The following is a 121,896-nucleotide window of genomic DNA, read 5'->3' as shown; positions in this document are numbered from 1 at the left end:
CGCTCAGCGGCCTCCGGGTTGGGGACCCGTGTTCTAAGCGCCTCCATTTTGAATATGCAGCTGCAATTACGCAGATACGGAAAACGCCTGCGCAGATTACCTCACCTTTTCCCGCTTCCAATCACCTTTCGCCAGCTTAGGACCACCAGGCGCAGCCCATAAATAACCCAGCCCCCTTGCCTCCGCTGAGGTGGATATAAAACTTGTTCTCTGTTTCCTTGCTTGGCTGCCTTGTGAATAAACTCTTTCTTGGTTGCAAACCTTAGCTTCTCAGCGTTTGGCTCGCCGCTCACAGGGCAAAGGAACTTGCTTCAGTAATATAACCTTTCAAGCACAGGATCGATGTTTATAATTGCGCAAATCATGCGTTGTTCACCGCCAGGGCATGTCATTTACTTCACAATTACCGTGCAGTTTTACAACGCACACTCTGCTCACTGAGCATTGGCATTCTGATATTTTGAGGCAGGAGTGCCCTTTTCTAATTCCCACAAATTCAGGATATGGGCTGGTGGTCGGGCTTCCAAGGACAGTTCAACGTACTAGAGACAGAGTAATGAGCCCAATACACAAAGTCCTTGCTCCCAGAAAGTCTGCAATCAATAAGGGGAAAAACATCAGTAGATACCTACCTAACAGCTAAAAAGGAAAAAACAATACTACTTAAAGGGGTAGAATGTGACAGGTGGTGCCGTTTTATTTAAGATCAGGGATTGCCTATATAAGAAAGTGGAAGCCTAAAGGAAACGAGGGAGTAAGTCCGAGACTTATGTGGTGGAAGAACATTCCAGGCAGAGGGGTTGGGGAATGCGAGGCCTGAATGAGAGAGGCATGAACTCAGCGTGGTCAAGGGTAGGCAGGAAGCCAAGAGTGGTTGGAGCTGAGGCCGTGCAGAAAAAGCATTGGCAGACAAGTCAGCAGTTTGTGGCCAGATTTGACTGTCTTGAGGCCCAGGTGAAGGTTTTGGTTTTTATTCTGAGCCACTGGAGTATTGTACGCAAAGGAGGGACATGATCTGATTTGCCTTTTAAAAACATCTACAAATGTTACATTATGGACTACAGCTTTCACTTGAAATTTTACATTTGCAAGAGACACCATGAACCACTTATTAATCTGGTTTGCATTTTAAAGGGACCACTCTGGCTGCAGTGTGGAGAACTGATTATAGCAGAAGAGGAATGGAAATGAGGAGGACAACTATTTTCATGTGTTAGATTTCCCTAAGTAGTTTGTAAGTGGCTTTAGCATAGGACCACTGCATTCTTCTGTCCTTCTGCCCAGAGAACCACCTAGAATTTCAAATGCTGTTTGGAAAAGAGTAACTGTTTCATAAGCATAGGTAGGTGTGTAAATTGGTATTTTTAGGCGGGAAATCGGCAATGTGTGCAAACATTCCTAGCAATGAGCAAAGCTCCTTATCCCAAATAATCTACTTCCTATAAAAATCCCTTCATGGGAAAAATTAGATTTTGCAAAGAGGAATGTAAAAAGAAGTTCATTTCAATATTGTTTAGGGAAAATTTGGGGGAGGGGGAGTAAATATTCACTAATAAAGGATTTATTCAGTATTGCATACTACATCCACATAAGGGAATACTATTTAGGTATTAAATATGCTTATATTATTAAAACCAAAACAAAACAAAACAAACAGCTTACAGAGCAGCATGTATGCTATGTTTCAACTATTACTCAAAATATACATTTTTACTGAAAAATATTTTCTAAAATTTTGTGTAATGTAAATAAAAAGTTCCTGTTACCCATATATATTCCAAGAACACACAGACAGCATCTCTCCTAAGAAAACATCTACACATAATTTGAATATTGCCAACAAGTAAGCCTAAATCTAATTAAAGAGGCTTGCACAATTTCTATGTCAATAGTACATTTTAGTAATCAGGGTAACAGTAAAGATGCTGATAGAGTCTTCACGAGGCTACCAGATAAGAGTATAGTCACGATTAAGCACCTTTTCATTTAATCAATCTGACTTGTGGTCTGTTGTCAGACTGAACATTCTAATAAGACAAAGTCTCCTTATAAATGTTCTGACTCTAACCTCATGAGTGGTATGACATTCAGTAAGTATTTCATTTTAGATACAATTGATAGATCTTGTCCATCATCATTCTTTGACATCAGCTAAAATTGCATCTTTCCACAGAGTCAAAATTTGCCAAAACTCGTGGTGGTCCGAGAGGCAAATTCAAAAAGAATATCTAATGAATTCTTCTAAAAGAAGTTGATTTGATGCTACTTTTATCAAATTTCTAATGTCATGAGTTACTTTATCTTTTTCTATTGAACAATTGAAGAAGTCTTTTTCATTTTTATCATTTTAGATAAAATGTTCTCTGTCCACTTTTTCAATGTTTTTAAACACTGAAACATTCTCTTACACTTTACAGGCTTGATGTCATGAAAAATGACTATACCCCAGTGTTGGCAAATCCAAAGAAAATTGAACTTTGCCCTAAAGAAAGTGAAAGCCAAGCAAATAATTTACCTAGGATTAGTAGTCTGGCTTTAAACGTATAGTGTGGGTCTAACATTTCATCAAACTGAGCAAGTAATGATATATTTTTTAAGTTAACATGTGTACTAAATATGAAAAGATACCATGGCAAGCCAGGATCCCAGTGTAGAATCAAAACAAATAAAGTTCTTTTAGATTTTGTCATTTCTGGAGTAAATTAAACCCGATAGTACGTGAGAATATCTGAAGTTTCCTTATGGGATTTTAATTCTAGAAGGATGTTGAGTCACTGTCTAGCAAACTTAAGCACCACTTTTAAGATAAGAGAATACAAAAATACTCCAAAAAGACAGTAAGTTCTTCCAATTAAAATTAACCTAGCCTGCTTATTTATCTGTCAGTGTGTCATCATTTTGCTAATGTGTTCCAGCATCTTATATGGTGGATCACTTTAATCCACTGTGAATAAAATGATGCCTCCTTTTGGTCAGCCAGTGGCCTATTCTGCCTAGTGATTCCTAACGTTCTCCAGAGTCAAATTTCATTACATCATTTTAGAATAGCTTATGATTCTCTAATAAAGGGATGGTCCACAATACAAATGCTTCACATTTCCTAAATGTCATATCTATTCAGAATCACTTTTTCCTACTTCATTTATCATGCTTAGTGGTAATTCTCATATCTTTCTATTTGGCCACAGCCCTTAGCTCTCCATTTTAGCTGCTTTTCAGCTGTCCTTTCCTCTTATTACTGGAGATTATTTTCCTGCTGAAATGAAATATTCTCCACTTTGTCCCTATAGAACTCAATTGGATTTTTATCTTCCCACTTCTCTAATCGGTCAAGATGTTTTGAATTTAAATCCAAAGTAAGAAAGTCAGTCTACCCAAGTAGATGTCATCAGTACAAATATACTTTGTATTCATTCAAGTAATTGACAGAAGAGTATCTGTTTTATGCCTGGAAGATGTTAATCTGAATTGCCTCCCCCCAAAAGTTAATTTGAAATATTGCTAACTGCCGTGATAAAATTTATTACACAAAGGGAAAAATGTGATATGAACAATCTAAATATTCTATTTCTTGAATATTCTGTATATATCATGCTAGACTAAGCAAATTAAAATTAACCAAATCTATTTTTTTGTCAGTCTCACCATTCTAAAGCAAATGAAATCCAATAATGAGGTTTTTGGAAATTCTTACGGATTAGTGTTCTTTATTTTTATTTCTAATTAATTAGGGGATGGGGGAACTGCTGGATATTTCGAAATATTTTTGGTTAAAATATGGGACACAAGAAAAACAGTGTTATAAAGTTATTAAGTAGGATGTAGATATCCAATGTATGTGCGATCATGCATGATACAAAGTACATTAACATAATGATTGACTTCTTATATTGGTAATGTCCACTAGGACTAAGAATTCTGATTAGCTTATTTAGCTTATTTTCACATCAACAACTCTGGATATTTTTATAGAAACAATCATTGGATAATTCATCTCTATTTATACATAACCTTAAAAACGTATGACTGTGTTGTTTCTCACATTGTGGTGAATAATATTACTTTTGTCTTTGATTTCATAAAACATACAAAGAAATCTATTTGGCATATTCTTCAAATCAGGGAAATGGCTTACCACATGCCTATTTTCAGATGGTTTTTTATTACACAAGGATTTTTTTCAGTAATAAAAAAGTTCAGAAATAAAAAAAATGTAGATGATTCACTAATTATGATCATCTGGATTTACACAAGTGCAGACGAATTGGCACTTCAGCATTATCATGAAAACCTGTAAACATTTAGGAAATCACTGTAGGGAGACCAAAATTATTTACAAAGGATCATTTATTAAACACTTTTTTAACAAAATACAAAGATTGTTGTTCTGCATGAATACATCATATATGAAAAAATAATGTGTTTTTACTGAATTTAATTTGAAAACATTCAGAATTTTACATTCTACCAACTTGAGCAATCAATTTTGTTTTGCAACTTGTCTAACACCATGGCCAATCAGGAGGGGAACCCTTTTTCTTGTTAATTAAATCATATTCACAACAGCTAACATTTTATAGAAATAAAATCAGACAATGTCTGTCATACAAAGCTCTTTCTGCAAGTAACTGATTTGCCTATGATCCTAAATTTTTTTCCAAGCTAGAAGATAGGAAGAATTGAGGAGCTAGGTAAGTTTTATAATAATGTATTAGCAGCAGTTGATAGAAAATGCAACATAAGATTTGTTTTGTCTGTGGTACAAGAATATGTCCTATCAGACTCTAATGTATTTTTCTCTACTCAAAAAATAAGTAAGCATGTGCTGATTGTTTCTGGGATGACAAAATGTATAAAAAGACAAGAAGCTGGTTCTGGTTGTCATCGTGAGTGCCTATTTTCATCAGCTAATACGAATGCATTACTAAACTTAGTGAAGACAGTAAAATGACTTAAGGGTAATATATACAGAGTTAAAATACATTTTTTAATCCACTTAAGAGTGATTTCAGGCACTGTGGCTGTTCAGGATAAAATGTCTCATGGTTTATTCTTGATAGTAGTGTAACTGTCAGTGCAAGCAAGAGCAAATACCTGCCCACTGTCACACACATGACCTCGGACATCTGGAATGTTCAGAGCAAATTCACCTTCTGCATCTTCACTCTGGAGGCACCTTCAATGCACATGTCTCATAGTTTGCTTTGATAGCAATTTAATTTTCAGTGCAAGCAAAAGCAAACACAAAGCTGCTCACTGTCATACACACGACCAACACATCTGTAATATTCAAAGCAAGTTCACCTCCATCTTCACTGTAGAAGAATCTTTAATAAGTGGTACTTAGTGTAAACCCTCTATATATCATGAGAAACAGACTCGAGATGCCTGAATTTAATAATATTAAAAATCATGGTCCTAGTCATCTCTCTGTGTAAACGATGTTTGAAGAAGGCTTGCCATCACAACATTTCTTTCCTGAGAATGGAGCTGATCCCCTCTGTGTATATCATAAGTGTGCATGCTCTGAGCTGTGGTCACTGTCGTGGCTGTCTTCATTCGCTAGAGAGTCCCCTGTTTGTTGGAGAGTGGCTGCACCGATTCCCGAAAGCTCTGAAGGGAGAAGTGTTCCTTTTTTCACATTCACCAGTTCCTTTTCTCGAGCAGCAGCTCCTTGCTGTCCTCCTTTTACTCTCTTCCACTTCATTCGCCTGTTCTGGAACCAGACTTTCACCTTTAACGAAGAAAGGGAGCAAACAAAAGAAAGCACGAAAGAAAGTTAAATGGACCATTTTTTTCGTCCTTTTTGGTCATCAGTGAAAAAAATAGCTTTTCAAAGACTTATACACACTATGAAAGAGTGAATATGAAAATAAATCAACATTGAATGTAATCATGTCCCATGTTCCTGAGAATAATTTTAAAACTTTCAGAAGGTACCAAGTACTATATTTCACATTTTATGACATACAGTATAAAAAATAGATGGGAAAATACTCTATCATTTTAGGCTGTTCAAAGGTATTTAGCTTTATAAAGAGTTTCTGTGAATTAGAACTAACATTTAATAATTGTCTGGGTCAAACAACAGCCCTCCTCCTGCCCCGGGCTGTCAATTCCTGAGCCCATTTAAAAAATGCTCAGGGAGCTACTGATGAAGCTACATCTGGAAGGTCATTCTGTGCCACTGCAGTCCACGGCTGCGTTCCCAAAGCTTTACTTGACCATTCCACCTCAGAGTGAGTCCATCTTCTTTTGAACTATGCTTTTTTTTCTGCCCTTAGTACTTTTATTTTACTTTACATGTATGTGATTCCAATGATTTCCTCAAAACAAGATCGAGATCCGAAATTTTCACTGATACTTGTTAATTGCTAATACTGAGATTGTATATTATGGTAGTCTCATCAGCTTTGTAGAGACATGCATTAAATGACCATCCATGACCACAACCATAATAACAATGGCATCATTTCATTTTCTTGTTTAGGAGGAACTCACTTCCTTTCCTGCTGCACTTCTCATCACTGTATATTCTTATTAGGCTAACTATTCCTTTTACATTGCATTTCTCTGTCTACCCCACTCAAAGTTACCACAAGCCTGACTTTTGTGTTTATCATTCCCAAGCCCTTATTTGAAACAAAGATATAAACAGAGACAACAGCTTTTTTCACTACATGTGACCCTAAAGAGTACTAATTTCGTCTGTCTTTTAGATTTATCAAAATGGAATGTTTTTAACTATAGCCTTCTTGCCTTATCCATGTTGATTCAAGGGACTGCATTCATTCATTTTTCATGACTGTATACGATTTCATTGTGTGAATATATCACAGTGTACCCATTCTTCTGTTCATGGACACTTGAAAAACTTGTTTTTTTCCATTATAAATGATGCTGTTATAAATATTCTTGCATTTGTGTTGTGCTAAACATGTGATAGAACTTCTCTGAGTATACATCCAGGAGTTGCCATCATACACAGGGTGTATGAATGTTGAATTTAACATGATAATACAGATAAATTATTTTCCAAAGCTTCATCAATTTAACCACCCACAGTCCGGGGTGTAAGAGTTCTTATCAGTCCACATCTTTGTCAATATTTGGAGTTATCAGTCAGTTTTTTCCAATATAATGACTATAAATGTTATCGCACCATGTTCTTAGTTTGCATTTCCTGATTACTATAAAATACAGCATCTTTAAGTGTTTATGGCCCAGTTGTATCTCTTCTTTTGTGAAATGCCTCCACATCTTTGGGTTGCACTGAGTTGTTTTTGGATTTAATTTCATTCCTTATGGACTCTTAAAATATGTTCTGAATGCTAATTTAATGCTTTGTGGTTATATGGCTGTTACTATAGTCTCTCAATTTATAGTGTGTCCATTTCCTTTCCTTAGAGTATCTTTTGATGATCAGAAACTCTAAAATTTATTATATTCAAATTTATCAATTGTTTCTCTTATGGCTATCTTTTTCATGTCGTCTCTAAAAATCTTCTTTCTTCTGAGACCATTAAGATATTCTTCTTTGCCTTCTAAAAGTTTTAAGGCTTGCATTTCAAATTGAAGTGCTCAATCCATGACGTACTGATTTTAGCATATACTGCAAAGAAAGTTTCTAAATTTACTTTATTCCACATGTATAATAAGTTATTCCAAGACCATTTAATGAATAGTCCACCCTTTTTCCAGAAATTATTGTTTTCAACTTTGTTATACATCAAGTTTCCATTTACACATAGCTTTATTGATGCACTCATTTGTTATATCCTTTTGACAAAACCGCAGTCTTATTATAATTTCATAGTAAGTCTTTATATCTGGCAGAGATAGTTCTGTTTTATTCTACTCCAGGAATATTTTGAATATTCTCCATTTTCATTTTAGAAACAATCTCAATTTCTGTAAATGCAGAGTGCTAAAGAGAAAGTAAAGAGAAACATATTACATTTCTAAAGATGTACTTATTTTAGTGGTCTTCAAATCACAATACTCCATCAAAATTTGTACAGTTTTCTCAGCTGCTGGCACCAAAAAATATTTAAACCAAGTCATTTCTCAACTCTGGATTTTCATTGTTCTATCAGACCATAATTAAAATCTTGTATCATACATTATCCATACATATATTAATCCATTTACAATCAAAAATAAGAAAATGTAGGAAAAGATTGCTTAGAAACGCAGAATATGTAGTAAAATAGACTGATTAAAAACAAGCTGATTGGTGGGTTTTTTTTTTTTTTTTTGGTTTTTTTTTTTTGCGGTACACAGGCCTCTCACTGTTGTGACCTCTCCCGTTGTGGAGCACAGGCTCCGGACGCGCAGGCTCAGCGGCCATGGCTCACAGGCCCAGCCGCTCCGCGGCATGTGGGATCTTCCCGGACCGGGGCACGAACCCGTGTCCCCTGCATCAGCAGGTGGACTCTCAAGCACTGCGCCACCAGGGAAGCCCTGGTGTTCTTATATTATTCTTACTTAATAGCCAAATGACAAGCTGTGATTTTTAATCATATATCTACTTGGCGCTAAGCCCCTATACTGATAGGTGCTATATATGCATTTTTCAAATACTCAAAATTTTTTCTATATGATTCTTATTTTATAGATGAGGCAGTTGAGACTCAAAGGTTAAGTGACTTGTCTAAGAGTACACAAATGCGAAAATGTGGTGCCAGAATTTAAACCTGGTGGTTTGTTTGGCTCCAAATTGATTTTTTTTTTTTTTTGGTTTTGTTCCTATTATATTTCAAACTCCTGCTTTTTAAGCCTTGAGGTTAGAAAAGTAAAGAATATAAAGTATGTGAACTCCATCCATATGATTACTATCATTCAGGTAATTCTCCTACTCAATATAATTAGGTTTGTAAATATGACACTATTTTCCTGTACTGTAATTTGGGTAATTATACTACTCAATTTAATTACCTTTGCAAGTTTGACATTGCATGTTTCATTAGATCTTTTCCACATGAGTTGAGCTCTACTCCTGGCTTCACTTCTGAGTTTCTGTGTGAATTTGAGAAAATTATACTTCTCTCTGCCTCAATTTTCATATTTGTAATATTGGAATAATGAGCCTTTCAAGATTCTCCATAGGGACATTTTCTCCATGGACAATTCCAGATGGAAGAAACACATCATCATCATTGTCACCAAAGAGTGAAATATCCAGCCAAAATAATCTTGGCAGAAAATGGGAGGAATAGATTTCTTTAAATCTATACTTATTTCCTTTTCTGGGAGGAGGGGTGCATTAATTCTATAATACCAGTATAAAACCTGTTATGTGCAATTCTAAATGAGAAAAATGTAAGAATATGGTATTGATTTTAGAAACAGTATAGGTTATTTTGTGTTGTTTCCTATGTCTACCATGTGAAATTTTGCCATTTCATTTTCTTAAACAGACAAATGAAATACTTCAGAGTTTTCAATAGTAGCTATGTAACAATACATATATATGGATATATAGATATATGCATGTATATGTGAGAGCATTTGATGATTATATAATAAATTTAAAAATTCTAATACCTTTAGGTATCTTCTTGAGGTATTTCTTGAAATACCTTGAGGTATTTTCTTATTTCAAGCTACATATTTGATACAGGAACTCCATGAATTTAGTAATGGAACAAAACACAGAAACAGATGCATGATGAGTACACCATATAAAAATGGGAAGGAAGAGTAGAGAACTTCAAAAGTCAGTGTGTCCAGTTGTATTTTCAAATACACTATAAAATATTGGGATGAATTGAAATAAGGAGAGGAAGATTTTGGGGAAAAGCATATGTTTTTCTACAACCATCACAGTATTAAAAACAAATCTATAAAAGTAATTCCAGATTATGTCAATATTGCCATTAGAATAATAACTCCATGGTTTTATAAATAAAGAAACTTTATAGTTTAATTTATTATCACTTAATAATCCAGCTTCGTTGGCTGGATTGAAAAAATACTTTTGTAAGATAGCTAAAGAATAATCATTCAAATGCTTGACAATTTTTAAAATATGCAAATCATTTTGATTAAAATTTGCAAGTGTGTTTCATATAATAATCTGTACTTATAAACTAAGTAGAGTAAAACTAATCTTGTGTTTCCTTGGTGACTTGGAATCTCTAGTCATTCATTCATACACTCAATATTACTGAATGTTTAGTAACAGGTAAGAGGGGTTAGATTGAGGAATGTGTACAAATAAATAAGAAATAGTTCCTGCCCTCAAGGGCAGTTTACTGACTGTATATGAGGCCTTTGGCATATACTGAGGTGAGTAAAGATTAGCTTCACCTTTTACAGAATATCCTTAAACTGCTTGTTGTTGTAGTTGGTGTCATTGCTAATCCCCTAATAAGAGGTTCCCTCAATGGTCCATGAGATGGCATGAACTCTACCCCTACATTCAATGTCCCACACTGTTTTGCTGCCACACAATTATTATAGCAAATGATTTCTTTCCTCTGGGAGTCTCATGCTCTTGTTGTTACTGGCATCCTGTGTGTCTCTGAATTTTTTGTTCTAGTAACCTAGGGTGGTACCTTAGGTGCTAGGAAATTGGATCATCAAATATTTTGCATACAACTAAAACAAATCTGTCCATCTTGGAGTATGATATATAAATTTTGTGAACTTTTATTATTTTATTTGGGCTTAAAGTCAATTTATCTCCTATCAGCAATTTCTCTGGAAATGCTGGTTAACGGTTTTTTTTTGTTTTGTTTTGTTTTAGTATTTCCTTTTTTAAAGATTGGATCTAGGGTAAGATTCCATATGAAGTATGTTTTGTTACATAGTATGATTAATAATTCAGATAAAAATAAATTATTTTTCCACAAGAATCTGAGTAATGAAAAAATACCATTGTTCATGAAACCAAAGCAATATGAACCAAACTTATAGGCTCTTAATATTTCTGCATGAAGGTAGTATTTTTCAACAAAATCTTCAAAATAAAAAAATAACAAAGGAAATAATAGCCTGCAGTATTAGTAGTAAATATTTAAAGTGCTCAGTTATAAACCTTACTTTTCAGAACATCTGATTATTACGAAGCCTCACTTTTTAATCCCCTAGTTTACAAGTATTTAGTATTCACATTGCCTGGATAATCAAACTACTATTTAAATAAATAGGAAAACATTTATTCACATCTTGACTCTCGTTACTGAAGAAAGCAGCTAAGAGAATCTTACTGTAGTTAATTTGTTTAAATGATATTTCAGAATCTAGAAATCTAATTTTTCTCTTTAATAAAAATACTGTAACTGAGAACCATTGTTACTATATGCTAAACATTCATTTTATCTCTTTAATTTATTTAGTCATTCACATATGGCCTTCTATGTATAAGTTCATAATACCTGTCCTTGAGGGTTCACAATATATCAGGAGAACACAAATGAAATATGTAGTTGTATTGTCATACAATTTTCTAAAATGGCCAGAGGCAAACTGGTTGATAGAAAGTAGAATCTATATAATGCTATAACCCATATTTATAGACTACCATAAATGTGTCTTTTGAAGAAGCAATCATAACACATAACATCTGGATGAAAACTAAATATTTCAGTGACATACCTAGATGTCTCTAAACATCTGGAGTTTGTAGATTTAATATTTCAACTGTTTCTATTTGTATATGAACACTTGAAATACTGTAAACACTAACAAATATTTATTCACATCTTTAACATGTGAAAACATGCAAAGGAGTAATTGTGTGAACATAATTTTATCACAGGTGTGATTAAATTTGATCATAGGTGTGATTAAATTTGATCATGGCGGCTGATCTAGTAAACCTACTGTATCAATAAATGGATCCCAGTAAGACTTATCCAAGTAATTCAGTGGCAAAGTCAGCGGTTAAACTGAAGAATTAGAACCAGAATGCTCTATAAGGTAAGGATGAAAAATGGAGGAAAAGAAAGCTTCTTTACTCTTCCTGTCTGAATAGATTTATATCTGATTAACAGAAGGAATCCCTCGGCTATTTCCAAGAAGCACGTGGGAGCTACCGGTTGACTGCTGTTTCTATAGCAGTGCAACACGGGGTTGGGACGTGGTGTGTGTATGTGTGTGTGTGTGTGTGTGTGTGTGTGTGTGTGTGTGTGTGTGTGTGTGTGTGTGTTGTGGGGTGAAGGGGGTTAGGACATATTCCATGACTAAAGCCTGAATCCCTGCGTAGAGGACTGCCACTCACCTTTCTCCTCTATTTTAACACAACGCTTAAGACCAGGAAATCATTTTCTGGTCTCTATAATTTTCAAAGTCTCTTTTTTTCTTTTTGTACTTAGAATGCTTGAGAACCAGGCTCACTAAAAAAAAATGTAGTCATAAAACATTTACTGTTTCACATGTCTTTGAACAAACTGAATACGCATTAGCCATTGGCAGCCGTGGGCAAATAACATGTTGAACAAGAAATAAACTCTTTCCTAGGCAACAAATGAAATTCTCCATTATAAATGGTAATGCAATGGGTACTATTACAAGCCAATCATATGTATTATATTCTCCTTAACAAAAATGCAGCCAGAGTAATCATTCACATGATGAGCAAAATTCTTAGAGGACTGACCACTTTTAAATTTGACCCTTTAGAAATGTCATAGTAGTAGTAAATGCTAACAATTATACCTTTTGTCATACCTGATGAAATTCAATTCAAATGACCTACTTCATTAATATTAATTTACAGTGAAAATTCACTACACTAATTCTATACAAGATTTAAAAAAAACAGATACATCTTTTAGTTATTCTAAGTGAAATATTGTTTAGCTCAGTATATCATGAGTAAATGACTTCAGCAAATCTGAGTGGAAATATCAAAACTAAATAAGGCATTTTTCTCCATTACTGTGTTAACAAATTCCTGAATAGCAATTCTTGAATACATGGAAATTGTGTATTCTGACCCACAGCTGGTATTTATCTTGTTTAAACTACTAAGATCAACTAGAATGATGACCTTTGCTCGCAACATCTTGCCTAATCTCTGGGATAATGTTTAACAATAGTTAGCAATATATCACAATCAGTATATACAATTTTAAGAAATGAACTTTATCCTAGCCACTGTCTAATTAAGTGAAATCTATCAAATGTAAATATTTGATTGAAACACAGAAACTCACCATTCTTATATGAGCAGAATATTGGCAATTCTTATGATTCAATCTAATTAAATATTCAGATTATTTCTTGACAACTAATTTCAATATCAGAATACATGTGAACTTTCACCACACTTTTATTAGATTTTGGGACTGTCTCCAAAATTATTCTAAGAACTTATAATGGCAATTATTACTATCATATGAATATACACTGACCACAAAAGTATTCAGTAATTTCAATAACTGGGAAAATTTCAAAAACTTGAAAAAAAACTGTTCAGCATAAGAATTAGAAGTGATAAAGAGAAATGAAGTTAAAATCCATCCTAAGTTAAATATGTCTCAGGTTTTCATGAGGAGTCATGGAAATAGGGAGTTAATTGGTAGAAAGTCTTTTATAGCCAAATTCTCTAGAAATTGTCCATTATTAGATCTGTATTTACTATTTTATAGATGTCATAGAACATATGCAATGCTCTATATACATTATTAGATAACAGAACATCTCTTTAAAGTTGAAGATATCAACATAAAACTTGAACCGGCTTCTCAAAATTTCCAGAAGCTTCTTAGTTTTAGAATTCATTTTAAATTACATGAAAAAAACTTACATGATCGCAAGGATACTGTGGAAAAGGAGTAATCTTTCATTACAGAAGATTTTTTCTTTAACATTACAGTTTAAATGATGATCTGTGTTGCAACACATATGTTTCAGAATGTTACTGTCGATTTATTGATTAAATATAAGTTAATTACTTGTTTCCTTATTGAGGAAATACCTAAAATTAAGGCTCATTTTATATGTGTGTGTATATACATACAGGTAGATAGCGATGTATCTGTATATCTCTATCTCTCTATTCATCTACCTAAGAACGTTTTAAAAAATAGATTCCTTACATACTCTCAAGGCTGGCTCAATAAGGGTGGAGTCTTATTTTTCTGATTTTTTTTTTTTTTTTTTTTTTTTGCGGTACGCAGGCCTCTCACTGCTGTGGCCTCTCCCGTTGCGAGCACAGGCTCCGGACGCGCAGGCTCAGTGGCCATGGCTCACGGGCCCAGCCGCTCTGCGGCATGTGGGATCTTCCCAGACCGGGGCACGAACTCGTGTCCCCTGCATCGGCAGGCGGACTCTCAACCACTGCGCCACCAGGGAAGCCCTATTTTTCTGATTTTTTTCTATATTATTTCAAACTTGGATATTTACATTGGTAAAAGGTTAGGGTTCAACTGTTTATTTCTCAGCCTTCTACTTTATACAGCTAATATCTCTGAAAATTAATTTAGGAGAGGGTGGAATTGTTAATCTTCTCTTTATAGATTTTGCTTTATTATTGATATTCTTAAATTTTACATCATAGCCTTTGTTTTGTGGAACCTAAGGCAGTTCTGAATGTGGCTTTTAGAGCTCACCACACATTGTCGATATGCATTTCTTTAAAAAACCAAGCAAACAACATTATTCAGGAAATATCTCTTTTTATTTTGAACTAAGATTCCATTGTATATTCCACCATCAAATTGTGCACCCTATCCTACCCCATTTTTCCCATCAGAGTCAAATTATATTTAATCTCTCAAATTAGCAGGCACACCATGATTTAAGCAAAAGAAATATCTAACCGTTACTCTACGTGACTGTTAAATACTACTCTAAAGAAATGAGGAAATATCTAAAATCACTGGCTACACAGGTATTCTTGGATTACCTTGAATAGACAATATGTCTGATCTTGGAGACATAATTTATTACCTAAGTAACTGAAAGTATTCATAGATATGTATAGAAATAAACCTGCAAAGGGGAAGGATTGTGCAAAATTCTGAGTAAAACACAAAACCACTGTTTATTTGGCACAGGAAAAATTCTCCTTCACAGTCATCCAAAAAATGGACATCTATTTGGAAAATACTTGGCATTGAGCCATTTAATGATTTATGAGTAACAAACAAAACATAATCCCTCTCATTCCCACTAATGTAATATGATCCAACTAGGTGGGATTTTCCATTTATCTTGGCAGAGGTATCATGAATTCAGGCTGTTTATCCTGGTAATCTTAGCTTACAAATCTGCAACATTGCACCTTTGATTAGCTCTGTGAAATGATTTTGTGAGAAGGAAGGATCTCCCATTCTTTCTATATTTGGCAGCCTTAACTCTATAAATATGTCCATTTTGTCACTCATAGTTTTATGCAGCTGCCTTCCCTCTTCTTCCCATTGTGAGACATTAAAAATTTGGCATGAGCTTTTTCCAAGTGTATCTGGATGGATGAAAAAGCCAGAATAAGCTTGTCAAACTTAAAAAAAATCTTGGGACAGGAGGGTCTTTAGACTGACTGGCTCTTCAAAGTATTCCAAGTGGCTCTGCCAACTGAGGATTATTAGATGTTGACTGAGAAGGGTATATGAGAATATGTTGTACACTTGAGGCTGTAAATTAGAAACTGGAAGGTTACTAGAGTGGTAACTATTCCACAAAAAAACACTATATAATTAAAATATTTAAAGCTCAACTTTGTTCCAGTGTATTCATTTTTATTTAACATAAATCAATTTTCTTTAACACCTAAGTGCTAACATGGAATTCCTTTGCAGGATAAGCCTCTTTTTCTCCTTCTTTCTTTTTCCTCTTTGGCCAGATGGAGTTCAAAGGGGATTACAGACTTCCCCTACCTGTATAGGCACTGCATTATGGGAGACACAAACATAAAAGTCCTATTTCTTTGGAGATTTCAGAACTATTCTTCAGATTTGAAAATTTGAGTCCCGAGTGATATTTAAGGATTTAGTGTACCTTACTTTTCTCTAAAAGGAAAACTAATCATTATTGCAAATATTTATAATCACATGTATGTGGCCCATCAGAGCATTGTGGCAAGTATATTGATTGGGTGATATAAACAAGGGAGCAGTATCTACAAATAACATATCAATTATACATATACATATTTTAAAGGCAATTATGTAAATTTTCTAAATAAAATTACATCTAAAAACTGTTTCTGGTTATAAAGTAAGTTTTCATTTAGGAGAAAGTTATTTCTTGTGAAACAATTCTGCTATTAATGGAAATGATTCAATATTTGTTGTTTTTCCCCTTTACATTGTTAGAACATACAAGTTCTTTTTCTACATTTGAATCTTGAAAGGCTTTTAAAAAATCAATAAAAAAAATTTTAGGAGATTATTCTATTAAAGTTAAGGAAAACACTGAACAAAATGGAGTTAGATATAATATTCTTTGGTGTATACATTTAAGTTACTTTAATAAATCTCATGTTATTTTAAAGTATGGAAAAAATCTTGCAGCAGAATGGAACTGGAAAACTGTACATTTATAATTAGAATATTTTACATGTGGAAATCCTATAAAAGGGGAGTTATTTAAGATTTTATATGTCAAGATACAGATTACATAGGTAAGTATGTATGACATTAATGCAAAATCAAAGTAATGGAATAGCTGTATCTCAATTAAAAGAAGATGAATGCAAAGGGTTCAGTTTATAACTCTGTGTTTATAATTTTTAAAGCCCAACCATGAGAAAATAAACTGAAAATATCTCACTGGGATGAGCACTCTGGCATCTTGGAGGAATATGCTTTCAGACCTTTAAGAATAGCAAAACTGATTGACAGCATACAATATTTTTCTGATGAATTTAGCATAGTAAAATTCAGCCCAGAAAAAAAGCCTTCGGATTCTTAATTTAAGATAATGAATGTGCACTGAAGTAGAGGAAAAAGACATAAACATTTGGCATAACCAGAAACATTCTCTCAGATGACCCTGTCATTCCTCTCTTTTGATATTCAACACTCATCACAATAGTGAACACTTGTTCAATTTTTGCTTCTTCCATGAGTTCTACCAGACTTGTCCAGCTTATTTTAATAAGATTTTATTTCTATCATCTAGCTCAACAAATATTTGTGTTACAAAAGGATTAACTCACTATGCCTTGCATAGCAAAGAAGTTTTCCCCCTCTGGGTGATAGATTTGTTTTATAGTTTATGCTAAAATTTCTTTGACATTCATTGTGACATATAAATCTGAGTAGAAGAAAGAGAAGGTAGTTTTAATTTCCATTTTATGCCTTGGGGAGATTGTTACTTGCCTAAGAATACCCAATTCCAATTGGCAAATCTAGGATTTTTGTTCAGATTTTTCTCATAACAATTAAATTTTTTTCTGACTAGCAAAAACTAAAGACATAATTTTGATTGGGAATTTAGATTCCACATGCATCCATCATATTTTCTTATTAACTTGCAAAACCGTTAATAGAGATTTATAGGATAAAAAAACTCTTCTACACAATACCAAATTTTCAATTCTTTGAAAACCTAATTAACTCTTAGTGTTTGTTGTTGTTGTTATTTTTTCCCTTTATGGAGCTATAGTTAGATTGTTTCCCTAATGACCTCCAAAAAATTTTGCCTTCCTTCCGTGGGTCTACTCCCATAGGCGGTCCCCTCTTACAATTACACCGAACTTGGTCATATGATTCACTTTAGACAATGGGACATTAGTAAATATGATGGAAGCAGAGGCTTTGAAAGCCCTTGTACATTGGCGTTTTTCCTCTAAATACTCCTGGGAATGCTTTGTGAATCCCAGGGAGCCTATTAGAAGATGAAACCACATATGCAACAGGGACAAGATGTCCCAGGTGAGGCTGCCTACACCAACCAATTCTTAGTTACCCACCGGCTGACTACAGTTCCATGAGGGCTCTAGGTAAGGCCAGAAGTAGGCCAATTGAGCCCAGTCAAAATCTTTGATCCTCAAAATTTTGAACAAATTAAATGTTGGTTATTATTTAAAGCCATTAAGACTTTTCAGTGGCTTGTTACACAGCAAAGGCTACGTGATACAAATTTTAAAGGGACCCTTTTTAAAAAACAAAGATTAAAATTGTGCATGTGTGTGTATACAGTGTGTGTGTGGGTATGTATATATATGTACATAAGTTTTTCACATAATGGCTTCTGATTCTTTTCCAAGAATGGCAAGTCAGTTAGGAAAAAAGAAGAAATACCCAAAATACCTTCAAAATTCCCAAACCAAATTTACAGAATTTCTCCTAAAAAGACATTATTCTTAGCCAAAAGTGAGACCTCTGCTCTATGATCAGATAATGACAGGTAACCATAGGACATTCCCAGAAAAGAAAGCACGGATCTTGACTTTTCTCTAGACTAAACACAGTAATACATCCCATATTTCTGTAGATTAAAAGAAAACCCTAGTTTCTTATTTCCTTTATGTATCATTTAAAATATAGTTTCATTTCCTAGAATTCACTGTCTCTATATAAAAACATTAATGTATAATTCCACCCTCCTTTTTTTCTGCTTCCAGTTAAAAAAAAAAAAAAAGCAAAAAAACAGATGTCTGCCAATGTAGATTTTGGATCCTGCTTTCCAGCATGCCAAATGTTGTACACTTATGGAGAGAACTTTGTATGTGAAATTCAAGGGAAGGAAAATGTTGTGCTCCATAACTTCGGTACTAGTTGTAATATTTAATAAAATATAAACTGCCAATAAATAAAACCACATAAAAGTGTTCCTCTGTATATTTTCACTACCCAGAATTATCCTACTAAAAACTGAAATACAGAAATTAACAGAAGGAAAGCAGATGATTGAAGAAGTTGGATAAAATAACTTGCTTTCCTAAGACAGTATTCATCTGTCCACACCATGTTGATATTTCTTTGCTTCCAGTGGGATCCCTGGAGGAGGTGCATACAGTGGAAGAGGAAATGAGACTCTACTCCTAAGAGTGCCAATCAAAACTGCACTGTCCATAAAGATGTTTGCATTTGCCTTTCAGGAATGTTTTCCTAAAGATTAGCAACTATTAACCATCAGTAGGGTAGATTCTCCTAGGGAAAATCAGAATCCATATAAGGAGTGCTCTGGGAACACTACTGGGGCAAATCATTTGCCATTCAATTAAAATACAAGAAAGGACCTAAAAAGTAATTAATTAAAAATATTATTTAGGTCTTATTAACTGGTGCCCACAGGTCACTAATAATTTCAAAGTGTTCTCTAAATGAGTGGGTACCAGAATTTTGAATTTCTGAGACCAATACAATTTCAAAAATATTTGAAGTAATGGGGTAGAAATGTTTACCAATGATCTATGTAGCCTTGCTCCCATAATTTCCCAGCTCCCTTGAATTTAAGTGGTACTATTGACTATTTCCGGACATTAGAGTGTAAATGGAAGTGACATGGGTCATTTCCAGGTGAAAACATTTAAAGGTCAATGCATGAACCTCCAACTCTTTCTTACCTCCTGTGGTTACCAAGGACACCACATGTCAGGATGCCAGAGGGTCAGATTGGGTCCCTGAGTGATTATTTGGAGTGCTGGACTTGTAAAGTTAGTATGGAGAGTGAACAAACAATGAACTTTTTTCTTATGTCACTGAGGTTTGGGGGTTAATGTGCGACATAAACCCTATCCTGAGCAAGAGAGGAAACTAACATGGGATTGCCAACTTTCTATTATTCAAAATAAGGAGATTTTAAAATATAAGCAAATAAAATTCCTCTCCATATGCCATCATTATATAAAATAAATAATATTTTAAAATAAAAAAATATAAGAAAGGTACAATCACAGAACAAAGGATGATTCCTTAAACTGAATAAATGCAGTTTTCTATAAAACATGACTGTCTTATTCTTTCTTAATTTTGTCATTTTGCTGGGCAAAAACTTCATCATGAAAGAGAAAATCTGTCTTCCCAATGATATTTAAGAACCACAGATCTAGATATTTCAAAAATGGCGGGAGAAGATTGTTGACCCAAAGCAATTAAAAATATCATATAATCTCAATATCCGACATTACCTGTCTTTCAGTGAGATCCAGATTCACTGCTATCTCATATCGCCTCAGTCTGGTCAGATAATTATGATGGGCAAATTCTGCTTCAAGTTCTCTGATTTGCTCTTTGGTAAAAGCTGTCCTTTCCTTCCTGGGTTTGCTATTGACTTCTGACTTGTAATTTCCTTCCTGGGAGTCTGAAAATAAAAGAGAGAATTAGATTTAGTTCATTCATTTAAACATGTTCAATCATATCATTCATACCAGAAACATTTACTGAGTAACTACTTTTCCAGGTAGCATTAGACATGGTAAAAATAGACAGAGACCAAAGACAGTAAGACTTATCTCAACAGGGTGAGATAAATTTCTTTTTTTTCCCAGTGTGCCCCCAAGTGACTCACAGCCTAATTGGGGAAGTGTCTAGTTTTCTTCTTTTGAAATAGGAACAAAAAACTTAACTGCTCTTAACATGCTGTTATAATAACAAGATAAAACAAAGCCCCTCTAGAAAACAATTTTATATCTGAAACTATTCAGATATAAAATTTCTTCTAATAAGTTTTTCAACATAAATTCTTAAGGTCTAAGTATGACTAAACAGAGTGATCCTAAGAAACAGTGGTGACTCAGTATGTGACTATCTGAGCAATTCAAATATCTAGCAACTGGACCATAAAAGTCAGTTCAAGCTCAGAGTAAGCATACGTAAGTGTGTGTGTGTGTGTGTGTGTGTGTGTGTGTGTGTGTGTGTGTATTTATTGGTTTTTTAATTTCAATTTAAGTGCAGTCTCCTTGAAGGCAATAGCAATGCTCTCTTTTTATTTTGAATAATACTTAGTGCAATGTGGAATCTATAAATACAATTTTGTTCATTTAACTCAAAATATGAACAGAGTTTTAAATGTCTTTTCCCTACATATGAGATAAACATAAGATGCACAACACCTAAAATTAGGTACCCAAACACCAAATCTTATAATGTCCTGTAGAAAAAATCATAATTTACAGCAAGCATATCATGCCATCTTTTCTTCTAAGAGTTCAAGACATAATTAACATAGAGTTATTTAACTTATCTTCATAATATCCCTGAGACGTAGGTTAGAAGACATTCTTAACATACTGAAGAACAGAACGTGTGCCTAGAATGGAAAAAAATTCTACATATACAAAGTAATAGATAATCATACCAGATCTAACAATTCATGTCAAATTTACCTCAGTGAAATATCAACATAATCAAGATAAAGTGGCATGTCTGTACTCTCTCAAAAATTATTTCAGTTTTCTAATTAATTTTGAGCCTGTACACACAAGCAGTGATGCCTTTACCAGGTAGTGATACAATGAACTCTTCTATGAAGCCAAATGAGAGAAATGATATAGGAAAAATGACGGTCAATCAGATTACGAAGTGTGACATTTTTTTAATTGACAAATATAGTATGGCACAGCTTTATGAAGGACCTTTTAAAGCAGTATTTGTTTCTTCATCCAATGATGCTTAAATATGCTATGTACAAAATATTGTTGTTTTTTTAGTGTTCTTTTCCTTTCTGTCTGGCTGTGGGAAGTCTAACTAAAGTCAAGAGGGGTCTACATAATGGAAATCCTCTAGACAAGGTGCTCTAATGTAAACAGTTTTGATTTGACTCTTACCAGAATCTACGCTGGCCAAATGTAAAGTTTTCTAGGTCTAGTAGCAGCAGTGGCAATAGGTTTGCATCAAAATTTTGGCATACTTGGCCATTAATTTCCTGTGAGGGATCACAGGGCATGTTTCACTGACTGGCGCACTGGCACTGTCATAAATTCTTTAGAATTCACAGACCACATTTCTGGGCTTGACACATAGCCCCGTGTTGACTGCCTCCCCACCTTGACAGGGCAGTCAGGGCTTTATCCAGTGCAAAAAGTGGTCTGTGATATGTTAGACACAGGATGACTGTATCTAATTGTAAGCCACTGGGACCAGATGAGTTACGGATTAGATGTGTGAGTTCTCAGCTAGGCTGTGTTTACACCATGTGAACTTACCTGGCTCTAAGCGGAACGTGCATTATCCACTTTTTTAAGCCACAGATTTGCCGACCTCCACATCTTTGGTGCATTTTGCTATTCTGGTATTATGTGAACAAAACTTTCCAATGATTGATTTCTTTCTTTTCTTTTTTTTTTTTTTAACTTTTCCATCAGCTGTACTGGCAGAGGCAAACTCAGTCACAGCCCAGAATATTCAGATAAGTCCCTCTCACAAGGACTCATGTTCTCACGTGAATCAAAAGTATATTTTTGCCAGTTTGGAGCCATGTTTAGTCTGAAATCTGTGGCTGATTATTCTTTATGTGGGGACAATGCTCTTTTCCCTTCAGTAATGCAACTCTGGAAACTGAAAGCAAAGCCAGGGCATTTTTTCTCATAAGCAATTCAATTGGAATGATTCATGGTTAACACATTCCCTTATATAAGCATGAATGAACAAATTCACATTGAGGAAAGTCCTATTAAGTTGTATTTATTTTTGAAACCGATTTCTTTGAACTTTCGCAGTATTCAGCAGTACTTCAAAAATGCCACAGACACACACAAACATACAAAACTTGGGCCAGTTCTTGGAAGAAGGGTTACATGCAGTGGATCTATACGCATGCCCAATGAAACTAGAAATATACAAGAGAAGGTTTATACATCCAGTGACTGAATTGGAACAAAAGTCTGGCTATAATTCAACATTTATATCCAAAAGCAACTTACCAAGCGCCTGAATTCCAAACCAAAGTAGCTCACAAAGTGAAACCCAGTGACTAAAATGATGTGAATTGTGCACACTTACAATAAGCACAAATGGAATAGTTATATTGGAATTAACGTGACAAAGAGTGGGTATGTGCTTCTTGATTTCATTACCTAAAAGAGAATGTCAATGTAGCTGAGGTGGCACCAATGTCAATTAATTATGTGGACACTTTTATCCTTGGGTCTGTGATTCTGTTGTGGTTTCCACCCATGATGCTCCCACTTTTTCTTTCCTGTGAAAAACATGCTCCTTGGGATTGCATTTCTGGACTTATATTTTCTATAATCTTGGATTTTAAACAGTTTTTGACTTTCTTCACCTGTATTTTGCAAAGTCCATCGTTTGCTGACCCTGAAGCTTCTACTACTATCAACTGACCAGCTTTTCTTTGGTGGAAAACGGGTGACAGCCTTGGACGAGGCTTTTGGCAAACTGCACATTAGCTTCCATCTGTTTCCCAGCTGTTTCAACTGAGGCAAAACTCCCTCCGTTTTCTTCAACCTCCCATATCCTATGCCAAATGGTAGGTGTTGAGGGGGGAGTCTGGAAACTGCCCTCCTTTCTTGCCTACAACCGCAAACAAAATGTCACCATCTGTACAGTACATTGCAATGTAAAATAGTACAATTGTTGTTTCTCGTCTCAGATACTTTAATGCACATGTGGGTGCGCTCTCACTCTCCCTCACCGCTTGGAGGAAATGTTGACTTATGTGTTCAGGTATAGTTGGCAGTCCCAGTTCCCTAACCTTTTGCTCCCTGGGACTATGCTAATGGAAGAAGTCTGCAATACTTCCGTGGAGGATAAAAATTGCCCTCTAAGGATCGCTTCTGTCTAGCATTTAGAACTTCTCCACATGTGACTTTTTATTTCCCCTAGTGCAAGAGGATGCCAAAAGATAATAATGTTTTACTGACAAAAAGTAATGTAAGGGCTTGGTCTGTTCACTAGTGGCACAGAATACCTTTTAGCAAAAGAGAAATAATAAAGTATGATTGAGTATATTTTTGGCTACCCTGAGTAAACTTATTAACTTGTTTAAATGAAGAACATAATTTACCAATGTCTGTAAAATATCAAAATGTAAAGGAAGGTCTCCATAGCTTAGACTAAAATGAATACTTATTTCATATTCTGAAGAAAAAAATGAATACTAAGCCACAGTCTATTCTAGTGCTTTGCAACTTCTTGTATTAACGTTTTGTAAGCTATTCAAAATGAGAGATATTCTGTTATTATTAACAAAGCTCTGCAAATAGTAGATATAGGAAGCTAATAATTATATTTATATAGGCATAGAGATTGTGGATAGATGTAGGGTAATTTATAGAATAATCCTATTGATGCTAGTAATTTTCACATTTAAACGGGAAATTGCCTTCCGTATGGGAAACTTATCCAACTTGCTACTCCAGCCTCTTAATGAGTGGGCATTTCAGCCTTTCCAGATTTTTTTTTTCTTCAGAGTAAATAATCTTCCCCAGGGGTTCTTAAATCCTCTAGGTGATCCACTCTCCAGATTTGAGAACTACAATCATAGTGAGCTACTATTACTAATGAATGTGGCTATTATACACTGAGGTATGTAAGGGAAAAAAAGGATTGAAAACTACTATGTTAAATCTAGAATAGAAATTAGCATTGAAAATATCCACTGTTTCTTATAACATTGATGTGAAAAATGTAGAGCTACTATAACAGTTTCTCTTATAAAGCAAACCCAAATTTCAAAGAACAAAAAAAAAAAGAAATTTCTATTTTTAGTAACAGTGTAGTAATAGTAACAGTTGTATTCAACATGCAAAAGTCATTCTATGGGCTGGACCAGTGATTATCAATTGGTGAATGTACTCTTTTACCATCCAGCCTCCCTCTTCACTGCCTCCTTGATTACTCATGGGATTGTCTAGTATGCTTTCAGGAATGAAATAAGTCGGATAAATCTCACATTAGTGAAACTGAAGATATATTTATTTTTATTACATTTGTGTTGCCAATTGTATGTTTTGAACAAATAATTTATAAAGGATACCCTATTTACTTCTGTTAAAGGCATTTAGGTTCTTACTTGGTGGGAGATATTGAAAGATTAACTGTGTGTAGCTAAAACTTACATGTAATAGAATAGTTACTATTATGTCAGAGTAAATTTTAGTTTTGACTTTTTAGATTTTGACTTTTTTAGATTTGACTTTTTCCCGATACACTTGGGCATAATTTTATACAACTAATTCTTAAAGTGAGAAAAATCAAAATTCAGTGTACATGACTGTGTCAGTACTTAGCAGTAGCTACCTACATAAGCAAATATTATAATTGGTAACATTACAGAATCATACCACATGATGTAATTACACAGAGGAAAAGAGTATGAAGACTTGAGATACTTTATAAAATCTATGTATTTTTAGGTGACATTTTAGAATGAGAGCGAAAGAGAGAGACATAATAGCACAAGATTGTTCTTAAACTAGCACCAATTTAATAACTTGCTATGAATCTGGATGTAAATAATTTGAAAACAAATACCTCAGAATATACATAAAAATAAAATATTTGGGTCTCTTAAAGTCACCCACACCTTATACATAGATGTTTCCCCACAGTAGGTAATAATCTTACCTTGGCATTGCATTGCATTCCTAGGATAAACTGCCAAATATTATAACAAAGTCCTTCTCTTTGCTTCCTCCCTTCTCTATAATTTTAAGATGATAGCAGTTATAGGAATTTTAGCCAATTTAAAGTAGATACAGGCATTTTAACAATATTATTTCTTCCAATCCAGGAGTACAGGATATCTTTCCATTTTTTGTGTCTTCTTCACTTTCTTTCATCAATGTCTTATATTTTTTAATGTATAGGTCTTTCACCTCTTTGGTTAAATTTACTCCTAGGTATTGATATTTTCTTCTTTTTGATGTGATTGTAAATGAGACTGTTTTCTTGAGTTATCTTTCTGATAGTTCATTTCTAGTGTATAGAAATGCAACAGATTTTTGTATATTAATTTTGTGTCCTGCAACTTTACTGAATTCATTTATTAGTTCTAACAGTTTTTTTGGTGGCGTATTTAGGGTTTTCTATATATAGTGTTATGTCATCTGCAAATAGTGACGGGTTTTACTTCTTTCTTTCCAATTTATGTCTTTTACTGCTTTTTCTTTCCTAATTGCTGTGGCTTAGACTTCCAATACTATGTTGAATAAAAGTGGCAATAATGGACATCCCTGTCTTGTTCCTGATCTTAGAGGAAAAGTTTTCAGCCTTTTACCATTGAGTACAATATTAGCTGTAGCTTTGTCATACATGGCCTTTATTATGTTGAGATGCATTTCCTTTATACCACTTTGCTGAGAGGTTATTTTTTAACCATAAATGGAAGTTGAATTTTGTCAAATGCTTTTTTTGCATCTATTGAGAACATCATATGATTTTTATCTTTCATTTTGACAATGTGGCCTATCACGTTGATTGATGTGCAAATGTTAAACCATCCTTGAAAAATTCCACTTGATCATATTAATGTATTGTTAATACATTAATGTATCCTTAGATTTGGTTTGCTAATATTCTTTTTTTTTTTTTTTTTTTTTTTGCGTTACGTGGGCCTCTCACTGTTGCGGCCTCTCCTGTTGCGGAGCACAGGGTCTGGACGCACAGGCTCAGCGGCCATGGCTCACGTGCCTAGCCGCTCCGCGGCATGTGGGATCTTCCCGGACCGGGGCACGAACCCATGTCCCCTGCATCGGCAGGTGGACTCTCAACCACTGCACCACCAGGGAGGCCCAACGTCTCCAATCTTGCTACACAATTCTAGGCTCAGAAACTCATTACAGAAGCCCAGAATTGACTTTGTGCCTCTAGCTATATCCCCAGGACAAGGGGATGCAACAGAACAAGGCACATGTACCTGCTTGGATTGTGCCTGATAGCGAAGGCTTTCACAAGGATCACCATTTCCACCTCCAATGGGACGAGGAACCCCTAGTGAAGAGCTTCTGACATACAGCATTCCATTATATTTTCCCTGATTATATTAGTTTAAAAGTGCACCTCTCCTCTGGGATCCCATGAAATGGTCGTGTTTCCTTTTTACAATGCTTACCACATTCTGCCACAGTATGGATCCTTTACTTCCCCTACTAGAACATAAATATTTGATGTCAACTATTGTTCTCATTTATTCAGTAATTGGGGATGAATACGGGCATTCATATTTACATTTTAATACACACATAAGCAATAGTCAAGGACATGAAGAGGATGCAAACCTCCAATCCATTTCTCATTCACCTTCTATTCAGCTCTATGTCAGCAAACGGCATGGGGTTACATGGTGTTACAGTGTCCCTGAGAGAAATGAGGAGGGAAAGAAACTCTTTCAGAAGTCAGGGATCTACATCACTTGGCAGTGGCCAGAAGAATTGTGACATTTCTAATTTACATCTGTCAACAGGTCAAAAGGGACTGAGATCCCTTCTGACGTCAGACAGCACCATATAGCTTTTGCAGTGAGGTCTTAGAAAATTCAGCACCAATTCTGCTAACAGCTTGATAAATCCCTTGGACATGGAAGAGCAGAGCTTCCATAGTTTTCTTTTATATACTGGAAGACAAGTCTACGTCTTCTAAGAGTGTGAGGGCTTGCATTTATGCCATTGTTCTCAGCCTTTTTTGGCAATTCACCATACATATTTTTTGGCAAGTGACTTTAATATATTTTTATAGCAGTAACTCTTATAAATTACTGAGCTTTTCATTTATCTTCATGTCTGCTTTGTTTCTCTGGATTCTAGACTTTAGGTAATTTAATATTAAGAAATTTGCCTTATTCATGTTCATATTCCCAATGCTAAGCACCTAATTCTGAATCTGTTCTGGATCTTTGATTTCCATGCTGTGGTCATGAGTTATGATTTCAGTGACAATCCTAAGGGGCTTTCTTCTGTTATAAAAATTTGAATGACCTTCAACTTAAAAAAAGAGAAAGCATCACTCAATATTGCTTTGTATTAACTTTTCAAAGCACACATCTTTCATATAATTGATGGCAGATGGAGACAGGTCCATAGTCTATCTGAATATGCAGACATATTCAGATAGAAAAGTGCCAAAGCAGTGTCATGATTATAAAATTTAAAACCCAAGAGATTAAATGTTATACGAAGTGAAGGAACTGATTACACATAGTTCATAATTCCCACCCTCAGCACTACTGACATTTTGGACTGGATAATTCTTATTACATTTATATGCAGTGAAATATGAGCATATTCAAGATAAATGGGTGATGGCTGTCCTGGGCATTGTAAGAGATTTAGCAGCATCCCTGGCTTCTACTCCCTAGATGCCCTGCAGCAACTCCCATCTCCACTTCAGTGTTGTCAGATACTACACAGGACTTCCAGTTCAATTTAAAATCCAGATAGACAATGAACAGCATTTTAGTTAAGTATACCCCAAATATTGCTTGGGACATACTTATATTAAAAATATTGACCTTTGGGGCTTCCCTGGTGGCGCAGTGGTTGAGAGACCACCTGCCTATGCAGGGGACACGGGTTCGTGCCCCGGTCTGGGAAGATCCCTGGGGCCATAAGCCATGGCCGCTGAGCCTGTGCGTCCGGAGCCTGTGCTCCGCAACCGGAGAGGCCACAACAGTGAGAGGTCTGCGTACAGCAAAAAAAAAAAAAAAAAAAAATTGATCTTTGATCAAAAATTCAAATTTAACTTGGAATTGTGTATTTATATTGGTGAAATCTGGCAACCCTACCCCAGTCCTGACACTCAAAATGTCTCCAATTGTTTTCAGTGCCCCCAAGGGGCAAAATTACTCCCAGTTGAGAACCACTGAGTACAGATAATATTTGAGACAAAACATCAGGGCTTCCCTGGTGGCACAGTGGTTTAGAATCTGCCTGCTAATGCAGGGGATACGGGTCCGAGCTCTGGTCTGGGAGGACCCCAGATGCCGTGGAGCAACTAGGCCCGTGAGCCACAACTACTGAGCCTGTGCTCTGCAACGAGAGGCCATGATAGTGGGAGGCCCGCGCACTGCGATGAAGAGTGGCCCCTGCTTGCCACAACTAGAGAACGCCCTCGCACAGAAATGAAGACCCAACACAGCAAAAATAAATAAACTAATAAACTCCTACCCCCAACATCTTCTTTAAAAAAAAAAAATCAATAACTCCAAGTTACACAACTCTTTCTAGGAATGACCAACTTGATTCAGAAGTAAATGTCTTATGTGCAAATACCACCACTTTTATTCCACAGCCAAGCCTTACCTCCTCCAAGTCAATGACTAGATTGTCTGCAGATTAAAATTGCTCATGAAGGTTTTTGTCAATGCTATGTTTCTACAATATGTCAAATCACGTAAGAGCTATAATAAATCCATTATTTTATTAAATATATATCATTTAATTAGTAAATCTTGGTTTAATTAATAAATCTTGATTTAATATGCATGAATTTTAGAACTTGAACAGATTCTTACAAATCATCTAGTTCCACCTGCTACATTTATAGATAAGAAATAAAGAGACTCAGAGTGACTAAAGTGCTCATCAGAGATCACATACTATCAGGTCATGTTTATAGGCCTCAAGTGTCATTCAGTTATAGAAAGAGACATAAAAGCATTTTTCCAACTCCTTAAATATCCTTACCTATTGCATGGTGTCTTCTCAAGAACAAGGATTTCAGAAACATCCCTATTTAATTGTGATACTAAATATGGCTATGAAAGCTACACAAACAGAATCTTTATTATCCAAAATGCCAAATGAGCAGATTCTAAGACCACAGTCTCTGCCACTTATCTGAATATTCAACCATTAAACTTCCTTTTCTGCATATTTTAGAATTAAAGTGAAGGAGATAAAATTAAGTAAATTATTTAGCATAGTACTTGCATACTGTGGGCACTCAGTAATCAACTGCAAGCTCTAGCCATTATTAGGGGAGGACTAGGCTCTAAGGACCTCAGTAATTGAAAATGATAGATTTGATAGAATCGGGAGTTAGAAAGGTTTTTTTTTTAAGCATATGAAAATTTTGTTCTGAAAACAGAAGTCAACCTAAAATCTAGGAAGTTTAGAATTTACACAGTAACTAGCAGAGCTTTATTTTACATTGAAAAATGCACAAATCTCTAAAAGGATCTGTGTATTATTTTTGGCTAGTCTACAAATGAAGCTTAAGGTTTAATTATGATTTTTCCAATGAAACTGTTGAGGTGACATTTTACAAGGCCCAGTGGGATCAATGTATGCATTCTTGTTTCCTCTGAAAGTTTTATTGGGATATTTGATGAAATTTAACCAAACCTGGAGTCAGATAGTGTGCTTGTGTGTATGTGCCTACCTGCATGTGTTTGTTCTCCTGCAAAGAATCCTAGCAGCCAGGTATATGGTTTTAGGTAGAGAAGAGTCATATTCTGCCTTGATATTAGAGTATACAAAATGTTTAACTAACATTCTTAAATTGATAAAAAAATAAAATCAGAAGTATTTACTAAACAGCATTATGAACCCATATATAGTCTACTTACAACTTTCTTCACATAGAGGGTTTGAGAAGTTAATCACATAGGTATTTTTTAACATCAGAAATAACTATACGGGAAGATTAATAGCAAATGACTCATAAATTGATTTTTATTTAATTTCACACTAATAAAAGATAAGTTATAAACATAATTAATAGATAAAAGTAATACAATAAAAATAATTGGAAAATCCCAGCCAACTCGGGATTCTGGCCCATGCACCAAGCAGCAACTGGTTTCGTTTTGACTGCTGCTGGTAGAATTCAATGCTTTGTGATCCATTTCTCTGCTGCAGCTGTACTGGCAAGAAGGAGAACAGGCTCAGGGTGACCAATCTGCATTAAGTCAATTTGTGATTGTTTTCTAAAAGGGATTTTTTTTTTTGAGTTCTTAGCTGCTTTTTTTTTTTACATCTTTATTGGAGTATAATTGCTTTACAATAGTGTGTTTCTGCTTTATAACAAAGTGAATCAGTTATACATATACATCTGTTCCCATATCTCTTCCCTCTTGCGTCTCCCTCCCTCCCAACCTCCCTATCCCACCCCTATAGGTGGTCACAAAGCACCGAGCTGATCTCCCTGTGCTATGTGGCTGCTGCCCACTCGCTATCTATTTTACATTTGGTAGTGTATATATGTCCATGCCACTCTCTCACTTTGTCCCAGCTTACCCTTCCCCCTCCCCATATCCTCAAGTCCATTCTCTAGTAAGTCTGTGTATTTATTCCCGTCTTACCCCTAGGTTCTTCATGACATTTTTTGCAATTGGGAGAAGTCTAAGAATTTATGACTTACATTCATGGAACATTACTTAGGTACTCTCCACAAATAGAATTCTGTTTACATTCACTAAGCAGTACATGCTTTATGAAAAATAAAAACCAATAAAAATAAAATCAGTGCTCTATGATTAAATCAACTTGTGATTTAATAATTTTACAAAATAAAAAAGTCTGATGTAAATGTTTGAGCATAATAATATTAAAATGACAAAAGTGTTGATGATGGTTCTCAAAGTGTACAAGTCATACCATCCTCTTTCTCCTCATAATTATTACTACTACTTACTACTTATATATATTTTGAGTTGGGAAAAACTGCAGTGAAATTTACTTTGAAAAACACCTGAAACATAAGATCTGACTGAAGAGATGAAATGATAATTTAAAAGAATTTTTGACGGTAAAATGTTAAGAACTACCGGGCTATGCGATAAAGAATACGGAAGCAAAGGTGGTTGATGACAGAGACCAGTGAAGCCAGAATGGTTGCAATGAATAAGAGGAAAAGATAAGCCTCCATTTAGTACATATATATTATTCTGAGAGATAAGGGAAGAGGTTGAGATCAGAAAGACTGATTCTAGAGTTACACTTCTTGGACAAAAGAAGGTAGGAACGATGGTTGAGTCTGGGATCTGCCTGTTTGTGGAGAAAGGTTGTGATCTGACAATCTTGTTGAACTCTGAGGCTCAATAATAAAGTGGCATTTGCATAGCAGTTTATGCTATAATCCATCTTTGAATCAGGCATCCATAGCCTAATACTCTATGTTGAGAGTGTTGTGTGTTAGACACAAACATGAATAGTTTATTGTGTAAAGTGCTAGGAAATGGATCAATATGACATAGTGCCTATCTTAAGGTAGCTTACAATCAAGTTGGGGATGGAAGCCGCTTAAGATAAATCCACAAGTAATTACAAATAATCATTTTGGGTATACTATCTTGACAGTCTGATGTTTAATTGTCAAAATTTGATGTTTTGGCATGCATAACCTGTGTTTTTGTTAAGAGCACTTTATGGGAAATACTTAGATAATATCATTATTAGTCCATTTCATGGGGGGGAGCAATTTTAGAAAGATACATGTGTATATTTGCATATATAACATACGCTAACCATGAAGCCTTCCTTTAATCCCACATATAGCATAAAATGTTCTGCAAAGCCTTAAGAATTGCTAACTATATAGGGAGCTTCTAAAATACTTTTTGGAAGTCTTAAATGCAATTGCCCTTACATAGAAACTTAAGAACTTAAATGCAATTATTATCTATGCCTTCACAATATTTTTGAGACTAACTTGAATGTAGCACTGTAAGAATTTCACTAGGAAATTCGCTCTTCACTGAAGTGTAAAAAATAAAAATGATCATAATTACTTTTATATTAGATTTGAAAAATCTACACTTATTTTGAATCTCTACCAAGATAACATATAAATGGTACAGAGTTAAGTCTATGACAAAGTAAAGCTTTCATCTAGGTCCTCCTGACAATTCATGGCTTGTAATTTTACATCAAACTAAGGCATTCCATCAAAACTCACAGTTTAATAATTTTTTCACATGTCACAGATCACAGCCTGTACCTTTTGAAATGAAGGTTAGGTATTGAATAGCATTCAGTATTCCACTTCACTGTGGAAGGAAAGGGGCTTGAAGTATCAACATTATGTTTTACTTAACACCTGTGGGTCAACACCTGTGTTGTACAAAAGTAGTACAAAATTTATTTCTAAAATGTAATTTTCCAACACACACACACACACACACACACGCAAAGTGTATCCTCTGCTCTCTTGCAATAATTTTCAATAGGTGGAAAAAAATCTGAATAGTATACATTTTAAAAAGTTTTGCCTTGATTAAACAGAATTGTGGTTACAATTAAAGCTATATACATTTTACAGCTTTACATATTATTTACAACTTTTATGTATTTAGAAGGGAAGAATGACTTAGAGAAAGTAGCAGGAGCTTTGAAGCCAGCCAATCTCAGTTAGAAGTCCACTGTAGTTACTTACAACCTGTGTGGTCTTAAGTCTTTTGAAATTCAGATTCCGCATGTACAGAATCCACACATGATTGCTATACAGGGGAAAATGAGCAAATTTACAGTGTGTATATCCAAGATGTATTATGAATCCAATAATATACACCTATTATTAATAATATTATTAAACTTAAAACGTATCATGAGTAAGATTTAACTAACTGAAATTGTTACTAAATCACATTTATTAGTCTTTTAATTTTATTTGAATTGCTTAGTTGTCATTTCTCACCTAGCATTGAGTTAAATACATGTTGATTTGCTTTTTTAAAAATGATATTGATTTCAAAAGGAGGTGATTATATTTTCTAGCTCTTTCTACCAACACACATGTTAAAAGACCCAGCTGTGCTCATAATTTCTTTGGCCAATCAGCAAGGTTTAATTATGTTTCCTTTTAAAAAATAAATGGGTGTTGCAAGTCTGTATGATTTTATTTCTTTCATACTTTCTTTTTACAGCTTTGCTACTAAAAAGTGTAGCCAAAATTAAAGCATACATTTTTCCTGAGTGTAATTAAATGTCATTGTCTTTTATTTTCAAAGTAAGCCAAAATAAAAAGTGTATATATGTTTGTATGTGTGTGAGTACATATATATTTATACTCTGAATATTTAAAATATTTTGTTTTATTTAGTCATCATTGGTCACATAGGCATTTAGTCAAATTCAGGCAATTTTGGTACATATATAAAGCACTTCTAGATTTTTACACTTTCAATCACATGCAATATTTGAACCCTCTTTTTGAATGACTACAAATGAATTTTATCCAGTTCTGTGCTGGAAGGTGGGGGGAAATGCTCTCTAGAGCCACTACTAACTGGCCCTAGCACACTGCTGTAACACCTTACTATTTCACAAAGCTGAATACTGGGATTCAGAAACTATCATAACATCATGGATAACAATCTATAGTTAGAACCTTCTAGAAAAGAAAGATAGATTAGGCTAAGAGGGTATGATTAGCTAACCTGGGAATGATCTCAATGATTAGACAATAGTATTCAGAGCAGTATTCTAAAGTTTATCTATAGAATTGATGACATTTATCTATGATTCATTAAAAACCCTTCCTGCTGTGCTGATCTGACAATCAATTCATCAAAATGGATAAATCACAGAGGCTATGCTCATGTCACTGTGAACAAAGAAAAGGTTAGAAGTTTCTATAAGTAAGTGAAAAATATTTCTTTTTAATTCTGTTCAACACACAGGGAGCTGTTGCTAATCATAGATTATTAGGGTATCCAGCAATGATCACTGCATCTGAGTGTTTTGTTGTTTAAATGAAATAATAGCTGTGCAAACCTAAAGCACAGAATAAAATGTCAAGAAGAAAAAGACCACCCTTTAATATCCAAGTATTGGAAACTAAAAGCACAGACACAGTCGAATAAGAGTGGAAAAAACCTCCAAATTTCCCACCATTACAATAATATTTTTCTCTTAAGATGGATACTGGTGTTATTTTCTCTTGAAGATGTTTCCACGTTGAAATTACTTAAGGAACTAGCAAATTGAAACAAAGAAAAAGATGAATAATTGTTTGGAAGACAACAGAGTACCTGAATTATCAGGACTGTCAACAAAGATAAAAGTATTTCTTAGATGCTCTCTTGGTTATCATGCTATTTTAAGTACCAGACAATGTAAGTAAACTATACAAAGTACCTAGTCTATAGAAAGAGTTGGCTTTCAAATAGTAAACAAATGGAAAACTACTACATACATAAGCCTCGTAGCATTCTGAGAAATGTGTATGAGTATTTTTGTGGCATGTGCATTTTGTTTCACACACATTTAAGTGTGTGCTTACGGGTATGTACTTGTGGCAGTACTAAGGGAAAATTTTCCTATTTTTAAGCTTATATTTAATTACAGCATCAAAGGGAATCTTCCATAATGAGCACTTACTATGAAATATTGGAAATTAAAAAGAATGTGTTTATAATTAAGCTCCATGTTAGTAGCCACACAAGAAATGTCAATTAATCTACACTAAAACACCAAGTTTTCTGGCAACAGCTATGGAAATGAAAATGGCAACATGCTTGTAAAAACCTCAGTGGTGTGAAACCTTGTTCATTTATTTAATAGTTGTAATCCTTTTGTTCTCAGTTTACTGCCAGCCTCAGGTTTCTTAAATGAACAAATGAGATAATATACATGAAAGTACTTTATAAACGTCCCCATATATAAATAGAACATTTTACCTGGGACAAAGTTTCTATAGCACTTTGAAAATATATTTTTACAATGTAATTGTATTTTTTTTCTCCCCAGACATCAAATAAAGTGATACTGGTTTTCTATTACTGTCTCCTTCAAATACCTACACATTTCCTTCCTTCAACTCTGGAATATACTATTTCTCAACTGAAGAAGAGAATATCTTTGCAACATAGAAAAGTTTTGAACTTGAGTTTGAAGTATGTCAAACTCAGTAAAATCCATGGTATTAAAGATCTAGGATACTGGAAATACTGTACTCAAGTGATTATAATTTAATTGCTCATTATATTACAAACAGAGCTCTTCATGCATTTAGTTAGCTATAAAGCAATGACTTATTAAAAGAAAGTACTCCATGGAACCTAAGAAGTTTTTTATAATGAAAAGAGAAAGCTCCATAATTCATAATTATATTTCAACACGAATTTGAGAAGAGCTCCAGCATTTTTCACTTAAATAAATCACACTGACATAAAATTAATATCCAGATTAGTGGTTTGGTAATGCTTTAGTGAACCTGTATTAACTCTTCCTCTCTAAGATAATAATTGATTTTAACAAGTATTTTCTCTTTAATGATAGCTCATTATCCTCAAGGAACTATATTGAACGTGATGTGTATATTTCAAAATATATTTGCCACACGAAATGCAATTTATATACAGTATTATCCACACATTCTCCGTGTTATAGAGAATGGTATACACACCAAGAAAAAAATATAACAAATATATTTATTATGTTAAACAACCCATAGCTAAAGCTAAAATTTATCTAATGTTCACAAATAAGACTAGTAGTAGAAAAAGTTCTTATTTTAGGTATTTCAATAGTTCTCTAGGAAGAAAGTTTTTATTAGCTTAAGTAAGGTCTTTTCTGATAATGATTATGCTCTAAAAATATGAATTAATGTTTCTGTTGAGAAAAATAAACCATCATGCAATTCCCACAAACCTGTGATACTTGAATATACATAAAATGAATGTTGGAAGAATATTTTCATTGCTCATTTTTACCAATAATCCAGGTTTGCCTCATGAACTCATCATAACAGTATCTCGGCGAGGTATCTGTGCTTTCCACATTAAAATGGTAAGACATTTTCAGACATATGGCTCAAAGATATGTTTTAGTAAATTCTATAGCTAAGTTCAACAAGCACCAAGATTCTGCTTATTATGCAAAAGTCTACTTTGATGGTTCAATTTCTTTGTCTTCTCATATTACACTATTTCCTTTCCTTAGCAATTGTATGCATTAACATAGCAAAATCTCAAGGATCATGATCTAGGTTCTAAAATGCAAAGACAGGAAGCTCAATTTTATGGAACATGAAACTAAAGCTGCTGTGAACAGTTATTACATTCTAGTGGCAACGCTACAAGATTTAAACTTTATAATTGCTTTTAATAGCCAATAACAACTACGAATCCTGGGATGTTTATTATTGCAATTTTCCTGAAATTGGTAGAACATAATTTCTCATTTTAAAAGATGATCATTAACAAAACAATAGGACTTTTAAAATTTAATTAACTTTGAAAAGAACAATCACTTTTTCTAGGATTAGCATGTATGCATTAGCTCATCTTCTTACAAAGACTTGACTTCAGAACTCTTTTTATTTTTAAATGCCTCAATTTACAAACCATGTTTTGGAGGGTTCACAAGACAAACTCAAATAATGGAAACATAATAATCTCAGAAGGATTTCCTTTATCCACTCATTAAAGTGGGAAAATCTGGTCTTCAAAATGCTGAATATCCTATCATGCTAGAGATATTCCCAAAGTATTCAAATTCATCCCTATGACATGTGTTTTTTAATTAAATTAATACATATTGGAAGAAATATCAAGAATAGGCAAGCTTTGTCTCTTTCATATTTAAAAAGTCTTCAAGATTTAATGTAATATTTTCTTCTCTGAATTGTCATTAACAGCATGAATAATAAATATTTACAGATAAAGCACAGCTACTTTAAAAGTTGACTTAAATAGCATTAGTTAATTGAATAACAAGACAATTTCGAACCATACAATCATGTAGTAGGGGACTTCTTTTTTCTCTTTAAAAATGTAACCAACTACACATAAAAAAAAATTTGATGCTGCTGTGGATGAGGAAAAAAATAAAACCAGGAAAGTGAATATCTCATCACACAGTAAATAAATGACAGATTTCGTTTGGAAGGTTTAAGATGGACCTCTTTCTGGAGTCTGTATAATCATTGCTGGACTAGAGAGGTAAGGATAGCGGGCCAGAGAAGCGGATCTGGGTCCTTTATTATTACCATTAAAGTCATACATAAAACTGTCTCCGCATTCCATAAAAATGCCATGGTGCTTCAGGAAAAATACAGACCTGAGACAATAGTTTATTTTGGCTGGAACTAAAGTTCCAGAACTGAAGAGTTACTGCCAGAAATAGGAACCAGCTTTGAGAAAAATTTAACTGAACTAGTATGCAAAGAAAGTGCTGCAGTATTAATACCCTAGCGCTTCAGGATCTGAATCAAGGGTCCTTTGTTAAGAACCTTGCAACATAATTGATCATTCAGAGGACGTAAAGAGGTATGAGGTTGCAGTCCAGTTAGCCAGGGAATACCCTTTTCCTCTGGCACCCACTTCCCAGTACAACTATAATATAGGAGCAGAAATGTCTCACTCTGTAAAGGATTAATAATATCTGATTTCCATGAAATTGAGTTGTTCTCTAGCTAAGCCGCAGTTGACCTGCGTTCTAGGGAGAGCCTTCCACAACTCCCTGAATAACCAAAACAAGTCACCCTGTCTGGGCTTCCTCATCTCTGTTCCCCGTATTCTTTTCTCTCAAAATGGGGAATTCTCCAAAGGGCTATGCTTAATCTACTATCTTCCATTACAAATTGTCATATCTTAACAGTTCTCCATCTTCAAGGTGTCAATTACCATATGAATTCTGCTCAACTAATATTTATTGAATACGTACAAACTGGTAAGTCGTATATCATGTAACTTCATTAAGTTAAAAAAAAGTGGGGGGGGGAAGGAGTGGGGTGTGTGTGTGTGTGTGTGTGTGTGTGTGTGTGTGTGTGTGTGTGTTGGGTGGAGATATCAGGAAAAGGGATATTTTTTAAGTTCAAAAATAATTCAAAACTTCGAAGAACAGGCTTGGTGCCGGAATAGAGATACAAACGCCCATGGATAATCAAAGAAGAAGAAAAAAAATCACATGAAGTTGACGAATCATGAAAAGTTTCATGAAAAAATTACATTTATGATGGTACTTAAAAAAAGGCAGTGCTTCTACAATGGGAGATGGCAGAGATACCTTTCCAGGTAACAGGGAAAGTAAGAGTAAAAAGTAAGGTTAGAGGGGCTTCCCTGGTGGCGCAGTGGTTGAGAGTCCGCCTGCCGATGCAGGGGACACGGGTTCGTGCCCCGGTCCGGGAAGATTCCACATGCTGCAGAGCAGCTGGGCCCGTGAGCCATGGCCGCTGAGTCTGCGTGTCCGGAGCCTGTGCTCCGCAGCGGGAGAGGCCACAACAGTGAGAGGCCCGCGTACCGCAAAAAAAAAAAAAAAAAAAAAAAGTAAGGTTAGAAACCAATTAGTGAGTGCAGAAAATAGCAAGTACCTAGATTATACAGTACACATGGAATAGATGACAGAATCACCCCAGAAAATAGGCTGAGGCCATCTGGTGCCTTGAGTGACAGGCTAAGGAAGTAACACATTTCTGACCAAAAGGAAAAAAAAATGTTCTATTACAGTGGTAAGGAAGGGGATATGGCAAAGGTACAGGTGCCCAGCGTACAGGCTCGCGGAACAAGGAAGGGTAGATCAGGACACCATGCTGCTGACAAACCATCTGAAATTCAGGGCAGGGTTCTAGTTCAGCAGAGAGCCTGACACCTCACGGAAAAGTAAAACAGAACACTTTCAGATTTAGACAACACTATAGAGATTAAGCCTAAGATGGACTTGTGTGTGTTGCAAAACAATTTATTCTAAACTCTCAAAGTTGGTGACCAGACAGGACTACAGATCAAAGGTTTTGGGGATCAACAACTAAGTAGGGTGGATGTCAGGAGAGCTCTCTCAGTCCCACTTCTGACTGCCTCCTGGCATTCCCTCTTGGTTGTCTTGCCACCCCCTACAAGTCAACAGATTTCGGGTCTTCCTCCTCAAAACTAAACTAGCTACCTTTTCCAAACTCCCTATCAGTGGCGTAACAGTTTTCCCAATTCCAGGCTCAAAATCCTTAAAGCATTTTGATTCCTTCCACTTTTTCCCATCCCCCCACCACCTATTAGTCGCAATGTTTTGTGTAATTTTCCTTTGCGAAGGTAAACAACACCTGAGTCAGGTTCAGCATTTCGTGCTAAGATTACCACAATAACCAATCAGCCCGATTCACACTAGACATTTGAATTTGCTTTTACTCTGCCTAAGAAACTATGTTCTTATTTTATCAAGGTAGGTATCATATGTTCAAATGACGCTGGTCTCAGTACTCTATCCCAAGAACATTTTAAACTAATTCCATCTCCTGTGGGTGCAATTATTCATAAAATGAATCGCATTACTGAATGCTTCCTATGGGCCAATAACTGTGCTGGGCACAGCAGAGGACACGAGGTGAGCAAAAAATTCTTCCTGCCCCTGAGGAGCTCACAGTATTAGAGAGGAGAGAGTGGGGGACAGAAAGAGAGGGAGAAAAAGAGAGAGAGAGAGAGAGGCAGGGAGAGAAGGAAAGAGTGAGGGAAAAAAAACCATGGATGCCAATTATACTCTTCATTGTACCTTCCTGTAGTTATAAACTTTGAAATATAAAATCAATTAGACTGAAAAGAAATAAGTCAATACAATGAAGGGGGTAGGGTAGAGGTATTTCCATAGTGGTTTGAAAAGAGAGAGAAGCACTCAGTTTGCTTGATTTTAGTTAAGATAGAACCCATAGAAGGCAAATGTGAGCCAGAATTTGGAAATGGAGAAGAGTTTGCCTAAAAGAGGAACCCAGAATTGCATTAGAATCAGAGTGAACAGAGGACTGAGATGGAGCACCTTGAATATGCCAGGAACACTAACTACCTCAAAGTGCTAGAAATGAGGATGTGGGGAAAGAGGCGGTTTAAGACCAGGGCCAGCCTGTGAGAACCTTTAATTTCCATGCTGAGTGATTTCTCGTAATAAAAGCCATTGATGGGGACTTCCCTGGTGGCGCAGTGGTTAAGAATCTGCCTGCCAATGCAGGGGACACAGGTTCGATCTCTGTTCTGGGAAGATCCCACATGCTGCAGAGCAACTAAGCCCGTGTGCCACAACTACTGAGCCTGCACTCTAAAGCCCGTGAGCCACGACTACTGAGCCCGAGTGCCACAACTACTGAAGCCCACGCACCTAGAGCCCGTGCTCTGCAACAAGAGAAGCCACGACAATGAGAAGCCCGTGCACAGCAACCAACAGTAGCCCCAGCTCGCCGCAACTAGAGAAAGCCTGCACACAGCAACAAAGACCCAATGCAGCCTAAAATAAAAGATAAATAAATAAATAAATAAATAAATAAATTTTTTAAAAGCCTTTGATGGTTTTAAAACAGGGGAAATAAAAGATTCGTTCTGAATGTCTAATTTTGGTATTTATAAATGAAATATGATATATACTTCCTCTATACTGCTAAGGAAATCTTCATTCTCCTGTCCAGAGTAAATAAAAGCAGGGATGATTTAATGTATCATCACTAACAGTAGTGCATGGTAGGCACTGAACAAAAACTAATCAATTAATTCTAGCATAAGCTTGATGGTCAAAGATGGTAAGCTATTGCCTCTGGTAAAATTCCAATACAATACCATTTCTAATCACTAAAAAAGAGAAATTCTTTAAGAATATAGTTGAATTTTACAGCGTTCTTGATGTTCACATAATAGCAATGGCTACCACCTAAGTTGTGCTTATTATGTACCAGGCTGTATTCTAAGCACCTACATTTATTGACTCAATCCCTCATTTCAGAAATAAGGAAACTGAGGCACAGAGAGGTCCAATAACACATGCAAGGTCATGTGGCCAGCAAGGCCAAAACTAGGGTTTAATCCTGAGGATTCTTCCTCCAGAGTCTGTGCATTTAGCCATTGAACACAACAATCTTGTCCAAGTACTTCATTTTGAACCCATATCAAAAGAAATGCAAAGAATGAAAGAAATGCAAAATAAGGAGAAAAAACCACATGAGCAACATTTAATGGCTTGAACCTTCCCAATATGAAAACTTCAAAGCCATATCATTTCAAAATTCTCAAGGTCTTTAATTACGTAGGGGACCACATTATTAATAAACTGACATGATTACTAGTTAATTTTGCTGCACCAACATAAGGCCACTGGACCTTAACAAACACATCCTGGGAAGAAGGAATGATCTAGAACCCATTCAATGATAAACTCATTGGCTTCTCAGCCTTATATTCTTCCAAAAAGGGATCTAAACAGCTTGCAAAATACCATGTTTAATAGTGTGATACTTACTATTAGGTATAATGATAGGGTGTTATTCTTCGACTGCTTTGAACATAGAGGCATCTCAGCATTTAATTCATTTTCTTTTGACTTTTTCTGAAAATTCATTTTCAAATGCAGTTATGCTTTTTTTTTTTTTACTGCTCAAAAGAAACTATGGTAGGTGAACTAGCTGTAACAGGGTATTCTTAGGATACCCCTATAGAAGCTTTTCACTAAGTGTAAAACTCCTTTGTAATTACTCATGTTCCCTGAATACTCTAAGTAATTTACAATATTTTCAACAAAATGTATGTGGCATAAAAGCATGGAACATATGTTGTGACATCTTCTGTAAACATCAGTCATGTAAGCAGATCTTCTATTCTCAGCCAAAAGAAGTAGTTCCTATTTGAAAGGCAGCACTAACACCTTCTCTTTGGAAGAGAAAATATACACTATGAGTATAAACTATATAATGGCCCATATAAAAAGTTAAATAAATATATATTATTTTATATAAAGATATGCTAAAGAACTACTAAGCCATCATAATTTTTTTATTAAATTAACTTTTAAATTTTGAGATGATTGTTGATTCACATGCAGCCATAAATAACACAAGGAAATTCCAAGTACTCTTTGACGAGATTTACCCAATGGTAATCTTGCAAAAGTAGAGCACAATATCACAGTCAGGATGTTGGCATTGAAACAGTCAAGATTCAGAACATTTCCATCACCATAAAGATCCCTCATACTACTGTTTTATAGGCCAGTGCTCCCTGGGCTCCATCCCTTTATTTCTAGCAACTGCTAATCTGTTCTATTTCTGTAAATTTTCCTTTCAAGTATGTTATATAAATGGAATAATACAACATATGTATAACCTTTGGGATTGACTTTTTTCTCACCATCACTCTCTGGAGATTATCCAACTTGGTGAGATTCATCAATAGTTAACTCCTCTTTAATTCCTGACCCTCTGAATAGGGGCTTTCATAGAGCAAAAGTTGTTTTGCTTGAGTAGAGCAGTTGTTGTCTTGAATGAAGTATTTTGCTCTGTGAGGCTACCCCTTTTTTGGACCAAAGACAGCAGACCTGTGTCAGAGCTTTTTTTGTGTCTGTTGGAGTTTTGAGGTTGCTGTCTTCCTCAGCTCCAAGTCTGGGACACAGAAGGCAAAAGCCAACTCAGGGACCTGACCACCATGTCATTTCTCGTGTCAAATTCCCTAGCCATTCTGCCTTCCCTTCTCTACCTTTCAGAATCATCTTAGGTTTGTCTTACTACAGTGTCCAGTAGTTTCAGTGGTACTTAATGGAAGGAATCCACAAAAGTACATTTATTCTATCTTTCTGGAAAAAGAAGCCCCCAAATTTACTTTTAATGTATAAACTTATAAACTATGCAATGTTATTTTAAAATATGAGTGAGTGGTATAGAAAACATAAAGTTACGTCTTTTTTGCAAGCAATTTCCATGTGCTTATTTTCAAGTATAGGGATTAGTAGTAAAAGAAAAGGAAATGAGCTTTTACTCTCCTGTGTGGAATGCAAATTTCACATTTATGTCTGTTAGATGTCAAAGGATGACTAATGTCTAAACTCAGAATTTTTAAAACTTGAGAGTAAAGCGAATCAAGTGTATTTATATTTAAAAGTTTTGTGCAATTTAGGTCCCTCATTCTCTTTCTACAGTTGATTCAGGTATTTATTTTATTCTTTTATCAAATACTTAAGACAGCAACTCTGTGTCAGACACTGTCCTATGAACTTGGAGGTAAAGGCTCAATCTCTGCTATCAAGGTTAGGAGATATAGGTTAATACAAAATTTTAACGCAGATGACTCATTCAAAAATAAAGTATGCACAATAAGCTACAAAACTATTGAGAGGGAGGGAGTAAATACCTTTTCCAGGGTGAGTTAAGGATGACTTTAAGGAGGAAGTGACGTCAGGGGTGGGGCTTAAAGAATGGGAGGAATTTCTGTAGATGTAGAAATAAGAGTATTCCATACAAAGGAAATAGCAAGAACAAAGTTTTACAAACACAAATTAGCACAAACTGCCCTTGCCTTTGGACAGTAATGCTCTCCTGGGATTGAAGATCCCATATGGAGAATGCTAGAGTATTGGTGAAAAAAACATGGGTAAGAAAGTGTGGGCTGTGAACAACACAGAGTACATTATTAATCTGAGGGCTTTAATCGGGGTAGGATTAGATGGTTGTGCCTTCAGAGCAAGAAACTGACCTTATTCTTTACAGTCTCTCCATCCCTCCCTCCCGACCCTCACCCCAAGGATTTCTCATTTTAGGCACTACTGACCTTTGGACCAGATAATTCTTTGTTGTGGGCACTGTCCTGTGCATTGGAAGATGCTTAGTAGGATCCTTGGCCACCAACCAGTAGACTCCAATAGCATTTCAGCTACATTCAAGTTGTGACAAGTATCTGTCTCTATATATTGCCAACTGTCACCTTGGAGATTAAATCACCCTAGCTCGAAAACAACCAATCCCATTTTAAAGTTCTAGCACTGTGCTGACACATAGTCAGTGGTCACTGAAGGATGTTTAAATCAATGTTCATACTTGCATTTAAAAAATGAGGAAGGAAGCATTGGGATAAACTGGAGAGGTATTCTTGTAATGACACAGGTGAAAAATAGCATTTCTAAACTAAGAAATTAGATTAAGGGAAATATTAAACAGTTGTTCAGAATGTAAAATTGATAGCCTTTGATAACTAAATACATAAATAACTTTCCTATTGGTAAGTGGTTTATTTTCTTTCCTTATCAAACTTACAGCTGAGCTCTTAGAGCCAAGCAAATTAGCATGATTTGAGAGAATATCCAAATTATTTCAATTCTGCTCTTAATTGATGAGTACATTAACACATTCATTAAATTGACTTGGTCAAATAGGCATCTACATAATGTATGGGTTTTAGACACTTTTTGCTTTTTAAATCAATCACACATTGTTTTTTTTTTTTAGAAGTACAGCACTTTGCCAATAGGAGGCACTCAATATGCACATTATAAATGACTGAATGGCTGAACAAGTTGGGGTGATAAATCAATCATCCTAAAGATATGATCAACCGTTTCAAAGTGGCCTTCTTGAATGGGTTTTCCACTTATGGCTGAGCAAACACACACAGTTCCGTGTGTAACAGAGAACGCATTTATTATATGGCTGGTGATGATTAGGGCAGTGCTCTATAGCCAGGAAAGAAAGTCATGCTCTAAAAGAAGCTAATGTCACAAAACCTGAGCTTGTGGTTTTGGCATTATTAGCACTCTATCCACTTGAGCTAATTGACAAATTTTCCAGTAAAAGATAATGACTGGCTGGGGTAGCAGATATAGGTGCTACTACCACCATAATTATATTTAATCACGTAATACGAGATAGCATTATGCAATGGGAAGAGTCAAGTTCAATAGGGTAAAAGAACATAATTTTGTAGTTAGAACTTTGCGCAGTTAACCATTTCATATTTATTTTAGGCAAGACCATCCTTACACCCTCGAATTAAAAGGGATAAGACCACTCACTGCTCCCCCCCAACTAAACTTTATTCCCTTTCCTGGTGTTGACTAAGGAAATCTGGAGTGGAAAATCAACACCACTACTGCTATTTGCCTTCTGGATTATCTTTGAAAATGAAAAATAAAATCAACCAAAGACTATTATTTAGAGAATTCTGTATTTATCAACTTTGAGGTCTACAAGGAACGGTGCCATATTAATGAAATACATAATACTTGTTCTTTAGGGAAAGGTTTGACTTTTAGTGTTTTTCAGTTCTCCATTTTCTTAAACTAAAAGCAATTAAGCAGATATAGAAAGAAATCTTGAACCAACTCTATAATCAATAAAGTGGATATATCAAATGGCTCCTGTAGCGTGAGGAGAATATCAGCTGTACAATATTCCGCAGAGATTTTAACTGTCAGCAGATCGAACTTGAGAATGATACTGGATTCAAAATAAAGGAATAAAGATAGGATTGGAAATTAAACATATTTTGTAGTTGCCAGGCAATATAAATTTTCAAGGTTGAGTAACGCATTAATCCCCTATAGGAATAAGCAGACTTTTAGTTTCCATAGTCTTATAAGCCAAATTTTGATATTTTTGGCTTAGAACAATGGAGCAGGCCCCCATTCCTTCAACATTTTTCCACATCCTCTTTAATATCCACACAGTGCAGTGACTGAGTATTTTTGGTAATTTATTTGTATTTCATCCTGAGATTTATAAAGAATGAAACTATTCTAAGAGATTTATGATTTAATGTCCTACATATGAAAATGTAAAAACACAGTTCCATTAAACCAATCTATGTTTCCCATAATTAGAAAGTAATAGCCTAACAGACAATAAATTCTTCATGTTCTGGAGGTTAAAGTCTAAGGTATTATCAATACTGCCCTAGAATTAAAAGGCCTCTATATCTTTTTATCAAATAATTGAGAGATGTAAATTACTCAAGACTCAAATATACTAACACAGTGGTCATTTCCACATCTGTAAATAACCAAAGCCAAATCTGTGGATAGAAAATCAACTTTCTTATTGCAGTTCCCAATGACTGAGGCTGCACAGAGCATACTGGTATGACACTCTTTCATAGCTACAAACTGTATTTTGTTTAAAAGTACCAGGAATCTCTGAAAACCAATATAATTATAAATTTATTGATGATAAGGTGATAAACAGATTCCATTTTTTTTTTTTTTTTTTTTTGCGGTAGGTGGGCCTCTCACTGTTGTGGCCTCTCCCGTTGCGGAGGCACAGGCTCCGGACGCGCAGGCTCAGCGGCCATGGCTCACGGGCCCAGCCGCTTTGAGGCATGTGGGATCCTCCCCGACTGGGGCACGAACCCGCGTCCCCTGCATTGGCAGGCGGACACTCAACCACTGCGCCACCAGGGAAGCCCCAGATTCCATTTTAAAACGATGGAATGAAATAAGAACTCTCATCTTGGCACCAAATCTGTTCATGTCAAGCAAGAGAAATTTCTATAATCATTTTTAAAATATCTGCTGGCATAGCATCAGATTTATTTTTTAAATTTATTTTTAAAAGAAAAAGTAAATGTGCAAGTTTCTTGAAGGCAGAACCATTATAAATAATTGCACAGTGCAGGCATCCTTAAAGTAGTGACAGATTAGTATAAGGCAGGCAGTGAGAAGCCTGAGTACAGTAATGGCATTATTCCAGTCACTGGGCTATTGGCAGACACAAAACAACTTACTGTCTTGATCTCCCCAGTTACGCTCTTGGTCCTTTCTACATCATCTATTTGAAATCTATGTATGTATGTATGTACGTATCGGTCTATCACATGAGTTAAGGGGTTTATCAACCTTGAGATGAAAAAAGTTTTTAGTTCAAACAAAAACTGTAATTTGGATCGTGTGTTTTGCTTTTGCTTTTGTTTTTTTTTCAGCATTATGATGTTAAAACAAATATCAGTCACAGTAACTTGTGCTCACAGACCTAAGAACTACATGTAAAGGAAATGGGTGAAGAGAAATTTGCTCTGTTACTGAGACAAATAAATTCCTTAATTAAAAATAAAGGATGAACACAAAATCGAAAGAAAATAGCAATGTATCACCCTTTTAAATTTAATTTGGAGATACACTTGAGTTTTCTTTTTTTATTTCCTTTGTATCTTATTTGCTTTTTGGTCTTTCTAGGAGCTTTAACATTTGGCTACTTTTTTTGTTCTACTTCTTACTTGACTTTGTATTTCCCTAGTGAATTTCTGGCTAGAATACATGTGCATTTACTTTAAAGAAACCCATTTATTTTGACTGAGATAAACAAAAATAAAACATAGGTAGGTCTGGAATTCTCTGAAATTAAATAAGCAAGCAAACAAACAAACAAAAAGCCCTCAGTGAAGGATGCTTGACGTTTACTCCTTAACCAAGACCCTGCTTTTCTAATAAATGTTCTTATATAAGGATCAATTGCCATTTGATTTAAAGTAGAAAATGAAATACCCTAAAGATAAAACAACTATATGCCTTATTCAGTTGGGGGCCACAGGCCTCCAGATTCCTGGCCTTTCCTCTTCAAATTTCCTAGGTTTCCATAATTCAGGCTTTCAACTTAAGAAGTTTCCAAGGGCCTTCCAAAGTTTATTCTTGGCTTCGTCTCTGCACTTTTGCTGAACGTCAAGGTCTGAGGTTTGTTTGAATTCCTGCTCTGTGGAGATCTGCTGGACTTTCTAGCAGGTGTGAAGACCCCATGGCTCCTTCTGTTGCATCTCATTTCCACTTATTAAATACTTTATCTTGGAGGATGAAGCAAAAGTGACTTTCGTGTTTCCTGGCAGTCTCCTGCTTCAAAGAACTTAATAGTGATTTGTTTATTTCCGAGGAAATGGAGACCAGTCAGTGATGACAGATTTATTAGTTAAGTGGACATCACCCACAAAAAAACCTTTTCTTACAGTTCAGGCTTTCTTCTAAGCACACTCTAAATGTTCAAGACAATGTTATACATTTTGGCAAATCAAACCCATGTGATTCAATATAGTCAAATGTGTGAACTGATACAACTTCTTCCACATACATTTCCAGAATAACTTAGAGAAAAGAAAATGAGCAAAGAAAGTTACTATTACCCTAAACTAAGAGGGAAAAAAAGTACCCTGATGAACTGGTAACACTGAATATGTTTTGGAAGATAACTGAAGGAATATTAAAAGCAAAAAGTGATGAAACAAAAAAATTCAAGTAAGATGTCTGGAATTGAGAAAGAGCACTTGCAATACTGGGGAACCCTCAAATGCCAGATCATGAAGTAATTTCAAGTATAACAACACTATAGATTTAATTTTTATATTAATCACTGATAAAATATATGTTAATGTTTAAATTTTCAGAGTAAATATGAAGAATAGACATCAACTGAAGAATGGCCCAAATTATTCCTCAATGAATGACCAGTTTTACCAGGAAGTAAATGTTAAGCAAGGCAGACACTGAGATACCATCAAAGGAAATTCTATCCCTCCCAGATTCAAGTAAAAGAAATCGGCTAACTAACACTCAGTATTCATTCAAACCAAGTGGACAGTGGTAATGAAATGATAATATTGCTAGGCTAGGAAAGTAGATTTATATGCTTTCAATACCCTTACTGTAGAAAGTGAACAGTTGAGCAAGAAAGAGTGTAGCTATTTGACATCTTAATATTAAATAAATGGGGTGAAATTTTCAAACAGCAGATTATAGAAATAAGAGAAAGTTACTGAATTGGAAGTTATTAGCCCCATCTCTGCATACATTATTTTAGGGATGACACTCTCTGAGCCTCAATTTTCTCATCTTTAAGACTGACAGGGTGGTTTTGATAAATTCTAGAATCCCTTCCAGTTCTAACATTCTGTGAAGGTGCTTAAATATAGTCTGCAGGAAAGTCTTAACAGCTCTCAAGATAAAGATGGAGAGAAATGCCAAGAAGACTAAAGAAGGGAAATCTAGGAAGGACTAAAAGTCATTTCACTTGTTTTACAATATTCTAGTAAAGTCAGCCCTTGAAATATGGGAGAGCTAATAACATCACAGTCATGCCTATAAATGTACTCCACAACGTCCTCCATGGGCCTAATCCTCTCCTGCTTTATCAAGATAACATCAAGGGGCTTCCCTGGTGACGCAGTGGTTGGGAGTCTGCCTGCCGATGCAGGGGACGTGGGTTCGTGCCCCGGTCCAGGAAGATCCCACATGCTGCGGAGCGGCTGGGCCCGTGAGCCATGGCCGCTGAGCCTGCACGTCCGGCAGAGCCTGTGCTCCGCAACGGGAGAGGCCACAACAGTGAGAGGCCCGCGTACCGCAAAAATAAAAAATAAAAAAATAACATCAATATCATGCCAAGTATAATACAGCATATATATTTAACCAGCTAGCATCTTTTACCTTCCGTTGTGATTTTAGCAAATAATAACCTGGGGATAAAACTTTTGAATTACAAAGTTTAGCTATGTACAATCAATTACCACCCCACAAACCTTGGTGCATAAGACAAATGAATGCTTAAATCATAACGATTAAAGATATGGATTTGAGTGTCCGAGGGACTCCTGTGCATGATTTTGTGCAGGAGCCCAGGAGCCCAAGACCTACTCTGCATTTCATATCTACAATATTCAACTAGGATACTCATATTTTTCTCCAAGGGTGATCTGATCCAGGCCACAGTTTAATAGATTTTTAGGTACTCATGGCTTCAGAAGGGAGAAGTAAGAAATGAGAGGAATTGAGGGAGGTGTCATGCACTTTCTGAAACCTTCCTGGATTTCTCAGGATGTTTTCATCACCTTTGCTACATTATTATTTCTTCTATTATATTGCTGCATTTAGTTGTTTCCATCTTTGCCTTCCCTACTATGCTATGGACCCCTCCAGAAACCTCAACGTGTTCTATTCGTATCAGTGTACCCACATCATGGAACCAAGTCCCTCGCGCAGAGTACTCATTTAATGAGTTATGTCTGAGTTTGTGAATTGTGAGGCTACTGAAATACCTATGGCATTGGTGTGTGTGTCCTGTGTGTTTCTGGGGGCAGGGGGAGGATAGGCTACAATTTGATACTAATTACCATTTATCTAGATAGTCTTTCTCTGAGTTACTTGTTTGTAAGATTTCAGCTTTATCTAAAATACTAATGCTGCTTCCTAAGGTTAACAGGTGGTTCAAAAAGAAGTATAATTCTATCAGAAAATGTAAAATAAGAACTTTCTGTGTTTCAGTTTTTGTTTCTAATATTAGGAGAAGGGTAGAGAAAATGTGAGGGTATTTATAGCTGAACTGAGAATAGCACAACTACCTCATGAAGAACATCCCTTAATAATAGTTCTGCTTGTGACTCTTGTGTGAAGCAGCCCCTCCCTCATTCAGCATCTCTTCAGGACACAGTTAAATTGTGGAACCTCTTTATTCCACCCACTTTGAATAACATATTTAAATTTCCTATTGGTTTAGTTTGGCTTTTTCACAACCTGAGTTGTCAAGGTAAAACCATTCAATCTGGAAGTCACCTATTTCTACTGTGAACATCCATTCAACTCTATTGCATTTAGCTAACTTTCTTTAATTAGCAATGCTCTTTTTAAAATAGAGATGCTTTGCCAATGCAGACTCTTTCTTCTATCTGGTTTTCATAAAAATATAACCCCTTATCTCTATTACTGGGTCCATGGAAAAAGCATCTATTTTTTTAACTGGGAAAAACTAAGATTTATTCATCTAAAGGAAAAATCCAATTGCCATTAGTAACAGAGATGACCACATTCACACATTTACACACCAATGGCCACCAACCTCTTATGAGCAAATTTTCAATACAAAATTTCGCTCACTGAAAACTACTAAAATGTTTTCTTTACTCTTCTTCTACACTGCCAATAACACTTTATTACAACTTACATTTGGTCTGCCCTGAGTCTATTCCAAAACCTCTCAAAAAACAGTGAGAGTTGCCTGGACACTTACGTATGCTTGGCCCAGTGCTATAATATATATGTTTGTTTTTTTTGTGTGTTCCTAAGATAGTCTGAACGCAATCATTAACATTTTCCCTACATTTTCCTACATGAATATACACTCTCAACTCATAAATTCTAACATGAAAGTATCCAGTGAGTTCGTTGCTTAATATGTAGTATTAATATTGCCTTTTCTCCCATAAATCGCCAGCAGTTCAATCATCAGTTAGTTACCAATTAATCTCTATTAAAGATGAATCCACTGATGAATAGTCCTGCTTCCCACATATTCAAAACTCTGCGGTTGGCAGCTTAATTGTGTAATGTATGGCTGCAGCCAAACAGGCCCAGATGGTTCACAGGACAGATGTGAGACTCCCTATACTTCACTTTTCCTTGCATTTGCTCTTTGCTAATGCCAAGATGAATATTTTATCCTCATTTTCTTCCCCCAAAGTTAAAAATCTTCTCTAATACACTCTTCTGTTTGTCAGCTACCTGACTTGCAATTCTGGAATTCATACCAGGGACTATAAAAGACCAACTCTTTTGAGAGGCTTTAAAAGTTAATAATTCTTTGTCATTAATTGCCACTGTCTGATTCTATTAAGTTTTCATATTTTCCCCCTGGAAAATCTAGCCTAATTCCTGGCATGTTCCCCACCCGTTCCCAGAAAAATGTTCTCCTCCCTATTCCTCAAGAGGCTTGGAAGAATCTCCCTAGTTGACCTTACATTTTTGAATATGCTTTCATTGTTTGCCTTCCCACTTCCAAAATTCTATTATTTTTTACATTCACATTCATCATTATGCTGTGATTTACTTCATTTTAATTCTGCATTTATAATTCAACAATTTAACATCTCTCATTTTGCTTTTATTTTGGTAAGTGCCCAAATCCCACATTACATATTATGTTTAATTAACCATTATTTTAAGGTACACTTTGGCCTTTTCAAAACCATGAATGTATTTTATTTTAGTAAACATGTGGTTGAGTAAAGCAAGCATTTATCCAAGAAATCCTTTAGCAAAGTAATGCTCCTTGCATTTTCATTTCAGATATTTTTCAACTTTTACAGCTATACTTTTAACTGAATTTGGCTTTGTGTGGTATTTGAATTCTCATTATCTCTTTCTCTACTTGAGAAGGTTCCCATCCTTGATGACTCTTTCAATAGCCAAAGAGTCAGAAAGTTTGTCTTTTTGTCTAGAAGCACTTGTTCAAGTGGACTTTCTAACAGATTGAAATGTTCTATATCTGCACTGTTCAATACATTAGCCAATAAGCCACACGTGGCTAGTGAGTATTCGGAATGTGTTTACTGATACAAAGGAACTGGTTTTTAAATTTAATTAACTTTAATTAATTAAAATTTAAATAGTCATATATGGCCAGCGGCTACCACACTACACGGCATAGGAGAGTATTATGATTATTGGTGATAAACAGAGATATACAAATGGCCATTTCTAGGAAGTGTGTAATATTTTATTGAGCGACCATGTCTAACATTGCTCTCCATGGGCAGAAAAGGGTAAGATTTAGGATACAGAGTCCCTGCCCCTCATAGCTTTTTAACCTAGAAACAAGAGTATTCCATTGGTAGTTCTCTGTCTTGGCCATACATTAGAATCACTTGAGAGCTTTTTAAAAGTATCAGTGTTCAGATGAAATAACAAGAAATCTGAGATTTGTTTCAAAGTAATTGGGACAAGGTAAGGGAGGAATGGAATGGTATAAATGAGTTAAGATTTGCCACGTATTCATCTATATTGAACATCATGGGCACCTGAGGGTTCATTATACTATTATCTCTATTCTTTTAATGATGTAATTTTCCATTATAAAATTTTAAAAGTTCCAGCTCTGCTCTAGATTAACTTAAGCATACTCTATGAGGCACGAGAATTTTGTAAGAGTGCCCAAATCATTCCAAGGTAACATCAGTGTTGAGAGTTACTGGTCTAAATAAAGTAATCTCATGATACCATGTTAATGAAAAGGTCCAGAAGCATGGAAAATCTGAAAGTTATTTTTCTTTATGAGCTGAAGGAATTGTTAAAATAGAATCAGTATCAGAGTCATGGACAACAGGTTTCTTTAAAAATTGTCAAAATGTTTTGCAATACGGATTAATTTTACCTCTTTTACAGAAATAAATGCTAACTTACTTGCATAAGTAGACTTACTACAAACTTTCTTTTCATGAGACAGTTCATGTGATGTGTGACTAAGCTCAAAACCACAAGTGAGATGATTTTTTTTAGCCTGCCCACTTCTCACTGTCATTGCTCTTTCCTTACTATCCAGACCACCTCACATGTGGTCACTTGTCAGTGTCTTGGATCCACATTCTCTAATCACATACCATTGTTTGAATCTGGTTAACCAGTCATATTTAAAGCAGAATGGTACAGGCTGAGGCATCATGGATTGAATCAGCATCACTGTATCAAGGCACTCAGAAAAGGGATTTTTCATTTCTTTTTTAAAATTCAGCTTACTTGAAAAATTTGAAAATTATCTATCTTCTTTTTCAAATCACCATTTGTGCCACTATCCAACACTACAATACTGATTGATCAATACTCCACATTTTCCCCAAATGCCTGATAATTTCAAGTTTAATTTAATTTTTTGGCTTTGTTAGACAGACATTTTAAGTACTATGATTACTTGGTTGTATGTAATGTGCAAAAGCTCAACAATTCACAGCATAACTGCACAGAATTTTCATAGAATCTCGCCTCACCCCAAAATAATGGAATGAGACATTTCTATACGTTAGTTAATGGGAAACTGGGCTTAACAATCACTAAACTGTTGAAAGTATATGCACCTTACCTTTTAAAATGTAGATGATTTTCGCTGATTTATAATAAAGTTTCTAATAAATGAGTATTTATTTTTGTCTCGATTAATTCACAAATGGTAAATATATGCCATGTAATCAAAGGAATTTCACTTTAGAAAGCATCCATAAAAATCATTCAGAAACAAATACAGATAATTACTTAAGTCAATATTCATTAAACTCCCTTATGGATTGACCAACAATCTTCTGAATTTGCCCAACTACTAGAATCCTGGAACCAAGAGTCTCAGAAAACCCCTGATACAAACAATTCATTCAACATTAGTGAAGCATTTTCTATGCTACAAATGGGATTTACCAAGCACTTCTATGCACCTATCCTAATGCTGGATACCACATTAAAAGAAAAAGAAGATAGACTTTTTCTTTGGGAATACATTTAATTCAAATCAAAGACTAGAGACGTGAAATAAAACAGCAAATTTAACTGTGTTGTTATGCAGAATACAGACATCAATGTGGTAAGAGAAATGCAGTCATTAGCTTAGGGTGGTATTGACCTGAGAAGGTGTCACAAGCTGTATATAAATGAAAATAATAAATACATATTGGAAAAAGATATTACAGGCTTCAGAATCAAAATACAAAATAAATCTGGCAGGCAGCATAGAGCTAAATACACACACACATACACACATACACACAAGAGTGCAATAGAGCTAGTGAAATCTGAATAAGATTAATGGATTTTATCAATGTCAGTTCCTGGTTATATAACTGTATTACACTATTAACACTGGGGAAAACTAAATAAAGGGTATCGAGATCCCTCTGTATTATTTCTTACAACTATATGTGATTATACAATTTTCTCAAAATAATACACTTTTTAAAAAGGGGTAGACATAAACAAGTTTATTGAGGAAATATTGGTTAAAAAAAAAAAAAGCAAAATCAATATCAACAAAACTGGCCCAGCTGGTCAACAAAGCCTTTAATGACTGAGTTGGGATATTGTAGATGGAATCCCATTAATATATATCCCTAAATTTTAGCAAAAGAAATTGGATAGTAAGTAATATGTAGCATGTCTTGTCAAATGGAAGATGCAGAAAATCTTGTGGGAAAAATTCTTGAATGCAATTATGACTATATATATTTAGGTACCCACATTAGGAATTATCAGAACACAGTTTTAAAGTAACATTTCACATTGTACTCCAAAGACTAAATGAAAGATGACTTTGCCAGAAAAAAACTGCTCTAAATATATCTATCAGATTATATATGTAATATGTATGAGATTATATTACATATTTAATTATATGTGATATATAACATACAATTAGATACAAATGATATTAAACAAAAAGTAATTGCACACAAAAAGCAGCACAAGTAAAACCTAGTGGTATATCATTGACGACCATTTGCCACTCCATGCATATGCATCAAAGCCTATAATTAAACATTCATATTGTCAGTGTAGAATACTTTCAGTTTAATGCAGAATTCCAAGAAGAGGAATGACAAAGTCGAAATATTACTGTATGTAGAATGTAGGATTTCATTAGGGAAGAACGAGCAGAAGTAAAGATATTTGGAAGAGAGAGCTACATCAGAAATCCTGGAGAGAGAACAAAATTAAGTGCAAGAAACATCAAAGTAGGAATACGAAAAATAATATAGAATCATACGCAATAGAATGGATTTGGCCTGAGCTGTGTAGGAAAAGGCGGCATGACTGACTTTGAACTTAAGTCTAGTGGAAAAGGAGTGGAAAATCATCAATTGAGACCATTAACATGAAAGGATTTTGACTGTAAATTAAAATGAACTAGGTAGAAGAGGAATTATTTTTTATCACTTTGGAAATAGAGTTGTGTTAAGACAAAAGAGGAAAAAAATTCTTGGAAAAACCAACTGTATATTTTATGTTCAATTTTGTTTTCGAGGGTCTAGTAAGAACTAAGGACCTGGAATTACCATGAGAGGTAGGTGTTAGAGTGTTCCAGAGGTTATGTGGTTCACTGTATTGGGGAGAAGCACATGGGTCTGGTGTTTACAGATGATGGGGAAGATGGGTGTCAGCAGAACAGGAGGAGAAACAAGGAATGCACATCTGGTTAGAAAAGGCAAAAAATGGTCAATCATTAACCTTTTTTAGTATCTTCTGGGCAAAAAAAAGATTGTATTCAATTAAAAAATAAGATCAATAATTATTTTAAAATGGAGTTAAAGACTTGAGACAAGGGGAAGTTGCTTGGTGTCTACTTGTAGCTATTTATTACATTGCACTCAAAATGCAAATATGTTATAGGTAAAGCCCAATTAAATAAAATCTACTAGTATTGCATTAAACATTTTAAAACAGGAGACAGATATTTCAGTTCACAAATGGCTACCCAAAATATGATACCCTTTATATAAATACCTATTACTTATAGATATCATATAGCAAAGTCCATCTGCACATTACCATATATTAAACTTTAAAATGCTATGGTTTATTGTACAAGGTGTCAAAAATATGCAGGCACAATGGTAACCCATAGCAAGAACTACGTCATCAGAAAACTGAAGCTGAGAAAGAATAACAGTGTTCGTATTTATAAAACAAGAATGAAAAATGACTGAGGTCATCATAAATTCAGATTTAGAGAGAAGTAGTTTACACTCAGGTAAAGCATTTTGCCAAATTTTTATTCACTCAAAAGCAGTAGCCAACATTCTAAATGAGCTGAAATTTACTTTCATTGGGAAGACTAAAAACTTAAAGTTTCAAAATATGATATGAGATTTTCCTTTTAAGGGCACTAGGCTGAAGTTAAGATAGGGAAGTTCAGTTGGTACTACTTGGCTGAGTGCACAGACATTACTCAACTTCTCTGGGTGCAGTCTCTCATCTAGAAAATACATTAATTGAACTGCGCGATGCCTTGGGTCTCTTCTAGTGTCTTGATAATTCTGATTCTAATCATCTGTTGAAACATTATCGATTATAAATCATTTAGAAAACTGACAAATGAAGCCTACCCTTGAAACCCAAGAGGAATGAAATAGTTGACGAAGTTGGCTCTTTCTTGTCACTTCTGTGTATTACTGAACATGTAATGTTTTGTTTTCTTCCTGTACCCCTGTCCCTACCACCTCTCAGCCCTCCCATTATCTAGCAGAGAAGTAATCAATAGTCCTTTAAAACTCTCTCATTTTAGGGATTAAATTGCTGTCAGTCTAAGAGCTTTGAAAGAGTTAGCTCTTGACATTTAGAATTTTAATATAGTATTTGATTCTACTATTTATTCAAAAGCAACTGCCACAGACTATCACATATAATAATCTAAAAATTCTCTGAAATACATTTCTGAATTCACCACATTAAACTGTGGGCATAGGAGAGGTGAGTAAGCTGAATAGAATGAAACTAGCCAATCACCCAGGACTTACAACTTGGGTGGGTTTTGTTCTCTATTGCCTCGACCTAAGCAATAATTTTCAAGAATTTATTAAATATAAATAAATACACAAACAAATAAATAATCATTTCCTTTGAAAAAACAACTTATCACCATTATAAAACTGTTTTTATGCATTTTATGTGAGATATAATACATTTTTAGTTTTTTGTAGCATTTGCATATTTACCATTCATGGAGGTCTCCAAATGGAACCATCAAAAATAACAAAGGGCTATAATATGTAAATTCTCTCAGCAATGAACTTTATAATACAGCAGAAAAATGTCAAGTCCAACTTCCTAGTTAGCAACGGCAAGAGAGACCTGATATTTTATTATCATATTTAAGACGCTTTGGTTTAAGTTCTGTTCCCTCTTGACTAAATACCCCTTTGTACATTCCTCTTGAAAACAGGTGTTTGATGGAGAAGTGGTAGGAGACATTTGAGAAAGGTTAGGAGATGTCCAAACAAAAAGGATAAAGAATGGGAATCTTAAGGGTTATTAAGTGAAGGAAACTTGAGTCTCTTACACAGCTTGGTCTAAAACTCATCCTACATTTCAGGAAAATGGCATGCGACATAATTCTAGGGACAGTTGCAGATTATTTTAAATAGCAATCTCAGGCAAGCAACATTTCCTACAGTAATATTAGCAGTAAAATACAAATAAACAGGCAACATAAGACAGAGATTGTTTCCAGATGGTGTATACCCACAACATAATTGCACCTACATTGATAGAAGATAAAAATAACAACACTTACTGAGCCAGACATTGTTTTAAGTACTTTATGTTTACTGACTCACTTTAATTTTTAGGAAACTACACTACAGAGAAGTTAAATCATAGTTAGAAGAGACAGAGGATCTGTTGTGTTCTCCCAGATCAACTCTTGACATTTCTCTTCTATGGCCTGCATTCCCTTAGGTTGACTTCTATGGATTTTATCTACAGAGACCTCTGCGATCTGCTTCCCTATATTCTGATTATATCTGGGCAGTGGGAGGCAACAGAAGGAGATGGGAAGGCATGAAGAGAGGCTACTGCATGATATTTGAGATTAGCTGCAATCTTCCACCTGAAGTCCCAACTTTGCTGGAAGGCTTCTGTCCTGCTGCTCTTACTGGATTCCAGATTCGTGTAAAAGCTCCCTGTATTTTGTCAGGTTTACAGGCGCTAATGTCTTCCAATTGTGGGCAGACCCTGAGTGATGCCCCATCCTGTTGCTTCCCGACACACTGCCCACCATTAAATAGTCACCATCAACCTCTCTTCAGTTATCGCTATGGGTGTGCCACCTATTTTCTTGTCTAATAGGATAACAAAGAAATAAGATAAATCCTTTGTGATCTATGAACTACTGACTAAAAACGCAAAAAATTTAAAAAATAGCATTGCTGTTTCTTCTTATTTTCCCAAACATCTGGGTATCCAAGAAAAAATGGGGTGCTCTACTTCTAGGAACAAAGAATAGTTCTGGAAGAAAAGGCCTCCACAAGTCCCTGTATTTTAAAGGTAAATGTTCAAATGATAGTAATCCTGGAAATGTGTGTGGCAGCAGGCCCCTAAATTTGGGTGCCTAACCTCTGGTTTTCCTGTCATTTCAGTCTTTCTTAGTAGTTTACATGTAGATATTCTCTAGTTTAATGCATCCAGACCCATTTATACTACAAATAAGGAAAAAAAAACCCAAAGTAAATGTAGCCTGTAGTTGGGGAGATTTTCATTGTTAAAGACATTAAAAATACTGAAAACTCATTTTACTTTTGAAAATATTAAATAAGAGAGATATCACTTAAAAGTCAATGTATCCAGTTGGGAGTAAAGCTCTCTTTGGATGGTTCTTAAAATGTGAAAGCCATTTGCTAAATTACTGGCATCCTACAAAATCGAAGCTACTATTTATCAATTTAGTTCCCAGTAAGTTTTTGACGGCACAATTCTATTTTCCTGAGCTGTGTATTTTAACTAACAAAATAAAATCAATCTTTTGTGAAATTTACTTGGTATTCATTGTTTATTTGATAAGAGTCATTGGCCATTTTATACATTTTTTTAAAAACTAATAAGCATACACCTCAGTTTAGTCTGTTAGTTTTTCAGGAGGCTAAGAATACTCATCCAAAAGTTTCCTGTGCAGTCCAGAAAGTTGTAAGAAGCTGCCTATACAGACACCGAATATATTTCACCACTACACTTGCAAATAACTATCATTTGCAAAAATAAGTTTTTATTTGGGTGTTATTTCTGGCAAAGCTTTAAGGCTATATTTTCAAAGAGCAAAACTCTAGGCCTTTAAAATTCTACTGGCATCCACCAACCAAGCTGGACTCTTCTCTAGGTTTCCACAGAGCCTGAGAGAGAGATGACTTCATCTTAATCATTTTCTTGCCCACAGTCATGTAAGATAACTGGGATTTTTTTTTCTTGCAGCATTATAAAATCTCTTGAAATGTGTGGAGAGAAAAACAAAAGAAAACAGAAACTGCAGGGAGTTGGCAGATTTGATTTTATGACTAGCACTGATTATCAGCTTCAGCCTGTTGGACTCTCCACACAGCCGTATATGCTTCAAACTTAATATTTTATTTTGTAACTAGAACATTTAACATCATATTATCGTCTCTAATGTGGATAATTTAGTTCAGATGATCTGTTATGAAGAAATTAAATTTGAAATTCTATTAGTGTATATATACATTTATATAAATAATTATTTTTTAATGTTTATTGTATTTTATTTTTTTAATACCTTTATTGGAGTATAATTGCTTTACAATGTTGTGTTAGTTTCTACTGCATAACAAAGTGAATCAGCTATATGTATACAGTGTGCTTTAAGTGTAGCTGCCATGTCCTAGTTACTTCAGCACCTTTACTGTTTTTTTATACCATTAACCTTTCTATTAAAATACAGTAGGGATTAAAAACTATAAAAAATAAACACCTTATATTCACAATTTCAACCAATACAGCCTATCTAGCTTCAAGAAACATACCTATAACATCTTAGAAAGAAGGCTTATGAAAACAAACACTAGGATATTTAAATGTTGGCTTGGCCAAAAAGTTCATTTGGGTTTTTCTGTAACATCTTACGGAAAAACCCAAATGAACTTTTTGCCCAGCCCAATACATTTGAAACATTCTAATCGAATTGATTCTATGAAATTTTGAAGAGCAACGATTTCTGAATTTAAATCTTTAAACAAAACCCTAACATTTTCGCTACTACGAGTTATTACCTACTAAACTTATATTTGCAATAGAACTAAAAACTCCAAGGATGTAAGAATTAAGTCACCAAAATACACAAATATTTTAGAAGTATTAAACTTTTAAGGAAATGCTAATTTTGAAAAGTAACATAGGTATAATATCAGATAAACTCAAGATTAAATTTATTAATTTTTAAATCTATATAGTATAGAGAGCAAAGTAATTATTTTTGAAAGAATTTTACCCATACAAACCCCTTCCAAAAATGTGTACTTATCAATATAGATTTCACCTGATTTTTCTTATTCATATGCACATGGAAGAGATCAAAAAGCATATCATAAAATAACTTCAGAGCCCTATGAAAATCAATATTCCAAATTTGTACCAAAAAGCACCCAAAGTACCAAATTTGGTACCAAAAAAGTACCAAATTTGCAGGCAGTAACACGTTAAATTCAGAAATATTATATTGCTGTGGAAAATGTGACATTATAAATAAAGGTTTCATGGATAAGGGGACTTTAATTGTATATTTAAAATTCCAAATATAAAGGAATATTAATAATTGACCCAATCAATTCCAAATGAAGGTAAATTTTTACCAAGTAATTCTCAGTTAATTTAGTAAGAAGTATTTCAAAAGGTTTTAAAAAGAAATATTACTCTGAAGTATGAAAAAACATCAGAAATTTATACAAATGGATTAATAGATATATTATTTATTACTTTGTATCGTAAAATACTATCTAACACAATTCCTTAAAGGGAAAATAAATTCCTTACATTTTTGTAATGTAAGTAGAAAATCATTTGAGAAAAGGGGATCCAAGTTAAGTTACTTCTGCTTCTACATAGGTAATGCAAATTGAAGCCTGGGATGTAAAATGACCTTTACTATTTTAAGTTTTACTTCACGAGAGTAATAAAATATTCTACAAGGTTTCCTCCAGTTGAATTTTGAACCTCACTGATGACTATGATTTAGAAGTAGTGTGGAGAATGAGAGAGTGTTGTAACTCATTTTTCTTTATTGTGTTACTCCATCTCTACTTGGGGGTTTCAGTTTGATACAGCTATTCCAATAAATAATCATAAAGGTATCATAACAAAAATAGGAAAAATGTTAGTGTTTGATTTTCTTTATAAACTTTACAAAAAGCTTATTATTGATAACTAAACCATATTAATGACTAAAACACATGAGAGAAATAAGTTGTGAGTGTTTTATCTTTTTTTTTTAATGAAACCATTGAAATCAGTCACCAATACAATAATCCAGGAAATGTAATTTAGCTGGCCACTCAATAATTAATCTTTCTTATTTTATGATTACAATTAAGTGGGAAAGAATTCTACTCCTGATAGTCTTACTTCACGCGCTAATATATTTTCCTCACAAAATTTTTTATTATTATAAAAAACAACATGGCAAAAATACAAAAAGAATGAGAGATAAATCATCCGCAACTCTTAAGTCAACAAATACTAGTTAAGGAATTCCTGTGTGTATTTTATTTGCTAATATCTTTTCACCCTTATCATTTATCACTCGTAAATGTTTGTAATAATTATAGCAATTCTTGGGAAAAAAAACCTCACTCTGAAATTTTAAAAATAAGTTACTGAAGTGAACACAGTCTAAAACTAAAATATAATATAACACAGCCTTAAACTAAAATATATTATTGTATTATATTGTTTATTTTCATTTGAAATGAAAATCTAAAAAGCCATCACATTTTTTGTGTGTTGCTGGCTGCCATTTTTAATACAGTAAATAATGAAATTTCCCAGCATATATATATTTTAATATAGTAAATGGATAAAACTGGCACCATTACTAGGCTAAATACATGTAATAGGTTTATATGTGGGGATTTCTTTTTACATAAATCAGCTATTAATTCACACATAGGTTATTTCTTTAAAAAAAAAGTTAATTCTTCTACTAAATATAGAATTAGTCTCTCAAGTTTCTCTGATTCTAAGGGGATGGGTTGTCCCTACTGTTATTTTATTTTTGTTTAAAATTAATTTCTTAAGACTGTTTAGGTCTTATAATAAAAATTATGTTATTATAAATTCCAACGCTGTGATGAAGGGTCTGTTTTCAAACACAGACAAACAAGGTAATGTTTAAAATATGTTTTTCAGTTTATTAGTGGCGATCAGCTTACTGTGTGCCAACATAATGGTTTCCATTGATAATTACTGTAAAAAAGATTAAAATTTTAAATACTTGGTAAAGGCTTTTTAACCCAAATGAAAGTTTTAGCAGTGTCATGTATTACATTTGATGCTTTTCCTTTTCAAATCAACTATAAATAAAGATATTTACGGAGAAATGGAAACTATTTCATTATTTGCATTCTTCCTTCCATCCATTGCTGACTTTCCACAATAAAGTGCCTTGATTCTAAATGAGTTGCTGCTCTTGACTTTTGAGCGTAATCATTTGAGAACACTCATGTAGGTCAATGGTACTTAGCAGTTTATTTTATCTCAGGTCATCATTTAAAAATGTTCACACCTAAAATTAATCTACCATTCCAAGAAAAAGACTGAAAATGGTACTTTTTAAATTCCATAGATTCGAGTCCCTTAATTTCTTCAGTACTGTCCTATAATCATCTATATCCAAAAGACTGTATTTTAAATTCTAAAGCAAATGCTAAAAAGTCATCATCCAGCAACACAGAGATGAATAATAAAGTAACTTTTTTTCTTTCAGAAAACATGACGATAGAAATATCAAGAAAAAAGTGTAATATAATTCTAGAGTTAGGGTAGGTACGACATTACTCTGTATTTTAATTTCTAGCATATTAACATAATACTTGTGTATTATTCTGCAGAGCCAGGCATACAGACAGACATAATTTGACAACAGGTATTTTATGATCTTGTAGCTATAATAAAATATTTACTATTTTACAAGAATCTAATATGATTCAAAACCTTGTAAAATCACTACCCCCGAATCACTCCCTTCCTTTCTGATACAATTTTGATTTTTTATAAAATTAGTTACTTTGAATATAAAATACTTACATATTTATACTGTATATTACCTGCATAAAAACTAAAGTTAGATTGATTAATCTATTTTGGTGATATTAACTGAAAGTAGGCAGTATTATACTTATTACTTACTTATTACTACATTGCTTGGTGAACAATCAAAAGTAACTGAAGCTAAGTAATTCACACTATTTATAGACATTTTTTCAGAATCACCTGCTTTGTATAGATTGTTTTAAGTACAGTTGTAAAGTTTTGATTTTTAAGAGTTCCTTTGAAGGCATGGCAGATGTTGGTTTTGCTAATAATGCTGGAAAGCACAGCAGGTTCAAAGTTACAAATATGCTTAACACATATTAAAAATAGTGTGATTTTCTATTAAACTTCGTTGTTTTCAATTGTCAGTAAACTATAGTGGAAGCCTAAAGTCCATAAATATTTGCTTCTAGACCCTTAAACTTCTTGAGTTTGTATATGCGTGTGTTCATGTGTGTTTGGGAAGGGGAACACATGTAAATGCACACTGGAAAATGTTACATATTATAGTTTTAGCATCAGTACCATGGATAAATATTGGGGGTGTTTTCCAGTATTTTCCAGGGCTTAAAATTCCATTAGAATTTCACACAGTCATACACACATACACATATTCATACAATCTGGGTATGAGATGCAAGGATACAGAATTTTGGTTCCAACTTTGCCCTGGGTTTATGTATTATATTTACTCTCAACTAGAAATACACAGAAATTATAAACTGCCTAACAAAATATAAATGGTCTCTATAACACATGATGTGAGTTTTGTCTAACACAATTTTAAAATTTCAAGAGTGCAGAAATTACTTTAATATAATTTTTTGGAAATACTGAAACATTAAAACTATGCTATAAGTAATGAGAGATATATGTGTTAACAATATACCAAAATTACACTGACTTTGTACTTTGTTTTAGTTTCTGCTAGCTTAAGATGCCTTTATAATAATATGAAATGAAATAACTGTGAACATAAATTGTAGAAGACCAAATACAATATCATTTCAGGAAAAAGCTACCTTGAATTTAAATCTAGCTAAAGACCTAACAAATATTAATTAACTAAAATATTGACTTTGGCTAATTAAATTTTATTTTCAAAGAGTATACAGATATTTAACCAGAAACTATTGTTATATTTCTTTTTAGATAGCCAAGAGTTCTTTCAAAATATCCCATGAAAGAAAATGTTCATTCTAACTCCCCAGTGATTCTACCCTTGGTGATGGCTAATTGTATTTCCCGCTCAAGATGTAATCTATTAATACTTTATGTAGCTGATGAAAACTTTGGTTTGTTTTTCCAGGACTTTAATTACCAGCTTCAACATGAAAAAATAAACGTATTTGGCTATATGGTTATTTCCCACCAAAGGAGGGTAGCACTGTTAATGTAACCAATATTCTTAAGAAAGTTGTTATTAAAATAATTGAAGGGAACCAGTTCTTAGATCCCACTTCTCTTATTTCTCCTCAACCAAAATAACATATGCCTATATGAAAATTCAATTTGCCCTATGAAACTTAGGTGCGTTGGTTCAGTTGAGGAAGCATATGAAACAATCCATCACATAGGTTTCTCACTGCAGAAAGTAAAATGAACAGTAAGAGCTTCTGGTAATTGCTAAAGTGCCGCTGACCAAACTGACCTCGGATCCTCTTATCCCAGAAAAGTTACATTGATATCAAATGCTAACTCTATAAAATAATCTCATTTTAAGATTGACTTTTTTTTTTTCTAATGAAGATGGAAACCTTGCTATGATTAACCTTTTAACTCTCTGTCTGAAGAGTGTTTCACTTATGGTTAGTAAAAACCATTAAAATGAGTGATACTGCTGGCAACTTTCTTGGATATAAACTCATTTGTGATGGGGCATTAGAAGTTCACCCGACCTTGGAATGTAAAAGTCAGATTTTAAGTTTGTGATAGAAGAATCCATCCCATACTAACGCTTAAGAATAACTGATACCATTGCTGCAAAAGAACATGAAATATGCGGCTCATTCATTGTCATTCATGTGGGATCTTACCTAAAGCATTATAAGGGATAGACACTTTTCAATCTTTCAAACCAATATCTGGAATTATCTTCCAGGACTGTTAAACCAATTCCGCAAAGAAAGAAAATATGTAAATATTATATTAAACAAACGACAGCTTACGAAAAGACAGAACGCAGGCTGCACTATAGCTACAGAAGAAAACTCACAACCTCCTTAATTATAAAGCATCTTTTAACAATTTCATAAAGATACAGATAGGTCAGGGCTTTGATGAGTTGCCTGAAAAACTTGTTTCTCTGGATTGCTAAAATTTAGTTGGCAGCCTGTGCCTTCAGGCATCCGCATTCAGTAAGGTTCCCCTTTTGCGTGGCGGCTCAAATTATCCCCACGTAGGTCTGCGCCTCCTGCGCACACCCTCCAGTACCAGCGCTACCCGGGTTGCTGTTTGTTTCCCAGTACTTGTTTCCGATAATACTCACCTGGAGGAGAATTTTACTTTCCACTTTAAAAACTTAGATTTTCTTTTTGGTTAGCATCACATAAATACAACTACTATTAAGAATCGTCTTTCTTCAAGGGTCTGAGCATGTATTTAGTTACAATTCTCTGACATTCCTTAAAATCCTCTGAATTCCTAGACTGCCTTCTTCCCCAAGAAAGGGAAATTTTTACCATTTGGAATAGGGTGCTATTTAAAGAACTCTGAAATCAGAATTTAAAAAAAAAACGAAAACTTTTTTCTCATATGCTCTGCCAAGTTCCATTGCAAGTTCCAACTATTGTGCAATAATTTGGAAATCCAGTTAACGATGGGAAAAATCTAGCCACTCAGTCGGGAACTTGCAATGGAAAAGTCAAGGAACGGCACCCGCACGCACGGCCAGCGGACGCTGCATCCCAGGGTGCAATCCTCTCCCCATCGCTCAGATGGAAGGTCACGCTTCGCAATCGATTTCACATACTTGTCACTTGTCCTTTTTTCTCAGCGCTCTGGTAAACTAGTTTGAATCTTGGAGAGCTTAACGCAGTTGGCTGAGTGTTGCGCTTGGAGAAACACGTGCCCCCAAAATAAAAGGACCAAAGCAGCCTCGCCGAATTTGGCGGCGAGGAGCCAGGGAGGAAAGACCTGTACCATAACGCCCGCCGCCTCACTCTAGTGCGAGAATCTTCCCAGTCATCTCTCCGCCCCCTTTCGCCGAGGGTGCCCGGCGCGCCCTTACCTGAGCTATCGCTTTTTCTCTTGCCGCCACTTCTCTTCTCCGCCTCCGCGGGTGACAGCGCCTGGCGGCCGTAGTCCCCTGGCGGGCACGCGGCCCCGGTCGGGGTGCTGGAGCCCAAGCTGGAAGAGTTGGAACACAGGACCGGCGGGCTGCTTCCCAGCTCCGGGGGCCCTCCCGAGTCCGGCTGGAGGCAGAGGCTGTGCCGAGCCGCGCTTGGCGGGGAGGACATCTGCGGGAGGTGCCAGTTGGTTTGCAGAGCCTGGTGCTGCTGCTGCTGGTGGTGGTGGTGGTGATGGTGGTGGTGGTGGTGGTGCCCCCTGTGATGCTGGCTGGCAAACATGCCCTCCTCGTTGGGGTATCCCGCGATTATGCAAGACGAGGAAGAAGTGGAGAGCTCGGGATAGGACATATGGTCAGATCTTCCATGGAGGGCGAGAGAGGACTGGGAGAACGGGTGCAAGCCTTGCGCGGTGGCATGAGGGCTGCGCAGGCAGCCAAAGAGCGGGTGTTCCATAGCATGCAAGTCTCGGGTTCCAGGCAGAAGACTTCACGACGGTTCCAAACGCCACCACCCTCTGTTACTTTTCCCTGGAAACCGTGTGACTTTTCCCCCTCCCAAAGCAATAGCCGCCCGCGTTTCAGCAGAGCTCGGATAATCCCGGTCCTGAGCCCTAGCGGCCAGTCTCCTTTACATATAAACACTCGGACCTGGAGGAGCTTCCCTCCGAGCTACTCAGATGTTAAGAGTAGAGAGGTTGAAGCCAAAAGAAGGTGGTCCCAGAGAACTGCTTTCAAGGGGAAACGGTTCTGAGAGGTTATAAATAGAGTGTAACGTGAGCTGGGGGCTGGCTTAGGAGCCCAGTGCTGACCACATGCGAACTCCCTCCAAAACTCCGGCTCAGTCCGCGCCATGCGCTCGCAGTTCCACTTCCTATCGCCGGCTGGACGCACGCAGCGCGCCCACGCCCGCCCGCCCCTGCCAGCAGCCGGGACTGCAAGCGGCGCGCCTGGCGCCTAAACCCGAGCCCCGGCGGGCAGCGGCTCCCCTTCCCACTCCGTCGGCCAGGCCGCGCCGCAGCGCCCGCCAGCCCCAACCCCGCACCCAGGGTCCGACCTGCTCACTGCTCTCATGAAAGTTGTCTTGTCCGTGCCCCTTGGGCACTGTCACCTGCAGGAAAGCTTGGGCTGAGCCTAACTGTGGAGGAGCACGAAAGGAGAACTAAGATTAAGGGAAAAGACCAGAGCTAGTTTGGCGCGCGCTCAGATAAGTTTCTCAAACTTCACATCAACTCGTGCCCTGGGCGCAGCGGCACTCCTAGCTTTTTACAGCCGGTGTCTGTGGGTGGGTTGTTAATGGGCTGGGACGTCAGATCCGAGGATGCAGGGAAGTGACCCACGAGCAAAGAAAGAGCCATTTTCGGTGCTGCAAGGAACGAGACCTGGTGGGGTGGTAGAAAGCATGGGGCGGTGACAGTTGCAGATGTCCTGAGTCTGGCAGCCTCACCTGCGGTGCCAGGTGGGGTCTTTTCCTCTGCTTTCCGCAAACGTCCTCCCTCCCGATTTCCTAGTCCCACTCCATTTCCTAGCCACTTGTCCACCAAGAAGAACTTTTCCTGGATCGGGAGTATTCCGAAGCGATTACGTCCCGGTCACAAGTGAAGTGTATATTGCACGCACATTTCCAGTCTTTTCCCTCAGGAGCCAGCCCATGTCCCCTTGTTTTCCTCCAGAAACCCATCTCTCTTCTGCTCAAAGATAAATCAGCTAATCGCACCCCTCCCGCCCCCCCGCCATGGTTCCATTTACTGAAAAAATATTGCACTTCGGTATCCCTTAAAGTTCGGGTCTCCCTGGTTACAATCTTGCATCATAGAAAATGAATTAGAAAACTTGCCACCAGTAAATTAATGCGAGCGGCGGCTGGGCTTTGATACCGTCACATGTTTGAGGGACGACACCGTCTGCTGAGGGCCAAGTCGTTTACACAAGGTAAGCACGCCGCCCGCTCATAATGAGCTGCAGGAACAGTCGCGTCCTTCCTGGGACGTGTCGCATCAGGAGAATATCGGCGCTCACCTATCCCGCCCGGGACCCCAAATGTGCCACCAGCAGCGTCGCCCTGTTATTTTCATTGTCTCAGGTGTCCAGAGGACGGGGACCAGGTCTTTGAAGTTGTTAATGGGATTAATGGGTACAGCAAACTGGGCCAGACATCTGGTTTGAATTAGGAAAAAGTATTGATTAATCTTTGAGAAATGTCACCAAGGCAGAACCTTTTCCCTAGCCCCGTCCCTCAGGCTTCAGCCTGACCATCTCCCTTTTCTTTTAAGTTGTCCTGTAGAATAGTGGCTTTGCAATAAACCTTTACATCCGTGTGAAAGTTCGAATTGTTTTCCAGTGCTCAGAGGTGGGGTAGGGTGGGGGTGATCAGGAATTCTGAGATTTGTAAGCGCTGCTTTCTTTAACGGAAATTGAGCCCTATTTTGAGGGAAATTAGTTTTGCAGACTTCGTTTAAAAAAAAAAAAAAAGCTAAAACTTTTGTTCACCAGCTGCTCAACTTTTCAGTCTGGGTCTGAGCTGGAACCTGCTGCAAGCGTTTGACGGTAAGGCTTTCTTTGCCGATATGTTTTGGGAATCTAATATTGTTTTAGATTTCGAAAGGGGTTGTTCTTCACGTTGCACGCTTCTAAGGGTTTTAAGCGCTCGCAGGATGGCGTCCAGGGCTTAGATCTTAAGAATGTTTCTTCCTGCCACTCCCCACGCCCTTGGCTCTTTAAGGATAAAAAAGGAGGGGATATATTCTTCTAATATAGTCGGAATATTTTTTGAATTTTCATTGTGTTTATGGTTTCAATATGTGCTCTGATATTAAAAGTTAAAGTACAAAGAGCAGCACTAAACTTCCCAAACTCGGGTAGCTCCTCTATGGATCCTGGGTGAAAGCATTAAAGGCTTTATCCAAAGAAAAATTTAGGCAACCACCTCCATAAAGTCACCAGAAATATTTATATTATACTGTCTACTAAAAGTATTGTGGAAAATGTCAGTCAAGACTAATTAAAGATACACTTGATTTGCACACATCAATAAAAAAACATCCATAAAGGTCCTTTTGGTTTGCATTACAGTGGTTTAGAGGGAGAGACACGAGAAATGAATGGATTTGAATTTAACCAGTGTGTTGCAGGTAACCAGCAACTAGCAAACACATAGAAGTTTTCCTCTCCAGGAGCTGCCACTTCTCCTTGAACCTGCCTTGTGACTGTGCTGGCTTTTTTTCTCACTGTGTCAGATGTTAACAACATGTCCAGAAATTTCTCTACAACCTGTCTCAGTCAGTCAGCTGAGTGTGGGGCTAAAAGTCTGGTAAAGAAAAATTAGAAAAGATCAGAAAAGAAAGGAGTCTCTTTGAAAGGCACACAGTTAAAAGAAAGCTAGCAGAAAAGGTCTTTTTAAATGTAGACCCAAAACATATATCAGGAAACTTGATGTCTAATAGAAAGTATAATATAAGGAAAATGTTACTTGGAAGAGAAAAAGTGTGATTCAAAGGGAAAAAATGTAAAAAAAGGAGGTCTTGATGCATTCCAGAATTAAATATGACTGGTTTCTTTTCTCTGAATTTCTAAATATATACTAATTATTCCATAAAGTTTTTTTCAAAAGTTTCATTTCTTAGAATATTTGGAAAAACATAAAATATTAACTTTTATTTTCTAGGCCATAGAGAATTTTTTTAAATGCAATAATAACAGGAAAAATCCCTAGCATTTTCTATAATAGCTACATCAATGTCTACATCTATAAAACCCAATGATGAAAGATGCCTTTTTACCTCAAATGGCTAATTTCATGGAGAATGGTAAAAATTACCAAATTTATTAGAGAATTTCTATAGCATTCATTTTAAACTATATATAGCATAGTATTTACCGTATATTTACAATATACTTGAATTTCTGTGAAAAATGTTTCATTAATAATATTTTATGCAAGATTTTGATATCAAGTAGCACATTATAACAAGAGGCTGAATATATGAAAAATGTAAGCTGCTCATCTTTTGTAGAAAACATGATCAAAATTATTTTAAACATGTGCTAAGCTCTTTAAACTTGATAAATGTGTATATCTATGATTCCTTCTACTTAATGAAATGATATTCAATAGTAAAGGCAGAGGTATTTTTAAATTAAGAATATTTTAAGGGGAAAAGAACTTAAATTAAGCAACCTGAAAAATTTATGTTTAAATTCTAAGACTCATGACGATTCTCTTGTTGCCATTCTTCTATAAGTTTGTGACATGAGATATGATGGGAATAAAAATATTTTAAATTAAAATGATCTTTAGCTACAGATATTATACAACTTTATTTTGAATTTTACCTGCTAGATAAAATTGCCTTGGTAACATATAGTCATGATATATGAATTTAAGTACAGAAGATTATGTTGAAACAAGAATTTGTCTCTGAAAGTTTTATTGAGAATATAAATATTATTTCTGCTACACTTCTCCAAGAAATAAAGTCAGTTCTTTTGAAATAAAGAATATTGAAAATATATTAAAAGATGCTAAATACTCAATGGTAATTTATGTGATTTATGATGCACTCCATTTTACAAAACTTAAGAATTGCCTTTCTCCAGGAATTATGAACTATAAAATTTAAGGAAAAATTTGGCTATTGCATGTTATTTAGTGATTCTATATATTTTACTGATTTTTTAAATAAATTACTATTTTTACATAATAATTGGTGCTTTCACAATAAAATCTGTTATCCTTCTACATATACTAGAAGATATGAATACCTATTCATTACTCTGAAAAGTATAAAATAATATTCAGCATATTTTGTTTTTCTAATTTCTATCGCTTCCTACATTTAGATTTATGATTTCTTTTAGAAATTAGTGGCTTTCTTCAAGTGCCATATAGTAAATAATGTGCTGAAAACTAGCATGAAATATAGATTATGACTGATAATATTAAATTTATGATTTAACAAAAATTCAAAATATATGCAATCTTCCCTAATTCCAGTTGCTTTCCACATACATGTCATGAAATTCTAATTATATTTTTTTTTAGCGGGGGTGTTCAAATTAGGAAGACAATGACTACCTCTCAAATTTCAAAAACTTCTAACTGAACTTCCTTTTGTCCACATGTCTTAAATCCAGAATTATTCAACAAAGTTACTTTAAAATGATGCATATGAGGAATAATTACATTCAATTCCTACATCTTCATTTGCACTCAACTTGTATGTTATTTTTATTGATAAAGTATGAATCTTAAATTTTTATAGTTGAAAATTGCCTCCTTTATATATCTAACTATAAGATGTAGAGGCACACTAAAGCAAGACAGTTCCATAATGAAATGCTATTTATTACATTATATATTCTATACCATCAAACACATAAGCATTAAATTTCTATCCATATTTTATGGGAAATAAACCACTTCTCCCATGTCATAAAAAGCAATGTTATACTTTTAAGCAGATTGAATTTAGAACAAGTTCGTAAATCTTGGGGAAGAAAAATTCAATCAAAACTAAAGAGGGGAATTTTAGGTAAAACCTTAGTCTTCTGTTTTAAGTTTTCCAACTTGAAGAGTTTAACATGACTAATGTAATTTTGACACTATGGTAGGTTTTTCTTATGTGTTTTTATTTTTCATGCTTCATCAATTTGTAGCATGTTTTATTCTTAAAGTATCTCTTTCATTGTGAGCCTGGGTTTATGATTTGTATCACTAAAAACCTCTGTGTTTTAGTTGTGTTGGTATAGCTTCCCCAAAATATTTAACTGCACACTACAATTTATATAATTCAGACTCGGCAAAGAAAGACCAGCTGCCTTTGATATCAACATCTTTGTTTATAGGAATAAAGGGAAAATTTTTTGCTTACCAAATAGAATGGAAAGTGAAGGCCAAATTCAAGATGTCTTATAACAAAATATTTTTAAGAGTTTAATATTAGTACTTTGATTCAGCTCAGATTTGTAAAAGATTTTGAGAAACGATCTGGAGTAATTTTATACAAGGTAATAGACATACGAAAATGGATCAAAACAAGAATGAAAATGACTAAATGACAAATATCTGCTTATGCCTCAGTTGACCTAAGAAATTAGAAGGATGATCAAAGGACAGATTAGGTCAAGGGAAAACCAGAAGAAAGTATTTAACAGGGGGAAAGGCAGAGAAATAAGATAAGCTTAAACATGCAGAAAATAATTCTATATTTGTAATTCATAAGCCATGTACACTTATAATAATGGTAAAAGGATCCCAGAAACATGTTTTAGTTTAACTGGAATTTTAAAAATAAGTAATCAGAAAGGTTTATGTTTAAACATATATATGGCATTTATATTTTTGACAAAAGTAATAAAAACAAAATACTATTTGAGAAACAGTTTCAAGTAATCACATGTGCATAATGTGAAATGTAGGTACAGATGTGGTCAATGCCTAGAAATGTGCAAGCTACTGAATGTTTGAGGTTCTGAATAATTGTTGCCTTCTTGGCTTACAAATCTGTAACCTGATACTCAATGTAGTCAATTGTTTTTCTAAATTTTATTTATTTTTAAAGGATGATTTTTGCTAAGTTGGGGTACTAGCATTTGGGAAGGGAATAGCTGGTTTTCAACAGCTTTCAGTGACTGAGGGGGATTAAAGAAAAGTATTGGGCTAACTGCATCCTAGAGCACTTCAAAGTACAAGGGAATCCCAGTAGAATAAATCACTAACCAGAACTCAGAAGGAATATCAGCTGTGAGCCCAAGGGCTCAGGATGAGGCAATTCCTCCTACCATCAGCTAACAGTTTTTGTTTTTACTAACACGGAGACCTGTGATCAAAGTAAAGCTTTCTCCATACTACATGACTATATGAGTACCAGTTGAAACCTCTTCAACACAGAGTGGCTATAAAAGATACCCACTGCTTGGCAAATTCATTCTGCATGAAACTTGCCTTATTACCTCAGAATTGCAGTTATCACTTTTGTCAAATTTCATATTTCTAAAGACTAATTCTTGAGGGCATAAGTAACTAATGGACAGGAAAACAGTCATGATTGAAAAAGTCCAAACAATCTTGGAATACTTTACGATAAAATACAGTAAATCTTACTACTGATCTCGAAAGCGGGCTGCATGAGTAGTGGGAAACCTAACAGTTCTTTTCTTTAATCTAGAGCACCTGTAGCAATCTGCAGCAGCATTTCTGCACATACCTTATTTAAGATGACTACATGTGCTGGTTTCAGTAGGTGTCTGTGAAGACATACTCAAAGTCAATTTAAATAAATTTTACCCATTATCGAATACAATAACACCTCCACTTACTGCAAACAGCTTTAAGAATATTTATAGTAAATATAGAGAAATAAAAATAGTTCAATTATGACTTTCTAGGATAACTGTTACTTTTTTTTTTTCATAACAAGTTACCATCTGTGGGCCAGTAGTCCCTGTCAATTGCTTATGAGATGCTTGGATTCCTCCAAGTTTTGTTTTTAGTCACCTCTTGTAACCTGCATTATGCAGTTAATGATGTGATTTGATCAGAGTAAAAAGCTGAGTCGCTTTGCGTTATTAAGATCAGATTTTCCAAAGTACATGGCCTACCACCATCTGATAGACCCTGCCAAGGCAGATGGCTCAGGCCCAGGTGGCATCACTTGGAATTGTTCTTCCGGGTCCAAAGATAAGCACGTAACTATGAAACCCCACAAAAATTGTCACTGTTGCATGTGTGGTGACAAAGCTAAATGGGTATCTTTTAAAAAGATATAATGAAGCACATAGAAGCTTCCACGTGCTGTAAATCTGAGGTTGTTGAATTAGATGTTGGTGTTCCTCTTTCTGTAATAATACTAAAGACTTGCCAATCCATGTGTAGTTCTGTTATGCAGATATTATTTTTCTTAAATTGTTAGCAGGTGTTAAATCATTATCATGTGGCATTTGTGACCAAATATAACCTAGTCATAGCTAAAACAAACAAACAAAAAATGGGTTAGGTTCCTTGCACTGTAGTAGCAATTCCAGTGATCCAAAATTGCTAAATCTCAACTTCAGCTTAACAAGTCGCATGTCATTCTCTCTCTGAACTGCATCATTGCCAATCCAGTTTCTCCAGTCAGAAGTAGGAACTCACCCTCGACAAGCCCCTCCATTCTCACCATCCGGTATGCAATCAGTCATTAGGTAGAGTAGTTCCGACTATACCGCTTTAATGTTCATTAACTTCATCCTTCCCTCCATCACCAATGCCATTACCTTACTGGGGGGCCTCACTGTTCTTAGTTGGATGACACGGGACTCTCCATTGCAATCTACTTGCCTAGAGCATCACCCCATCTCCAGAAGCAGAAGGGAGAATGGTTTTGAATCTTAGCTCTATCATTTTCTGACTCTGTGAGTGCATTCATTTGTTAACTCAAAAGAATATTACAATGAATAAATTCAACAATGTTGTGAGTGTGCCTAATACAATGCCTAACATAAATTTAATAAACGTGGAATACATTTAAGTTAAATCTAGAGCTGTGCTGTTAAATACAGCCTCATGTGGTTACTGAGCATTTGAAATGTGACCAGTCTAAATTAAGATATGCTTTAAGATTAAAATGCACAACAGATTTCAAAGACTTCAAGGGAAATTAATAACCTTTTATACTGACTACCTGTTAAAATGATATTTGACGGATATACTGGCCTAGATAAAGTACATTATTAAAAATCAATTTTCTTTTTCCTTTTTTTAATATAGCTACTAGAATATTTAAAATTACAAATGTGGCTTATATAATATTTCTCTTGGACAGTGCTGATCTAGAGGATGTAATTTAACTTTTTCTCTGTTTTATTCTCTCCCTCACAAATAGGTACCAAATTACATATAGATCTGTCAGAATGATGTAAGACTTGAAATCTCTCTGTAAGTTGATCCTCTTGACCCCATGATTAGGAGCTTCACACTGTGGTACCACACCTGGAAATCTCCAGAACAAGACCTCAAGGAAACACAGGAAATCCCTGGAGTGGCAAAACATCCGATTTGAAGACATTCAATTATTTCTCTGTGCATCAGGAGCATCACTGTTAATTAACTATTGATATGCTTGAAAGAGTTTGTTTAGCAATAGCCCTTGCAGAAAAAAAAAGAGCTGTGTATTATTTATGATGAACTACACAATGCTGCCACAATGAGTTAACTTCTACATCTTATTCCCTTGGCAAAGGTTTAGTTCTTACTCCTGCAAATTTTGATGCAAGATGGTTGGCTCTCCAGGTAGATACTGACCTTGTGAAATAGTCACCTCAACATGTTCCTCCATAACAAAACTCCACAGCAGGGGAAGATGGAAGTGGAGGGTCACACACCTGGTCTTATATTATATAATTTGATGCAAAGGTGATACATGTCATTTTTACTTACAGCTTGTAGGCCAGAACAAAGCCTAATATACCTGCAAGGGGTCTGGAAAATATTCTGAAGCACACAGCTGTTTGGTGAGCAGTAAATATTTCTGCCACACCAGGCTTTGGCAGACTTCAAATTTGTTCCTAATAGGCCTAATTTACACCACTAACTGTATATCCCTTGAGTCTTCCTGGAATATTTTGTTACATGTTTTTCTAGCACAGTGTCTGGCACAAAGTATTCAATAAACATACTCAACAGAACACTTAGATCCGTAAGTTTCACTTTGTCTTTGGACTTCAGAACCCATGTAGCTGCTATATCATATCAGGAAAGTGTAACTGCAACTCTAACTGCAATGAAAATTAACAGATAAAATGCTCAGCCCAGCTTCAATTTTGTTTTGTTTTGTTTTTGATTTTTGTAGTTTTTCCTTTGTTTCTTTGCTCCAGAGCAGAAGTTCATACCTCATTGTCACTGGACTTAGAACAATAGTTGTGTCCACACACAATGAGAGTGGTTCAAATTCTTTGGGGAATTTGTCTTCAAGTATCTGAAGCCAGGTTGGGACACCGGTCTCTATGTGTAAATTAGGTTCATTCCCTTTCAGATGTTGTATTTTATTTTCAATCAATACTGTCCATTCTGTAATGGTTCACTGCATAGACTTGAAGATGACATTTTGGGCTGTGTCTTGTATTTGTCACTTACTAGCACTTTGTGGCCAGGTTAATTAACTTTTTGTGTCTAGGTTTTCTCATTTCTAAATAAAAATGTTTATTTCTATAATTTCATGTTGACAAACTAGCAAGTCGATCTAAGTCTAGTGTGTGTGTATATCAGTGATAGATATTCTTATCATAATGATAATTTTCATTATCATCTATCCTAAAGATCTTATTCTATCTAAAAAGAAGTCCCTGTAAAAAATTTTTGAAAGTATTCACTCATATATATTTATTCAATCCACTATTTCCCCAATTAACACTCTAATATCTTAAAACGTCTTGTCCTAAGACAAGATTCCATAAATGTTTGTCGAATGAGTAAATGATACACTAACGATAAATGTAACTCTATTCTCAGCATTTTGTACATAATGACCATACATTCAGGTTACACACATTTCACTTGACTTTTTTACTTGCTTCAAAATATGATTGTAAAAAACCTCTCAGCATATAAAACATAGAAATTGGGGTGAGTGACAAAAACTCTTCAGTATGGCCAAAAGGACTATTAAGTTCTAAGGAAGAAGCTATCTAACATTGCTTAACTATAGTACTTTGGAATAAATTTATAGTAGCATTTGGCACATTTTATTTTAGGTTTTACTGGATCTAGGCTTTGGTTTAAAGGTAATGAACATTTTTAAATAGCAGACGTTTAGTGGGATAACAAATGGACTAATCCTACCTTCCATTCTGTTGAAATATGCAACCCCTTGAATTCCAGACCATTAAGACATTTTAACGGTGAAACAAAATACCCCCAAACAAGTAACATTGTAGAACTTAAGATTTAACATCTATGTATATAACTTTTGCTTCATTTATATATTGTGTATATGAATTACGCTAAAAGTAAGCTAATTGTTACATAGGTAATGTTCAGAACTCGCTATATCATCTATGCCTGAATAATCTGAGATAGCTATATTAGATAAACATGAACCTACATTTTATTATGCCGATTAAAATTTCTATTATTTTAGAATTGAAACTCTTCCTAGTTCCAGAAAGTTTTTCTGGTGATTTACAGTAGAACTTGATATAACAAAATAATTTAACACAAAGAAAGGAAAACCTCCTAGAGCAGTCACTTCAGAACACTAATTATCAGAAGGACCCTCTTTTTTCTTTTACAAAAAAAAATTCATTATAGAACCAACTATGTGAAGTTAACAGAGAGAAGCAGAGCAGTTATGATGGACTCAGGTAAAGGGAATCTGGTAGCACATGCCTAGTGTTTTGTCTTCTCACCTACCACAGGTTTGTAGGTAGTACCTACAAAGAAACAAAGGAGCTAGGGACACAACCTGAAAACCACTAATCTCACTAATATATACAATCCACCCAGTAAAATGGCCCCTGAAATGCCATACCTGTGTTTTCCTGGTCCACTGATTTATTTGATAGGCACACTCCTGGGGTAAATATTTGAACCACATTATTTTCTTTTATTTCTGTCTTCAAGTGTCTAGTCATCAGTTCCTTCAGATTTTCTGTTTTAAAAATATATATAAAGTTAGATTGTCAAACTTTATGACTGTAGAAATACTTTTAGTGGAGAAAATTTTAATGTAATAACCCTATATTTATCAAGAGTCAAAATTAGAGAAAAAAAATCTATATGAGGAACATCTTCATAAGATCTGAACAGCACAGTGTTACTTAACAAAATCCAAAAAGGATCTAATCCGTACAGAATTCAGTGACAAAAAACCAGACTGCCAGGCAGAAAAGAGGGCAAATGACACAAACTTCTAAATTATCAAAGAAAAAATACATATGATCAAGAAATATAAAAATACTGCAAGCTACTTGTAATGAAAATGCAAGTTAAAGATGATAGCATTTTCCTTCTACCAAATTGACAAAGTTTAAAAAACAAGTTATCATGACAAGGATTTAGGAAAATAATATATCTCATACACTACTGGTAAGAGTGTAGTTAAAACAGATTACCAAGACAAAATCAGCAGTAACTGTTAACTTTTGATTCAATAATTTCAGATGAATATATTCAAAGGAAATAATCAGATATATCAAAAAGTTTGTATATAATCAATTGTCTGAAGTGATATTCATTGTATTGAAAATGTACATCTAAAAGTAAAATTGATTAAATGCTTTATGATAAATTATGATATAGTACAACTATTAAAAATCATGTTCTAAACTAATAAGAATATAGAATTATGATATAATTCTAAGAAAAAAAGCAGGCTACAAACATATGTAAAAGATGATCCAAAAACAACCACATCATACATCTTTGGTTTGTATATATTTGTTATGTATATTATATATACACAAATATATGATATCAATTGATATACTCAAAATGACAGTTCAATGAACGTTATCTCTGGTTGGTGAGATTAGTAGATATTTGTATTATTTCTTCAGATGTTTCAAAGTTGTTTTCTAATTTTATAATGAAGCTATGTCACTTTTATAATCAAGAAAACAACATTATTATTTCTATACAATTAAAAGATGTCCTGTGAAGTAGAAAAAGTCTTTGCGGTTTGCATAAACTTTTTACATGTTAAATAGTTCCATCATGTATAGAAATAATCATCATATAATTATTGACTGACTAGCAGCTTGTGTCAAATACAGTGATTATCTTTGTTATACCTTTCCCTTAGAACTATTGTTCCTCTTTCTAAATAACATCCATCAGTCTAAAACTGTATTATTATGCTATATCCAATTTAGAACTACTAATCTGAATTGACTCAAATGTGAAAAGATTCAGTTATCTGCCTGTACAGTATGGTGAAGCATATGGAGTGCACTACACCTAAGACTGAGAGTTTACACTGGCTGCATGGCAGTGTCTGGAGTATAAACTAAGGTATTGTCTTGGACAAATATAGTCCTTAATGGTTTGAGTTACAGTAAATTTGAAACCAATTCTCCCATGTGTGAAAGTAGTAGAGATTGAGCAAGGGATTTTTTTTTTTTTTGGCAATGGCAAGGTTTAATATTTAGTGGGGGTCAGAACAGTAGAACGTGTTCTCATAATAATGTATGACAAGGAAAAGTTCAGAGTATCACATGATGCCTTCCATTGTTTAAGAATGCATAACTGATTCACTTTGTTATAAAGCAGAAACTAACACACCATTGTGAAGCAATTATACTCCAATAAAGTTGTAAAAAATATATATATATATATCAAACATTAATACAAACATTTTGGAAAACTGCTTGGCAAAATCTACCCCCCAAAAATATGTGCATACCTTAGGATTCAGTAATTCCACTTCCAGATATATAACCAACAAAAACTCATACATATGTTCATAATAGCATTATTCATAATGGCCTCAAACTGGAAATCTCCCAAATGTCCATCAGTAGTAGAATGGATAAAATAATTGATGTGTTCACAAAATGCAATGTATACAGCAATAAGAATGAGTAAATAAAATATACATAAAATTATGAATAGGGCTCCTCTGGTGGGGCAGTGGTTGGGACTCCGCCTGCCAATGCAGGGGACGTGGGTTCGTGCCCCGGTCTGGGAGGATCCCACATGCCGCGAAGCGGCTGGGCCTGTGAGCCAAGGCCGCTGAGCCTGCATGTCCGGAGCCTGTGCTCCGCAACGGGAGAGGCCACAACAGTGAGAGGCCCGCGTACCGCAAAAAAAAAAAAAAAAAAAAAAAAAATTATGAATAAATTTCATAAATACAATGTTGATCAAAATTAATTAACTACAAAAGAAAAAAAAAGCATGAGTTGCTACAGTGTTAAAGCAGAAGTTCACAGAGTTCCAGCATCTTGAGATTTTCACACACACTGCAGAGCTCAAAATATTACCCTTTTCTTCCAGTTGATATCATTTTGAGAAATACATTAACTAACAATGCAAAAATAGCACATTCAAATTTCTAACACATAACCAAAGAAGTTTCCTTTCCTTACTTGATAGTGAATGTGTTGCACAAGAAAATACAGTTTAACATCCATGTGCAGTAAAGAAACATCCTCTTCCTCTCTCCCTTGCCCTCTCCTCTCTCTCCCTACCTCCTCCATCTCTAGTATATGACTTAGATAATGTTATTGATATCTTTAATATTAAAATACCCTTGGCATCATCAGAGTTTAAATCAGGCTGGAAATTCATTGAAATGTGAAATTAACAACGAATCTTTTTTTAAAATAAATTTATTTATTTATTTTTGGCTGATTTGGGTCTCTGTTGCTGTGCACAGGCTTCCTCTAGTCGCAGCGAGCTACTCTTCGTTGTGGTGCACAGCCTTCTCACTGCGGTGGCTTTTCTTGTTGCGGATCACAGGCTCCAGGTGTGTGGGCTTCAGCAGTTGTGGCATGCAGGCTCAGTAGTTGCGGTGCACAGGCTTAGTTGCTCTGCAGCATGTGGGATCTTCCTGGACCAGGGCTCGAACCCACGTCCCCTGCATTGGCAGGCGAATTCTTAACCACTGTACCACCAGGCAAGTGCAACAAATCTTAGGGCTGGAAGAGGATTTAGAGCTCATCTAGTTCAACACTCTTTACTTAAAGAAGAATACAAAGGCTATTGATGACTTGTGAATGACCCATAAGGTCCTAAGTTAAATTCGTTGTAATGTGTTTATGGGCTGTGACAAAATTTAAATCTCAGATAGCTGACCAACAAACCTAATACTGCATTTCAAAACAGCACTGATGTTTGCTATTATTTGCTTATTATCTTCTTGAAGCTCTCACTAAGGATCTGAAGAGGTCTTTCTCATATTTAGTTATATTTTGTTTAACTGGGGAGGAAAAAACATGAATATACCTGATATTAACGAACATAGGAATTTCCAAATTCTAGATGTACATCCCTTACAAATGATGGCATACTTTTATATTTTCCAAAAATTTTTTTGAAGTATAACATATATGAAGAAAGTGGGCATGGTTCTATTTTAATGAGAAAATTGTTCTAAGAATTTCCTTAAGATAATAAACCCAATACAGTTCTTTAGCCTTAAAGGTACAGATGCAAAAACAAGAAATTTACCAATTGATATGTTCATTATTCATCATGACTTTCTCTCCACACCTCATGAGAGCTGCATCCAGCCAGGCCACAAATGACAGTCAAAGTAGCATTGACTTCTCATCTGGTACTTGCTTTTGCTGGGGACTTTAACATAACAATGGCCCCCAAAGAACTGTGACATCACTTAACATTGCCATAGTAGCCAAGCTCATTTACAAGGGCACATGTATACAACAACATGAGCTATATAATGTGTGTATAAAAGGAATTTTACCTGGGAATAATGAAAGTGTATTACTGAAGCACTTGTAATGTATCACTTAATTACCATTGGTACAAGCATACCTAATTGACTTCTTCCCTATTGCTATTACTGCATACATATTTTATTTCTAAAATGCTAATATTGAACAAGCATGCTTTTCAGTTGGAGAAAAATTCAAAGCAAAATTTGTTTTTTTTTTTAAATTGGGGTATAGTTGCTTTACAATGTTGTGTTAGTTTCTGCTGTACAGCAGAGTGAATCAGCTATATGTATACATATATCCCCTCTTTTTTGGATTTCCTTCCCATTTAGGTCACCACAGAGCACTGAGTAGAATTCCCTGTGCTATACAGCAGGTTCTCATTAGTTATCTCTTTTATACATATTAGTGTATATATATCAATCCCAATCTCCCAATTCATCCCACCCCTCATTTCCCCCCCTTGGTGTCCATGTTTGTTCTCTACATCTGTGTGTCTATTTCTGCCTTGCAAACAGGTTCATGTGTACCATTTTTCTAGATTCCACATATATGTGCTAATATACAATATCTGTTTTTCTCTTTCTGACTTACTTCATTCACTCTGTATGACAGTCTCTAGATCCACCCACGTCTCTACAAATGACCCAATTTGTTCATTTTTATGGCTGAGTAATATTCCATGTGTATATATGTACCACATCTTCTTCATCCATTCATCTGTCGATGGGCACTTAGGATGCTTCCATGACCTGGCTATTGTAAATAGTGCTGCAATGAACATTGGGGTACATGTGTCTTTTTGAATTATGGTTTTCTCAGGGTATATACCCAGTAGTGGGATTGCTGGGTCAAAATTTTGTTTTGGTTAAATTACAAAGTTAATTTGGCTATTAGTAATTTGACCCAGCATTTCTAAGTGGTCTCAGTTGATACAAACTTACATCTTGAAAGAACTAATCTGATGATTGAGAAAAGTGGACTGCCCTAATTCATATCAAAATATATGTGTGAAATATTATTATTTTATTATCCTCTTAAATTTTTAAAGATTATTCTTTTATTTTGTGTAACCAACTCTAACTAAAAATAACTGTCCATAAAAGTCTCCTTGCAAAATATATACTACTGAAACAGTATTAGGATTTATATTATACAGTATTTGGACTTTATTAGTCAGTCATGAAATTTTAGTTCTCCTCCTTTATTTTAATATTATCATTACAAGCTATATTTAGTCATCAAAATAACAGCAATGAAAATGGTGATTCTTACCTGATGTGTTACATATATACTCACATGTATTCAGTTAGTATTTTTACAGGTGTATCTAATTACCTAATTTAAAATCTCATTTTTCAAGACTCCCATTCTTAAAAGTGTGTGTGTGTACATGCATGTGTGTATATACCCAAGATTTTCAAAGTGTTTCTTTTTTTAAAATAAATTTATTTATTTATTTTTGGCTGCGTTGGGTCTTCATTGCTATGAGTGGGCTTTTCTTTAGTTGCAGTGAGTAGGGGCTACTCTTCATTGCAGTGCGTGGGCTTCTCACTGCGGTGGCTTCTCTTATTGCGGAGCACGGGCTCTAGGTTCACGGGCTTCAGTAGTTGCGGCACACAGGCCCAGTAGTTGTGGCTCATGGGCTCTAGAGCTCAGGTTCAGTAGTTGCAGTGCAAGGGCTTAGTTGCTGCACGGCATGTGGGATCTTTCCAGATAAGGGCTTGAACCCGTGTCCCCTGCATTGGCAGGTGGATTCTTAACCACTGTGCCACGAGGGAAGTCCCAAAGTGTTTCCTAATAAAAATATTTTTTCTCTATTTTAGTCATGTTAATATGAACATTCACAGGATGAGCTACAAAATTCAGATTAGACTGATGTTAGCGTTTTTAGAAGTCTATGTTTATTACAAATGTCCACAATTGTTTCCTTAACATCATAGATTTTGACAATTATATAACCGGTAAATAATATTAACCATGTGCCATAAATGCAAATTACACTTTTTTTTTCAAATTACACTTTTAATCAAAACATGTCAATATTGAGCAAGAATTGTTAATCAAAATAAAATGAAAACCATTTTCTATATTTATGAAGACAAGCACTACTGATTTAACTGAGAATGTACATATAAAGCATGAATATTCCACCATTATATTTAGTGAAAATGAAAACCTTCAAGTTAATTTTAATAATTTGGTTCTATAGTGGAAAAATACAGGTCAAAAATATACCTTAGGGCCTCCCTGGTGGCGCAGTGGTTAAGAGTCCGCCTGCCGATGCAGGGGATACGGGTTCGTGCCCCGGTCTGGGAGGATCCCATATGCCGCGGAGCGGCTGGGCCCGTGAGCCATGGCCGCTGGGCCTGCGCATCCGGAGCCTGTGCTCCGCAACGGGAGAGGCCACAACAGTGAGAGGCCCGCATACCGCAAAAAAAAAAAAAAAAAAGAAAAAAAAAATATACCTTAAAATAAAAATAAATTTCTATCATTTAAAAACATAAATCAATGCTTACTTTCAATAGGCACTAAAGGATATATAGATCCCTACGTTTGCCAGCATTTGGTTATATTGATTCTGGTTTGAAATAAGTGACAACCAGTTAGGTTTAAAAAAAAAATGTTACAGGACTTCCCTGATGGCGCAGTGATTGAGAGTCCGCCTGCTAATGCAGGGGACACGGGTTCGTGCCCCAGTCCAGGAGGATCCCACATGCCACGGAGCGGCTGGGCCCATGAGCCATGGCCACTGAGCCTGTATGTCCGGAGCCTGTGCTCCGCAATGAGAGAGGCCACAACAGTGAGAGGCCCGTGTACCGCAAAAAAAAAAAAAAAAAGTTACAGATTTTTCTTCTGCTTTATCTTTTCCCATTGGAACTCATTTTTTATTTTTAATATGTTATATGTAAATAATTGCTCATTCTGTACTAAAACACTTTGGGTTTTAATTATTAAACACTTACCCAGCTTTGCTAGAAAATTGTTAATAATCCAATAATTCAACTAATTCAGACATGATACAAGACCAAAGAGCTCCAAAGAAGTGCACATCATAAAGGTAATATTTTAAAAGAATAGTCAGATCCCTGTCCTAAGGAAACTTGCTGTATTTTTAGTAAGAGAAGATTTATATACATGAAGAAGCTAGATATATTAAAACAGACATTCTTCTGTAGTTTATGAATGTAAAAAAAAGGTTTTACGTATTAGAGAGAATTGCAAAGCTTCTGCAGGAAGATAAAACAGCATAAATTTGAAGGAAGTTTGAAATTTCATTTAGAGGGAGTGCTTAGGCATTGTTTGGGCAGCAAGTTAGATAAATAGGAATTGTCAACTGATTATATTTTAGGATCAGAAAAGTAGTTATTAATGGTCATGGTGTCCATCCTTTTGGGACTAGGAGAACGCTGTTGTAGTTGACAGAATTGGAAACATCAAAAAGGGATTTCATCTAGAGAGGAAGGTGGTGAGTTTTATATTAAATACATGGGATTTGAGCTGATGTTTGCTTACTGAATAGATCCCTTTATTAGATGAACTGGAGCATGCATTAGAAGTAAGGATAAAAGTAAGACTTGGTTGCCAAGTGATCATTGAAGTTATGATGATGAATGAGCTTTCTGAGAGTATAAAAGGTAACAATATAAAAATAAGAGTTCAGCATTGGTAGCCTCACAGAAAGAAGGAAAAGAATTGAAAACCAAAAGGAAGGCTTGTCAGATGAAATATTAGAGAAGCAAGTGGCAGACACAGCACACTATTCTGAAAGCCAAGAGAAGAGAAAAATTTTATAAATGGGTGACGAATAGTTTCAAGTAGAGTAGAACTATTGTGGAAGATAATATTTGAGAAAAGACTCAGAAAAGGATATAGTTAACAGCATACAGAATGTTTCAGCAGAGTATTCTTGGATCCGGAATGCAAAGGAAAGAAGGGAATGCATCATTTTTCAAAAATTTGTACAACAGCCAGAAAAAAGAAAATAGTGCAGTTATCTACAGGAGAGGCAAAGATAGTGGAAATGCTTTTGTTTGTTTTTTTCCTAAGGAAGAAGCAACTTTTGAGAAGTTAATGTTGAAGGAAAGAAACTGATTATGTTCTCATTACTTAATACATGTCAATACTTATTGAGTGGATAATTGAGAACTAGTTGGAAAAGGCAAAAAATAAGGAAAAAATAATACTTCTTGGAAGTCAGAGAGGGTTACTATAAGTAAGGAGTTTGTTTAAAGGAAGAGAGAGAGAGAAGTATGCTACTTGTAAAACATATTTTAAAAGTCATCATATCTTTTCTATACATTGGGATGGGATTGTGGAGTTTTAATAAATTAACACTTTGATACTAAAGAATAATTATTAAAGAATAATAAGAATTTGTAAATAATAATAAGGAATATTGCTTGGAGGTCTTGGTTTATCTTTTCCATGTACATTTTTCTTTCAACCTTACTGTTTAAGGATGCTGGAGTTTGATATACAATATTCTCCTTATGTATCTGTAATCAATTCTATAATACATAAGTAATACATAATACAATTACTAAATTTTATAATATGTAATAATGTAATAATGTAATAATGTAATCAAAATATGTGTATCAACATTCTGACCAATAAGAACTTGGTAAAGAAAATCAACTGAACAACTCTCTCATTAAGACGTCAGAAAGTTGTTAAACTTGCAATTTTTAGACATGTATCAGAAGAAAGTACTTTGGACTTCAGATCAGAATTTTAAAGACTCACTCTTTCATGCAAATTTATAACTTGCTTTGTCAACCTTAAATCACACTTCATCATTCTATGAAATGATCAAGAATTGACCATTAAGTTCAATCAAGCAATTCTCCTGTTTGCTTAAACTTAAGGTAGCATGTTTTCCCAATATTATCTTAGAGGAAACAGGAAGCCACATTTTGGATCTTTGAATCCTTGCATAGTCACATATGGGTCACTCTCTCACTTACTTTATTTTGAACTACAAACCACCCTTTGGAAAGACATTTAATCTGAAGTAACTTCAATCAATAATAAAGTAAATGATGATAATAATAATTTTAATGCTTATAGAAATCACCCATAATAGGGTGTTTAAAAAAGAAGGAACAGAAATTTAACACAGATTTAATTTTTTTTCCTAGGAAATATTCTCAGAATTACAAGTGTTAGATATCTAATTAGTTTGGAGTCCTGTAAAGAAGTCGTTTAACATTACTTAAAAATAGGGAATGATTAAGTTGTGAGGTCAAGCAGATACACTTCTAGGAAAAATAAAATAATGTCTTAATATTGTGCAACCAGTACGTAAAAAGTGAGATAAAATTTCTTTTTTTTTTTTTTTTTTTCTGTACGCGGGCCTCTCACTGCTGTGGCCTCTCCCGTTGCGGAGCACAGGCTCCGGACACACAGGCTCCGCGGCCATGGCTCGCGGGCCCAGCCGCTCCGCGGCATGTGGGATCCTCCGGGATCGGGGCACGAACCCGTGTCCCCTGCATCGGCAGGCGGACTCTCAACCACTGCGCCACCAGGGAGGCCCCCGAGATAAAATTTCATGTGAAAGAATTATGAAGTTTTTTTTTTTTTTTTTTTTTTTTCTTTCTTTTTGCGGTATGCGGGCCTCTCACTGTTGTGGCCTCTCCCGTTGCGGAGCACAGGCTCCGGACGCGCAGGCCCAGCGGCCATGGCTCACGGGCCCAGCCGCTCCGCGGCATATGGGATCCTCCCAGACCGGGGCACGAACCCGTATCCCCTGCATCGGCAGGCGGACTCCCAACCACTGCGCCACCAGGGAGGCCCAATTATGAAGTTTTTAAAAGTTCTGTGCCTCAAAAGTATAGAAGAAGGTGAGGATTAAGTACTCTTGAAAACTGCCTTGGAAGATTCAAAAAGTGACTCCTGTGTGTATGAATGCCCTGGTGTTGAAATGTATATTAAAAATGTAAATATATTACTGTAAATGTATTCCTAGGGCTGCTATGACAAATTACCAGAAATAGAGTAGTATAAAACAGGAGAAATTTATACTTCTGCAGACTAGTAGTCTGAAATCAAGGTGCTAGCAGGGCCATGGTCCCTCTGAAAACACTAGAGAAGGATCCTTTGTTGCTTCTTCCTACCTTCTGGTGGGAGGCAGCAATCTCTGATGTTCTTTGGCTGTAGATACATCACTCATACCTCCATCGTTATGTGGCCTTGTTCACTGTGTCTCTTTTTTTTCTTATAAGTACACCAGTCATATTGGATTTAGAGCTCAGTCTAATCTAAATAGTATGACTGCATCTTAACCAGTAACATCTGTAAATACTCTATTTCCAAATAAGATCATATTCTGAGGTACCAGGTAGAGATGAATTTTGGAAGAACACTAATCAATCTAATATAGGGAATGAAAACATTCCATAAAAGTGGAGAGTGGAAATTAGCAACATTTCTAAATAATATATTATTTTACATAGGGTTTAATTTAAGTATGTTTTTGAAAATTGATAGGTTAAATAATATAAACAGACATATGGCTATTTACCTACATTCCTCAAAGTTCATAAATCCATGATGGCCAAGATCTCTCTTTTACATCTTCCTAGGGAAAAAAAAAAAATCACCTTACAGTCAGGCGCAAATTGTAGTCTGATAAATACCCTTTTCAACACAATGGAAATAAAGTTGATCTTAAACGTTAAGCAAGTAATTATACCTGGCATGCTTTGCAATGGAAAGACAAAATAAATATTCCTTCCTCAAATGGAAAATGCAAATCTAATCTGATCCACTTAAATCTTTTTAAGTGGCGTTTCATTAAAGTTTTTGTGTCTTCCCTGTTTAAAGACAGGAGTATATCCATCACTAGATGGATAAGGGTCAAAGATATAGCAATACATGCCTTCCTTTATTTTTTTACTCTCTTTTTTTTCAGCTAAATGCTTAAAGGCCCAGTCCAAGACTCACTTTTGCCAGTAATAAACTATATACTTTATTTACTTAATCTTCTACATATATCATCTATTGCTTCTCAAAAAGCAAACAGAACAAACAATACTCTTACTTGGAGTATGCAGGCATACCTCAGAGACATTGCAGGTTTGTTTCAGAATACCACAATAAAGTGAATACCACAATAAAGCGAGTCCCATGAATTTTTTGGTTTTACAGTGCATATAAAAATTATGTTTACACTATAGTCTATAAGTGTGTGATAGCATTGTCTTTAAGAAACAATGTACATACCTTAATTCAAAAAGGCTTTATCTTTAAAAACTGTTAATCATCATCTGAGCCTTCAGCAAGTTGTAAGCTATTTGCTGGTGGAAGGTCTTGCCTGGATGTTGATGGCTGCTGACCGATCAGAGTGGTGGTTGATGAAGGATGGGGTGGCAACACAAACCTAAAAGAGACAACAGAAGTCTGCCACATTGACTGCCTCTTTCTTTCACAAATGATTTCTCTGTAGCATGCAATACTGTTTGAAAGCATTTTATTCACAGTAAAACTTCTTCCAAAACCAGAATCAATCTTCTCAAACCCTGCAGTTTTATCATTTAAGTTTATGTAATATTCTAAATCGTTTGTTGTCATTTCAACAGTCTTCACAGAATCTTCATCAGAATTAGATTCCATCTTAAGAAACCACTTTCTTTGCTCATCCATAAGAAGCAACTCCTTATCTATTTAAGTTTTATCATGAGATTGCAGCAATTCAGTTCCGTCTTCAGGCTCCACTTCTAATTCAAGTTCTCTTGTTATTTCCACAACACCTGCAGTTACTTCCTCCACTGAAGTCTTGAATTCAAAGTCATCCATGAGGGCCGGAATCAACTTCTTTTAAACTCCTGTTAATGTTGATATTTTGACCTCTTCACATGAATTATGAATGGTCTTAATGACATCTAGAATGGTGAATGCTTTCCAGAAGGTTTTCAATTTACTTTACTCTGCCCAGATCCATCAGAGGAAAGGAATTATGTATGAAATTCCTTACAAAATGTATTTCTTAAATAATAAAACTTCAAAGTCAAAATTATTCCTTGATCCATGGGTTGCAGAATGGATGTTGTGTTAACAGGCATGAAAACATTAATCTCATTTTATATCTCCATCAGAGCTCTTGGGTGACCAGGTGCATTGACAATATTGACAATATTCTGAAAGAAATATTTTTTTTCTGAGCAGTAGGCCTCAGCAGTGGGCTTAAAAATATTCAGTAAACCATGTTGTAAACAGATGTGCTGTCATCCAAGCTTTGTTGGTCCATTTATAGAGCACAGGTAGAATAGAGTTAGCATAATTCTTAAGAGTCCTAGGATTTTCAGAATGGTAAATGTGCACTGGTTTCATCTTAAAGTCACCAGCTGCGTTAGGCCCTAACAAGAAAGTCAGCTTGCTCTTTGAAACTTTGAAGTCAGGCATTGACTTCTCCTCTCTAGCTATGAAAGTGCCAGAGGGCATCTTCTTCCAATGAAGGGTTGTTTAGTCTACTTTGAAAATCTGTTCTTTAGTGTGGTCACCTTCATTAATTATCTTAGCTAGATCTTCTGGATAACTTGCTGCAGCTTCTATACCAGCACTTGCTGCTTCATCTTACACTTTGATGTTACGGAGGTGGCTTCTTTCCTTAAACCTCATGAACGAACCTCTGCTAGCTTCACACTTTTCTTTGGAAGCTTCCTCACCTCTCTCAGCCTTCACATAACTGAAGAGAGTTAGGGTCTTTTTCTGGATCAGGCTTTGGCTTAAGGGAATGCTGTGGCTGGTTTGATTTTCTATCCAGACCACTAAAACTTCCTCTATATCAGCAATAAGGCTGTTTCACTTTCCTATCATCATGTGTTCACTGGAGTAATTTCTTTCAATGACTTTCCCTTTGCATTTGCAACCTGGCTAACTGTTTATTGCAAGAGGCCTAGCTTTCAACCTATCTTGACTTTCGACATGCCTCCCTCACTAAGCTTAATCATTTCTAGCTTTTGACTTAAAGTGAGAGATGTGATTCTTCCTTTCACTTGAACATTTACAGGCCATTGTAGGGTTATTAATTGGCCTAATTTCAATATTGTTGTGTCTCTGGGAATAGGGAGGCCCAAGGAGAGGGACAGAGATGGGGAACTGCCAGTTGGTGGAGCAGTCAGAACATCTATATTTACTGATTAAGTTTGTAGTCTTATATGGTCATGGTTCATGGCACCCCCAAAAAATTCTAACAGTAACATCAAAGATCACTGGTGACAGATCACCATAACAAATATAATAATAATGAAAAAGCTTGAAATATTATGAGAATTACCAAAATGTGACACAAAGTGACCAAATGCTGTTGGAAAAATGGCACCAACAGATTTACTTGATGTAGGGTTGCCACAAATTTTCAATTTGTAAAAAAGCGCAATATCTGCAAAGTACAATAAAGTAAGCCTGTATTTATTCTCAATCAATTTACCAGAGAGGTTAATACTTTGCCCAAGTTTGCAGAGCTCTTGAAGGCAAGGACTACACTAATGTCCAATACTTTAAATTGCAATCCATGTATTTATGACATAAAGTCTTTGTTGATTTTCTACTTTCTCTAAGCACTTACAGCTTTTATAATTGATATTACAGGGCTGAAAAGTGTTTCACCCTAGTTGTTTCAGTTAAGCTTACTTATCTCCATAGATTCCTATGGGAAGCAGCAGATTAATACATTCGGGACCCCAGGGTTTAAGAGTCTAGATCTGTATCCTGGCTTTACTAAATTCTGTTCCATGACCTTGGGCACGATATTTAATCTCTTTGCACTTCAGTGTCTTCATATGAAAGTGAAAAAATATCAGAAGTATTACTGGAGTGAGGATTTAACGAAGTATTCTATGTCAGGTAAATGGAGCAGTACTGGGCAGACAGTAAGTGCTCAATAACCGTTAGCCATTGTTCTGTACCTCCTGTTGCCCCTCAAGCATTAAGCATGCAATAGCACCATTTGCATACTTTCTCATTTTTAACAGTTCTTTGAAATATCTGATCTGATTTAAAGGCTGCCTTAGTGTTGAGTCATATATAATTTAACTTGAAAATTAATTGAAACATTATATTCCAAGTGTTATTTTAGTAAATTTGAAGTATCTGATTAACAGCTCTTGAAGAGATGAAAATACACATAATTTAAAATATTTTTGAGGACACGGGGAAGGGGAAGGGTAAGCTGGAACGAAGTGAGAGAGTGGCAAGGACATATATACACTACCAAATGTAAAATAGATATCTAGTGGGAAGCAGCCGCATAGCACAGGGAGATCAGCTCGGTGCTTTGTGACCACCTAGAGGGGTGGGATAGGGAGGGTGGGAGGGAGATGCAAGAGGGAGGGGATATGGGGATTTTTGTATACATATAGCTGATTCACTTTGTTATAAAGCAGAAACTAACACACCATTGTAAAGCAATTATACTCCAATAAAGAGTTAAAAAATATATTAAAAAAAAAGAAGTGTCTTAGTTTAGACAATAAATTATAAGATTGCTCTAACTTGAAAAAAAATAATTTGGCTTTTAGGCACATTCTTTCAGATGTACCTGTTTTAGCTCTGCTACTCAAACTGTATTAAATTCAAAAGTATAGTAATGTGATAGATACAAGGTCATGGCCTGGATTACAAAAACACCATTCTAATTCCACTGTGTTGGTAATGCTAAATAAAAGTCAATATTTAATCATGTGTGATCTGTGCAATATAAAGGTATAGAATATAAAACTATAACTAATATATGAGAAGAAATATTATACCAATGAAGTAATACTATCTGTACTTCATTAACTAAAGGTAATGAAAATTCCTATGGAAGGAGAATTCCTATTTAAAGGAAAATTGCATGAGAAATAAACGCTGGAGACTGAGGTTACTGAAAAATATAAACAATATTTTTACACCCTTTGAAATAAAATTTACCTAAAATACACTATATAATTAGATTCTCTGTCAGAGTTCACACACTTACAGCAAGTAAAAATACATAAAAGTCATTTCAGTTTTACTTACCATACCTGCTCAACATGAAAACTTCAGGGTCTAGTCTTCTTGAAATTCCAATGAGATTTATACAATGCATTTTCTTTGTTGCATGAAATCTTCTGACTTACAATTTATAATTGTTGATCCTTATTTTATGCACAGAGTAACAAGAAAACTTGAGTAACTTTATTCCTGTACTACTTTCTCTGACCAAGTTAAGTTCATGACAAAAACCAGGACCAACTAGCCAGTGTTTCATATTCATCTCAAGCCCTTCTCAGTTAGACACAGTCAAATATTTCTAAGGAATAGTTTACTCTAGAACCTTCCATTTCTCTTTGCCATAAAACTCTACCAGTTGTCAAACCTTATCAATCCTAAATTCTATGTCCTAAATATGTTTTGCCTCTTTCTCTTTTTCTCCATAATCATCTTTATTGCACAGTTTGTAAAAATAACTTCCATGTTCTTTTGCTTCTACTTTAGGCCTCATCAAACCAACCTACATACTATTGCCTGGAGAATAAAACCCAGATTTGCTTATAAGATTTTTTATTCAAATATAAAGCACACACAGAATGCCTCATATATAGAAAGATCCCATTTGAAGGTAGAACAGTGTTATTTTCCTCTTTAAAATCCCCTTCCTAAATTGCCACAATACATCCTGCTTGCAGTCAAAGTAAAAATCTTTTGCCTTGATGGACTGATTCAATGAGTTTGCTGCAAGAAAGCCAGACTCAAAGTGGCTTAACAAGAAGGCTATTTTGAATTTCACATAACATGGAGTTTAGAGAGAGATTGGGCTCTGGGCTAGGTCCCTCAGAGTTCAAGCCCTGCTTCTCAGGTTTTTTGGCTCTGCCTTGTGTCAGTTAATTATTCTCAATCTGGCTTCTTTCATGTTTGCAAGAGGGATTCCAGCAGTACCTATAGAACATAATTCTCACCCTGCTTGGAGAAAAAGTTGTTTCGCTTTTCCATGGAGCAATGAAGTTTTTCTCTTTTATTTCCTGTTACTGAGCCAATTATTAGAGAAAGAACCAAATTACTATGATAGGTATATCACTATCTGGAGAATAATTATCTGGAGTATAATGAATATTGAAGAGTCAATCATGTATTCCCTTTATGTAACATATTTAATTTTTACATGTTATAGCCTTAATTTTGCCTATATATACTCTAAATGCTAATCACAACAAACTACCTCTGGTTCCTAAAAATCATGCTCTTCCTTCCCATTAGCCACCTTTCCCTTTTGCATTCTTCAAAGGTTAGCTTAAGTTCCAACTTCTCTGGATACATTTCCCTGATTCTACCAAGTTGAATTAAGAACACCTTTCTTACGACCTTGCTTGCCTCAGCACAGTATTTCTCAACCTCCTGCATGCTGAGTTTACTTCATGGATCATTTCAAAATACTGGTGGCTTGAAACCACTCTCAAATATTCTGATTCAATTGGTTTGGGAGGGAGCCTGGACATGGGGATTTTTTTTTAAACTTCTCAAGTGATCCTAATGTGAAGTTAAGGTTGAGAATCCTGCTCTAGCACATTACTTGCCACATCCGATTATTACCACAAATTTGTTTTTCTTTACTAGGCTGTGAGTTTTTGAGGACGGGACTAGTTTTTCACCTTTGTAACCCAAGCACCTGAAAGAGTGTCTGGTACAAAGTTAGTACTCAAAATTAGTTGATGAAAAAAAGGCTGAGTTTTGAAAGATGGTCATTTCAATTCAACTTAGCAGCTATTAATTGCCTACTGTGTGCTGGACTCTATTGGAGATTTGGTGTCCAAAGGTAAACAATACAATGTCAGCCTTTAGCGAAATCATTATTCAATGGGGTGCTCAGAAATGAGCATACTGATAGTAGCATCAGTCCACTACATCTTAAATTACTGGTCAAGAACCACCAACATACTCAATTGAACAGAACGAGTCATTCTTTCCTTCAATCATACTCCATTACTGTAAGTAACTGAAGGCAAAGTTTTAAAAAATAGGGTCTTACAAGTATATATTTATGAATATGTAAAGACTAACTATAAACAGTTCCCTTTTGCTTTTTTCTTTATTTAAATATTTAATATATAAAAGAGCATCTATTTTTATCTGAGCTCCAAAATAAAAACACCAGAAAAAAGAAAACCTAATAAGTCTTACTTTGTTTGGTTCACTATTCAAGCAAAGGCAGGTGTTCACTAAACAGAATGTGAAAATTAAAAGCAGTCTAACTGCAGAAAGTCCCTTTGAGCCACAAGTTTAAAATTTTTAATGGTTTTACAATCTTCTCAAGCTGTAAATGGAAAAAAGTGGCTTGACACTGAACACATACCAAGTCAGTAGCATAACTATTTTATAATGTCTGATTGGTCACTGAAAAAAATAGTTTAAAATTCAATCCATGTGATGGAAATGCCACTTAGAAAAAGACCATTCATACTGCTGTGCTGCAGGAAAACTGTGGTTATAACAGTTCCCATTTCATTCAGCAACAGGATTCTTAAAAGAATTACAAATGGAATGGTTCCTAGAATATTACACATTGGGTATTATTAATAAAAATTTTACCATTATAAAATTCATCATTGGTAAGAAGGAAAAAAATATTATTTTTCCATCCCATGGATTAAAATGATTGCTCACATTAAATGAAGATTCTTAGGTTAATTTATGGGTTACCCTCTGGAAATCCCCATTCATAATTCCACGAGGATATTCAAACATTAATTTAATTGAATTATACTGAACACTTGTTACTGTTTCTCACAGTAGATACGGTTTGCCTAGTCATCTGTCCAACTTCCATTAATATTAGTCGTAGATTCTGAATTCTATTTGGGAAATCTATGAGTAGATACAGACTAATTAGTGATTATAGGTTGCTGAAACAGAATTGGTTGCTTCAAAAGATTTATATGTTGAATAACCCTCTACCCCTTCTGTAAAAACAAGTAAAATAAGGAAATAAATCAAATAGTAAATTAAATTTAAAAATTCAACATCTGTTATGGAAAATTGTTATGAAAAGCTAAATAGACTTAACCACATTTAGAAATCAGATTCATCTCATATATCTCAGTACTAGACAGTTTTGAGGCCTATAAACTTTCAACTTTTAATTTGTGCTAGTTTCAGCTAAATGTAAATTGCCTAGCTTTGAGAAATCCAAACTAACTGATTTTCTTTTATGCCTATTTTTCTATCTACTTTTGGGTTTTTCTTGATTAGTAGTTTCCAAAATGAAAAGGGACAAAGAAAGAAAGCATTACAAATCAAACAGAATTTGCCCTATCTTGGATATTAACTCTGAAGATAGTTTTAGTAGAAGGTTAAAATTAGTGGATACAATTAAAATTTCAGATAATATGTGTATTTCCAAGATCTCTTTTATCCATTTTCTTCACCATTGGCCCAAATCAAGAATTAGTTCTACCAGGTAATTATTTGTTTTGAAATTTACCCTGATTCTCATCTATAATATGAAATTAAACATTAAAATCTACTCCAATAACTGTATGCTGATAACTAATAAAAATTCCTGTGAAGTACTGAGAGATTTTCAAGGACAAAATAGTTATGAGGTGATGTCTTTAAAGTACCTTGAGACCTGGAAAGGAAGCTAATTTATAGTTACATTTATTTTTTGACATAATTTCAATTTACTTAAAGGAAACATACTACTAAACTTTTATTTTGGTTTTTTGTTTGTTTGTTTTTTGTTTTTGTTTTTGCGGTATGCGGGTCTCTCACTGTTGTGGCCTCTCCCATTGCAGAGCACAGGCTCCGGACACGCAGGCTCAGCGGCCATGGCCCACGGGCCCAGTCGCTCCGTGGCACGCAGGATCCTCCGGGACCGGGGCACGAACCCGTGTCCCCTGCCTCGGCAGGCGGACTCCCAACCACTGCGTCACCAGGGAAGCCCTATTTTGGTTTTTAAATGGACTTTATTTTTTAGGTTCACAGCAAAATTAAGCAGAAAATTAGAGAGTTCCCATCTAACCCCTGCCTCCACACACAAAGAGCTTCCCCTACTATCAACACGCCCCACCAGAGTGGTACATTTGTTACAACTGGTGAACCTACAGTGACACATCATTATCACCCAAAGTCCATAATTTACCTTAGCGTTCACTCTTGGCGCTGTACATTCTATGGGTTTTGACAATGTGTAAGGACATCTGGACACGATTACAGTATCATATAGAATAGTTTCACTGCCCTAAAAATCCTCTGTGCTCTGCCTCCTCATCCCTCCCTTCACATAACCCCTAGCAATTAACCACCAATCTTTTTACTGTCTTCGTAGTTTTGTCCTTTCTAGAATGTCATATAGTTGGAATTACACGGCATGGAATCTTTTCGGATTGGCTTCTTCCACTTAATATGCATGTAAATTTCTTCCATGTTTTTTCAAGTTTTGATAGCTCATTTCTTTTTAGTACTGAACAATATTCCATTGTCTGGACATATCACAGTTTATGTATCCATTCACCAATGAATGATATGTTGGTTGCCTCCAAGTTTTGGCAATTAAAAATAAAATGCTATAAACATCTGTGTGCAGGTTTTTGTGTAGACATAAGATTTCAACTCATTTCTGTAAATACCAAGGACTGTGATTGCTGGATCGTATGGTACTATGTTTAGTTTTGTAAGAAACTGCAAAACTGTCTTCCAAAATGGCTGTGCCATTTTGCAGTGAATGACAGCTCCTGTTGCTTCACATTCCTGTCAGCATTTGGTGTTGGCAGTGTTTGGATTTTGCCATTCTAATTGGTGTGCAGTGGTAATTTATTGTTGTTCTAATTTTCAGTTCCCAAATAATATATGATGTGGAGGGTCTTTTCACATGCTTATTTGCCATCTGTATATCTTCTATAGTGAGGTGTCTGCTCAGCTTTTTGGCCTATTTTTTAGTTGGTTTGTTTACTTTCTTATTGTTGAGTTTTAAGTGTTTTTTGTATATTTTGGATAATAGTACTTTATCAGATATGTCTTTTGCAAATATTTTCTCTCACTCTGTGGCTTGTCTGCTCATTCTCTTGACATTGTCATTCACAGAGCAGAAGGTTTTTTTTTTTAATCTTAATGAAGTCCAACTTCTCAAGTCTTTCTTTCATGAATCATGCCTTTGGAACTGAATCTAAAAAGTCATCACCGTACTTAAGGCCATCTAGATATTCTCCTGTTATCTTGTAGGAGTTTTATGAATTCATATTTTATATATTTACGTCTGTAATCCATTTTGAGTTAATTTTTGTGCAGCAGGTAAGGTCTGTGTCTAGACTCATTTTTTTGCATGTGGATGTTCAGTTGTATTAAGGTTTTAATATTTGTCTTGTGACCTGTGCTTTGTGAAAATGTCTTTTAAAATTTCATTACATTTGTTTTAAAAATACATTGTAAAAATTAGCCTTAGGAGTAACTATCAAGGCCAAACAATCAAGAATTATAACCACAACGTTTATGAAAAGAATGCCCTTTATAAAAGCATCGGACAAATATGTAACACAACACTTCTACAGAAATCAGCAGAAACATTGAAAATATTTCCCTATTATATTTTAAATTAAATCTTGCTGAATTATATCTTCCTGAAGAAATAGCGAACAGTGATTTCACTATTTACTTGGGTAGTATTAGTAATCATTTATTAGACAAATTCATACCTAAACCTAAACCAAAAGAAATGCTGTCTGTAAATAGGATGGGCATAGCTCCTATTTTAAAAACCCAAGCCACTGCTTTACAGAAATGATGGGAGAAAGGAAAAGCAAAGAAGATAAATATCTAGCATGTTCATTCAGCCTTTAATTTTAACAATTTACATGGCAATCACTATATACCCACTTCAAGTTTTACAGCTAAAAAACATTCTAAGTCTAGGAGCTTGCTTTAGAAGGTAACTATCCATGCTTTAAATGTGAAAAATGCAGTTACTATAAAAAGATGTGTAGTTTAAAGGATTTTTAAAAGTCATTGTCTGTTATTGTGATATATTAAATGTCTTTTCCTCAATAGACAAGTAATATCCTTTTCACTGTGCATTGTTAGGATGAAAAGTCAAAAGCGATGGTATGTGTGTGTACATATGTGCCTGTGTGCATATACATGCTCTTTTTTCATGTATAGGATGAGAAGGTAAGAGAACTTTCTTTTTTCAGGACTTTGAGAATTACATATTTATGTCGCTCCCTTAAACAAGTATAACAAGATGGTGTAAAACTGATGAAATATACCCAGAAATGAGGGGAGCAGAAATCACTGACAAAAAACTTATGTAACATAGAGAAGAGAGCTAAATATGTGTGTAGAGAAGTTAAATCAATTAAGGTTTTCCTGGATATAGCTCTATGCACACACTATTTCAATAACTTGTCCTTTTTGGGGGTATAAAAGAACATATTTTGTTTTTTCTATCCTATATATATTATTAACATAAGCAGATTTCCCCTTTCTCTTTCCTCTCAACCTCTGATCCATTTTCCAATCCCCCACTGATTCCATGTCAGCATGGTCTGTTTTTGACGACACAAATAGTACACAGATTTATTTCTACAGAAACAATCTCTGGTAAAATCATAGAGCGTCTGCTTAAAAAATACCCAAAAGTTAACTGCGTGCTTTCCACTGACCAGAAATAACTCACAGCAAATGAATCCACAAACCAGTCAATGGAATATTATACCCCTCTTAGGGGAGCCATTGTACTATGAGAGAAATTTAGGGCAGTGAACCAGCCTTTATTTTACATACACACAGACACACACACACACACACACCATCCTGTGTATGGTATTAACTATGGTAAGAATATGACTATTGATCTGCAAAAATTTCCACTTTAAGTCACATAACGTTATCTTAATACTCCTTTCATTTACATTGTACCATGGTGATAGCTTATTAAAAATAATTTCATTTATTACTCTTGTAACACTGACAATGATCTGGATTGCAGTAATTCCAAAACAAGAATGGGCTGATATTACTTCTTAGATATAAATCAACATGGATGGAAAAGTTGGTAATATGGGATATGTGTTCCTTAAACTAAATTCCAGAACTTATTTAAGGGGGAAAAAAAATTTCATACTTTCAGTGCTTACACTCTGTATTTCTGAGATTAACTATAAGAATTAATTTGACAAATTTCTTTCACTAAAGTCACTTTGGAATTTGGTATCAAATCTAGGGCTGAAAGTGTGGAAAAGTGAAGATGGAAATAAATATTTTTAGAAGTAAAACTGAAATGTGTCACATGGGGAAAATCATTAACTTTTCAGGTAAGAATGTTTGACTATTGTTATATCATGGTTCTGCCAATGTGCAGATTCATCGTTTTATGATGACATGTTGTGCTATAATTTTTGTGTTATTTTTGGAAGCTCACTTTTGAAACTTTCTGTGAACATACTGGGAGAGGATCTAATGTGCCTGAAAACAAAGAAATGTACTTTTTTTAAGGAAATCAGTGCACAATTAAAAGTAGAGATACATTCTCAATTTGCCCCAATCCAATTTAAATGTCCCTTAAATCTAAATGTCACTTAGAATTAACAGTCTTCCTTCCAGCCTAGGGATTTGGTAAATCTTTTCCCCTTCCAAAAATGATATTCCAAGGGATTTCCAGATCTTTCTTCCCTATTACACTTGATCGCTTGCTATCTCATCACCTCAAAATCTGACGTTTCCTAGAATATCTACACAATTACACACAAACATACACATGCACATTAACTACAATAACTATATTGTTTTCCCTTTAGACCTAGTCATGTTTCCTACTTCATTTAATTCTGGGCTAGTCACATTTCTCACTTCGTCTAATTTCTGGGATGGTCACATTTCTTCACCTCAATTCTGAGCAAGGGTAGGATTTATCATGTCAGGACTGATAGTGAAAAGAGGATGATGAAGGTGAGGAGAGCACACCCTTGCTTCCCATTGTGTCCACCCCACCTCTCCTGAGAATACAGATCTCATCCTGTCATTCTCCTTTCAGAGGTGACCTTCCAAGAGATATAAGGAAGTGATGAGATTCACAGCCTGTTAGAGTGGCTCTGAGTACACAGGACCCTTTACGGGAACCTCATCTGAAGTCTTCTGCACCTTTTATAATTATTATTCCTCTGTGCTTGTATGTCTGTACATTCTTAATGGGGAAGACAAAAAAAAAATCACAAGGAGATAAAAATGGAGCCCTTTTTACAGAGCCCCCTAACAGAGCTTTCCTTCTAATCCGCATTTCCACTTCTTCCCTGGTCCTATCAGACCACTTGTGCCAGACATAGCACCACAAATGGTAGCTTACAGTTCATGAAATGCCAAATACTCAAACCTGCTAGGGTCTTCCTATTCCAGTGTCAGAGCTGGGGTGTGATTGTGGCATCTCAGGATAGGATTCTGACTGAATTTTTCTTATGTTTAATACTTTTTGCAATACTAGTACAGAATTACCCTTTATGCACAATATGTAGGCTAAACATTGTGGGTCAGGTTGGAAACGCAACCACCATTAACAACACTGATTTTTATTCCTTTGCTCAACAAATATCCTAAGCACTATAAGGATTTATTCAAATTTGCAAGCAAATGAGAATATAAAGACCATACATTTTTTAAACTGGAAATTATCTGGGATTAAAATGTGTATGTTGAAATTATTCTTCTTGTCCTCTTCCAGAAGATGTTTAAGAATAAATTTTAATTATTTAATCACCACTAGAGATTTAATATGATTTCTCCAGTTAGAGGTGCTAGTGTAAGGTTTTCTTACTTTCAAAACATAGAAAACATATGTCCTAATTTTTAAAACAAATGAAAGACTGTCTGACTCTCCCTCCTTCTACCTATCTATATAGATAGATAGATATATACAGAGATCTCTCTATAGATATATATACTTAGATATATGTATTTCTCTATATATAGAGAGAAATGTATATAGAAATATAGATATCTATACTTATATCTTATACCTAATATTTATCTAATACCTAATATATGTCATATCTTCTTTGTAGATATATCTATCTACCTAGAGAGACAGAGAACCTTTCATTTGTGTTAATAATTCGGATATATATATGTATACATACATACCTACCACATTAAAGTGGAATATAAACTGGTAAAGTACTATGTATTTCTGCCATAAAAATAATAAAGTGACATGATCTGAAAAGATATTTTCTTCCTATGTAATTTTCATAAGACTTAGTTTAAATTAATAACACATCTTCCCAATCTGAAGAAAGCAAGCCTGTATGTGAAAAAGACACTACACCAAAAAATCTATTTCTGAATCCAGGCTCAGGTACAGAGAAATGTTAAGAGACATTTTATTGCTAATCGTAGAAATTAAAATTTCACATCTATAATAACTACTACATGATATTTTTAAATCTCTATATTATCACAGAAATAGAATACTAAAATAGTTATTTAATGTTATTTAATATTAATTTAATAGTTAATTTTATCAATGTATATTTTAAATTAAGACACTCATAAAGGTTCAGTTGATTTTAAGATGAAATTAATGGATTGAGGCAAAATAATACTGAAATAGTTGAAGAAATACAGGTAGGCAGTTAGAAGCACTAAGCAGAATTTCTGACTTCTTGTCCAATTCTAATCAACAGTTTTGATTTTAAATTTTCAGTATCTGAATATCTGAATATACAATACCTTAGTATGAAAGAGTTTGTTTTAAAGACATTTTGGCGTTTCTCATAACATCTTAAAATTTTTATATTTGTAATACTGTGCTTCATACATTGAACCACAAAAAAAGATTTCCTTTTATTTTCAACCAATTTAGGTGAAAATAAAAACCTTTTATTTTAATAACCTCTATCTACAAGATTATCATCTAAGTTGGAGGTATTTAACAATACAATACCAGCCTGTGATCTGCAAAGTAACAATCTGGCTATAATCTAATTGTAACTATGTTCATATAGTAATCATAGGCTCTTTTCTTGAAAATGATAATTGGAGTTTCTAAATGATTGCATTTTCCCATCTAATTTCATTTATTCAGTGACATATTTCCAGTTATCTTTTCCATAAGTTACCTATTGTTTTAAAAGTGTTTGTTTTTAAAAAGACAAATTATGTTAAACAGATCCAATCTTGGGGAGTTTTCAAAGTGCTTATAATTGGGTGAGAAAAGCTCATTAAGGGCTGTGGTTTGGGGACTGATGTAGTTAGGACATTCTCAATGTTCATGACTTATGATTGCCATTACCATGATGACAAATCTTCAAATAGTCTTGGGATAATTTAGACCTCTGATATTCTAGAATTCTAAATATGTATCCTAAATACATATATAAGTATATATATATATGTTCAATTAATACACACATGTGCATATTTTTCCCAAATAAACACAATTATAACAGAAAAAAAGAAAAAAGTAAAAACCCAATGGGTGACTAAAAGCCATTAACTTAGTTTAAAATTCAGTCAAAAAGATCATGGTTCTATGCAAACAAAGAAGCACAGGTTGTATGACTACTGTCTCATTCTTTCCACACTTGTGTCCTGATATCAGGAGGGTATACATTTGGGTTCCCAAATTCTTGACACCCTAGGAGAATTTTCATTTCCCTATGATTCTCAGCAGTGAATATGAACCATTATTTCACACTGTATAACATATCTTTCAATATAGCAGATGCTCAAGAAGGCATAATTAACTGAGTCACACCTATACATGGTATAATGAATTTTGAGCATTTGGGTTATAGTTGGAAATAAAAGTAATCTATAAAGGAAAAGAAAATATTGTAATAACGTATTTAATTTAGATGATAAAAGTACTTTTTTTACATTACCGCTTTTTCTATTTTCATATTTTTGGCAAGAAATAAATACTTAGAGATCACCCAGAATTGAACTTTAAAATTAAAAAGTCAAACTCTATACTTTAAAAATTTAAGAATGTTAAAATGTTGTATTAAAATGTATAGATTTTAATGCCTCAAATTTAGAAGGCTTCTTGAGTGCCCAATTTATACATGGCCTATACTAAATACCATGATCTTCATAGAGAAAAGAGAAGACATTATCTTTAAGAATATTCCTTATCTATGTAAAATAGGTAACCAACAAGGACCTACTGTAGAGCACAGGGAACTATACTCAATATTTTGTAATAACCTATAAGGGAAAAGAATATATATATGAACTGAATCACTGTGGTGTACACCTGAAACTAACACAACATTGTAAATCAACTGTACTTCAATTTTAATAAAATAAAATAAATTTCAAAAAACCCCCAAAAAACAAAACATAAAATCTTTCAAGACAAAACTAAAAAAAAAAAGAATATCCCATATCTGCTTTTAATATGGAATGCCAATCTAAAAACTATACATTTAAGATGGTCTTTATGGAATTCTTTAGCTATAACTATTAGAAAATGGACATCCTTAGGTAACAGGTGAGCCCTGTTAACTTTGTAATCCTTTGAACAAAGACATTTGCCAATTATTGTATATGTATTTATTTTTAAATTTATATTTTAAATGTAGACTCTAAACCAATAGCAGATAACTCCTCCACATAATTACATTTTAATTTCTAGTAACAGAGTAAATCTAAGAAAAAAACTTCTAAAAGTGTTCTGTTATTGTTGTTGTTATTATGAAATGACCCATAATATGCAGATGTGGAAAATCCCTATTTTTCCAGTGGTCAGATGTTTTGAACTTGTGTTGACTGAACGACGAAAATGGCTAACTCCACCACTCTACCTCTAAGGAAATTAAACCTGAAAGATATATTTCCTTGTATTGTTCCTCTTCTTTCTCTTCCCCTGTGAATTATTTGCTTTTCCTACAAACTTCACAATCCCCTTTCTTATATTTTAAAATTATCCATTAAACTCGCAAGCAAGTGAACAAGATAGTCTTAATCTGTTATGTAGCTGAAAGGTGATAAAGACAAATGTTGTACCAGCCCTGCATGATTTTAAAGGTTTAGATGTTATGGAATTAAAGAGTTGAGTTGGAACAGGATATAGTTATAGCAACTGACAAGAAAGGTCTTATATCCTAAAAAGCTTCTACTTCCTATACCTATATGATCCATCACTGGCACCCAGATGTGGGGAACAACATCACAAAAACAAAAACCAACTTAAGAAAAACTGGAAAATATGCTTAAGTGTTGGAGAAGTAGAAGTCTGTCAGGAACACTAGATTTAGACATCTTAATTATCTGGAACAACAGCCAACCAAAAGCACTTCACAAAATACAATGACAATTCTAAGAATTACTTGGAAAAGCAATTCTCAGTGTATGTAACACTGATGAACATTCCCTCAACAGATTCTGCAAATATGGAACTTGCTTTTGAAATTCTAAGAAAAGACTGGAAGAGTGTTTTCATCCCTGACAGTGAATCACACCCTGTCAGCGCCATCTACCAGTTGCAGTTCAAAATGCAATGGAAGAAAAGATTCTAAAACAAGGACTCTGACTGTAAATAACTCAAATACTTTCTTAAGCCAATATACAGTTGTGTCTAACATAAAACATTTTATTTTGAACTCATCATTTTTTCATTTTTATATGGCCTCATAATAAATGATGTAGGTGGTTTCCAGCTAGCCAAAAGTATGTAGTCACATAGTTCATTGATCACTATATATAGATCCACGGGTCACACAAAAACACAGCTTCCTAAGCTAATTACTATCGGAAAATTCAATTAACTTTAATCAGGACCAATATTTTCTCCAGGACAATATAGTGTCCATACTTTGTCCATGTCTTTTTAACTGTGATGGTGTGTTATGCAGAGAATACTTCCATGACTTTCTGTATCACTGGCCTTCTCATGGTATTTTAGGGTACAGAAAAATCCTACCTTTTATCCTAATACAGATTTGAGCTTTACATTTAAAGGCCCGTTAGTCTTTATTTTTCTCTTGTGGTACTTGAAAATAATTGAAATGAAACGTATTACTAAATCATTAAAGTGTTATCACGAGACGTTTTTGTATAGTCATTTGGTTTAGAGCCTGCTGAATGGGAGGCACACTATTCTAAATTTTGCCTTGGAACACTGCTTTAGTTAAAGACATTAAAGTCTCTCATGGGCATGTGGTAGGGCTTTTCTTTCCAAAACTAACAGTCAATTGGCTTATTCTCATTTCCTACCCTCCCTTTCTTCCTCTTCCTCTCTCTCCTCCTCTTCTGACAGAAGCAGAGAAATTATTTGAGCATTTTGAAATAAATGTCCTTTTGGGGCCCAACATGTCTCTCTTTTCACTACACAATTAGAAAAGCAGAAGAGGAGGACTGGTCCAAACTGGGAGGCCAAAGGGTAAGAAAGTTTCCAAGATGAAACATAAATGCTTCCATGGGTAACTGAATTGGCTTTGGTACTTGAATCTACACTAAAGATTCAAAAAGATAATTTGCTTATAAGCATAAACAATAAAAAGTTGTACATATTATTTACCTCAAGGCATTTCTTCTCTCATACATAATCTCCATTATGCATTATAAATGAAATGAATGAAAAGAACATTTGCTGGATCATAAAGCTCTATTTGGTTGACTTCGTTAAAAACTTTATGAAGAATTTTAAAGGGCCACAAATAATGTTCTGATTGTTTCACTTTTAGGAAGAAAGAGTACTCAGTTTGCATTTGTCCAGACCTCAGAAATGTAAAGGCCTTTTCCTTTTTGGAAAGGAAGCTTTTTTATACACTTGGTTCACTTCACCAAAAACAATCTGGGATGCAAATGTAGGCAATTTAAACTAGTTGTTTGGGTGAAAATCTCTCTGTCTTCATCTCACTCAAAATACTACCTAAATGTAAGCTGAACCATTTAGAGTAGCTCTACTTAAACCGTGTTATGTTTTCAGTAGTGAAGACTGATAACTCGATAGTTCCCAAGGGTTTGTTTCGTATAGTTTAACTACAGAGTTGACATTACATGCTATTTTTCTGAAAATCCCCAGGGCTATATGAGAGATGAGATAAGTAAAGATGTATAGAGCTGTTTAGAAATCTGGGGCTATCTTCAAACCCAGTACTACTACTCAACATCCCTCTAGATGTATTCATTCTCACAGTAATATAATCTTGTTAACTGGTAATTAGAAGAAGATAATGAAAACTTGGCCTCCAAGTTCTAAATATATACACATACATTATTTGTACTGTGAAAATGCCATTAAATATACTTTTTAGGTGTTATTTTTTGGAGGTTATGAATTCATTTTTTCATTCTCTCTAACACAGAAATGAAAATTGTATTACCAGAAAAGCTCTTACTTCAGGCCATCATAACTTCTCCTCTGAACTACTGCTTCAGTCCCTGTGTTCCTAACCTCAATCACACCATTCTTCAATTTATCCTTTCCACAGTTCTCACAGTGATTTTCCTAATGTGATTATCCCACCATCACTACATAAAAATACACACTGGTACTCAACATCAGTCCCTCATGTTAAGATTTTATCTCCTCACTTCTCTATCTGAAACCTGAAATTCACCCACACCGAACTGGTGACAGTTATTTTAAAGGCCATGTGCTTTCTCTCTCAATCACCCACTCCTAACCCCAATATCATATATTTAGGACATATTCATTCATTTAATGATGGCATTCTACTAAATGTTTACTAATTCTAACTACTTTTTTTTCTTTTTTGGCCGCACCATGCGGTTTGCTGGATCTTAGTTCCCAGGGATAGAACCCTAGCCCTTGGCAGTGAAAGCACGGAGTCCTAACCACTGGACAGCCAGGGAGTTCCCTACTAATTCTATCTACAAAAAGGGCACTCCTATGAGTAATCTTTCCTGACCTCTTCAATCCCTCTATTTATCTACCCAGGCTTCCTACTCACATTGCACTGTAACCACTTACTTGGAAGTCAAGATTTTAAAGGCAGAAAGCATGCTTAAAAAAAAAAAAAAAAAAAGGGGGGGGGGGTTCCCTGGTGGCGCAGTGGTTAAGAATCCGCCTGCCGATGCAGGGGACACGGATTCGTGCCCCGGTCCGGGAAGATCCCACATGCCGCTCTGGCTGGGCCCATGAGCCATGGCCGCTGAGCCTGCGCACCCGGAGCCTGTGCTCCGCAACGGGAGAGGCCATAACAGTGAGAAGCCCCCGTACCGCAAAAAAAAAAAAAAAAAAAAAAGACATTTGATTTAAAGCTATTCAGTTTCTTGGTTGGCCAGTGACCAATCTGATTCTCTTCCCAACACTCCTACTAATGGTGTCAGAGATATTAGGAGAGTTTTGGACACTGAAACCTTAAGGTTATACATTCTGTGGGCCGGTGGCCAAGTTCAGCAATGTGTAAGTTGATCATTAAACAGAAAACTATAGTTGCAAATTCAATGTATTGGGTATTTGGCTTAACGAGTGGCAGAAAATCACCAGGGTAACTCTGCGTCGCCAAGCCAGGAGCGAGAGCGAAAGGGGAAGGGGACTGGCTTGCTGACCCAGTGCAGTCCCCCAAAGACTCCCATCGACCTGAGCAAGCCAGGGCGCCAGGCCCCCAAGACCCCCGCGACGCGCTTTCCCCGGACCCCCTGGCCAACTACCACAAGCGCACACCCCGCCACGTGAGCTTGCACAGCCTCGAGCCCCACCTGGCACACAAGAAGTGCTGCTGCCTCTGCTCCTGCACACCTTCGCCAGCGCCCGGGCTGCCGTCGTGCGTCCCTACGCAACCGGACTGCGTGGTCCCGGGAGGCGGTCTGGAGCACTTCCGCCTGGCGCGCTGCCTGCTGGGGGGCGAGCCTCATGCAGCTTCCGGGCGGGCGCTTGGTCACCGGCCTAACGCTCGCCGCCTTGGCTCACCACCTCCGCTCACCACCTCCTCATAGCCTCGGCCCCTCGCCTCCCCTCCCCGGACAGCCTCCCCTCCCCGGACAGCCTCCCCTCCCCGGACAGCCTCCACGGAGCTGAAGGAGCCGCCCCAGCCTGGCCGGGTTCCGCACCACCACGCCAGCCCACAGCCCTTCACCGGCGCTGGAAGCTGTGCTGGCTTCCCGCCACGTCCCTTTCTCACTCAGACGGACTAGGACATTCCAGAGCCCCGGCAACCACAGGTACTGCTGTCTGTGCAACATCAGTTTCAGCAGCCGGTCCACCGTCGTCGCCCATGAGAAGTATTACTGGTCCTCGCAAGTGCGGCGCACGTGAAGCGAGCTAGGCACGATAGGATGGAGTGGTGCCCGCTTTACACGCCCCACTTCTCTCTCCAGCAGCAGGACCGGCTTGCCTGTAGGCTTGCAAAGACGGGACAACCCCCAGGGCCCTGGCTGCTGGGGATTCTTGCTCCCGGAACCTCACCAAGCACAGGCTATAGTAGAGGGGTCCGCCTGGACCCTTGGCACTTAATAAAGAAATCCAGTTTGATGAGCCAGGCTCAAGGGCCAGAAACGGATGGAGCCGCCCCTGGGATTCCTGATGACTTTTTGGTTCCGGGGAATCATTACTACATTTCCTTTGAATTAGTTCAGGAGTTTCCCCGTGTACTCATCCGAGGCATTCATTTATTTCCTCAGTTACTTTTGGTTCACTAAAATAACACCACCCTTCACTAGGAAAATAATGAGTTCAAGAACATAGATACCTGGATTAATCTGCATCTGGATTTTCTTTAGCAAAAAGGTTTGGTTTTGGATTGACAAATTTCCAAGGAAGGCTTTTCACCAAAAGATTAGAGTGGAAAGAACCACAGGCTTGTGCTATGGAGGAAAAAGCAGGAGAACTTGAAAGATGAGGAAAGCATCATATCAGTAAGTTATTTTTTCTTATATAAAACCTCATAATATTCTTTGCAGGAACAAAAATAGTTGGTATACTTTTTTTTTTTTTTTTTTTTTTTTTTTTCTTTTTTGCGGTATGCGGGCCTCTCACTGTTGTGGCCTCTCCCGTTGCGGAGCACAGGCTCCGGATGCGCAGGCCCAGCGGCCATGGCTCACGGGTCCAGCCGCTCCGCGGCATATGGGATCCTCCCAGACCGGGGCACGAACCCGTATCCCCTGCATCGGCAGGCGGACTCTTAACCACTGCGCCACCAGGGAGGCCCTGGTATACTTTTAAAAGGCTACATGGGTACACTGGTAAGAAATACATAAAGAAAGAAAAATGCTATCTTTTGAAGGAATGCTGACTATGATGATGATGATAATAATTGTTAATTATGTGTCAGCCTCTGTGCCAAAACAATAACAACAAACTTTATATGGAAGAAAACATTGAATTCTAACAACAATTGTATTAAATAAAAATTTTATGAAATATTATGCCTATTTTATGGATAAGTAAACTTAAGCTTAAAGTGATTAAATCATATGTCTAAAAGTTGTATCGCTGGAATGTGGTTATGCAGATTCAGAACGAATCGAGTCTTGTTTTAGAGGCCATTATCTTAACTACTCCACTCTATTATACTTAGAGGGAAACTTTTCTCAATTTCTAGAGTTGGAAAATTACCCAGGGTCGTGACATTGCAAACCATCTGAGAAGGGAGAGTCTAGGAGTATGGCTGTCTGAGAGACAGCATTTCATTATAGCTGACGTCCTTGGGATGAATAGAGACTTTGTAAGATTTAATTTGAAAAGATTATCTTGACACTTCTCAGGAGGGTTGATCAGAAAAAGAAACATAAGTCAAAAGACTATTTAAGTAATTAGAACGAAACAAAGATATGTGGACTTGGGTTATGGTTGTCGAGATTTGTGGATGTTGGTAAAGGAGAAAAAGAGTTACAGACAATTCTAAATTTTGAGTCTAGTGGACTAAAATATTGTGCCATGGGGAGCAATAGGAAAATTTGAAACTGTCAATTTTTTTATGAGGGAAGGAAAAATATCAATAATATGGGTTTTACTGGTGGTTCAGCCAAATTGCGAGCAGAGATGTGAGATAGATCATTTTTTGAGATAGATCTTTTTTTGTTCAGGTGAATTGTCTTCCTTTTCTGTTCTAGACAGGTCTCTTGAGTGTGTAGCTCAGTATTTCAACTTCAGATTAATATTTTAGCTGGTCTTAAATGTGGTCTTTGTCTTGTACTTTGGGACAGTGATTTTCCATCCCTTATCCATATTTCAGTAGCTAGATAGTACACAACTGTATGCCCTGATATCCTGTTGTGTTTCCCACAAGGATCCAAGGTTATGGAGACCTGTAACTTAACCCAGTGGTTGGAGTTTCTAACTAGAAGTAGCTCTTTGGTGCTAACTTTATATATACTACTTGGATCTTTGCTTATTGACTGATAGGCCCAGTTCTCATGGTGTTGTATTTTGCTTACCATCCACTATATCACCTTGGTAACTGTTCCTACATAAACCTGAATATCATAGATATCTATCTAGTTTCCAGAGACCAGCTATTTCCAGTGGGGCTAATTCTACCTGGGCCACAGTCCAAATTTTTTGGTTCTCCTATTGATGCAGAATTCCTTGATTTCATTTAATAGATCAGATATAATGTGTTGCAATAAATCTATAGTTTAGTAGCCAGTGTGCCATTATCTTTCCTTCCTCTTTTTAAACTTGTAGTCACAAAAAAGAGAAACCACCAATAACCTCAGATTCTTTACTTTTTTACCTTACACAGTGAAAGTCATTCTTATGTTTGCTTGGTCACTTCCATCTCCCAAATGTAACCACTATAGAATTTGCTAAATGTATTTTTTTCTGATTTCCACACATTTGTACATATCTGCATATGTACTCTGATACATTTATTACATTCATTAATTAGTTTCCTGTTTACAAAACTGGAATCATGCTACATATATTGGTTTTGGCATTTTTATCCACTTAATAGATTATCATATGTAGGTTTACAGGTCAATATCTCATTCCATTTAATAGTTTCATAGTAATCTTTGAATAAAGGTACTGTATTTTTTCTCTTATGTTACTTTACTGACATTGAAACTGCATGTAATATTTGCAACCAGTATTGCTCTCTGTGAGAGTGTGAATATGTGTGTGCATGTGTGTGTGTGTGCTACCATGGTTAGGCCAGTATAACTGAAAAATACATTCTTTTTTTATTTTTTTAAATCCAAAATTTACAGGAAGAATTTATACATCAAAAAGATATAAAGAGATGTGGATTGGTTTTGCACCTCTACCGCATAGGTTCCGAATTAACTTTAATGTCTGCTGAAATACACAGGTTGGCAAATCTTTGTGGCCTTAATCCATACTGGAGCTCAAATTATACTGAGGATCTCACTTTTTTTTTAACATCTTTATTGGATTATAGTTGCTTTAAAATATTGTGTTAGTTTCTGCTTTATAACAAAGTGAATCAGCTATACATATACATATATCCCCATATCCCCACCCTCTTGTGTCTCCCTCCCACCCTCCCTATTCCACCCCTCTAGGTGGTATAAAGCACCGAGCTGATCTCCCTGTGCGATGCAGCTGCTTCCTACTAGCTATCTGTTTTACATTTGGTAGTGTATATATGTCAGTGCTACTCTCTGACTTCATCCCACCTTACCATTTCCCCGCCCCGTGTCCTCAAGTCCATTCTCTACGTCTGCATCTTTATTCCTGTCCTGTCCCTATGATTCTTCAGAACCGTTTTTTTTCTTTTTTAGATTCCATATGTATGTGTTAGCATAGGTATTTGTTTTCTCTTTCTAACCTCACTCTGTATGACAGACTCTAGGTCCATCCACCTCACTATAAATAACAATTTCGTTTCTTTTTATGGCTGAGTAATATTCCATTGTATATATGTGCTGCATCTTCTTTATCCATTCTTCTGTTGATGGACACTTAGGTTGCTTCCATGTCCTAGCTATTGTAAACAGTTCTGCAGTGAACATTGTGGTACATGACTCTTTTTGAATTACGGTTTTCTCAGGATCTGTGCCCAGTGGTAGGATTGCTGGGTCATATGGTAGTTCTATTTTTAGTGTTTTAAGGAACCTTCATACTGTTCTCCATAGTGGCTGTATCAATTTACATTCCACCAACAGTGCAAGAGGGTTCCCTTTTCTCCACAACCTCTCCAGCATTTATTGTTTGTAGACCTTTTTTGTTGTTTGTTTGTTTGTTTTTTTGCGGTACGCAGACCTCTCACTGTTATGGCCTCTCCCGTTGCGGAGCACAGGCTCCAGACGCGCAGGCTCAGTAGTTGTGGCTCACAGGCCCAGCCGCTCTGCGGCATGTGGGACCTTCCCAGACCGGGGCATGAACCCGCGTCCCATGCATCGGCAGGCAGACTCCCAACCACTGCGCCACCAGGGAAGCCCCTGTTTGTAGACCTTTTGATAATGGCCATTCTGACCAGTGTGAGGTGATACCTCATTGTAGTTTTGATTTGCATTTCTCTAATGATTAGTGTTATTGAGCATCCTTTTCATGTGTTTGTTGGCAATCTGTATATCTGCTTTGGACAAATGTCTATTTAGCTCTTCTGCCCATTTTGGGATTGGGTTGTTTGTTTTTTTGGTATTCAGCTGCATGAGCTGCTTGTATATTTTGGAGATTAATCCTTTGTCAGTTGCTTCATTTGCAAATATTTTCTCCCATTCTGAGGGCTGTCTTTTCATCTTGTTTATGGTTTCCCTTGCTGTGCAAAAGCTTTTAAGTTTCATTAGGTCTCATTTGTTTATTTTTCTTTTTATTTCCATTTCTCTAGGAGGTGGGTCCAAAAGGATCTTGCTATGATTTATGTCATAGACTGTTCTGCCTGTTTTCCTCTGAGAGTTTTATAGTGTTTGGCCTTACATTTAGGTCTTTAATCCGTTTTGAGTTTATTTTTGTATACGGTGCTAGGGAGTATTCTAATTTCATTCTTTTACATGTAGCTGTCCAGCTTTCCCAGCACCATTTATTGAAGAGGCTGTCTTTTCTCCATTGTATATTCTTGCCTCCTTTAGCAAAGATAAGGTGACCATATATGTGTGGGTTTATTGCTGGGCTTTCTGTCCTGTTCCATTGATCTATATTTCTGTTTTTGTACCAGTACCATGCTGTCTTGATTACTGTAGCATTGTAGTATAATCAAAAGTCAGGGAGCCTGATTCCTCCAACTCTGTTTTTCTTTTTCATGATTGCTTTGGCTATTCGGGGTCTTTTGTGTTTCCATACAAATTGTGAAATTTTTGTTCTAGTTCTGTGAAAAATGCTGTTGGTAGTTTGATAGGGATTGCACTGAATCTGTGGATTGCTTTGGGTAGTATGGTCATTTTCACAGTGTTGATTCTTCCAATCCAAGAACATGGTATGTCTCTCCATCTGTTTGTATCATCTTTAGTTTCTTTCATTAGTGTCTTATAGTTTTCTGCATACAGGTCTTTTGTTTCCTTAGGTAGGTTTATTCCTAGGTATTTAATTCTTTTTGTTGCAGTGGTAAATGGGAGTGTTTCCTTAATTTCTCTTTCAGGTTTTTCATCATTAGTGTATAGGAATGCAAGAGATTTCCGTGCACTAATTTTGTATCCTGCAAATTTACCACATTCACTGATTAGCTCTAGTAGTTTTCTGGTAGCATCTTTAGGATTCTCTATGTATAGTGTCATGTCATCTGCAGTGACAGTTCTACTTCTTCTTTTCCAATTTGGATTCCTTTTATTTCTTTTTCTTCTCTGATTGCTGTAGCTAAAACTTCCAAAACTATGTTGAATAATAGCAGTGAGAGTAGGCAACCTTGTCTTGTTCCTGATCTTACAGGAAATGATTTCAGTTTTTCACCATTGAGAACGATGTTGGTTGGGGTTTGTCATATATGGCCTTTATTATGTTGAGGTAGGTTCCCTCTCTGCCTACTTTCTGGAGAGCTTTTATTATAAATGGGTGTTGAATTTTGTCAAAAGCTTTTTCTCCTTCTATTGAGATGATCATATGGTTTTTATTCTTCAGTTTGTTAATATGGTATATCGCATTGATTGATTTGTGTATATTGAAGAATCCTTGCATTTCTGGGATAAACCCCACTTGATCATGGTGTATGATCCTTTCAATGTACTATTGGATTCTGTTTGCTAGTATTTTGTTGAGGATTTTTATATCATGTTCATCAGTGATATTGGCCTGTAGTATTCTTTCTTTGTGACATCTTTGTCTGGTTTTGGTATCAGGGTGATGGTGGCCTTGTAGAATGAGTTTGGGCATTTTACTCCCTCTGCTATATTTTAGAAGAGTTTGAGAAGGGTAGATGTTAGCTCTTCCCCAAATGTTTGATAGAATTCGCCTGTGAAGCCATCTTGTCCTGGACTTTTGTTTGTTGGAAGATTTTTAACCACAGTTTCAATTTCAGTGCTTCTGATTTGTCTGTTTATGTTTTCTTTTTCTTCCTGGTTCAGTCTCAGAAGGTTGTGATTTTAAGAATTTGTCCATTTCTTCCAGGTTGTCCATATTTTTGGCATATACTTGCGTAGTAATCTCTCATGATCCTTTGTATTTCTGCAGTGTCAGTTGTTATTTCTCCTTTTTCATTTCTAATTCTATTGATTTGAGTCTTCTCCCTTTTTTTCTTGATGAGTCTGGCTAATGGTTTACCAATTTTGTTTATCTTCTCAGAAAACCAGCTTTTAGTTTTATTGATCTTTGCTATTGTTTCCTTCATTTCTTTTTCATTTATTTCTGATGTGATCTTTACGATTTCTTTCCTTCTGATAACTTTGGGGTTTTTTTGTTCTTTCTCTAATTGCTTTAGGTGTAAGGTTAGGTTGTTTAGTTGAGATGTTTCTTGTTTCTTGAGGTAGGATTGTATTGCTATAAACTTCCCTCTTAGAACTGCTTTTGCTACATCCCATAGGTTTTGGGTCATCATGTTTTCATTGTCATTTGTTTCTAGGTTTTTTTTGATTTTCCCTTTGACTTCTTCAGTGATCTCTTTGTTATTTAGTAGTGTGTTGTTTAGCCTCCATGTGTTTGTATCTTTTATAGATTTTTTTCCTGTAATTGATGTGTAGTCTCATAGTGTTATGGTCAGAAAAGATACTTGATACGATTTCAGTTTTCTTAAATTTACCAAGGTGTGATTTGTGACCCAAGATATGGTCTGTCCTGGAGAATGTTCCATGAGCACTTGAGAAGAATGTGTATTCTGTTGTTTTTGGATGGAATGTCCTATAAATATCAATTAAGTCCATCATGTTTAATGTGTCATTTAAAGTTTGTGTTTCCTTACTTATTTTCATTTTGGAATGATCTTTCCATTGGTGAAAGTGGGGTGTTAAAGTCGCTTACTATTGTGTTACTGTTGATTTCCTGTTTTATGGCTGTTAGCATTTGCCTTATGTATTGAGGTGCTCCTATGTTTGGTGCATAAGTATTTAAAATTGTTATATCTTCTTCTTGGATTGATTCCTTGATCATTATGTAGTGTCCTTGTTTGTCTCTTATAATAGTCTTTATTTTAAAGTCTATTTTGTCTGATATGAGAATTGCTACTCTAGCTTTCTTTTGTTTTCCATTTGCATGGAATATCTTTTTCCGTCCCTTCACTTTCAGTCTGTATGTGTCCCTAGGTCAGAAGTGGGTCTCTTGTAGACAGCATATATATGGGTCTTGTTTATGTATCCATTCAGCCAGTCTGTGTCTTTTGGTTGGAGAATTTAATCCATTTACATTTGAGATATTGTCAGTGTGTGTGTTACTATTACCATTTTCTTAATTGTTTTGGGTTTGTTTTTGTAGGTCTTTTCCTTCTCTTGTATTTCCTGCCTAGAGAAGTTCCTTTAGCATTTGTTGTAAAGCTGGTTTGGTGGTGATGAATTCTTTTAGCTTTTGCTTGTCTGTAAAGGTTTTAATTTCTCCGTTGAATGTGAATGAGATCCTTGCTGGGTAGAGTAATCTTGCTTGTAGATTATTACCTTTCATCACTTTAAAAATGTCCTGCCACTCCCTTCTGTCTTGCAGAGTTTCTGCTGAAAGATCAGCTGTTGACCTTATGGGAATTCCCTTGTATGTCATTTGTTGTTTTCCCTTGCTGTTTTTATTTTTTTTTGCGTGGTACGTGGGCCTCTCACTGTTGTGACCTCTCCATTGCGGATGCACAGGCTCAGCAGCTATGGCTCACAGACCCAGCCGCTCTGCAGCATGTGGGATCTTCCTGGACCAGAGCACGAACCTGTGTCCCCTGCTTTGGCAGGTGGACTCTCAACTACTGCGCCACCAGGGAAGCCCCCCCCCTTGCTGTTTTTAATACTTTTTCTTTGTATTTAATTTTTGATAGTTTGATTAATATGTGTCTTGGCGTGTTTCTCCTTGGGTTTATCCTGTATGGGACTCTCTGCGCTTCCTGGAGTTGTTTGACTATTTCCTTTCTCATGTTAGGGAAGTTTTCAACTATAATCTCTTCAAATAGTTTCTCAGACCCTTCCTTTTTCTCTTCTTTTTCTGGGACCCCTATAATTCGAATGTTGGTGCGTTTAATGTTGTCCTGAGGTCTCTGAGACTGTCCTCAATTCTTTTCATTCTTTTTTTCTCTATTCTGCTCTGTGGTAGTTATTTTCACTATTTTATCTTCCAGGTCCCTTATCCGTTCTTCTGCCTCAGCTATTATGCTCAGCTATTATTATTCCTTCTAGCATTTTTTATTTCATTTACTGTGCTGTTCATCATTGTTTGTTTGTTCTTTAATTCTTCTAGGTCTAGTTAAACGTTTCTTGTGTTTTCTCCATTCTATTTCCAAGCGTTTGGATCACCTTTACTACCATTACTCTGAATTCTTTTTCAGATAGACTGCCTATTTCCTCCTCATTTGTTCGGTTTGGTGGGTTTTTACCTTGCTCCTTTATCTACTGCGTGTTTCTCTGTCTTCTCATTTTGTTTAACCTACTGTGTTTGGGGTCTGTTTTTCGCAGGCTGCAGGTTCATAGTTCCCATTGTTTTTGGTGTCTGCCCCCAGTGGGTGAGGTTGGTTCAGTGGCTTGTGTAGCTTCGTGGTGTAGGGGACTGGTGCCTGTTTCCTGGTGGGTGGGCCTGGATCTTGTCTTTCCAGGTGACAGGGCCACATCCGGTGGTGTGTTTTGGGGTGTTTGTGAACTTAGTATGATTTTATGCAGCCTGTCTGCTAATGAGTGGGGTTGTGTTCCTGTCTTGCTAATTGTTTGGCATGGAGCGTCCAGCAGAGAGCTTGCTGGCCTTTGTGTGAAGCTGGGTCTTAGCATTGAGACGGAAATCTCTGGGAGAGCTCTCGCTGATTGATATTACATGGGGCTGGGAGGTTTCTGGTGGTCCAATGTCCTGAACTAGGCCCTCCCACCTCAGAGGCTCAGACCTGACACCAGGCTGGAACACCAAGCCCCTGTCAGCCACGTGGCTTAGAAGAAAAGGGAGAAAAAAAGAAAGAAAAAAAATATAAATAAATACATTTTTAAAAATTATTAAAGTAAAAAATAATAATAAGAATAAAAAAAAGGGCTTCCCTGGTGGTGCAGTGGTTGAGAGTCCGCCTGCTGATGCAGGGGACACGGGTTCGTGCCCCAGTCCGGGAAGATCCCACATGCTGCGGAGCGGCTAGGCCTGTGAGCCATGGTCGCTGAGCCTGTGTGTCCAGAGCCTGTGCTCCGCAACGGGAGAGGCCACAACAGTGAGAGCCCCGCGTACCGCAAAAAAAAAAAAAAAAAAAAAAAAGAATAAAAAAAGAAGAGAGCAACCAAACCAATAAATAAATCCACCAGTGATAACAAGCACTAAAAGCTAAACTAAGATAAACATAGAAAATCAGAAACAAATCAGTTGCAGACAGCAAACCCCAAATCTACAAATCCTCCCAAAGTCCACCACCTCAATTTTGGGATGATTTGTTGTCTATTCAGGTATTCCACAGATGCAGGGTACATCAAGTTGATTGTGGGTATTTAATCTGCTGCTCCTGAGGCTGCTGGGAGAAATTTCCCTTTCTCTTCTTTTTTCACACAGCTCCTGGGGTTCAGTTTTGTTTTGGCCCCTCCTCTCTGTGTAGGTTGCCTGAGGGCATCTGTTCTTCACCCAGACAGGATGGGGTTAAAGCAGGAGCTGATTAGGGGGCTCTTGCTCATTCAGGCCGGGGAGAGGGTGGTGTGTGGTAGTTATAATTGGAATGCAGGGCGATTCTGCAGCAGTAGAGGCTGGTGTGACATTGCAACAGCCTGAGGTGTACTGTGTGTTCTCCCGGGGAAGTTGTCACTGGATCACGGTACCCTGGCAGTGGTGTGCTCCACAGGTTCCCAGGGGGTATGGATAGTGACCTGTGCTTGCACACAGGATTCTTGGTGGCTGCAGCAGCAGCATTAACATTTCATGCCCATCTCTGGGGTCCGAGCTGATAGCCGCAGCTCACACCTGTCTCTGGAGGTCGTTTAGGCGGTGCTCTGCCTTCTTTGGGCAGACAGGGAAGGAATCCCCTCTCCTCATGAACCCTGAAACAATGGTCCCTTGCCTCTTAGGCAGGTCCAGACTTTTTCCTGGACTCCCTCCCGGCTAGCTGTCGTGCACTAGCCCCCTTCAGGCTGTGTTCACGCAGACAACCCCAGTCCTCTCCCTGGGGTCTGACCTCTGAAGCCCAAACCTCAGCTCCCAGCCCCCACCTGCCCTGGTGGGTGAGCAGACAAGCCTTTCAGGCTGGTGAGTGCTGGTCAGCACCCATCCTCTGTACAGGAATCTCTCCACTTTGCCCTCTGCACCCCTGTTGCTGCGTTCTCCTCCGTGGCTCCGAAGCTTCCCCCCAACCCACTCACCGTCTCCGCCAGTGCAGTTTCTTCCTAGCATGTGGAAACTTTTCCTCCTTCACAGCTCCCTCCCAAGGTGCAGGTCCCATCCCAATTCTTTTTTCTCATTTTTTCTTTGTTTTTTGTTCTACCCAGGTTCGTGGGGATTTTCTTGCCTTTTGGGAAGTCTGAGGTCTTCTGCCAGCGTTCAGTAGGTGTTCTGTAGGAGTTGTTCCACATGCAGATGTATTTTTGATGTATTTGTGGGGAGGAAGGTGATCTCCACGTCTTAATTCCTCCGCCGTCTTGAAGTCCCTTGAAAAGTAGATTCTTAAAGGCTGAATCATTGAGGCAAAGAGTAGACAAATTTTAAAATTATATACATATTCCCAGACTACGCTTCAAAACTCGTATCTAGTCACACCAAATATTTGAGTGCCCTTTTACCACATCCTTGACAACATTGTATTCTATCAGTTTTGATTTAGTTAAGTAGCTGTGTAAAAAGTATAACATCATTTTAGTTATATTAAATTAATGAAGATGAGGATCTTTTTATGTTTGCCGAGGTATTAATTTTCATCTTCATTACTTTTATTCATTTTCTTGTTTACTACATCTTACTAAATTGTTTTGGAAATTATTTACTAAGTTCTGTTTCTCAGATTTTACTAAACTTTATATGTAAGAGTTGTTCTTTATTAATATGCTATTTACATCTTTACTTTGGTGTAGTTTATTAAGATTAAATGTATTCTTCTGTTTGAATATAGTATTTTAAACTTTATACTTTAAACAGTTGTACTCAGAATGATTAAAAATACATTAAACTAACCACAATTCATTTTTTTTTGGATTTTACGTTAAGCAGGGAATACATGGAGAAAAAGACTTCATTTATCTGAATGCACATATAACTACAGAAAACTCACCACATGCACATGCACTTTAAAAACATGTAAAATATATCAGCCTTGTACAGTCTGCTCTTAATCATGGCAGTATGTTAAAGGAAATTTTAAAACTACTTAGCAGACATAATTGAAGTATTTACAAAGAATAAAAGAATTGAGATTATGCTTGCCAGAAGTAGTAAGTTTTGCACAGTACTCATATGCTGTATTTTTAAGGCACAGCCAATTTTTAGCATATTTGTGAGAGGCATGTATAAACAAGTTTACGATGTTATTTCCCTACAAAATATTGTTTCGTAACTTCATACTGATTTTCAATATAACAGTGATTACAGTGGTAGTGTAGGGCTAGATTTACAGGCAGTAATCATATTTCAGTGAATGTGTTTTAAAAGATGGAAGATTGAGACACTGAAAGAGAAATAGAAAATGAGAAATTATAGCTAGAGAGAGATGTGCCAGGAGCAAATCCCAGATTACTAGGGGAATCAAGATAAATCCATTTATACTAGGGAAATTTTCCTTTGTTCATTTTTTCACCTTTCTTTTTAACTTCTAATTTTTATTTTAAATTTAAATTTATTTTTGGCTGCGTTGGGTCTTCATTGCTGTGGGTGGGCTTTCCTCTAGTTGCAGCGAGCAGGGGCTACTCTTTGTTGTGGTATGCGGGCTTC

At 35.8% G+C, this 121,896-nt stretch overlaps 1 protein-coding gene across 1 annotated transcript; it reads right to left on the bottom strand.

The window, feature by feature from the left end:
- Positions 1–4,360: 4,360 nt before the first annotated feature.
- MEOX2 (mesenchyme homeobox 2) lies at positions 4,361–68,186 on the bottom strand. Its single transcript, XM_060108051.1, has 3 exons — positions 67,224–68,186; positions 20,030–20,202; positions 4,361–5,734 (listed from the first exon to the last, which is right to left on the bottom strand). The coding sequence occupies exons 1-3, from the start codon at positions 67,735–67,737 to the stop codon at positions 5,510–5,512; spliced, it is 912 nt and encodes a 303-aa protein (XP_059964034.1). The 5' UTR covers positions 67,738–68,186; the 3' UTR covers positions 4,361–5,509.
- Positions 68,187–121,896: the final 53,710 nt, after the last annotated feature.

Source organism: Mesoplodon densirostris, chromosome 9 (assembly GCF_025265405.1).
Source record: "Mesoplodon densirostris isolate mMesDen1 chromosome 9, mMesDen1 primary haplotype, whole genome shotgun sequence".
Classification (NCBI taxonomy): domain Eukaryota; kingdom Metazoa; phylum Chordata; class Mammalia; order Artiodactyla; family Ziphiidae; genus Mesoplodon; species Mesoplodon densirostris.
Note: the sequence above shows the minus strand (reverse complement) of the source record. Positions and strands in the feature narration are given on the sequence as shown.

Bases quoted from the DNA above. Each gene is read 5' to 3' on its own strand.
- MEOX2 (XM_060108051.1), bottom strand. From the start codon at position 67,737: ATGGAACACCCGCTCTTTGGCTGCCTGCGCAGCCCTCATGCCACCGCG. The intron at 20,203-67,223 runs GTAAGGGCGCGC...TTTTATTTTCAG, and splicing joins GAGAAAAAGCGATAGCTCAG to ACTCCCAGGAAGGAAATTAC. The intron at 5,735-20,029 runs GTAATGTCGGAT...TCTTCGTTAAAG, and splicing joins TGGATCTCACTGAAAGACAG to GTGAAAGTCTGGTTCCAGAA.